The 137212-nt window shown below is 40.7% G+C and overlaps 1 protein-coding gene and 1 long non-coding RNA gene across 2 annotated transcripts; both read right to left on the bottom strand.

Moving 5' to 3' along the window:
• Window positions 1-15993: 15993 nt before the first annotated feature.
• LOC126353770 (uncharacterized) lies at window positions 15994-19602 on the bottom strand. The gene is made up of 2 exons (XR_007565201.1): window positions 19536-19602; window positions 15994-16191 (listed from the first exon to the last, which is right to left on the bottom strand). It is a non-coding gene; the product is annotated as an uncharacterized LOC126353770 (long non-coding RNA).
• Window positions 19603-33843: 14241 nt separating this feature from the next.
• On the bottom strand, window positions 33844-101046 carry LOC126353769 (peroxisomal membrane protein PMP34-like). The gene is made up of 8 exons (XM_050002850.1): window positions 100478-101046; window positions 99842-99902; window positions 99698-99764; window positions 59392-59543; window positions 48018-48137; window positions 41597-41844; window positions 37261-37328; window positions 33844-36381 (listed from the first exon to the last, which is right to left on the bottom strand). The coding sequence occupies exons 1-8, from the start codon at window positions 100541-100543 to the stop codon at window positions 36222-36224; spliced, it is 942 nt and encodes a 313-aa protein (XP_049858807.1). The 5' UTR covers window positions 100544-101046; the 3' UTR covers window positions 33844-36221.
• Window positions 101047-137212: the final 36166 nt, after the last annotated feature.

Here is a 137212-nt window from a genome sequence, read left to right as displayed (position 1 = left end):
TGTCAGTAGTTGTAATGGAATGTTTTCTACTCCCGGGGCTTTGTTTCAACTCGGGTCTTTCAGTGCTCTGTCGAACTCTTCACACAGTAACATATCTCCCATTTCATCTTTATCTACATCCTCTTGCATTTCCATAATATTGTCCTCAAGTACATCGCCCCTGTATAGACCCTCTATATACTCCTTCCACGTTTCTGCTTTCCCTTCTTTGCTTAGAACTGGGTTTCCATCTGAGCTCTTGATGTTCATACAAGTGGTTCTCTTATCTCCAAAGGTCTCTTCAATTTTCCTGCAGTCAGTATCTATCTTACCCCTAGTGAGATAAGCCTCTACATCCTTAAATTTGTCCTCTAACCATGCCTTCTTAGCCATTTTGCACTTGCCTATCGATGTCATTTTTGAGACGTTTGTATTCGTTTTTGCCTTCTTCATTTACTGCATTTTTATATTTTCTCCTTTCATCAATTAAATTCAATATTTCTTCTGTCACCCAAGGATTTCTACTCTCCCTCGTCTTTTTTACCTACTTGATCCTCTGCTGCCTTCACTACTTCATCCCTCAAAGCTACCCATTCTTCTCCTAGTGTATTTATTTTCCCCATTCTTGTCAATTGTTCCCTTATGCTCTCTCTGAAACTCTGTACAACCTCTGGTTTAGTCAGTTTATCCAGGTCCCATCTCCTTAAATTCCCACCTTTTTGCAGTTTCTTCAGTTTTAATCTACAGTTCATAACCAATAGATTGTGGTCAGAGTCCACAACTGCCCTTGGAAATGTCTTACAATTTCAAACTTGGTTCCTAAATCTCTGTCTTACCATTATATAATCTATCTGAAACCTGTCAGTATCTCCAGGCTTCTTCCATGTATACAACCTTCGTTTATGATTCTTGAACCACGTGTTAGCTATGATTAAGTTGTGCTCTGTGCAAAATTCAACCAGGCGGCTTCCTCTTTCATTTCTTACCCCCAATCCATATTCACCTACTACATTTCCTTCTCTCCCTTTTCCTACAGACGAATTCCAATCACCCATTACTATTAAATTTTCATCTCCCTTCACTATCTGAGTAATTTCTTTTATGTCATCATACATTTCTTCAATTTCTTCGTCATCCGCAGAGCTAGTTGGTATATAGGCTTGTACTACTGTCGTAAGTGTGGGCTCCGTGTCTATCTTGGCCACAATAATGCGTTCACTATGTTATTTGTAGTAGCTTACCCGAACTCCCATTTTTTGATTCATTATTAAACCTACTCCTGCATTACCCCTATTTGATTTTGTATTTATAACCCTGTATTCACCTGACCAAAAGTCTAGTTCCTCCTGCCACCGATCTTCGCTAATTCCCACTATATCTAACTTTAACCTATCCATTTCCCTTTTTTCCCTGCCCGATTAAGGGATCTGACATTCCACGCTCCAATCCGTAGAATGCCAGTTTTCTTTGTCCTGATAACGACATCCTCTTGAGTAGTCCCCACCCAGAGATGCGAATGGGGGACTATTTTACCTCCGGTATATTTTACCGAAGAGGACTCCATCATCATTTAACCGTACAGTAGAGCTGCATGCCCTCGGGAAAAATTACGGCTGTAGTTTACCCTTGCTTTCAGCCGTTCGCAGTACCAGCACAGCAAGGCCGTTTTGGTTAGTGTTACAAGGCCAGATCAGTCAATCATCCAGACTGTTGCCCTTACAACTTCTGAAAAGGCTGCTGCCCCTGTTCAGGAATCATACGTTTTTCTGGCCTCTCAACAGATACCCCTCTGTTGTGGTTGCACCTACGGTAAGGCTATCTGTATTGCTGAGGCACGCAAGCCTCCCCACTAATGGCAAGGTCTATGATTCATGGGAGGACTTACGGCATATAAATAACAAAATCAAGATGGCTCTCACTTTTAGTGAAAAAGTTCACGCACCCAGTGTGCCCACACACAACATTCACAACACACTATACTGTATGCAAGGACCTTCCATGTGTAATTTTACTGATCATCTTACACACTCAAACCACAATCTCTACTCTTCACTGTACACTATGACGCACTACTCGACCAACCAAAATACTACTGTTGGCCACTAAAGCACTCAGGTAGTGCTCCTCTTGTGTTTTGAGAGTCCCTGGCTGCTTTTCAACTGGAATCACTTTCCTCTTTCCCAGGAGAAGGTACCAACCGACCCACTGGTTTGTTTATGTCCACATAGTGGCCGTTCTCTGCACTGACCATTAGTGAGGTCCCATAGGCAGCTTCCTGGTGTACCAGCTCGGAAAAGGCTTCCCGTTCTTTCTCTCCACCAGCTGACTGCTTCTACCTGCTACACATGAACCACTGGACTTCATAGATAGCTCTGATTATAGCATCAGGAACGCCTGTGCTGTCCACAAGACAACAGAGGGTTTTCCCTTGCTGCAACTGGAATAAAGTATACTGTACGCCACTGCTCATAGCCAAGGGCCCGACTGCTGTGTTCACCTTCCGTGCTGGTCAGCCCAAGACTCCTGCTTCTGTTACTTCCTGGCCCCAGCCAGGTTCAGAGAAGCGCCACAAACGCTACCAACTGTGTCCCTATCTGAATTGTGTTTTATTCATCTCATGATGTATATTTGCAATCCATTTGGTTTGCATACAGTAGACATATGAAAAATTTATAATACAGTTACAATGATTTTTACGTTAATAAATAATAGCACTACAACAAATATTTTGCTGTCTTGAAAACTCTTTTTAAATATGGTTTTATAGAATCTTAACATATTTAATGAAATATCTTTATTATATTTTAGATCTATGTGTGGCTGCCTTTACCTCACACCGGAAATTTTAATGCACTGGGTAATCCACTTTAATTTATTAATCTTATTGCTGCAGAGTCTAGGTGGAAATCTTTCACTAAAGACACCAAGAAAACTTTAGGAATTTCTCAAAGTTTTCATGACTTGAGTTGCAATGATAAAAAGGCCATGTTTTCTCTTTTAGCTTCTCACTAAATGTTAGCAAGTTTTCTTTGCTAAAGTTCCTGCTCAAATGGGTTCTCGTGCTTGTTCTTGTCTGTGTGTGGCAGCTCAGTGAACAATGCACAATGATCTGAAATACCTAAATCTAAACAAAATTTATGCACATCATCATATACATAATTAATTAGAACATTGTCAATACAGGTTGCTGGGAGTTGTTTTGCACCCTTTTGAAACCTTATTAAAAGAAAAATTTTGAGTAAACATGAATAATTTTATTTTGCAGTTTTATTTTATCTTCATTTACCTTTTTTTGTTCACACTTGATTTTTTCTGAAAAAGGGAACTTAAGAAAACAAACATACTCATTGTTCTCTTTATTTTCTGCATATTTTGTATTAAAAGTTTAGGTAAATAAGAATTACTATAACTACGCGAATTTACCGTGAAGACTTTCCTCCATTTACTTTATTTTCTCTTAATTTTATAATAAAATTTAAAGTTTTTGCCATTTTTGTATGAAAACCAATGAGCTAGAAATTAAAATTTGGGATAATAGAAGGAAATTGTTGGTACATGCTGACTTCCTTAAAAGTAATCTCTGTAAATCTGGACATACAGATTTGCATTTTAAGCTGAATTATGCATTTTAGTGTAGTGTTCAAAATTCTGATACTCTTGGAGTATCCTTTGATGTCCTGTAAGATATCTTAATGTTATATTGGTACAAAAATACAGGCTTCCTGCATTGTTGTAGCTGCGCTCGCACAGTGATAACTATTTCTAACAGATCGCTGGAAAACACTGTGAATGATGGTTTGAAAAGCATTACTTTCACAGTGAAATTCCTTTTACGCAAGATGAATTATGTTTAGTGTGTGAATGTGTGATCGAGTTCTTGAATAAGGGAACATTTGGCTCATTTAAAACGTAACATTTCGAGGGCCAGCCACTTACAAGAACTTCGTGCCAAATACACCAGTCATTTCTATCATTATTTAGAATTTTACTTGAATGTTTGTGTGATGTATCTTAAAGTGTAACATGCACAAAAAAATTGTATGTGAAAGCTTAGCTTTTCTTGTAGCTACAGTATATATAAAGTTAAACCATTAATTTTTCCTGTTTGTGTGTTCCCGCTGCTTGCCAGTGGTGTTGCTGTTGGCTGACTACATCCTGTGTCTGGCTGGTGGGATCACGTGACATGAGCTGTGATTGGCTTACAAAATGCATCGCAGTCTCAATTTCAATGCTCCTGAAACTAACGTGCAGAGTTTGGTGGGATTCTACTTTATACTTCAGTAATTCGAAGATATGAGGCATAATGTAATATGAAAATGCAGTATACATGTTGCTGCATGCCAAAGATCTTTCCAAAAACGCTTTTTTTTTTGTGGGGAGGGAGGATTGTTTTCTAAAGTGCCGGGAAGCTCTGCACTGGAATATAAAGCCTTAACCATTGAAAGGATTGATAAGTTTTAAAATTCAAGGGGAAAGTATATTGTCACTTAACACAGGTCCGCTCTCAGTAGCTAAGAGCTCAGCGCCACAGAATGTCAATTCTAAGGGCCCGGGTTCCATCCCTGGCTGGGTCAGGGATTTTCTCCACTCAGGGACTGGGTGTTGTGTTGTCATAATCATCATTGTTGCATCCTCATCGATGAACAAGTTGCCGAAGTGGTGTCAAATCAAAAGACTTTCACCCGGCAAACGGTCTAGCCAATGGGAGGCCCCACTCACACGACAGAAAATGTGTATGTTAGCACAGTAAAAGTGCATTTTAAACTGGGAATTTCGGGATTATTTATTCCTTGTTCACCTATACACCCTGATCTGTAAACATCTTACTGAATATTTTTGAACCCAAGTTATTCAGATGTAGACCATCTTTGACAAGACAGGTTGCACTTAGAAATTTGATGGAATCAATGAAAAGATTCCTAATTTGTTGCACTGTATTTTAATATTGCCATTTATTCTCTGCACATAGCTATCACCCAACAATCTACTGTACACAATGCCACTTATTATTATTCTGGAATTTGAGTAGAGTCTTCTGGCCATTCAGATGAGGTTCCTTGTGTGGTTTACAATTTCTTCCTTGCTGTTGTTTCAAAGTGAATTTGTTCCCAGGTGAATAAAAACAGCTTTTGGATTTCTGTTACACTTATCTGCTGCATTTTCTCTTTTGTTTAAGACGTTTAGGTGTGTATGCAATTGATGCGTCCTGCTTCCTGGTCAAACGTTAATTTCTGTGTTCAGAACAACTATGTTTTTTAACAATGAGTCATCTATAATAAAGTATTCACTTTCTGTCTTATTATAATGCTTCTTTCTGTCTTTTTTTGTATGTTATGCTGGGTCACTTATACACTCCTGGAAATGGAAAAAAGAACACATTGACACCGGTGTGTCAGACCCACCATACTTGCCCCGGACACTGCGAGATGGCTGTACAAGCAATGATCACACGCACAGCACAGCGGACACACCAGGAACCGCGGTGTTGGGCGTCGAATGGCGCTAGCTGCGCAGCATTTGCGCACCGCCGCCGTCAGCGTCAGCCAGTTTGCCGTGGCATACGGAGCTCCATCGCAGTCTTTAACACTGGTAGCATGCCGCGACAGCGTGGACGTGAACCGTATGTGCAGTTGACGGACTTTGAGCGAGGGCATATAGTAGGCATGCGGGAGGCCGGGTGGACGTACCGCCGAATTGCTCAACATGTGGGGCGTGAGGTCTCCACAGTACATCGATGTTGTCGCCAGTGGTCGGCGGAAGGTGCACGTGCCCGTCGACCTGGGACCGGAGCGCAGCGACGCACGGATGCACGCCAAGACTGTAGGATCCTAAGCAGTGCCGTAGGGGACCGCACTGCCACTTCCCAACAAATTAGGGATACTGTTGCTCCTGGGGTATCGGCGAGGACCATTCGCAACCGTCTCCATGAAGCTGGGCTACGGTCCCGCACACCGTTAGACCGTCTTCCGCTCACGCCCCAACATCGTGCAGCCCGCCTCCAGTGGTGTCGCGACAGGCGTGAATGGAGGGACGAATGGAGACGTGTCGTCTTCAGCAATGAGAGTCGCTTCTGCCTTGGTGCCAGTGATGGTCGTATGCATTTTTGGCGCCGTGCAGGTGAGTGCCACAATCAGGACTGCATACGACCGAGGCACACAGGGCCAACACCCGGCATCATGGTGTGGGGAGCGATCTCCAGCACTGGCCGTACACCTCTGGTGATCGTCGAGGGGACACTGAATAGTGCACGGTACATCCAAACCGTCATCGAACCCATCGTTCTACCATTCCTAGACCGGCAAGGGAACTTGCTGTTCCAACAGGACAATGCACGTCCGCATGTATCCCGTGCCACCCAACGTGCTCTAGAAGGTGTAAGTCAACTACCCTGGCCAGCAAGATCTCCGGATCTGTCCCCCATTGAGCATGTTTGGGACTGGATGAAGCGTCGTCTCACGCGGTCTGCACGTCCAGCACGAACGCTGGTCCAACTGAGGCGCCAGGTGGAAATGACATGGCAAGCCGTTCCACAGGACTACATCCAGCATCTCTACGGTCGTCTCCATGGGAGAATAGCAGCCTGCATTGCTGCGAAAGGTGGATATACACTGTACTAGTGCCGACATTGTGCATGCTCTGTTGCCTGTGTCTATGTGCTTGTGGTTCTGTCAGTGTGATCATGTGATGTATCTGACCCCAGGAATGTGTCAATAAAGTTTCCCCTTCCTGGGACAATGAATTCACGGTGTTCTTATTTCAATTTCCAGGAGTGCATTTTTTTGGTTCTTTTGTATCTTCAATTTCTTTTACTTTCGTAATGGTGGCTGATTTTTTTTTTTTTTTTTTTTTTTTTTTTTTTTTTTTTTTTGTCAGTTGTATCACTTCGCGTATTTGCCGATGTAGGTCCATCTAATACTGGAGTTTTCTCACATTTCAGTGCAATATTTTCTTGCTTTAGCAATGTCATTTCTGCTTTTGGAGCATCAATGTCACTTTGAAGAACACAAATAATTCAGTCTTTAGAACTTATTGTTAGTGCGGACGTTAATCGCGTATCTTCGTCAATTACACAGTCGAGGCATGTCTGCTGAATATCATCATTCATAAATTTCAGACACATGTTTGCCACTTCTCGTGTAACCAGAAGTGCACTTAATGCAGTGAATTCCTTTGACTACACTTTTTTTGACTTTCTGCATGAAGAACCATTTAATTTACCTGATTTTGGAGCATCTTCCTACCAGCGCTGTCCAAGCAGTAGTATATGAGCAGTGTTACCGCAGCCAAGGAACCAAGACATGCCACAGATTATAAACTGATAACACACTTTATTCTCTTCTTATATCAAAATTTAACACAGACTGTGATCTATTTTTGTAAAGAGTTAATAATAGCCAGAGCTGCCAACACTTGTGTGACCTTTTTGACAGCGGTCTTAATATCCAATATGGTTCATACTGTACAGATACTTTTCAGACATTGTTATCAACAGAACAAAAATCTCAAGCAAATCGGAATAATTCACCATATGAAATTTCAAAACTCTGGTTATTTTCTGAGTACAACTCATGCTTCTATGTGTGATTTGTTTCATGTGTTACTACAGTTTTTATTTGACCGTCTGTATTTTTAACCCAAGTTACTCAACCTTACCACAGTTCATATATTCATTTTATAGTCCATCTGCCTCTCTCTCAATCCAGCATCACTCATCCTGCATAGCCATATAAGTCAGTTTCCTTAACTGTGCAGTGGTTAGCACACTGGACTCGCATCCGGGAGGACGACGGTTCAATCCTGTCTCCGGCCATCCTGATTTAGGTTTCTCGTGATTTCCCTAAATCGCTTCAGGCAAATGCCAGGATGGTTCCTTTGAAAGGGCACAGCCAATTTCCTTCCCACCCCTTCCCTAACCCGAGCTTGCTCTCCGTCTCTAATGACCTCGTTGTCGACAGGACGTTAAACAACCACCACCTTAACTGTTTCACAGTACGAATATTTCAGTTACTTAGCTATTTCATAAGAAATTCTTTAAGATTACTTCCTATATTCAACTTCTATAGACAACTGTTGCCTAAGAAATTTGCCATGTGCTGTTAATGGCCTTTAACCGTACACGTATCATTCTGCCATCATCAAACCACCCAAAACTAACAATTCTACACACTTTTGCTTCGTAAAATTATTTCCCATTAATACTCAATCATGAACATGACTTTACCACTTCTCCTTATCACTTCTTTGAAATTAACTTTTATCTGTACTTCTGGGCTCAGCCGTGACCATCACTGTAATCCACTGACAGACTCACTTCAGTATCTTGAAAGTGTACAGTGTACCTGGCATTCCCTAACAGTTGGTGTGTAACTTTTACTTCTAGAACCTTACAGAACATCACGATATCACAGCCACTGGAAAAAGAGCTGGTAATGTGGATCTGTAGCGAAGATACTGATATTGGTACCTTTGAGAGCCATGGAGAGAAATTTTAAAAAATACTTAAACAGCTGTTGCAAGTGTGTAGCTGAATTTATGAAGTGAATTGGTTGGAAATTCATATTTTTTTGGGATACAGGGGATTGTGATGTGCTACTTGTTAAATTAGTTTTTTAATCTACTGGCTCCTATGAGAAATGCTGTCACCATGGGAACTACAATGAATGTATGTGATGCAAATATGCTTCGACTGAAAGTACACTGGGTATTTAATTTTCTTGTTATTGTATGCTACCTGCAGTTGTGAGACTTTGCTAAAGAAGTTATTCATTATGGTGTCCATTAATAATAGGGCATGCTTCCGTTCAATGTCTTACAGTGGGGTGGCGAAGATTGTGACTCGTAGGTCATGCCCAGGTATGAGTACCAAAGCGCGCAGCCTCACTTCTCATTTCTTCCACCACCACGCCGTGCTGCTGAGCACAAGGGGAAAACTGTGCATGCACCAATTTAAATGGTGGTGCAGTGATATATATTTCACATTAATCGACACCATAGTTCACAAACAAAACATATTTTCATTATCACTTAATTATTTTTGGTGCGCTTAAGACAATATAATTTCTGTCTGGTACAAACTGTTGGCATACGGACAGACGCAGGCAAACTGGAATTATCTTGCAGGTCAAACAGTTACAGTTGCACATACACAAGGACACTTTCAACTGAAATGCCAAACAGTCTCAAAATCAGCCCAGAAACGGATGTAAGATTAAAAATGTTATCAAAAAGTTTATAAAACTATCCTCTTAATTCTTTCAAGGCCAGAATGAATTCTTAAAACCTCATGTTTTCTTTAACACTAGAGAGATTAGAGAACTGGACTGTTTTGTTAGAATGTATCCCTTCTACGATGCAAAATCAGGAAGAAGTTACTTTGCAATGTCTTACTATGGGCAGTGTGCTGTCAAGTCTCTTAAAATGCAAAGTCAGCAATCCATTCAAGATATTCTAATTTGTGTTCCAGCACTCCTTTTTCCTTCATAAATTCAACAATAGTGAATTTTAAATCAAAAAATTGTTCCAGTTATGTCCCTTGACTTAACCAATGTATTTTGCAGTAATATATGAAGTCTCCATACCCATTGTTCACTTCCATTGGTAACTGTTGCAGCTGACAATGGAATAATTCATGTGACTTCAGAAATATTACTATTCATACCAGAAATTTCTTCACCTGCTCCAAGCCTCCAATTTAAGCACCAAATGCTTTTTGATGTACCGAACAATGAATCATGTCTGTCGATCATTGTAATTTTTTGTTCTTTCATTGTCAACTAGACCTTCAGACTCATTCTGCATGGTATTGTAATGTCCCTTCCTAGCATATAAATGCAGTACCTGTTGCTTATGGGAATTGAGAATTCTCATCCTTCTCTTCTGTCTTTGCCATTTATTTTAAAGGATTGTGATGATAGATCACAAGACTGCCTCTTTTTGTGCAAACAGCCACTGGACCTGTGAACAAATAGCCAAGGTTAATCAGCAATGACGGCACAATTCTGCCAAACACAGAAAGCTGTACCAACCAAAAAAAAAATGCTCGATCACAGTGCTGAATGAAATTTGCACTCGTTCCATGTACTTCCAAGAAGGGCCAAGCAAAGTGGAACAAGCTGGCCAATATACTGATCCTCTCTGACCAATCAATTACTCATCAGTTGTCTGCATGAGGTATTCTCGGAATTTTAGGAAAAATGAGCTGACGCTCCATCATGCATGACCTAAAACTCCAGCTGTCGTTGGAATGATACCACCTCTTAACAGAATACGCAAGCCATTTGATAGGAGCTGATGATACCTTGCACCACTCAACCAGTTTGGCAGTATGGTAAGGCCCATTTAGTCTGTTGCCAATAATTCCTGCCATGCATCATCCCACATCTGGTGGTTATAAAAACTTACAATCCCACCTTGCATCAAATCAGCCTCATCTGTGAACAGTATCTTTTTTTTGTGAAAAGTGAAGCACCATCTTTGCATAAGTCATTGGTAGAACTGTGTTCTGGCAGGCTGATCTTATGGTAGTAAGGCTTGGTCGCACTGTGTATGATATGGGTGTAACATCTATTCATAGAGGACCTCCCAGGTTAGAGGATGGCTAACCTTAATAGATGCTGGGTGCTCTAAGATCTTCCATTCATTGCAACAGTTGTTCTTCCACACCAGGAGTACAAATGGTGCAATGTTTGCCACACTCCACTGTTGTTGGATTTTCAGAGTCTGCTAGTCACTGGAAAAAAATGGCTGAATAATTGTCAGATAGCACCTTGGTTTCTGGATATTTCTCAGTATACAGGACAAAGGCACACTGCTTGCTTCCATTTGTCAACCATAACAGATCATCATGACTACCATTTCCCTTCGGAATTGGTTCCTATTATGCTCGTATGTGCAAAGATGCAATAATTTTGTGAAATGTTTTACATTGTAGTTGTAACACAGACTTGTTTGATTAGAATTTGAGTGTATATGCTGCACTTAACCCTGAACTATGAATACAGTTTACTTGAACAGTGCTAACAGATGTATGCTGAATCTGCGGATAGTAACAGGCATGTGTTCTGATGTGTTTACTGCATTCTGTGGGTTGTTTGTATTAGCAAAGAGCTTGTAGGTGATGAAATGTTTCATAGTAATGAAGATAAACAAGTGCTAATAGCTCTTAAATATAGTGCCCATAAAACTTAAATATACATTTTACAATCCGTGTTTACTGGACATTTTTGCTATTTTTCTGTCCATACAGGTCACCTGTAAAAACATGGAATACTTTCTTTTAATCAGCACCACGCATATGGTAGCACAGTTTTTTATTTGCATAACTGTATATAGAGTAGTGCCTACGGTTGTCTGCTTGGGTCACTGGCTAGATGCAAGCTGGCATTCTTACAATCGATTTTTCTGCATAAATTCCTGCCTGGGTATTGCCTGTTCCCTGCATAGAAGTGGCTGAAAATGCCACACCGCTCTTCTTCCATTCAGAAAAACCAATACTGATAAAGTTAATAAAATTTTCTTTGGGGCCCAAGGCGATTAGCTTAGCCCGTGCAAGGACTTGATTTAATGGTGTTGCAGTGATATGAATGTGTGTGGCTGCTTCTGGCCTGTGGCTTCTCTAATGTTACCCACAGCAGGTCCTTCAGTTCTGTGTTATTGTTTTGTGTTGTTGAAATCTGTTGGTTGAGGTGTAAGAAGTTTAGACACTGTCAGCAACCATTTTCTCATTACCAGTAGTGTGCCAAATGTCACTCTTCGACTGGAGGACTATTGTTCAAGGGCTGTGAAATTTCAAATGTCAGCAATCATCATTTGTTGTATATGGTTAAGATGTGATCTTTGATCATAAACCTGAAATGTTTTTTCGCCTGTGATGTTTCACTGGTTCTTTACGGTGATATCGGGGTGAAGTAAAGTCTGATCAGTAACCAACACTTCCTGTTATTTGTTCATCTTATTATTTCAGAACACTCACCAACCTCTTTTGATCATACTTTTTTTCCTCAAAGTGCTGCAGTTGCTGCTGGAAGTTAAGAGTATAAAACAAATGCAAGACTTCTCATTAACAATGTCTCGCATATTGCACTCTAGTTTACAGTAACTGTGTGTTACGAAGTTGGTGCATTATGCCCAAACTAAGTAAGAAAAAATAAGTTCTGTCTTCATTATCGGATGTCAGTTTAATGGAGGAGGAGGAGGAGGAGATTAGTGTTTAACGTCCCGTCGACAACGAGGTCATTAGAGACGGAGCACAAGTTCGGATTAGGGAAGGATGGGGAAGGAAAGCGGCCGTGCCCTTTCGAAGGAACCATCCCGGCATTTGCCTGAAGTGATCTAGGGAAATCACGGAAAACCTAAATCAGGATGGCCGGACGCGGGATTGAACCGTCGTCCTTCCGAATGCGAGTCCAGTGTGCTAACCACTGCGCCACCTCGCTCGGTCAGTTTAATGTATCTATATAACAAATTTTGCCTTATTGTCATGTCCACTGTTCCATGCCGCAAAGTCGGGACCCAGCAACACAAACTGCCACACCAGCAGGTACTGTGAAGGTGGTACGATGTTAATTGTCATCCCAGCTTGCAGATATGCTGCATCTATCCATCTCGTGATACTTGCACACAAATAAAAAAATATATCCAAACAGCAGGTTATGTTATACAGCGTTCATCAAACTGTGGCCTGAGGGCTACATGCAGCCCAAATGAAGTATTCATGTGGCCGGTGCTTCTCAACCAAATTTTAAAATAATATGCATCTAGTAGCCAACACCTGAATCCAGAAATGTCAACTAACGTTAAGTGCTTCTTAAGAGTGTAGTAGTTCTGCTCAGTAACAAAAACAATGAAAACTTACTGAGACAGTAATACTTTAAGGTGTACTTAATTTTAATTGATGTTGGTTAACTCAACCATGATTTAAGTTGGCCGCTCAACTCAGGAGCAGAGGAGTAAGTAGCAGGCCACTGTGAAGTTAGAAGATGTGAATGTTTTTTTGTTTGCCGCTACTAACAACTCATGGTCATGTGCTACTTGGTCTGATCAGCTGCTTTGGTATAAATTTTGACATTGAAGTAATATGGATTCATGAATGCACATTACAGAGATGGTAATCTTCAAATGCAGTATTTATTTGTAGCAAGGAACATTAAATTAATTAACACTGTTGTAATACAATGCAGTGATCAGAAGAAAACTGGCATATCAAACTTTTGTGATCACATCTCACATTGCGTTATGAACTTAATAACAGTAACTGCACTGTTGTTTAGTTACTCACTCATTGACTCACACAGACAACATACCACCACTTTTTATCTCACAACTTTGGGGTATCTGAGAATGTCATCAATCTGAAATAGATAACTGTCAACACAAAATGTTTCAAATGGTGCCGACTTAACGATCGGTACTTGGAGTCCAGCAGTCAGTACATCGGGTCCTTACTATAGCTAGTCTTTGTGGACTCATAACCTACTAATTTATGTAGATTAGCAATTAATAACAAGAATGATAAACATTAGGCCTAATGTGGTGCCCCACAATGTAAGCATTGGCTCGACCAAAAAAATTCGATGACCACCTATGTATTCATTATAAAAATAAATTTTTTGTGGTGCCAGGCATGATTTTTCAGTTTGAAAAATGCTTGAGCAACACCCTACATCATCAAATTGAGAGGCCCTACAAGCAGTCATGAGCTTTGTGTAGAATGTGGGCCAAGAGCACTGTTTTTCAGTCAGCTTTTTGAGAAAAACTTAAGTCTCTAGGCTCTGTTGAGATATTACACAACAGCACCCACAGAACAGGCTGTAGCATTGGAAAAGATGTTAAAGGGGTCTCCAACAGCAGGTGCAAACCGTGCGCAACACATTCCAGGCTTGCATGACATGATTCAAATGCATTCTGTAGCTTGTTCCAAGTGAGACTTCAATCTTTTGACCAGCTTTGTCGTATGGGAGCGAAAGATGGGTGGATTCAGGTTACCTTATCAATAAGGTTGAGGTTACGGATATGAAAGTAGCTAGGATGATTGCAGGTACTAGTCGATGGGAACAATGAGGAAATGAACTCTATAGATGTAGCACTCAGGGCAAACAGGCTGAGATGGTGGGGTCATGTTACACGCATGGGAGAAGAAAGATTACCCAAGAGACTCATGGGTTCAGCAGTAGAGGGTAGGAGGAGTCGGGGTAGACCAAGGAGAAGATACCTGGATTCAGTTAAGACTGATTTTGAAGAAAGAGGCTTAACATCAGAAGAGGTATCAATATTAGCACTGAATACGGGATTATGGAGGAATTTTATAAAGGGGACTATGCTCCATACTGAACACTGAAAGGCATAATCAGTCTTAAATGATGATTTGTGAAAAGGTGCAAAACACCCTTTACAAAGTGCTACTTTGCAAGTATTGCAGCACAGTGTATTACGTTTTAAAATTTTTACTAAGCACACTGTTGTCTGCTACCAACTTCAGGCAAATGGGTGCCAATATTAGCAAAACAAACAGCATTCACAAGTCTTTCTGCCAGTAGGAAGTTTTCTTTGGGAGACAGATGAATTTCCCAACGAATACCCACTTTTCATTCTGGACGTAAAATCTGCAAGTAGCTCATTTGGCAACTGTGAACGTAATTCTAGTCCAGTCATCCACATTTTCTTATACTGCATTCTCTCGATAAATAATGTAGCTGTTAACAATACAAACAGGTAATAAAATGTTCTCATCCACCACCTTCGTGACTTCCAGCCCACACTATATACGGCCATGTATTGGTTGAATTTATCGATACAACCCATATACATATTATATGATGCCACTGCAACGGGACACGAAACTTTCTTTTACACTGTGATGATTGGTACGCTGCACAGTTGTCTCGGCAGAGGGATTGTGCTTTGAACTTCCTACACATGCTGCCTTCTTCCCCCTGTCCATCCACTTGGATACTGATATGTCACCTAACTAGGTGGAATCACTTTCGGATTGTTTGAGTAAACTGTCTTCATTCAGTAGCGATTTTTTTAAAATATTTCCTATTCGACCTAATTGTCCCACACGAGAAAAGGCTCTTCACCAACAGATGTTTTAGAAGAGGAAGAGATGTAAAAAAAAAAAAAAAAAAAAAAAAAAAGTCGAAGTATATGCAATATCCCAAATTTTGAAATGGCTCTGCTAGATCAAGAAGCACTCGTGCACGTAAGCCAACAGTAATTTCCCCAAAGACCGATTTACCATTGCATAGTGAAAATCCCATATTATATCCTGAAACTGTGCATGCAGCAACCCACACTTTGAAGCCCCTCTTTCTAGGTTTTATAGGCATATATTGATATAGGGTACTTCTTTCTTCGAACCTGATCATGCTTTCGTCTATAGAAATGTGTCTAGATGGATACAATGAACCTTGGAATGATTTCTGTAAAAAGTGTATTAGGGGCCTTATTTTGAACAATTTATCCTATTGTGATGTGTTACAAGCTGGAGCTTTCAAATTATCGTTTAGATGAATACATCAAATAAGTTTCAAAAAACGTGTCACTCACATCACACTGGCAACTCTTTCTACGTGATCATGTTTGGTAACTTATGAAAGCCCATTATTACAAGAATGCCACAAAGCTTTCATCTCTTCTGTTGTAGTACAGAGATTTGTACCCACTGTTTGACTGGCATAGAGATTGGATTGTTCGACGATAACATTCTAAACATAAGATGTAAAAAAGAATGACATTTCACCTCGTGTTTTATTATCTGTGTTTATTTTATGACCATAAGGTTTGTGAAATTGTATGGCACTAAATTTAGTGGGTAAAGACGTATGCTTGGAACAAGAGAACAGTTAGAGAATCGAGTCTGAATCAGAGCAGGGAAAGTTATTCTGAAAACCTCGAATTTCTTTCTGACTTAGTAATTCGTTCTCGTGAAAAATAATTGGGATCAGTAACTGAATCATCTGGCGAGATATCGTCATCACTTTCATTTAAAATTTCTGTGAAGTGTGATAGATGTGCAGATGTTGTGTGTTGCTGTGAATGCCCAGCTGCTGTGAACGGAGATGCTTATGTGCAGGTTTTGCAAGGTGATCCATGCACTGTCACTGGCAGTAAATCTTCGGCATCATTATCGCCTCCCTCTTCTGTGTCGTAAACTTGATCGCCCGTAAACGTTTTGAGATCTTCCACTTCTTTATCCAAAAGTCCCTTCATTATCTGAAAGGATTGTAAAGCTATTTGTCACTACACTGTATTGTTGATAACAAATATTATCAAGCATTAAACTCTTTGTTGTAATTGTTTATCAAACTGTATAACCTGTAATAAATTGTTTGAAAGAAAAATAAAGTAAAAATTCTAGCAGACACATGCTTCTAAGATTTAAGTTATGGTGCGAAATTTTCGTAGTGTTTCTGAAACTGCTTCAGTATTATCTTTCAGGAAACATTGTAAGAGTACAAAGCCAAGACTCTATAGCTCTCGGCATATGAGAAATTTCATTTAAACAAAAAACGGAATTGGTGAAAAATGCAGGTAAAAAGCCCCCACTTTCATGTACCTCGTTGTGATACAAACTTATTTTTCTTGAAAAAACTATCAAATAGTCGAAAATTTAAGTCGTAAGCCAACTTATTTTACTGTCGCATTATTATATTGTACTTACAGATGCTGAACTGCCATCACTCTCCTTGTTTTTGCTGGGTAAGTTCACAACAGTTGCAAAGGAGCAGTGAAAGTAATAGCCAATCAGACACTCATTGCGCCACCTATAATATCGTTTCCAAGAGCGCTTAATATTGTGTGCAGAAGGCACTGAATAAGCAGTACACTGTTGTACTGCAGACGTTTGGGGAAAATTTTTGTAAGAAAGGTGATACATTATCGTACCACGCCCTATAAAGGGTTAAAGTTTTATTCTGACCACCGCCAGGCAATAGACACCAGCTTACCCGCCGCACTAATCAAGTAGGCCACTGGCCACTATTGCTAACATTATAACACTCTCTGGCTGGACACTGACACTGACCATGGGCAAAGTGCATAGAACAGCTAAAGCGGACACACTATGTGAACAGTATGAAAGTAACATCTTATAACTGAGCAGTTGCATACTGCTGAAAACCCACATGTTGCAAATATGAGGTCACTTAGCAATCTGTGCCCAATGTGGGATTCCTGCAGCAAGCCAGAAAAGGCAGACAGGATGAGTAATGTGGAACAAACTCCTTGCCTTGTGGGTCTTTGTACCTGGTTGAGCCACTCAAGCAATGAAGAGTTGGATGATTCACACTGTTTCGTGTGCAGAAGCATAGGATGCAGAAGTTATATAATGGAGATTGTATGGTTCCAGTTATCATAGAAAACTTTGGCAGAGGTGAAGTTAGACTGTCAAAGGGTATGGAGATAGCCACTCTGGAAGTATTGGAGGAAGAAGACAGATGGATCCAGTCTCTATATTCGCCATAAACAAACAGTCAGTGCAGCAGCATTATGCGAGAAAGGCGGTCACTTGACAGGCAGTGATCACACAGCTGTGGTGGAAATATTGCTGAAGTTTAGTGACATCTTTTGTACAGATAGGTGGGTAGCACACTGATTTATAGGAAACCAGATCACATAGTGAAACATTTACAGCCCTTAATGGAATAGTTCATTGGACAGCAGCGAAGAGATGGGATCATAGAACCTAGTGACAGCTCCTGGAGCATGAATATAGTTACTGTGCCTCAGAAATCATTAGATGGAATGAGGAAATACAAGTTTTGCTGTGATTATAGGTATTTAAATGTGTGAACCATTACAGATGCTTATTCAATCCCTAACATTATGGGAACATTGGATAATTTGGGTCAGTCTCATTGCGTTACACCAGTGGATCTTCAGTCAGCTGTAGCATATGTGGATGGACCAAAGACAGCATTTACAGTACCATGTGGACATTCTCAGTGTAAGCAGACACCACCTAAAATATACCACCTACTTTTCAGCTGTTATTTGATAGTGTGTTAAGGGGGTTAAAGCCAAAAACCTTTTTGGTTTATTTAAATGACTGTTTTTTCAAAGGACTTACCAGACAATGGGAGGATATTTTTAGTAGATCACAGTATGTTTGGTGCTGAGCAGGAACAACTGCTGTTTTGTCCAAACTAGAGTTAACTGTCCGGGACACATAATTAGTGAACATGGTGTGCAGACCAGTCCTTGTCTTTCAGAAGCAGTTCAAAATTTTCCAAAACCAAAAACAACAGATACAGTCATTCATTGTGTTACGTAGCTATGACCATTAATTTGTAAAGAATTGTGCAAAAATAGTTAAACATTTGAAAAAAATGTGTGAAGTTTCAGTGAACATAGGGGTGTCAACTAGCATTCGAAAAATTGATGGAGGCATTGATTTTGGATCTGGTATTGGTTTCCTCCAATTCTGATATAGTTCAACCTCTCATGAAATGCTTCTAATGAAGCAGTCAGATGTATTTTGGGTTATGCTGTTAATGGACAGGAGCATCTAGTATTGTATGCCGCGAGATAATTAAATAAGGAGCTTAACTGCTCAACAAAAGCAAAGGAGATGTTAGCAGTCACATATGGTATTACACACACATATCAAAAAAGTTATGCATCACCCCGGTTCCCAGAACTCCTGAAGATAGACGTTGACTGTGAATATTGTATCACAGACACAGTCCCCGTGACTGTTCAGAGATGCCACTAAACCTGTCCAAAGATGTAAACAACCATGTATTAAGAGGAGTGCCTATTAGACAAAGAGGGTCCGACAGCTGATCAGTTCCAGTCATTCCACCAGGAAAAAGGTACTCGGCTTGTGTTGTCTGTAGTTCATCCATGCCTAGACAGTCAATACCGTGATTGGATCGCATCTGCATTGTTACTTTGTGCCAGGAAGGGCTCTCAACAAGGGAAGTGTCCAGATGTCTTGGAGTGAACCAAAGTGGTGTCTTTTGGACAGGGAGGAGATACAGAGAGACAGGAACTGTTGATGACATGCCTTGCTCAGGCCGCCCAAGAACTACTACTCCATCTTTGCAAACACAACATCATGCAGCGCGGTACAGATGGGCCAACAACATGCCAAATGAACTGCTCAAAATTGGCATCACATTCTCTTTACCGATGAGTGTCGCATACGCTGTCAACCAGACAATCATCGGAGACGTGTTTGGAGGCAACCCGGTCAGGCTAAACCTCTTAGATGCACTGTTCAGTGAATGCAGCGAGGTGGAGGTTCCCTTATGTTTTGGGGTGCCAGTATGTGGGGTCGACGTGTGCTGCTTGTGGTCATGGAAGGTGCAGTATGGCTATAAGATACGTGAATGCCATCCTCTGACCAATAGTGCAACCATATAGGCAGCATATGGGCGAGGCATTCGCCTTATGAACGACAATTCGTGCCCCCATCGTTGCACACCTTGTTAATGACTTCCTTCAGGATAATGCGAGCACTTAATTAGAGTGGCCAGCATGTTCTCCAGACATGAACCCTATCGAACATGCCTAGCATAGATTGAAAACATCTGTTTATGGACAATGTGACTCACCAACCACTTCATCTATGCCGTATCGCCGTGGAGTAGCGGCACAATCTGGACCAACAGTGCCTTGAAGTTGTGGATCGTATGCCACAATGAATATAGGCATGCATCAGTGCAAGAGCACGTGTTACTGGGTATTAGAGGTACCGGTGTGTACAGCAATCTGGATCACCACCTCTGAAGGTCTTGCTGTATGGTGCTACAACATGCAATGTGTGGTTTTCATGAGGAATAAAAAGGACAGAAATAATGTTTATGTTGATCTCTGTTCCAATTTTCTGTACAGGTCCCGGAACTTGCAGAACCGAGGTGATGCAGAAAGGCCCATCTAATCACCTAACATGCTGGGCTCTCAAGCTCAGTGAATTTTATGAGATCATTCTTAAGCCAGATAGGAAAAACATAAATGCAGACACATTGTGGTGTAACACGATGTTCCCACCTCTTTGTTGCCATTGTTTATCTAGTTAGCATGGAGAGAACTTCCCACTGTGCACATACTGGTTTGATGAATGTACAGAGTCAGAGTGAAATGGGCAAGTACAGAATGTCAACAAGGTGTGACAGCAATTGGATGTGTCTACAGTTGTGAATGGGTCAGTTATGCTTGGCGTCATGGCTGGTTGTTGATGTTGTGGTTGTTTAGGAAGGCACAGAATGAGGTTCTGCCTAAAATGGCAACGCTCAGAAACAGTTGAAAGAAGATAAAGAGAGATACCTTTCTGTTCTGAGGTATTGTTGTGAGTAATAAAAAATCTGTTCACCTAATGTTGTAATTATTGTATAATAGCAACAAAATTCAGAAGAGTTTTTATAAAAGCAGTTATGGCATTTCATAGCTTGAATATTACAAAACTCTCCTCCAGCCCTCTGCAGATGGGGAAGTTGGTGACACTGCATAGCAGGTCCACTGCATCAAGAGGATTCTGGGAAGGCAACCATCAAGAATAAAGTTAAGGTACAAAGTACCATTGATAGCATCCTGATGACAGATTTTTTGGAAGGTAACCAGTCTTCTGGGCTCAGAACAGTATTAGAATGGCACTGTTATACCCCAGCATTAAGTCGAAAAGTAGCCCTGTTGATTACATGACGATTTGTTGGGCAGAGCCACGAGATGACTACCATGTGTCGTGGTCCCAGCAGCTTTTCAAAAGGAAGTGTTATGCCAAGCTCATGACCATGTCAGGTTAGGTCGTGGTGCCAACAAACAACAGATAGACATATTGTGCGGAATGGTTTTGGCGGAGAAATAGACATCCAGCAGTATGTCAAGGAGTGTTTACCATCAACACAGAGAGCAGATATTTCACATCAGAAAATCCCTTTGCAGAAATTACCACAGCCATAAAAGCCATTTCTCATGCATGGGCTTGACATCCTCGAACTGTTCCACAAATCATCTTCGAGGAATAGATATGTGTTTATAATCATTGACCATTTTTCACAGTTTGTAGCAGTTCCAGACCGACAGGCCAATACTGTGACATATGCATCAGTTAAGTCAGATATTGAAGTTTGGAATATCTGATATATTAGTCACAGATCAGGGTCAAACTTCATTTCAGAACCTACAAAACGCTGTGCTGTGTTACATATTCGGAAGTTATGAATGAGCCTGTTCCATCTTCAGACCAACAGAAGAACGAAGCATATCCATAAGACTGTTTTGAAAATGCCAAGCTTCTGTGTGAACGCTAGATGTGATGACTGATAGACATATCTTTTATATGTGGTTTGCCCTTTGACGTTTTAAGTCCCAAGTTAGGTCTGGATTGCGAATTGGTAAAGAAGTTTGTGAGAACAATAACGAATAAGTGCAAAAAGCAAACACAAAGGCTCAGGAAAGCCAGGATCAGCCAAAGAGGCTCTTGGGCAAACTACCACAACATCATATAAAGCAGTGGGTACTGGTCACTAATCACTGTACTCCGAAGGGAAAGATGAAGTAGTTCTTGAGCAAATATCATCAACCATATCAGTTTTAGTTCATGAAGATGACCTCACCAGTTAATGTAAAAGTACTATATCCTATCAGAAAATGTATCATTCATGTCAGTTAGGGGTCATGGTACCACAGTTAACGGCAACTGATCCAGTACAAAAAGGTGCAATAGGCAGAAAGAAAGGGCATTTAGCAGTTAGACAGTGCAAGGCACACATGGCATGCTTTAAGGTCACAACTAATTATATTGTTAAATAGATGGATTTTATGTTGTATTTTTATGGGTTTATCATTGCACCATGTGTATTTTGCTTTTATTATTGTAAGGTGGTTGTCAGGGTTTTTTAAAATTTATTTTACGTGTTGATAGTCACTTGGTACTCAAGGAGGAAGAGGACGATTGGTAGTTTCTTTCCTCAGGAGGCGAGTTAATGTTTGTAGGGAGATCCTGGGTGGTGGTGGTAATCCTGGTTTGGCCATGCTTCATCAAGAGAACACTTAATTGTCGTTTAGCCGGTGGAGTATGGTGTGTGTTTCTCTGAGCAATTTGAGCCATCGGTGGACGTTAAAATCAGCAGAGATTTGGAAATTAGAAATGAAATTTGGAAGTTGTTTTTTTATTTTTTTCAGAATTATGTGAAGAGTCAAAGGGAAATGCAAGGGGAGTACCATGGAGTACAGTTTATGTACAGTAAGTTAAGGGTACAGTTGTCACCAGTGGTGGATATTGTGCAACAGGCTGTAATTCAGAGGAAAAGAGGTTGGTTGAATGTGTGAGGGAAATTACTAAAAATTGTGTTCGGGACAACAGGTGAGGAAAATACTCAGAAATTAAATCATACACTTGGTCTGTTCCAGCAAATGGCAACCTCTATGGAAAGTGTCATTGAATGGCAGCCAACATGACTGTCTAGTTAGGAGCAAGGAGTACTGAATAACGCAATATACCAGTGATATGCAGAAGGTATTGAATAGCTATCTAGAGAAGATACTAGATAACTAAGGAGCCACACAAGATTATTCTGTGCATTGGCAGATTGGCTTGGTGATACAAGGAATGAGGTGATGTTATTGCAGGAAGTAGTGTATCATGTAGTAAACAGAGGGCTCAGTCTAATGTTGATTCCTCCACAGGAATTCATAATAGGAATAGGCCTCACAGAGAACCAGCTCCTAGCAGAATTAAGACATACAGCAGAACTGACAAAGTAATTTAGAGGTTTTTTTCCATATGGCTAGGATAAGAGTAAGAACAGATGGAGGAAGTGTATATATAGCGGCTCACTTACATATAGCAAGGGTTTGTGTAAAATTTCAGTGTTATGCCATTCACCCATATCTGTTGAAATGAGGGTTATCGATGTCAGATGATAAAGAAGCTCAAGTGATTATGTTGTCAAGGACATCCTAAAGAGAGAAATTAAGATCTTACATAACAGAAGTAATAATTTCCGGGTATTTGTTACGTTGGAAAAAAAATTTATATACAGGAAAATCTCAATAAAAAAGAATGCAGACATGCACAGTCTACAGATCCACTGACGTATCAGTTGCCAGTCGAGTGGTTAGCGGCCATAGGCCGGGGGGAAAATTAATGGAAGCAAAACCACTAGGTTTTAAATAATATAAGCACTAGATAAAGGATTGCATTGTAATACGGTTCTGGAAACCACACTTTTAACAGTAAGCTCACAGTAAGGGAGCAACCTATGTGGGACAGCTCATTGTCAAAGGTGGGTGTTACCATCAACACAGTACAGTGTTTTATGGTAAAGAGTAATTGTAACAGTTGATTCATCCTGGAAGATTCGGGATGAACCTTTCAAAAGGGGGAAGGTGCACTGCGCCCCAAAAAACTTAAGTGTGCCAGTTGTAAATTTTTTAAAAATCTTTATTCCAGCTGCTGCTAGGCAATAGAGGCCACCCTGACCCAGCGACCTAATCAGGGATGCCACTGGGCAGTACTGACATTTTTGCCAGTTTGCAGCTCACATGGTGCCACGTTAGAAGCCACTTGGGCTCCATTAGAACATTCTACAACCAGCTGCAATGACATGCATGCTGGGGGGCCTAGAGGATGGCCATTACACCATACACTGCTGCTGGAATAAGCAGTTTGTAATGCTACCACTGTTTCACTGTGCACCCTGGCGTAAGTCCGCTCTCTCCCACACCATTTTCTTTCATCTATTCTGAATAGGCCAGATCACAACACTACAAAGCTTTGGAAAACTTCCCAAAGATGACATTTGTGTTCTTATGGCGAAGATGGTGCCGACAGCACATTTTCAGTGTTGGAAGATAGAAAACCTCATCAGCAAATTTTTGGAAACTGTATAACATGTAGGGAAATTCAGAGTTCTAGTAGTCATTTTGTGTACTTCTATAGCCTATGTGGCCAGTTGTAGGCCTTGAGAAAGTCCAGCAGTTGGGGGGGGGGGGGGGGGGGGGGGGGAAACCATTACATCTAGAAAGATGACGCACAAAATTATCTGTCCTTTTAGTGTTCTGTAAGTACCACATGACTGAAAAAGAGGATGAACCAACTGTAGTCCATATAAGGTGCACTGTTGAATTGCATGAAGAGGGGATCAAGCACACCTGCTAGATGAATAATCTATGGAAATTCTGTTAGGAGATAAAGTGTTGTGTTTTGTTTTAGGGCGCAAAAACTATGGTTAAAAGGTAAAACACGGTCAACAGCCCGCCCGCACGTCACTCGCTCACTCAGACAGCAAACCCAAGAGGGAACGTAAATGGTTAAAAAAAATTGGCATTCTGTCAAGAAATGACGGACAGTTAAAACTTGGGTGAATGTGTACAAAGTGGTGGGGAGCACCATTTTACAAATGGCGATGGCTAAAAAGGCAGTGCTCAATTCACAACCTAGTTAAAATGACCGCCTGCGAGCAGGACGGCCAAGAGCAGATCTTCCAAGTCGCTGGGAGAGTCTTAATAATCTGGAGCTTATTCCAATGAAGGGAGTGCCAATGACGATGCCAAAGAGACAGCACCTCGAGACAGATGATAACACAGAGATCATCAGAGAGAATATAGAAACAGGTGGGCTGGAGCACGAGGATTGCAGCCTTGTCAGCTGCTTTGTTTCCTGGCAGACAGACATGATCAAGAACCCACATAAACTTCACAGCACAGTGGCTCCATGAAGAGTGAGCAAGTGACAGTTTTCCTGGGTCCATTACTCTAAGGGATGGGCAGTGTACAGCATACAGAGACTTTGAAGGGCACTGAAAGAGTCTGAGCAGCGAACACAATTAATAAGCCTGTGTTGCCAGATGTACTCCGTGGCCTATTACAGGGCAAAGAGTTCTGCTGTAAATATTGAGCAGTGCGCTGGAAGCCAATACTGAAAAACATTAGTGCCAATGACAAAGGCACACCCGACACATGGTTAATCCGAGAGCCATCAGTGTACATAAAAGTGCTATCACGAAGTTCTTTTCGGAGGTCGTGAAACTGAAGGCGATAGAGCGAGGCTGGAGTAGTGTCCTTAGGAAATGAATGAAGGCCTAGGTGAACATGGGCCACACAAAGCTGTGGTAGTGAAGGGTTCACACCCACCGGGAAAACTGCAGATAATGTGCAGTTAAACTGTTGGAGTAAAAACTGAAAGTGGACTCCAGGAGGTAACAGAGAAGAGGGGGACACCCCATACTGGTGGTCAAAGGAGTCATCGGAGGAGGAGGAGGAGGAGGAGGCGGAGGCAGCATAGGATGGGTGGCCACACATGGCAGACATACTTGCTGAGGAGAAAGTCATGGCGGTATGATAGTGGTAGTTCAGCAGCTTTGGCACACAGACTCTCACCAGGGCTTGAGTAAAAAGCTGCAGTGGCCAAACAGATGGCCAAGGATTTTTAATGGACAAGGGTGGTTCGATTTGCGCCCAAGGAACTACTGTTGAGGACACACAGGACATTGAGGGACTGCATACAGCAGGCTGCCAGGTAAGACACGTGGGAGGATCAAGAGTTTCTTATCGAGCATGAGCTCCAGGAATTTTGTAGTTTCAATGAACAGAAGAGCAACAGGCCCAAGGTGTAAAAATGTGTAACCAATTGCACCGCCATAAATTTATACAAACAGTTTTTTGTCAGTGGAAAAACGAAAGCCATTGTCGACACTCCATGAGTAAAGATGATCACGACATCGCTGAAGATGTCGCTCAATGAGACAGGTCTGTGGAGAACTGCAGTATATGGCAAAATCGTCAACAAAAAGGTAGCCGGAGATTCCTGGTTGGAGACAGACCATTACACAGTTAATGGCAATAGCAAAGAGGACAACGTTCAGGATGGAGCCCTGAGGCACACTGTTTTCCTGGATAAAGGTGTTAAACAAGGCAGAACCCACACACACCTTGAAAACTCAGTCTTTTAAAAACTCCTCAAGGAAATGGGGCAGCTGGCTACAGAAGCCCCATATGTAGAGAGTACAGAGGATACCAGTTCTCCAGCAGGTGTCATAGGCCATCTCCAAATCGAAAAACATGGCCACTATGATTTCCACAGAAAACTGTTCATGACATGGGTGGACAAAGTGACGAGATGGTCAACTGCAGAACAGCGTGCTCTAAATCCATATTGTGCAAAAACTGCGAGACTCCAGCCGTCATACCATTCCATCACCTTGCAGAAACAGCTGGTGAGGGAATTGTGGCAATAGCTATAAGGAAGGTGTTTGTCCTTATCAGGCTTAGGCATGGGTATGACAGTTGCTTCACACCAACATCTGGGAAAGTACCCTCTGCTCAGATGTGGTTGTACATACTAAGCAAAAAGTGCTTGCCCACAAGAAAAAGATGCTGCAACATCTGAATGTGAGCAGCATCTTGCTCTGGGAGTAGAGGATAGGGACAAACTGAGAGCATGATCTGGCTCCCTCATAGCAAAGGCGGCATTGTAGCATTTGTGATTCTGAGAAGAGAAGGGTATTGCCCAAGTCGTCCACTCGTTTCCGATGGAGGAGGAGTGGGAAGAGCTAGAAATTTCCGCAAAATAGCCGACCAAGATGTTGGAGATATCAACAGGGTCCACAATGATATTGTCTGCTACTGTCAGGCTGAAAATTGGGGAATGGATCTTGGTTCCAGAGAGCCGTTGGAAGTCATCCCACATGACAGAGGAGGGGATGAAACTGTCAAACGAACTATTGAAAGAAATCGAACTAGTTTTTTTGTTATCTCAAAGAATGCAATGACACTGTGCACGCATCTGTTTACAAAGAATGCAGTTTGCCGTCATCAGATGATGGTTAAAAATGTGGAGAGCACATCTGTGCACACAGCATTCCTCAGTCCACCAACATGCTAAGACAGTGTGGTAAAGAGGAAATGCAAGGAATGGAATGTACTGCAGCTATAAGGATAACGTTCGTAAGATATTCCGCCTGGGCATCACAAATGGGGAAATCTCATTCTTCGAAGGTCGCCAGGGAGGAGTAAAACCACCAGTCAGCCTTAGTAAGCTGCCATTTTGGTGTGCATGCAGGTGGGCTAGGAGTCGGCAAACGGGAAATGGGCTCGAGTATGTGTCAGAAAGAATGGACCACTCAAGATTATAGGCAAACTCAGAAGTGCAGAAGGATAGGTCCAAAAGGGAATAGGTGTGCAAGGAGTCGGAAAGGAATGTAGGTGCTCCTGCGTTAAGGCAGAAGAGGTTAAGTTAATTAAGAAGGTACCTCTCTGACAGGTTCTGGGAGAACCCCAAAGGGGATGGTGAACATTAAAGTCATCAAGCATCATAAATGGGTGAGGTAGCTGTCCAGTAAGCTCGAGGAAGTCTGTCCTGGTGACATGAACTGACAGACAGATATAATGATTCAAAGGGAAAACGTCAGGCGAGGAATAACAGGTGAAATGCAACAGATCATCAAAAGGATCTTTGAGTCTGTGAATGAGAAGACTATTTGCTTTTGATGGACTTCTTCGAGCCTTTCTGGTTAGCAGAGGAAGACTCAGATGTTGGTTGGCTGGAGGGCCATAGGCACTCTTCATGGGACTACTCCTTCTGCCCTTTCCAGTCTGTGGGTTGTGTAGCTGGTGACTTCACCCCTTGAGGAAGAGTTTAATGGTTTGTTGCACAGCTAGGTGAGGGGACAGTAATTCTATCTTGACACTGGGCAATTACACAACCTCAGAGCTGAATTTGAGGTCGCATATCTGCATAGCCATGTCCTTCAAGGAATGAGATGTATGAGAGTTTAATCGGAATTAAGGGCTTGCTTTGCTAACACATTTTTGAATAGGGCCAAATCAATACTTTAAGATTACTAGTATTTGCTCCTCCAAATGTTTATAATTAGTACAGAATTTATATTTGTTTATATGCCAACAATAGAATTTAAGTTATGGAACTGATTTCACCCTATAATAAAAGATACTAACTAGGAATAGTCAAAATAAATTAGAAAATCAATTACATACATAAAACTAAGCACAAAATTAGATCTGGTGTTACTTACTTTAAAAATGAGGGCCAATCTTTCTCTATTTTGAAAATGCATGTTATACTCATGTTTGCTAATGGTAAATAGTTAAAAGTAACAAAACAAATTTAAGGAGGCAGATGGCAAAACAAGAGGGGAATTAAAATTATCCCAGCTTGTTCGTCACAAGAGTGCCAACTTCTTCCGTGACGGCTTCAGAAAACTTGTTGGCAGAAATGTATCCAATTGGCTGGTGATTATGTGTAAAAGTGAATATTGGTAATTAAAGATCACACTAAGGATTATTTCTGTGTTTGATTTATTAAAATATTCCCATCCAAACCCAATTAACGAAGGTGGAGGCATTGATTTCCATTCAAATCTTGTATTATGCAAGTTACAAATTGGCCAAACTTCGAAACCTTTTCACATAAAGCTTCCTGATGGATAACACAGTTGAAAAGACAGAAATTTTGGAAATGAATCCTATTTGGCACAAAGAGCAAGAAAGCCATTACCTTTTCACTCATTGATCTGTAACAGTAACAACCTTTGAATGTTGAAAGTCAGTACCCTTAACAAATTTCGAGAATGCAGTAAATATATCTTCTCAAATACGTCTTCTCCTATAGTGTCAGCACTTTCATGAACTCCTGCTCAACTGCAAAATCATGAAAGACCATAGTAATACATACACACAACTTTCCATATTGGAATGTCTCACTTTCATCAAATTGAAGCAAAAAACATTCACGTGAGTACCATGTTGTAAAGTGACATCCTCCTCTTAGCATTACTTTTCCTCGACAGAAGTTGTCAATACCAGAAATATTTTTCAAATTTTGGACAGGTTAGTATTATCTCAGCGCATTCACTGAAAAACTTCATATAATTTTATACACAACATGTTATATTTCAAGCTAAATACCATGAAGGGGGTTACTTTATTTTCGTCGTTACAGTCGATGTGTACTAGCTCTGAATGTAAGTTAATTTTTGTTTAAATTATTTGCAATTACAAAATATTTGGCACATTTAAAATTTCTTTTATTAATTACACAAATCTAGTACTGTTTATTACGTTTATTTCTGGATTCATTTATATAACAATAATAACAACAATAATAAAGGAACAATTGACAAGGAGGAGGGAAAGAAATACAGTAGAAAAAGAGTGGTTAGCTTTGAGGGATGAAGTAGTGAAGGCAGCAGAGGATAACGTAGGTAAAAAGACGAGGGCTAGTAGAAATCCTTGGGTAACAGAAGAAATATTGAATTTAATCGATGAAAGGAGAAAATATAAAAATGCAGTAAATGAAGCAGGCAAAAACGAATACAAAAATCTCAAAAATGAGATCAACAGGAAGTGCAAAATGGATGGTTAGAGGACAAGTGTAACGATGTAGAGGCTTATCTCACTAGGGGTAAGATAGATACTGCCTACAGGAAAATTAAAGAGACCTTTGGAGAAAAGAGAATCACTTGTATGAATATCAAGAGCTCAGATGGAAATCCAGTTCTAACCAAAGAAGGGAAAGCTGAAAGGTGGAAGAGGGTCTATACAAGGGTGATGTGCTTGAGGACGATATTATGGAAATGCAAGAGGATGTAGATGAAGATTAAATGGAAGATATGATACTGTGTGAAGAGTTTGATAGAGCACTGAAAGACCTGAATCGAAACAAGGCCCCGGGAGTAGACAACATTCCATTAGAACTACTGACCGCCTTGGGAGAGCCAGTGTTGACAAAACTCTACCATCTGGTGAGCAAAATGTATGAGACAGGCGAAATACCCTCAGACTTCAAGAAGAATATAATAATTCCAATCCCAAAGAAAGCAGATGTGGACAGATGTGAAAATTACCGAACTATTAGTTTAATAAGTCACAGCTGCAAAATACTAATGCGAATTCTTTATAGACGAACAGAAAAACTGGTAGAAGCCGACCTCGGCGAAGATCAGTTTGGATTCCATAGAAATGTTGGAACATGTGAGGCAATGCTGACCCTACGACTTATCTTAGAAGCTAGATTAAGGAAAGGCAAACCAACTTTTCTTGCATTTGTAGACTTAGAGAAAGCTTTTGACAATGTTGGCTGGATTACTCTCTTTCAAATTCTGAAGGTGTCAGGGGTGAAATACAGAGAGCGAAAAGCTATTTACAATTTGTACAGAAACTAAGTGGCAGTTAGAAGAGTCGAAGGAAATGAAAGGGAAGCAGTGGTTGGTAAGGGAGTAAGACAGGGTTGTAGCGTCTCCCCGATGTTATTCAAACTCTATATTGAGCAAGCAGTAAAGGAAACAAAAGAAAAATTCGGAAGCGGTATTATAATCCATGGAGAAGAAATAAAAACTTTGAGGTTCGCCGATGACATTGTAATTCTGTCAGAGACAGCAAAGGATTTGGAAGAGCGGTTGAACGAAACGGATAATGTCTTGAAAGGAGAGTATAAGATGAACATCAACAAAAGCAAAACAAGGATAATGGAATGTAGTCAAATTAAGTCGGATGATGCTGAAGGAATTAGATTAGAAAATAAGACACTTAAAGTAGTAAAGGGGTTTTGCTATTTGGGGAGCAAAATCACTGATGGTGGTTGCAGTAGAGAGGATATAAAATGTAGACTAGCAATGGCAAGGAAAGCATTTCCGAAGAAGAGAAATTTGTTAACTTCGAGTATAGATTTAAGTGTCAGGAAGTTGTTTCTGAAAGTATTTACATGGAGTGTAGCCATGTACGGAAGTGAAACATCCACGATAAACAGTTTCGACAAGAAGAGAATAAAAGCTTTCGAAATGTGGTGCTACAGAAGAATGCTGAAGATTAGATGGGTAGATCACGTAACTAATGAGGAAGTACTGAATAGAATTGGGGAGAAGAGAAGTTTGTGGCACAACTTGACCAGAAGGAGGGATCGGTTGATAGGACATGTTGTGAGGCATCAAGGGATCACCAATTTAGTATGTAGTGCAGCATGGAGGGTAAAAATCGTAGAGGCAGACCAAGAGATGATTACACTAAGCAGATGTGTAGGGACAGTTCATGCGAATGACTACACTGTGACACTTTCTATGTGGGAATGACCATCAACAAACTGTCCATTCGCATGCATGGACACAGGCAGACAGTGTTTGTTGGTAATGAGGATCACCTGTGGCTAAACATGCCTTGGTGCACGGCCAGCACATCTTGGCACAGTGTTACACCGTCCGAGTTATCTGGATACTTCCCACCAACACCAACCTATCCGAACTCCGGAGATGGGAACTTGCCCTTCAGTATATCCTCTCTTCTCAATATCCACCAGGCCTCAACCTCCGCTAATTTCAAGTTGCCGCCACTCATACCTCACCTGTCTTTCAACAACTTCTTTGCCTCTGTACTTCCGCCTCGACTGACATCTCTGCCCAATCTCTTTGCCTTTACAAATGTGTGTGTGTGTGTGTGTGTGTGTGTGTGTGTGTGTGTGTGTGTGTGTGTGTGTGAGCGCGCGCGCTTGTGCGCGCACGCGGTTGCTTCGAGCGGAAAGACTTACCTTAGGGGGAAAAAGGACACTCACTCACTCACTCACACACACACACACACACACACACACACACACACACACCCATCCGCACATACACAGACACAAGCAGACATTTCACAAATGTCTGTGTTAAGTTAATACTTAAAACCCACATCCTTTCATCTTTCCTTTTCCTTCCCTCTTTCCTGACAAAGCAGCCGCCGGTTGCGAAAGCTCGAAATTCTCTGTGTGTGTTTGTGTGTTCTATTTATTGTGCCTATCTACTGGCGCTTTCCCGCTTGATAAGTCTTGGAATCTTTGTTTTTTATATATTTTTCCCATGTTGAAGTTTCTTTCTGATAAGACACAATTAAAAAACACACACAAGCTTTTACAACCCAAGGTTGCTTCATCGGGAAGGAGGGAAGGTGAGGGAAGAATCAAAAAGAGTCACTTGGGCAATGCTTTGTTGGGATTTAAGTGGCTGTCTCCAACACCTAACAGTTAAGGTATAATATTTTTCAGCAAAAGATATGTAACATTTGAGGCCTTAATGAAACAAATTGGTTACACATGTATCATTCAAAGTATTTTCCATTGTTGGCCACTACTTTCTCCCGTCTTTCGGGCAGTGTGCGAATCCAAAATTGTTAATCTTAAGTGATCCTTGAATCAATCAAATTTGTGACTTCTTTGTGAGATCGGAAGTGTTGGCCAGTCAGGCCATGTGCCATTGATCTAAACAGGTGCTAGTCAGAGGGAGCAATGTCTGGAGAATATGGTGGTGGGGTGGGACTTCCCATTTTAATGTTTCCAAATACGTTTCGACATCTTTTGCAATGTGAGGTAGTGTATTTCGTGCTGCAAAATCAGTTTTATCATGGCTCACGCCATTTCTCTTTTAATGCTCTGCTCAAACACATTAACTGCATTCGGTAACGAGCACCTGTGATTGTTTCACTTGGGTTTAACAACTCATAGTCTGGTCCCACCAAATCCAGAGCATGATCTTGGAGCCATGAATATTCAGTTCGGCCGTCGACATGGAAGCATGACCAGGATGTTCCGAGATTTCTTGCGTTTAGGGTTATCGTAATTAACCCATTTTTCATCCCCAGTCACAATGCGATGCAGAAATCCCTTCCATTTTTTTCTCTGAAGCAACTGTTCACAAACACGCAAATGCCGTTCAACGTCTCTTGTCTTCAGCTCATACAGGACCCGAGTTTCTTCTTTCTGAATCATGCTCATAGCCTGAACACATTTTGAAATGGCTTGCTGTGTCACTCCCACTAATTGTGCCGATTCTTCTTGAGTCTGACGTGAGTCTTCACTCAGCAATGTCTCCAATTCTGCATCTTCGAAAACATTCTCTCTTCCACCACAATGCCGGTCTACGACGTTAAAATCACCGTTCTTGAAGTGTTTAAACCACTCACGGTACACTCTTTCACTAATAGTGTCCTTACCATACTTACTTGAGAGCATTCGATGAGACTCGGTCGCTGTTTTCTTCATATTGAAACAAAACAGTAACACCTCCCACAAATGACAAGAATTAGGCTTGTAAACTGACATTTTCAATCAAGAACAACTTTCTGATGCAGACACAAATCAACTAATGTTTGAATGGAGCTCACTGCCTGACGACTGCGATCTGTTTCTTTCCACCACCACTACCGTTGTCGCCACCTATCCGCAAACAGCAGAAGCAAAGTTGTACACCTTGTATTATACCTTATAAACAGAAATGCTGTATCTAACCTTGTAACACGTAAGGCATAACACATAACACCAGTCCCGTGTCATTTTACTCTCCAAAATATGAATGGTATGTCTGGTCCGAACCTCTTAACATTGATGTCATTTGGACCAATTTCTGCTTAGTAATTTGGAAGGAAGATTAACATTTTTTGACAAGAAGGGGCAGAAACTCTTAATAGGACAAGGCTGAAGAAGAGAATCCACTATGTTCTTTTGAAAACCATCATCCCTGCAGCCACTTTTATCGATTTAGGGAAATCTCAACAAACCTGTGGAATCTTGAACCCTGGTCTTTGAGCGAGTGAGTTTAGTGCATTAACTGAACTACCTTGTTCCATATAGAATAAATATGCTCTGGAGACTGGAATCACAATCTGTGTAGACTTCCTGAGTGTCTCTGGGAAGCAGATTCTCTTCACCCCCCCCCCCTCCTCCTCCTCCCCCCATCATTTAGTTGTTGCTGATAGTGTGTCCCAGACTCAGATGTTATATTACACAATTTGATTGCTGGGTTCAAGGAACAAATATTTTAATGAACAAATTTATCTGTACAAAAAGAGAGAGAGAGAGAGAGATTTATACATGACAGTCAACTGCTGTTTTTTCTGCAGCTGTGGTGTGATACGGCAAGATAATTATTACAAGAAACATTATTCACAAATATTTTTAATTATAGTAAATTAAAGCACAGTAAAAATCACAGAAATATGCTCAATGGCAACACAATCACAGTTTTATAGTCTCCTAATTAAACAGAAACAAAATAACTGGATGTCTGCAAAGGTTCAATAAATACAATAATGCGTTTACAGGAATAGTTTCAAGTTACACAAGATACAGTCCACCCTCTAGCTGGCATTACATAGTAGCTTCTTTCATCACTGTAATATAAGGCAATATAGAAAACTTACTCTACTAAAAGCAGTATTGTCTTACTTATTCATTATTATTGATCCAGTGTCAATAGTAAACACAGAGAGCTGTTACTTCATTTCCCCATTGCCATTATTTTCAGGACTGAGTAAGATTCCTGCTTTATGCTATGAGTATTCCCTATTTCATATGTACCATGACACAAAAAGATTAAAATATACATCTGGTTCCAAAACGTCCCAGTTTCCAAATATGGAAACTAGTAAGACCTTGTTCAATATAAGAGTTATACTAAGGTGATGAATCAGAGTGACATAGTTAGTTGTCTTTCAATACATTTCTTAGGCTAAAAGAAGTTTAGACTGAGTGGCACAAGAGCTGCCTCTCATTGATAAAATAAGGAAGGAAATAATTTTTACATAACACTGAGAATTACTTTTGGAATTTCAGACTGATTCCAAAGGTCTGCATATTGATGAGAATAAATAACTATAGGCTTAAAAATGTTAAACTATTTCCTACTTTGTCATATATGAAGTGACTTTTGTGCTGTTGTGTATAACATCGTGTTGAATTTCCATTTTATTTTCCCGAGACCACCAGAGAATATTTATGTGACGACAGTTGCCAATCAACTAGCAACAATATTTCTTACATTTCCACATAAAAATAGAAGTACCCATAAAACACCACAAAGGGCAGTGCTAAATCTGGAGCAATAAGTTGTAAGACAGCTAATACTTCAATGACTTACAGTCACTTTTCTTTTTCAGTAATAGATCACACATTCCATTTGAGGAATAAAAAACAAGGTAGTTTTGATCACATAAGCATCTGAAATACCAGTGGGAATGGGAATTTTTTAGAGAGCAATCTCCATCTGCTGTGAGGAGGAAGCATTGTTATATATAATGTGGCTTCTTAAGAATGAGAAGTTCTGAATGTACATTAGTGCACATTTCTGCTAAAAATAGATTATATATCTGAAGTAGAGACACAAATACCAACCTTTCATCTATTATGGAATGATTATACAGAGACAAAACTTTGGCAGGCATTAAAATGTATGATGCAGGGCATGTTGAATGGTTAATTATATGGCTTGTGTGAGCTTCAAAGTGTCACTGGAAGTAACAAAATGCTGAATTACACATTTAACAACCTCTTGCTTGACATCATCACAATTCCTATTTTTATGTTCAAATATGTCAGGCTTCACTTCACACTCTATTCCCATCACAAATATTCTACTTATGGCATCAGAAAGTCCCTTCAGATCCTTGAAGCCTTCCTCTTTAACTACATAGCACTGAGCTCTCCGCCTACCACATTACTTTTTTTTTCTGCAAGTAAGTGAATGAACATTTGACATTTTGGATTTTTACCTCCATTTCATGTGTAGGGAATGCATGTATTATTCTACCCAACAAAATCAACAGCAATATTCTGCACTGCAGGGTAGAATGGGCAATGAAACTCCACTAGTTTGATTTGGCCAACACAGACATGGAGAACACTAACGAGGTTAGTCTTAGTATTTGTCATTACTGAGAAATTAATTTCATGTTAATCATTTTTATAACTTTATCTCTGACATTTTCTTGTAATGCACTTCTTGAAAATAATCTCATGTCTATGCTACTGGGTTCTACTTTTGAGAATAATACTTAATGTTTGACAGACGAGGGTGTTCTACTTTCTTTGATTTCTCTTAATGACAGTGGTAAAAAGGAAATTCATATACAAAATTAATATAGCCAATACAAAATCCTCCAGTGAACAGGTAGGCAAGATTATTTTATGACATACATTAAGAGTGTGCATGCAAAGACAGACAAAAACAAAGTAGGACACAAACAGTAAGAGAGCTAATGACAAGGAAATACTGTAACTTTCAATGATCACAGTATTATCAATAAGTACTATAAATTATTACAATTTCATTGGCAAGTGTCACAAATACTTTTCTGATCACTATACTCACACACCACCAAAAGAAATAAAGACTGCTTAGCATTGTCATACATACAAGAGGATGTCTTACATGAAATGCCTACTCTTTGAGTGTTATTCATTCTAAAGATTACCGGTCTTTGGTATTCTTAGGTAAGAGACTAGTATCTACACCGAATTCAACTCTTTATAAACCATTTTCCTAATGATTTCTCTTAATTACTGTTTGTTGATGACTTAACATCAACTTGAAGACAAATGCTGCGATCTTCTCATATGTTGCAAACATAAGTGCAGCAGTTAAAACAGTCTGAAGCAGTTTAGATTCCATTCCCTTGAAGAGTCCACCAACCCCATGTTTCCTACAAAACAAACAGTGAAAAGAGAGATGAGTAAGAATGCTGTAAGTTGTGCCTCACCAAAAAATTACAATACACTTTTTTAACTAAGAAAATTAATTCTGGTATTGTAAAACAAAGTTTCTGTTACAGTATTTGTTTCATTGTATACACTGTGCATGCCACAGCTAACTGGTTAGTGACAATAATACCATAAACCAGTATAACACAAACTTTACGATAATTTGCTACATAAAGAATACTAAATACACTGAAAAATAACAGTTGAACTGTCCAAGGAAGTATGTTTGAGTCTCTCTCTGGGCAAGTGCAATACAGTAAAACATTACAACAAAGTTTCAATAACATTATTTGGGGCAAAAAGGCTGATCACTTGTTGGAACTACTGCTCTATTGGCTTTGTAATACTGATACACATTACAAGCGAGAAGCACAGGAGGTCATGATATTTGAATTATCAGATGATGAATGTTTTCTACCCATCATAAGGCTGCATGCCAATTTTAACCACCACCTTGTTCTTGCATAGTGTAGACTGAAAGATCATATAGTCACTTTTCCCATTCAATACACCACATAAATACCAAGTTCCAAAATATTCCACCAAGTTACCAAATTAAAGCTTCTTAAATACTACTGCTGCCAGCATTTATTGAAGCCACAGAAATGAGCATCAGCATCCCATCTAGTCATATGTTCGCTATGTTGTGTTTTCAGCTCCAAACAGTTTACTATTCACATTTCATAACTCATTTGAAATTGCTACCAATATTGCTTTCAGAGCACCTTTGAAGTCTCTTTCTTGGCTGTTCTCAGTTCTTATATAGGAGTATAGGACAGTAGAGTTGCATTAACTGTGGTAACAAGAAGCATAATTCTTACCTGAGTAAGTATGAAGTCATTTCAATCATCCCAGCATCAGAAGTCAAATCTTTGAAATTGTGCCCATGCTGCAAAATGAAATATAAAAAAAAGTTAATTCCTTTGAAGAGCCACTGCAATCACAATTTTTTTCAAATTTCAACATTTCCTGCTGCCCAGTCACACTCTTCTTTGGAGTATCATAACAAAGGAATGGCTAGTTTCTTACTACAAGTACATTTTCAAATAAACAACAATAAAAAATCTCTAACAGACTATTTTCTATACACCTGTCAGGTAGACAACTATGCAGACATTCTACACGGGATAGTCAATTCAGTTTTCTTGGAACCTATGGTTGCTACAAAAGGCACCTCAAATGATGTAAGCATTGTCAATATTATTTCTGGCCACGCATATCTATTTACAGCTGATTACTTTCTTACTGGGTGTAAGAATCATCTGAACACAAGAACAGAATACGCTGTATTGGCCTGAGGAATTTTGAATGATATCTTCATCCCCAAGATATTCTGATTACAATCTTATTTGGAATGCGATTCAGCATCAGAGCTCACAAATCCACTGATCAGTTCGTGGAACTTTAGTGCAATACAACTCTGAAAATACAAAATCTTTTAGAATTTGTGCAACAACAGGTGCAACTGTTGTGCATGAACACACTACTGCAAATGATGATTTGGTGAACAATATACACTTTATTACACATGATTATACATTTTTAATTGCAGACAAATACAAATTGAATTTTCTACTCTGCATATGAAAACAAATTTTGAAAGACAGGGCACTGGTTCTTACTGGACAAAAACATGACAGGAAATCAGTTTTGATGTTATTTAAGTGACCGTCCCAGCATAGGAATCTTTGTCTGGCCCACAGCTTCCTTAAATCACTTAAGAGGAGATTGGGGTGTACTTGCCCTGGTGGCAAGGAGCAACACACAGTGACGTAGTATACTGTATCAGTTGCATACTAAAATTTATTTAATTCATCATCTAGCTTCAGATATTATCTGCAATAAGAAAAATTCAAATGATTCTAACATTACTGTGCAAACTCTACAAACAGTCTACTTGTCTAATGAAACTGATAAAAAGCTAATAATTACTGGTGAAGTGGGGGGGAGTCAAGTTGACCAGTACAATTAATAAACTACTTTACTGTTGATCACTGTATCCCCAGTTTTAGAGAAAGAGAATCACAGAAACAAACATTTACCTCATTTTGCTTCAGTTTAACAAGATTTAATAACATAGGGCAAATAAACAACTAAGAATACTAAAAAGCTAGACAAACTAGGTACACTGATCAGAAAAATGCCAAGTAATACAAATAAAATATATGGGTAATAAAGCTGAAGCTGTCCTCCAACTGAAGGTTGGTTCAAACATCATAGTACTTTACTAGACGTGGCCCTATTGGAGGTGTGTTACTTTTGCATTTCTACAACCTCTGAACTAGGTTACAGGCGGTCTTGCCCTATAACCTAGACATCAAATCATGATTGTTGCCAGACGTGAAAGAAACAATAAGGGACAGAAAAAGTCCTAGGGCCAAACAATGACAGTGTTAAGGACTCTGTAGTGTGCAGCTTGTCACACACCGCACCATATATTTAGTAATGTTAGATCAAAAATGATGGAAAGGAAAAAAGTGGATATTCACCAAGCTGCTATGAATAAGGTAGGGAAAAAAGTTAGTATTATGAAGAATGATAGCTTACACAAAAATATCTGTCTGGATCATACTTTATTTACCCACACAGATTATCCATTTCAGCATACTGATATCACTGGATCAAAACACAAGGAAAAAATTGCCAGCATGAACTTACACATTGTACATTCAAGTACTATTTGACCTGATACACTGTATTTATTTTTCCCTTGTGTTTTGATCTGGCAAGTGCAGTCTGCTGAAATACGTAATTTACACAGATAAATGAAGTGCGATCTAGACAGTTTTGTATAAATGCTTCATAACTGTTGCTGATCCCGACAATGACTTTCTACCAACCACTATAACGAATAATAAGGTAGTAAGTGCAGCAATAATTAACCTACACATAGGGTCTGAAAATACATCTGATTTCAGAAATTAAGAACTGGATGAGAAAATAATAAATGTAGTAAGTAGATAAAAAAGTGCATAAAGGGATATTTATAGCGGATTACTTTTTGTCAGTGTATCTGTTTCACCTTTAAAACATTATGATCACTGTAGCGCTACAACATGATTTTAGATAGCAGATACGAGACAATATGAGAAGGAGAGGACACACAGCAAAATCTGGAAGCAAGGTGGTGTAGCATTCAGATGTCACACAAAGTAAAGGTAATTGGCCTCAGATTTTCTTTACTAGCATAGAGAGAGGAAAGAACAAAATAAGCGAGACGCAAACTCTTTCACAATTTGATAGGGGAAAAAAAAGACAGGAAGAATTTTAGGGAAAGAAACACAATGCAGGATAAGAGATGATGAGAATTGACTACAGAACAAAACTGTGAACTGCCAAATCTCTTAAGAGTTGAAAGCCTGAATCTTAGAAGAATACTGCATTCCAAGTTGGACAACTGCAGTTTAATCCTGTAAAGGTAGCTGCTCAGATGCATAATTGCTATGCACCAATTTCCAAAGGTTTTTATGTTGTGACTGTTGGTGGTTTCAGATTTCTAATAGAATCTTGTTCAGACACTCCTGGAAGTAGTCTTATTCTGCCATGCTGCCTAAACTACGACCATATGTGAGGCAATATTGATGTTGCACCCTTACTGACAGCCAAGTTTTATTCCCGTATCCTGTCTGTCCTTTGATCCGCAATTGTTGTCTCCTGCCAGTGCCGTTTTTCTGTGAAATGCTCAGTTTGTTGATGTCTTCAGACTCTGATGGATGAATTGACCAATGACGTATTAGTAAATTTAGTACTGAACCTTAAACCTCTGTCCTTGTTCATTCCCACTAAAACGAAAGTACTGTGACATTACATTAAGAATGATCTAGAGACCTGAAAACCAGGCACTTACCACATTCCATGCCAGTGTGGGACATAAGATATGAAAGAGTTCAGAACAACTGAGAAGAGGTGCAAAGAAAATCAACAGCATATCCAACTGAAATGGCCGAACAAACAATGTCAAGGAGAAATACATGAAGTATCAGTACGAAACATGAAGCTGCTACCATGGCACATTGTCCAAATATCTGGCTCAGAATAATTACAGATTCTACTGAAATAAAAATGGTGGGAAAACTCAAACAGGATCACAGGTTTCAAGTTACACAAAGATTGAAGCTGACATTCAATTTATTACAATCTTGTCATTCAGCTGGTAGTAGTTTTCATCTATTACTCCCACTTCCATATCCTCTCACTAATGTATAACTAACTGATCAGCAGTGTGTAATGGCAAAGAAGCTGATTAAAAGTTATGTTTCAGAATATGTTCTACAAACCACATATGGTGCAGTATTAACAAATTTATCTCCTTGGTTTACTGTGAGTCCCAATATCTAGCAGAATGGTATTTCCTTAAAATGTTTCAAAAATGTTCAAATGTATGTGAAATCTTATGGGACTTAACTGCTAAGGTCATCAGTCCCTGAGCTTACACACTACTTAACCTAAATTATCCTAAGGACAAACACACAAACCCATGCCTGAGGGAGGACTCGAACCTCCGCTGAGACCAGCTGCACAGTCCACGACTGCAGCACCTCAGCTAATCCCGTGCAGCTTAAAATGTTTCAGAAGACACAGATGGCAGATTCTTAATGCTCTGATTCTAATATTTAAAAATTATGCACGTTACAGTCAGATAATGTTAATTTTAATTGGTTCAAGACTATTTATGGAAAATATCTAGAGAATATGAAAAATATTGTCATAGTAACCATTTGTTATCCACAGAATACACTGCCTTTTGACAGTACATTACTGAATTTTTCTTCTGTAAAATCTAGATTTCAGTTTATATGCCATTATCGACCACAAAGCTAAAAGTTCTTAGACCATTAACATGTAATATCTTGTAAAGTCAGCCCAAAGCCAACTGAGCTCACTGTACTGGATATGACACATTAATGGTCTAAGAACTTTTAGCACTGTACTCAATAATGGCATAAAAGCCATGATCTAGTTTGTACAGAAGAAAAATACAGTAATATTAAGTCAAATGATGGTGTATTCTTTCAAAAAATGCTGTATGACTATGGTTCAGTACCATCGGAAACTTTTTACTTGTTAACCAATTTTATAATAATAACTATTATTATTATTATTATTATTATTATTATTATTATTATTATTATTCTAATAACAATATTAACACTTTACCCTAAGTTTTGTCTGCACAATCTGAAGTGGGTAAGTCAATATTGTAGCAACAGCTTTTGCCACTGCTCCCATAAGAAAATAGATCCAACCACTTGTTTCTGTTGGTCCGTACACAGCTCTCATGTGCCTTTTCAATGACTCATACACCATAAACTGAAGAGCAGGGTTCACAACAAGTAATAACGAAGGCAGAGTACCACTCCATAACGACCCCACACCTTCACTGCGAGCTACTCTCATGAGGCCATCTATATAAACAGGAAAAAATAGTTAGTACTGCTCTATATGATACAGATAAATCATGATGAACAAAAACAATATAGATAAGTCATCACCAACTTATCCAAACCAACTGAACAACAATTAAGAAGTCAATGCTGTTTAACACACCACCTCCAGAAGAACTGATCTCTCTCTCTCTCTCTCTCTCTCTCTCTCTCTCTCTCTCTCTGTGTGTGTGTGTGTGTGTGTGTGTGTGTGTGTGTGTGTGTGTGTGTGTGTGTGTGTGCGCGCGCGCGCTTCATGCACGTCTAATGCATAGGTCATCATTAAATTAATGATTTCTTAAGTGGATTGACTTATTTGTTATTTTAAAATCAGTGTTGTTCCCATGACATTTCCTATCATCCAAATATGTTAACAGCAAATTAATACTTGTTTATTGACTTGTAACATGTTTTACTTACTAACGATATGGTGTTAAATGGTTGTTCACTACCTAGAATGAAAATGATCTAATTGTTCTTAAAATCTTTGATCTTTAGTTATTTGATTTAAGATCTTTGATGAACTACTGAATTAAATTCATGAAGAAACTCAATATTCTGGACTGCTTCTTTTGCTCCACATATGAATTTTTATTTAGAAATTTCTAGCTTACATAGTCAACGGAATTTCATAGTTTTGGTAAAGTAAAGGTCTTTTTACTGTTTTAGTCCTGTGCCAATGGTGTCATATCCTAGGTGATCCACATAAACTTTCCACCTCTAATAAGCGCAAGCAGTTTATGGGAACGGGATTGGTAATTGGGATAAAGAAAACTTAATTTCCATATATGTCGTAGGCTGTATATATTTACACTTGACACTGCGTCTGTACAGAATGAAGCATAACAAAGAACTGACTAAAGTAAAGATGGAGGCTCGACAGAGCACTTAGAGTTCACAGATATTACGTTTCGTGGTCAATACAAACTATCGACTCCACACAGACCACCCCCCCCTCTCCAACCCCATGCTATGGAGTACTACAGATGTCCAAGGGTGAGGGCGTGTGGGCTTAGAAGGAAATGTGCAAGTAGGCAGGCGCACCACAAGTACTTCCATCTCTAACAAGGTGGGTTGTGCAGGCGGAGCGGCAAGAGGCATGTCCACTTCGTAGTCAGTCAGCCACCGCGGTCAGATGAGACGACTGCTGGCCCGGGAGTAAGCACGCGAGGCGGTCGACGGTGTGGCGGAGGCTTGTGTGGCCCATAAGCGGATCGAGCCATCCGCAGAAATGAAAGCACATAGAGATGCTTGGTCACACTCGCACATGGGAGTGTGAGGTGGTGTGCAATGTTGATGTGTAAGGGACCATCCAATGGCGGGCCTCAGTATCTGTCAAAAGAATAAGCCCTCAGTCATCGAACGTCACTATAGAAACGTTGTTCACTCGATGTGGCGGCACGCTGCAGGACAAACTGATAGTACGTGTGTGTGTGTGTGTGTGTGTGTGTGTGTGTGTGTGTGTGTGTGTGTGTGTGTGTGTGTGTGCGCGCGCGCGCGCGCGCGACGTTGGAGGTGAGGGCTCGAAACCTGCACAAGGTGAAACGGGGCGAGGTCGGGAAACCAGTGAATGGTGGCGAACACTCTTTGGCGGAAGAGGTGTGCGGTGAGGTTGATAGGAACACATCTTTGTTCTCGATCCAGGATGGATCGTCTGCAGCAGTGCGGCAGTGAGAGACCATCAGAGTCGACGAAAGCCGGTTTCAGGTGATGCAGAGAAACTGTCTGTGCGTGGTCTTTAATCATGATATCAAAAGTCGTGTCCCCCAGCACAGGACGTTGTAGGGGCCAAGACAAGGAGGTTGAAGAGGCTGCCTAACCGCATCATCATGCAGCATGACATGGGAGCAGTCGGAGAGTGGGAACGTACGTCTTGGGCGGTGAGTGACTGATTGGCGGATGCAAACGCGTTTCTTGAAAATGCATGCGGATCCGGCTAATGAAATCTGGCAAAGGGAGAAGATCCTCGCTAACCTGGGGGAAGAATAAGTTCCCCTGGTTGGACCGGATTCTTGCCAAAGAGAAATTCGGATATAGTCCTCTCTAGGTCAGGTAGCACCCATGGGAGAGCTTCTGACTAGAGACAAATCACGGCATCGAAGGGCCTTCTTGAGTGCGGTGCCATCTCTCCACCAACCCACTGCTTTGTGGATGATTGGCGGTAGAGTGTATTTTTTTTTAATACCGCAGATATTGCACAGGATGGTGAAAAGGGAAGATTTGAACTGTTGACCCTGATTGGTGGTGATAGTGGTCGGGCACCCGAAATGAGTGATCCACGAGCCAATGAAAGCCTTGGCTACCGTCTCGGCAGTAGTGTTAGGGAGAGGGACCGCAGAGGAGGGGAGGTTGGCAGCTGATCTTGTTGCACTGGCAAGCAACGCAGCTGTGTACCCAGATTTGACCGTCCCGTTTGATATTCTTCCAAACAAAACATTCTGACATGAGATGTGTGGTGGCTCAAACACCTGGGTGGGCTAGGTTATGCAAGGTATTGAAAACCTGTCGGTTCAGCCCAGGTGGAAGCAAAGGGCGTAGGGTGCCAGTTGAAGAATCACACCACACCTCATCGGAAACACCAGGAAATTTAGCCTTTGTGAAAACAAGTGATGTTTGTGGGTCTCGTAGGAGAGCCTGAGAAGCTTCATCAGAAGCCAATCGGAAAGATCAACGATGCAGGAAACAGCACTGATCCACGAGAAGAAATTCTCAGTGATGTTATCTGCACCCTTGATGCAATGAACGGCCATTGTGAATTGAGAAACTTGGTCAAAGTGGCGCGAACGTTGAGGAGGTGGGTCCTCAGGTAGGTTGCAGAACACTTGTGCCTGTGGTTTGTGATCAGTGAGGACGTAAAACGAACGTCCCTCTACGTCGGGGCAGAAATGTTTGATTGTCTCGTAAACAGCAAGGAACTCTCTATCAAAAGCAGAATATTTTCTCTGAGCCATAGATAGTTTCAAGAAATGAAGGGGAGAAACCATGTCGCAACACTGCCTCCACCGCACTGTCGCTGGTGTCCGTAGTGATGAATAACTCTGCTAAGGGGTCAATGTGAGCGAGTGTCACATCATGAGCTAAAGAAGTCTTCAGAGCCTTGAAGGCCTCTAGCATCAAGCAGTCCAAGAGATGAGTTTGATACAGGAAGTTTGTTTGCCTGATAGCGCATCCATCAGGGGTGCTTGAACAGCGGCGGCGGAAGGCAGATGGCGACAATAGAAATTAATGGTGCTGAGGAAACGTTGTAGCTCTTTGTAAGTAGCTGGGGGTGGCAGAGACGTGATAGCCTGCACACAAGATTTGGGAGGCTGTATTCTGTCAGTGGAGACGGTGTAACCTAGGAAGGAGACTGACGCCTGGTCCAACTGAAACTTGTCTTTGTTGACCTCGACACCGTTTGAGTTCAAGGTCTGGAGGACTGTATCAGATGATTTTCATGTTCCTGCACTGAGCTGCTGAAAACGAGAATGTCGTCCAGATAAGCAAAGCAAAACTCAAACTGTTGCAATACAGAGTCAATGAAACGTTGCCATGTTTGCGCCGTGTTCTTTAGGCCAAACGGCATGAAGTGGTATTGGAATAAACTGAGCGGCGTGATGATAGTCTTCTTAGGAATGTCTTCCGGCACTACAGGAATCTGGTGGTAGGTGCGTTTAAAGTCAATAACACTGAAAATTGTGGCGCCTGATAACATGTGAGTGAAGTCATTGATGTTCGGCATTGTGTAATTGTCCACGATGGTAAGAAAGTTTAAGCATAACGCATTTAAGTATAATAAAGAACTGACTAAAGTAAAGTTAAGATGGGGCTCCACAGAGCACTTAAGAGTTCACAGACATTAAGTTTCATGGTCGATACGAACTATCGATGCCACAGGTTCATACAATAATTATAATCAATGTGTTTTTGTAACTTAATTAATAGCCAACAAAGAACATTATACCTGTTTTTTTTTTCTTCCCAAATGTAACTACTCTGTATTTTGGCTCCAGATAATTTCTTAAAAAGCAGATTTACACTTTTTATGCCTCAAAAATTACAGAGAAACAGCGATTTTATGTTTTCCTTGTTGTGGGACACAAGAGACACCGAATGGAAGGTGTGCTACTCCCAAGGCCAAAACGTTTTGCCAAGGCAGGAGATGGTTAATAAGAAGCGTATTGATCTCTGGAGTATTTGAATGAAGTGCAATGGAATCTTCTGTGTCGTCTGAACGAGACACAGCCAGGGCAAGAGCACTACAGGCGCAACGATGCAAGCTGGTGCCAGTGCCACAGAGACTCGCCACTTCCACAAGTTCCACAGCACCACGGGCAGTGCTGAGGATGAAGATATCGACTTTGCCTCAGCCAACAGCTGGCCGAGTACAATCCGCCAATGACTGGACAGCAACAGACAGAAGGCTACTCAGAAGATAGAAGAGCAGCTCTCGCCCATTTGGTTATGTATCATCGTCCAGGGCTGACTTTGACAGGAAATGTTATTTACTGAACTCTTAGAACTGAACAGACAATTGTTGTAATTGCAATTACTATGTGCTGTGAAGTTTATCTACGATTATTTTCATTCAGCCATTGAGGGCCTTTTTAGTGTTATATTACAAGCAGTGTTACAGACTAGTCACTAAGGTAAGTAAAACTTTTAACTCATTTCTGAGACTACATTACTAATTTGTTCGAGTGTTGTAGAACCTTCATTCTCCTATCCTGTTACCTGACCCAAGCATAGCTGTGTAATAGTGACAGCAAAGAGGAATTGTCTTCGTGGTGTACTGTACCAGAAGCCATTTCACAATCTCAGCCTACCGTAACAGTTGCAACTTGGCATCCACAGCAGTAGCGATGAGGCCTTTACAAAACTGGCGATGAGGGTTTACAAAAGAATCAATGTCTGTGTACAATGGAAACATGAAAAGGTCTGGCTTGGAAAATGTGGTGGTGATAAGTTAATTTCTTTTGAACTGGTTTCACACACTCGCTGGATTAAATGATAATGTTTTTACCTGTAACTCTGAATATATTAATTTCCCACAGCTCCAATTTAGCCATTTTCAAGTGGTTGCTACAGAAATGCAATCTAATTACACATACAATTAAAAAATACTTACCTGAACATTGTAGAACAATTTGAACAGTGGCAACTAGACTGTTAAAAACTTATACACTGTATGTCTGCACATTTCAAAGGGTAAAATGGTCACCAAGAGAAAATAAACACACATCGCCATTAACGACAAAAACAGTAAAGAACGTCTACACAAAACAAAACACACAAATCAACACTGGGTCCACTGCAGGTATTCCCCATCAACAGAAAGAAAAGTATTTCTACAAATTATACTGAAGTATTAACATTAAAAAGAAAAAAAGAATAATCCTAATACACCTTACTATAAGCAAGACATAGCGAAGTTTACATATGCAGCCTAGACATAACAAAATCTTCACTTTTCATGGAATGACCCTGAAGCAGATTTTATTTGACAGGAAGATGACAAAAGTTTCTGAAATATGAAAGGAATTATTCTTAATGATTACCTTGCAAATGATAAAACATTAACTGGTGACATTATGCCAGTCATCTGAGCCATCTCTGACATGAATTTGTTAATGCAGCACTGAACTACTGGAGAATGCCAACAAAATGCAGCAGAACAGTGAGTAAATCTGTACAGCTCATCTTTCTTTCATCAATACTATCAAAATTGTTCACAACACTGGCAGTTCTGCCTCAAGAAAAGTTATCTGAAGTAAGAATGCTGCCAATGATACTGTAGCAACACTGATTCTTGCAGTTAAGCCTGATGCAAAAAATTTGCAATTCAGCTGTCACCAAACACACAGACTTAGATTTTTTACTGTTAACTCTTCCGCTCCATATTTTTTGCCTGACCTAAAAAGCATATTCTGCCTCACTAAGACTAATATTCCACAGCACCCCCCCCCCCCCACACCAACCCACCCAATCCCACACACCTCCACCCCCCCCCCCACCCCCCCCCCCCCGCCCACACACACAAAATGTGTGATACCCATTTGCAAACCAATCACATTTACTTATCTTCAGGTGAACATGCAGCAAAATTTAAACACAAACTATGGCAAACAACCTAATCACTGATTAATTTCACAAAATTATGATACATGTCTACTCACCAATAAGGCCAGTGTATTCAACGCCATTACTTTCATGTGTCTTCTTTGGCTGTACACCTTTCATTTTCAGTCGTGTGTTAACAACCCATAATGGAGTTGTCAGAAGAACATTAACAACACCTGAAAATGCATTTAGGAAATTGTTTAAGAGCATTCAGATAGAAAATTGTAATTGATTACAGAGTAACAGGAATTACACATACATAAAAGCAGAAAAACTACGAGGGTGATTTGGAACGTTCTTGGAATCACCACGAGAGGTCAGCACTAGCACAACGTGTTCTTCACGTGATATTCATTGGACTGTTGCCTGTAAACAAGTGCCACATCAGTGCTCTTGGAAGAGAGCTGTGATGGTGACATGGCTCTGTTGTTGTTTTCGTGTACTGACTTGCAAAGTTGGAGAGAGGGAAAAAAATAAATAAATAAATAAAATAAAAATAAATAAATAAATAAAATAAAAAAATTGAGATTTGAGCAGTGATTAAGTACTTCGTAAACAAAGGTAGGAAAGCAAAAGATATTCGTGGTGGTTTCCAGAATACACTGGGGACTCTGCTCCTTCATATTCGACTGTTGCGACATGGACAAATGAATTTAAATTTGGTTGGGAGGACTTATATGATGATCCGCGCAATGGTCAACCAAGATATGTCATTACTCCAGAAATCATTGCAGAAGTACACAAAATTGTCGTGGAGGATTGCCAATTGAAAGTGCGTGAAACTGCTCACGCTTGTCAGATGTCATCTGAAAGGGTATATCACATTTTAACTGAAGAATTAGAAATGAAAAAAATTACCTGCAAGATGGGTGCCGCAACTCTTGATGTGCGCCTGTGCACACGTGCTGTAACCATGGCAAAATTACACGATCTGAGGTAAGAATTGTTGCCACACCCGCCTTATTCACCTGATATGGCTCTGTCAGACTTCCATCTCTTCCCAAAACTGAAAATTTTTCTTGGTGGACAAAGATTCACTTCAAATGAAGAATTGATAGATGAAGATGACAACTATTTTGCAGGCCTGGAGGAAACTCATTTTCGAGATGTGATCAAGACACTGGAACATCATTGGACCAAGTGCATTAATCTACAAGGAGACTACATTGAAAAATAAAAAAAAGTTTCAGTGATGTAAGTCCTTTCTTTTCTATTCCGTTCTGAGAACATTTCAAACCACCCTTGTATTTGTATGGAGTGCACACAAGCCAGCCAGCCATCCAGCCAGCCAACCAGTCCACCCCCCCCCCCCCCCCCCTACACACACACACACACACACACACACACACACACACACACACACACCTGACAAAAACAACCAAATCTGGATCAAGAAGTTACCCCACTTTGTCAGAAAAAAGGGAAAAGTTGGAGGATGGAAGTTACCACGAGACAGGGAGGAAATAAACTATCTAATGATTATTAGGGAGAACTTAATACACACGGCTACACCAACTTTCCTTAAATAGTACCAGTTTCATAATAGGTTACCACATTACAAGTTAAAAAAATAATGATAATAACCAATTATGAAGTGTACAACCTCCAGTTAAAATAGTGGAATTCTGAAGACTGTTAGTGGTAATCAAAAATATGATATATGTCTCCAGCAAAGCACCACTGTTTTACAGATAAGAATGGGAACCAATGATGAGCTCCTTGTTCCCAGCCAAACTCAAAACATTCTTTTTTTGCTTATGTAACATAACACAATCTAAACTTTGTTAAATCAAAGATTATAGTCTATGGTCTTAAGTCTGAAGACTGGTCTGATGCAGCTCTCCACGCTAGTCTGTCTTATCCAAATATCTTTCTCTCTGTGTAACTACTGGCAACCTTCCATCCACTTAAACTTTTTTACTACAGACGAATATTTCATTCATAAAGGGTGGAATTATGAGGGCTGCAACAACTGATACATACAAATAAATTAGTTTTCTGTGTCAGTCATTTATTATTAAACATGTTTTGATGGTTCACACAATCAATTTCAGGTGGGGAATCGTTTAATTACATAACTAATTTTACTGAAGAGCACAGATGCTTTTCACGACAGCAGACCAAGGGCAGTGTAGGTTATGTTGCATCTTTTGCTGATGGTAAAAATTGACTTTCAGAGAAGGCTCTTATAAAGTTAAAGAACATGAATTTAACAGTAAATTGTACTTACAGGGACAGCAAAGTAGTAAGAAGTCTGGATACTGCTATTTCTTTTATGTCCTCTTCACTGTACATTGTGTATACACCGTTACTCCAAAGATGATGTACTGGGCGGGATCAAAAAGTAATGGGAATTTTTTTATTTTGTGTGCTTTATACATTGAATTTTCATTTTTTTTTATCTTGTTGGTACACATGTTCTTGATGTATGTTTGTATTTTCAGCTCTTTTGAATATATGATTTATCGTTGGCACGTGAAAAGGTTATGTGGGTTTTCAAGTGTTCAGCAAATTTTTACTTTCGAAAAAGATGGATCAAAGAATTTACATTAACTTGAGCTTGAAAAATGGAATAAAATGCAGTACCATATTTGCAATGTTGACTGCAGCATTTGATGAATCTGCTACAATTAACACAAGAGTTCACAAGTGGTATACATGTTTCAAAGAGGGTCATAAAGACACTGACGATGACAGCCACCCTGGATGCCCTACCACATCAATTGTTGATGACAATATGGAACAAGTAACGAAAATATTTCTGGAAAAATGCCAAATCACCATTAGAGAGGGTGCTGATGATTTGGACATATCCTCTGGCTCATACCAAGCAATTTTTTCAGATGTTTTGGGCATGAAATGTTTAGCAGCAAAGTTTGTTCTGAAATCGTTGAATTTCGACCAAAACATACATCACATAGATACTACTCAGGAATTGCTGACTGAAGTCAATGAGCCAGGACTTCTAAAGAGAAGATTATAAACAGTTGGCAAAATATGGCTAAACAGATATGATGTAGAAACCAAGGCCCAGTCGTCCCAATGGAAACTGCATGAAGAGCCAAGGCCAAAATAATCCAACAAGTTCAATCATATGTGAAGGTTCTTCACAATGTTTTCTTCAGTTATAATGGGGTAGTGCATTGTGAGTTCATGCCTTGTGGTCATATGGTCAATAAAGAACACTATCTGGAACTTATGCACTGTTTGCATGTAGCAATCTGAAGGAAATGATTGCAATTGTGGCAAAACCACTTGTTGAAATTGCATCACGCTAGTACTCCCACTCACGCCTCACATGCTCGTGATTTTTATTTTATTTTATTTTATTATTTATTATTATTATTATTATTATTATTTTGTGGTGGTGGTGGTGGTGGTGGTGGGGGGGGGGGGGGGGGTGGCAAAATATAAAACCATTAAGTTACCTCAGCAATTGTATTCATCATACAAGGTCTCCTATGCTTCTTTCTGTTACTGAGGCAGCAGAGAACCATAAAATAATGTCGTTTTGCCACCACTAATGAGATGCTGATTTGCTGAAGGAGCTGAACACCAGAATGAAAAGTGAGTTCCAGCAGCGGCCTGCAAGATGGGAAAAAGTGCTGGCACAAGGGTATTATATCTGTTGGGGATTACCTTGAAGGAGAGAAAGTTGATGCTAGTGTATAAATTAAGATCCTTTAAGGGAAAAAACTCATTACTTTTTGATCACACCTCGTACATATTACATATATACTGTCTTATAGTGGACACAAACCTGACAAAGTGCAACAGCTGGAACTTGGTTATTCATTACTCTACATTACAATTCAATTATTATATTAAACAATTATCAACATAAATATTTTTCTTTATATTAAATATATGAATTGGCTGCAACAGAAAATGGACATCTGCACAATTCAATTATTTTATTAAATGCTTATGTATATAAAAAATATTACAATAAATCATGTACATCTATTGCAGGTTGAACTTACTGGAATATGAATGGCAATGTTTAATAAATTGCTGCCCACTGGAAACGTGTAGTGGAAAAGATATACAATAAGTAGCAATAGGGAGACACATTACAACCCCCTTGTTCCTGTAAGTACAATTTAATGTTACAAACTCATGTTCTTTAACTTAAGTTATTTCTCTAAGAGACTATTTTTACCATCAGCAAAAGATGCAACATAACCTACAGTGCCCTTGGTTGGCTGTTGTGAAAAGGCATCTGCGCCTCTTCACCAAAACCAGTCACGTAATTAAATGATTCTCGGCCTGAAGCTGATTGTGTGAACCACCAAAATGTATAGTGGCAAGATAAGTGAATGATTCGAAAACTGTTTTATCTGTATTTTACACTACAGTTAAAAACTTGGTCTCCCTCTACAATTTTCACCTCCCTTTAACACCCCCCCCCCCCCCCCTCATCGTGCCCTACCGTTTCCCAATTTCCCTGTTACCATATTAAATATACCTCAATGCCTGAGAATTTGTCCTGCCAAATCCCAAATTATTTCTTTTCAAGTGTGCCGAAAAGTTTTTTCTCCCCAATCCCATGCAGTGTCCTTTCAGTGGTAACTCGACTTATCCATCTAATGTTCAGCATTCCTCTGTAACAACACATTTCTGAAGTTTCAATTCTCTTCTTGCCTGTATTGGCTACCTTTAATATGAATCTACATATACATCTACATCTACATCCATACTCCGCAAGCCACCTGACGGTGTGTGGCGTAGGGTACCCTGAGTACCTCTATCGGTTCTCCCTTCTATTGCAGTCTCGTATTGTTCGTGGAAAGAAGGAGTGTCGGTATGATTCTGTGTGGGCTCTAATCTCCCTGATTTTATGCTCATGGTCTCTTCGCGAGATATACGTAGGAGGGAGCAATGTACTGCATGACTCCTCGGTGAAGGTATGTTCTCGAAACTTCAACAAAAGCCCATACCAAGCTATAGAGCGTCTCTCCTGCAGTCTTCCACTGGAGTTTATCTATCAGCTCTGTAATGCTTTCGCGATTACTAAATAATCCTGTAACGAAGCGCGCTGCTCTCCGTTGGATCTGCTCTATCTCTTCTATCAACCCTATCTGGTACGGATCCCACACTGCTGAGCAGTATTCAAGCAGTGGGCGAACAAGCGTACTGTAACCTACTTCCTTTGTTTTCGGGTTGCATTTCCTTAGGATTCTTCTAATGAATCTCAGTCTGGCATCTGCTTTACCGACGATCAACTTTATATTACCATTCCATTTTAAATCACTCCTAATGCCTACTCCCAGATAATTCATGGAATTAACTGCTTCCAGTTGCTGACCTGCTATTTTGTAGCTAAATGATAAGGGATCTATCTTTCTATGTATTTGCAGCACATTACACTTGTCTACATTGAGATGCAATTGCCATTCCCTGCACTGTGCGTCAATTCACTGCATATCCTCCTGCATTTCAGTACAATTTTCCATTGTTACAACCTCTCGATACACCACAGCATTATACGCAAAAAGCCTCAGTGAACTTCCGATGTCATCCACCAGGTCATTTATGTATATTGTGAACAGCAACAGTCCTATGACACTCCCCCGTGGCACACCTGAAATCACTCTTACTTCAGAGGACTTCTCTCCATTGAGAATGACATGCTGCGTTCTGTTACCTAGGAACTCCTCAATCCAATCACAGAATTGGTCTAATAGTCCATATGCTCTCACTTTGTTCATTAAACGACTGTGGGGAACTGTATTGAACACCTTGCAGAAACCAAGAAACACGGCATCTACCTGTGAACCCGTGTCTATGACCCTCTGAGTCTCGTGGATGAATAGCGCGAGCTGGGTTTCACACGATCGTCTTTTTCTAAACCCATGCTGATTCCTACAGAGTAGATTTCTAGTCTCCAGAAAAGTCATTATACTCTAACATAATATGTGTTCCAAAATTCTACAACTGATCGATGTTAGAGATATAGGTCTATTGTTCTGCACATCTGTTTGATGTCCCTTCTTGAAAACGGGGATGACCTGTGCCCTTTTCCAATCCTTTGGAACGCTACGCTCTTCTAGAGACCTACAGTACACCGCTGCAGGAAGGGGGGCAAGTTCCTTCGCGTACTCTGTGTAAAATCGAACTGGTATCCCATCAGGTCCAGCAGCCTTTCCTCTTTTGAGCGATTTTAATTGTTTCTCTATCCCTCTGTCATCTATTTCGACATCTACCATTTTGTCATCTGTGCGACAATCTAGAGAAGGAACTACAGTGCAGTCTTCCTCTGTGAAACAGCTTTGGAAGAAGACATTTAGTATTTCGGCCTTTAGTCTGTCATCATCTGTTTCAGTACCATTTTGGTCACAGAGTGTCTGGACATTTTGTTTTGATCCACCTACCGCTTTGACATAAGACCAGAATTTCTTAGGATTTTCTGCCAAGTCAGTACATAGAACTTTATTTTCGAATTCATTTAACACCTCTCGCATAGCCCTCCTCACACTACATATCGCTTCGCGTAATTTTTGTTTGTCTGCAAGGCTTTGGCTATGTTTATGTTTGCTGTGAAGTTCCCTTTGCTTCCGCAGCAGTTTTCTAACTCGGTTGTTGTACCACGGTGGCTCTTTTCCATCTCTTACGATCTTGCTCGGCACATACTTATCTAATGCTTATTGTACGATGGTTTTGAACTTTGTCCACTGATCCTCAACACTATCTGTCCTTGAGACAAAACTGTGTGTTGAGCCGTCAGGTACTCTGTAATCTGCTTATTGTCACTTTTGCTAAACAGAAAAATCTTCCTACCTTTTTTAGTATTTCTATTTACGGCTGAAATCATCGATGCTGTAACCGCTTTATGATCGCTGATTCCTGGTTCTGCATTAACTGTTTCAAATAGTTAGAGTCTGTCACAAGAAGGTCTAATATGGTATCGCCATGAGTCGGTTCTCTGTTTAGCTGCTCAAGGTACTTTTCAGATAAGTACCTTTAGACAAGACATCCTAACACTTAAATTTACATTTTGTTAAAAAACTTCTATGTCTCATAAATTTTTTCCTTGCTACTGCGTACCTACATTTTATATAATTTTTCTTCAGTCATTGATTAGTTATTTTGCTGCTCAAGTAGCAAAACTCATCTACTACTTTTAGTGTATCATTTCTTGATCCAATTCCATCACCAGCGCCCGATTTAATTCGATTACAAACCATTACCATTGTTTTATTTTTGTTTACGTTCCATAAACTGTACAACCTTGAAGATCGTATATTCACATATTAATTTATTTGTAATTCATAAATGCACTTATTATTTTAATTTTATTGTTGTTTGCACTCACCTCACTAAGTGGGATGAGTCCAATTACTCATTTATATCGTACGGCAAAAACAGAATCAATGTAGTGAGTCTGATCACTATTTTGAATTTAAAAACAAAATATTGACGTATTTACAACATATTACATTTCCTAACACAAACAAGTTTTCATAAATACATTAAAGTCTACATTACTATTATAAAGACAGCTAACAGACAAATTTCAGTTTCAGTAATTCTGTGAAACTACTAACTTGAAAGATATTTACTCAATATCATGATCATCTATCCCTTCAAATAAGTATTCACCTCACATTCTATATTCTGGCACAACATTTTTAATATTATGGGCTCTCTCTTTACCAATAAAAAAATGGAGTCTTCTTTTCATAGGAAATTTCACTACGGTGAAATTGTTTTTATTGAATTCTTGGCCATTTTTATTCTTCTCCTTGTCCATTCCTTCATTTTCATTTGATCAGTGCTGTTCTACATCACTGTTAGATGTAGATCCTATTCCACGCTTCCTCATTAGTTATGTGATTTACCCATCTAATCTTCAGCCTTCTTCTGTAACACCACATTTCAAAAGCTTCTATTCTCTTCTTATCCTACCTATTTATCGTCCATGTTTCACTTCCATACATGGCTACAGAAACGACTTCCAGATACTTAAATCTATACTCGATGTTAACAAATTTCTCTTCCTCAGAAATGCTTTCCTTGCCATTGCCAGTCTACATTTTATATCCTCTCTACTTCGACCATCATCAGTTATTTTGCTCCCCAAATAGCAAAACTCATTTACTACTTTAGGTTTCTTATTTCCTAATGTAATTCCCTCAGCACCACCCGACTTAATTAGACTACATTCCATTATCCTCGTTTTGCTTTTGTTGATGTTCATCTTTTATCCTCCTTTCAAGACACTACCCATTCCGTTCAACTGCTCTTCCAGGCCCTTTGCTGTCTCTGGCAGAATTACAATGTCATCGACAAACCTCAAAGTTTTTATTTCTTCTCCATGGATTTTAATATCTACTCCGAATTTTTCTTTTGTTTCTTTCACTGTTTGCTCAATATACAGATTGAATAACATTGGGGAGAGGCTACAACCCTGTCTCATTCCCTTCCCAACTACTACTTCACTTTCATGCCCCTCGACTCTTCTAGCTGCCATCTGGTTTCTGTACAAATTGTAAATAGACTTTCACTCCCAGTATTTTACCCCTGCCACCTACAGAATTTGAAAGAGAGTATTTCAGTCAATATTGTCAAAGGCTTTCTCTAAGTCTACAAATGCTAGAAATGTAGGCTTGCCTTTCCTTCATCTTTCTTCTAAGATAAGCTGTAGGGTCGGTATTGCCCCACGTGTTCCAATATTTCTACGGAATCCAAACTGATCTTCCCCGAGGTCGGCTTCCACCAGTTTTTCCGTTTGTCTGCAAATAATTCGCGTTAGTACTTTGCAGCTGTGGCTTATTAAACTGATAGTTCGGTAATTTTCGCATCTTTCAACACCTGCTTTCTTTGGGATTGCAATAATTATATTCTTCTTGAAGTCTGAGGGTATTTCCCCTGTCTCATACATCTTGCTCACCAGATGGTAGAGTTTTGATAGGACTGGTTCTCTCAAGGCCGTCAGTAGTTGTAATGGAATGTTGTCTACTCCCGGGGCTTTGTTTCGACTCAGGTCTTTCAGTGCTCTGTCAAACTCTTCACGCAGTATCGTATCTCCCATTTCATCTTCATCTACATCCTCTTGCATTTCCATAATATTGTCCTCAAGTACATCGCCCCTGTATAGACCCTCTATATACTCCTTCCACGTTTCTGCTTTCCCTTCTTTGCTTAGAACTGGGTTTCCATCTGAGCTCTTGATATACATACAAGTGGTTCTCTTTTCTCCAAAGGTCTCTTTAATTTTCCTGTAGGCAGTATCTATCTTAACCCTAGTGAGATAAGCCTCTACATCCTTACACTTGTCCTCTAGCCATCCGTCTTTCCCCTTTTGCACTTCCTGATGATCTCATTTTTGAGACGTTTGTATTCGTTTTTGCCTGCTTCATTTACTGCATTTTTATATTTTCTCCTTTCATCAATTGAATTCAATATTTCTTCTGTTACCCAAGGATTTCTACTAGCCCTTGTCTTTTTACCTACATGATCCTCTGTTGCCTTCACTACTTCATTCCTCAAAGCTACCCACTCCTCTTTCCGCCATTCTTGTCAATTGTTCCCTTATGCTCTCCCTGAAACTCTCTACAACCTCTGGTCCTTTCAGTTTATCCAGGTCCCATCTCCTTAAATTCCCACCTTTTTGCAGTTTCTTCAGTTTTAATTTACAGTTCATAGCCAATAGATTGTGGTCAGAGTCCACATCTGCCCCTGGAAATGTCTTACAATTTAAAACCAGGTTCCTAAATCTCTGTCTTACCATTATATAATCTATCTGAAACCTGTCAGTCTCTCCAGGCTTCTTCCATGTATACAGTCTTCTTTTATGATTCTTGAACCAAGTGTTAGCTATGATTAAGTTGTTCTCTGTGCAAAATTCTAGCAGGCGGATTCCTCTTTCGTTTCTTACCCCCAATCCATATTCACCTATTATGTTTCCTTCTCTCCCTTTTCCTACTGAGGAATTCCAGTCACCCATGACTATTAAATTTTCGTCTCCCTTCACTATCTGAATAATTTCTTTTATTTCATCATACATTTCTTCATTCTTCGTCATCTGCAGAGCTAGTTGGCATATAAACTTTTACTACTGTCGTAGGTGCGGGCTTCGTATCTATCTTGGCCACAATAATGCATTCACTATGTTGTTTGTAGTAGCTTACCCGAACTATTTTTTGATGTATTATTAAACCTACTCCTGCATTACCCCTATTTGATTTTGTATTTATAACCCTGTATTCACCTGACCAAAAGTCTTATTCCTCCTGCCACCGAACTTCACTAATTCCCATTATATCTAACTTTAACCTATCCATTTCCCTTTTTAAATTTTCTAATCTACCTGCCCGATTAAGGGATCTAACATTCCACGCTCCGAGCCGCAAAATGCCAGTTTTATTTCTCCTGATAACGACATCCTCTTGAGTTGTCCCCACCCGAAGATCCGAATGGGGGACTATTTTACCTCCGGAATATTTTTCCAAGAGGACGCCATTATCATTTAACCATACAGTAAAGCTGCATGAGCTTGGGAAAAATTATGGCTGTAGTTTCCCCTTGCTTTCAGCCCTTGGCAGTACCACAATAGCAAGGCCTTTTTGGTTAGTGTTACAGGGCCAGGTCAGTCAATCATCCAGACTGTTGCCCCTGCAACTACTGAAAAGGCTGCTGCCCCTCTTCAGGAACCACACATTTGTCTGGCCTCTCAACAGATACCCCTCCGTTGTGGTTGCACCTACGGTACGGCTATCTGTATCGCTGAGGCATGCAAGCCTCCCCACCAACGGCAAGGTCCATGGTTCATGGGGGTACATAAATATATGTACTCCAAGTGGACCTGTTAAGCCTAAACATTTCTATGAACTAATGTGTCATATCTGGAAATGATGAAGAAACGTAAGGAACCTCAACACCTGTCTGATATCCCTGAATTTGGCATTATGCAGGAACAAAGCATTGAGTGTAGATTTCCTCCCCACTATCAACAACTACACTAAGCGTTGCATTGGTTGACAAATGATACAAGTCCCTTCAGCATCAAAGATTTAAGTGTGTTTTTCAGTTATTTCAGCTCTGAATTCCCTTCTCTGTGGCTTTCTATAAACATCTATTATGTTTATTTTTTTTTAGTATTCTGTTAGGAAAATACAGACTATAGTATGCTGAGTATGTGTAAAGTTACCATTCTTGGAATCCTTGTGTCAAATGGCATCCAAAACAAGTGAGAATCAACAGAACATCCCACAGAAACTAGGAGAAACTACAGGGTCCTACAGTTTTCCAATTTCGTTAAGCACTTGGGCTTAGCAAAACTACCAAAAAAAATATGGACAACAGGAATGATGTATTTATTGATTGAGACAATAACACTAATGTATTCACATTTCACTACTACAGATTTTTAAAAAAATTAGTGAACCCACCACACCAGTATGAACACCACTGCAGTTATTTACTCACCAGCTACGGATCCAAGAAGCAAGTCTCTCACTGCACTGTGCTGTACAGGGTGAACTTTTGTTCCCTTAAGGCCATGGAATGTGTAAAAATACACAAAATTTGAGGCACACAGGCTCTCCAAGACAGGAACCATGCCACGATACAACGTACAGCTAAACAAAGCACCATACTCAAATAAGATGACTAATAACAACACAACATAAAAGTAATAGGAAGGGGTGTATTCTTAATTATCAGCTAGTAATAGGAATTACTAATAATAAAAAAAGAGGTCTGAAATATATGTAAACACAATGATCAAGCACCAGTTTTTCTTCAATCTACAGCTACTGATCAGCCATTACCAAGCAAATGTACTCTCTCTTCACTTGCTGCTCATACAGTACCATTTTCCACATTAAAAAGAAAATCATACCCCAGTTCACAATAGGATCAATTGAAATTTTAAACAATTCTCCACATAGCTCACTTGATGTTGAATGAATTATGAACCATACTGAAAAAACTATGGGCAAGTGGTTGCCTACTGAATCTCTGGGAAAGATGTAACCATATTTAATCTCCACAATATCTTACAGAAATGAATACAGGAGAAGCTCTAAGTTTTGAAAACATAATGGCCTTGATTTAAACTTCACAGAATGAGCATACTTCATTTGATAGAGGTTAACATCCTGTAAATTACATTTTTGCCTTTGCAAGACAGTACTGTTATGACACGGAGAAGAATTTTTTCTGTTGAGACAGGAAGAAGTAAATTATCCAGTGAATCACTGTGTCAATACTGCACAAAAATTCATTCTGAACCATAGAAATAAACAGTATGAGCAGTTTTAAATTCTGAACATATAACTACAGCTAAGTATGTAGAGGAGGTAACACTATCTTTAAAAAATAAAAATCAAATGGGTGTATCAAGAAATCAAACTGGAGTAATTAAAAATGATTCTAATATGATATTGGGACATCGATACACAATAATTAAATCAGTTACTCAAAAAACAATGCTTCCCAAATGCTCTGAAGTATTCCGTGCTAAATCCATTAATCAAGAAAGGTTCAAAGGAAGATGCAGAAAGTTTCTGGACAGCAAGTCTTTGGCCCAGTGACCACACACTACTTCTCCATGTATCACAAAGATGCAGCATCATGGGGTTGTGCTGCCAATTGGTTCAAATCATATTTCACAGGAAAAAAAACCTGCTCTGAGACTGGAAAATTATTTCACAGAGAATCTCACCATGTTCTATTTTAGGCCAAATCCTGTTTTTATTTTATACACTGCGTCCCAGGAGTAATGGTCAATATGAAGGGATTTGACAAGAATTATCATTCGAGGTATAAAAGCGTAGTATACATTGGGTTTAAAATGCATATCTTAACACACTGCTGTCCAGCGACACCATAGTGGTGTTGCACGCGAAATAGCGGTCAACAGCCGGAGACACAACAGTGGTGACATGTGCATGGTATCGCTCAGTGGCCCGTGACACCAGAGTGGTGCTGTGAGCATAGTATCGCGCATTGAGAAAAGGTCTGGGCTTGCTATCCTTATGGGAATTCTAAAAGAAGGCAAGGATCGATTATTGTTGGTCAATGAATCCGTTGATAGACACACCGATATTTCGCAAAAACTATGTCCCGCAACCGATTCAGGCAAATATCATCATTTTTACATTTTTCCGACAACAGCAATTAGCCAGATAATGCCTACTGGCTTTTCAAAGTGCAATTCATAATTTATTATTTTTCCAAAAGTTTAAATAAACAAATATTTGAAACAAACAAATTTTGTATACATTTACATGTCGAGAACTTATGAGAACTAAGGATGAGATTAGAAACACTTAATTTACAATCTTCCGATAATGTCAAGAACGCCGGCAACAAGCTAAGTAATCCGAATTAGCACTGCCGTCACCAGGCGAATCAATTTCTATGAGACGTGTGGGTGGCGAAGTGTCACGATCTACTAGCACTTGCTCAGTAGAAGAGATGTATTTCACAGCTGTGAATATGAACGAGTATTTACAGCTTTTAAGATAAGCACTTCAGTGCTCATATTTACTGATTTTTTTTTTTTTTCCCGGTCCATACTACCATCTTACAAAATATGAAAAGCAAAGAGATTGCAGTAGAAGAGATTTGTATCACACTACTGAAGGTGAACAGATACTCATAGCTCTTAAGGTATATATTTTACAGCATCCTTTTTGCTTTGAACGATTATGTCTGTCATATCCTCCAACACTGACAATTCATCCTGGGACATGCTCTATAAATAATTTACTCCTGAATATTGCTTTCCACTCTGCTTCATTTGCAGACGACATCTTCCTAATTGGAAAGAGAAACCAAAGAACAAATTATCCTGAGTCACCAGCACCCTAAACAGCTTAGAATTTTGGCTTCATAAAAATTGAACATGATGAACACCCAACTAACCCAGTTTAAATTGTCATAAACAAACAACTTCCAAACTACCCATAAAAATCAGGAACTTAAGGAAGCACATTCTATCAAATCACTGGTGACACAAGCAAAAAAAAAAAAAAAATTATCAGTATGGTCTTATATACAGGGTGTCCCACTTATCTTCAACACCCTAAATAACTGTTTGTCCAGATGCAAATTACAAAATGTTTCAAGTAAATGTTTTTTAGCCATCAGGGGAACATCGATCAGCACAATTGCCTTTGTTTTTTACGAAGATATGAACAGCAGTATGACTTTTAAATGGCGCCCAGAATTTTTAATTCAGCATTTCATTTCCTCTCCTAAATACCTATTCAAAAATGTATCATGTTCTGCCATACACTGAAAAACAACGTTATTATTTACATAACACTAGATTGACGTTGACGCTCCCAATGGTTAGTGCAGGTTCTTGGGGTAATGGAACACACCCACGTGCTGACATTGACAGAGGACAAATGTAAACATAAGTAGAATGCAGACCTGTCATTCTGTCAACCATCGTCAGTTGAAGAGTTGTGCGAGTAGAATGTACACCAGCGAAGGGAAGGTAGAAATGCTACTCATCTATGGGGAATGTAAGTTAGCAGAACAGTAATTGCAATACTGTTTTCTTATGTACGGGTACATTTAGTACAGTAGTTTAGTCCTTTTAAATACTGTTGTGTAGGGAAGGGCTTGCTAGGCAGAAATGCTAACCATTATATAATAAAAAAGAGACTTAAATGTATTGGGGAAACATTTAATTATAAGCTCTATAAGGTCACCAATGGTACAAGGACGACCCATCACATCCAATGCTGGGGTGATTGCCAATATTGGAGAGCCCTGGCAGTAGTGACAATATGTAAGGGAAAAATGAATTGAAGTTTGTGTTGGGGAGGGCACTCGGCTTAGTTAGTGCAGCAGTGTTGACCATTGTGCTGTGGTAGAGTAATGATTAGCATTTCTGCCTAGCAAGCTAGAAGACCCGGGTTCGAGTCCCAGCTGCAGCACAAATTTTAATTCATTTCGTCTCCTTCGATCATTATTGTAGTTATATAGGTGGTGAAGATAAATCGGATACCCTGTATATAGACAACCTATGTACTATTTTCTGTTTTGCTCACACGGATTGAAGTCTATGCCCACACTTCACACCAGACAGCCACAGAAATTTATTTAAAATTCAATGTGAAAAATTTATAGTATGCTGAAAAGAAAATTATGTACCATCCTTCTGCAAATATCCTATTACTTGCTTACAGGATTTTTAGGTAATGTTAAAACTATCTTTGGAGAGATGTCACATCAGGTCGCAGTTCTAGTTCCCCAGGTACTGGTGACAAGCCTATTTAAACTTTTTCCTCTACTTGTTCAGCTCTTCCTCATGTATTCTATCCTAAAGGAGACCACTTCTGGCAGTGTCCTTCATAACTACATCAATCCATCTTCTCCTTGGTTGTTCAATATGTCTTTTCCCCATTAACAGTCACTAAGGACTTCTTAGTTATCTTTATTTCTTCCACCCACTTCACATGATCCAACATCTTAATCTAGATTGGTGGAGTTTTTCCAGTACACCAAGTTTTACACCTGCATTCATTGTGTTCTTTTCATTCCTTATCGTTTATTGTTTGTCTCAGCATATACAAACTATGACAAAGTTCAGTGAATAGGCCTGTAACACCAACACCGATGGAACTATGAACTACAGTTACCTTATTGTCCTTCGAAATAGTCACCTCCCATAACTATGCATCGCTGAGCTCTGCGATACATGTCCTGGAAACTTTGCACAGAGTCTTCCTTTGGGGTGGTGTTCAAAAGTTACATCACATTTCGTTGGAGGTCACGAGTATCATAAAATCTCTTTCCTTTCAATGTTAGTTTGAGTTGAGGGAATAGGAAGAAGTCTGGAGGATTGCTATGCTGGTGAGTATGGTGGATGTTCAAGTTGCACCACCCCCTTTTTTGCCAGGCACTGTTAGACGATATTGGTTATGAGTGAGTGAGAATTGTCGTGAACAAAAAAACCAGGAACCTTTTTGTGCATACTGGGGTCATAACCCTGTGTAGATGTTGCATGAAATGGGTCAAAATTTCAACGTATGTGCAGCATTCAACATTGTTCTCTCAGGTAGAAATTCCTTATGGATAACGCCTTGACTATCGATGATGGTGAGGAGCATCGTTTTGATGTGTGATTTTTCGGCTCTGATCTTTTTCAGACGGGGTGATGTCGGAGAACGCCATTCCGTGCTTTACCATTTTGTTTCAGGGTCGTACCGGAGACATCAGGTTTCATCCTTAGTGACGATACAGCTCAGGAAATAGGGTGTCACATCCACCACTCTGACAAAATCTTGTGAAGCCTCTAGATGGGACAGCTTCTGATCATCAGTCCTGTGATGTGGCACAAGACTATGACTCATTTTCCTCTTCCCTAATTACTGGGTAAGGATTTGTCACACAGATTCCCCACTGATCTGCAGTTTATTCAATACTATGTTGCACAGGTAATCATCGATTGTCATTCACGATTAATGTCCTCACTTTCTCAACACTTTCTTCACTGATGGCAGTCCCGGTCATCTGCTGTGGGGATTGTCAGAAACACTTTCCCAACCTCCTTGAAAACGGGTGAACCACTCATACAAACACCTCATGGATAGTGCTTGACCCCCCCCCCCCCCCTCCCCCATAAACACATACCAGCATTGCATATGTTTCTTTCGGTGTTTTGCCAAGCTTAAAATAAACCTTTAAATTGACCTTTGCTCATTCATTGCCGTGTTCACAGTTCAGAACCAATGAAGTAAACAAGCACTTGGTCCAACAGGTCTAACATGGAACACACAAGATGCTCAACTGAACTATGGTAGGGGCAGGTTGTCAACACTGGTTGCTATGCACGTGCAGTGTTGAGAGTCACCACTATTGCCTAATCGACTGTTCTGACTTCATTCACCAAACTTTATTGTCAGAGGTTGCATTTAATGAACTTCATTTCAATAGCTTGGTTTTGCTGTGTGTGTGTGTGTGTGTGTGTGTGTGTGTGTGTGTGTGTGTGTGTGTGTGTCAAAGGAGTTACCTTATTTGACTGTAAAACTGGGCAGCTTTATTTGTGTAGTTTAGAACTTTACTTCAAGTTAAGTTTTTACAATCTGTCACAATGCCCAAATATGGGATATGTTGCACATTCTCCAAGGGTATTCCATTCAACTGCAACTCAGGTTGTCCTTGTCTACTTACCTTCATAGCTACTCTTCAATTCACTGACAGAGCAAAGTCCTCAAAAGTGATTGTTCAATATACTCAGTTTTTCTCGGACTTCGTTTTATATCCCCAGGTCATAACATTTTCAGTGGAAACAACTGCTTTCGATTCAGATCCATGGAACTCCTTATTCCTTTTCATTATATCATTCAATCTCCACTTCCTACTCTACAACTGACCTCTTCTGCAGAGCATCTTCACTTTCTCAGTCAGTGGCTTAAGTACATTTCTCCTATAAATACATTCCAAGATTTGGATCTTGGTACAATGTTGCAGGCTTTTTTGATGTCTAGGAAGAACAGCATGATGCTTCTTTTTTTCAGATACTTTTTGAGTAGTGTTCAAAAAATATTCATATGTGTGAATTCCCAAGGGGCCAAATAGCTGAGGTCATTAGTCCCTAGAGTTGTGCACCACTTTAACTTATGCTAAGGACAACACACATACTCATACCCAAGGGTGGACCAGATCTACGGCAGGAGCGGTTGCGCAATTTGTGACATGGCACCTCTAACTACGCGGCCTCTCCGCATGGCAAATAGTGTTGCTGTCACAAAGATCGTTTCTATTGTACTCCTGTTTTTCCTAAACTCTTGCTGTTCTTCTGCCAGGAGAATTTCAATTATCCTTCAAAGTATGTTTTCTAGATCTTCTCCAAAAACTTTTAATCCCTGTGAAAGCAATGTTACACCTCTGTAATATTGAGGTAGTTTCCTATTACATTTTCTGAACAATGGTATAGTCACACATTTGGTCCAATCATCAGATCTGATTCTCTCTCAGGGATCTTATTCTACCTCCAGGTTGTGTTTAACAGTATGGACAGCCAATGGATCAAGTATGTTCCTGCCACCTTGATTATAACTGCTTTTAATTCACCAACTCCTCTAGATTTTTTATGTTCATGCCTTTCAGAGCTTCCTCTGCTTCCAACCAATTTAGTTGTGGTTCTTCTTTGTCACTTCCATTCTTCTCATAATACTCAGTCTGCATCTCATTATCATTCAGGCTGCTTTCATGCCTCCATACAAGTGTTTGTTGAAATAAATCTCCATTATTGATTAAATATCTGCCGTGTCTCTGACTAGACCTCCCTCAATAACTTTTATGGTGTCTTAGCATTTCCTTTTATTCATTATTTCTTTATACAGAAGTTTCTTATTGCTACAACAGTCTTCTTTGGGAATCTGTAAATTACTACCAATATTCGTTTTCCTCCTCAGTTACTACTTGTTTTACAGTTAGTTTTTGCTGTCTGTATTCTTGGGTCAATTTTTGATGTCTTCATCATCCCTACACTCCTCTAACCCTTCCTCCCCCCCCCCCCCCTCCCTCCCCCCTTCCCTCTCTCACTTATATTTCTTACTTTGGTTTCTCACATGTATTTCATTCTTTACCCTTTTGTTCCACAATGGTGTTCCCTGTTCTCTCACTCTAATGCTTGTCTTCCCACAGATCTTTGTTGCTTCCCCACTAAAGACAACCTGAAACACTTTCTGTTCTTCATCACTTCTTGTTGTGCTGATACATCACCAGCTATGCTTACCCAGACAGACAGACAGACACACAAGCGCAGCAGATGTTACTGAATGTGCAATATTAAAGTTCGCAAAGTAACATAATGTGTATTAGAAGTCCCTCTGAGTTTTTTGACATATTCACATACTTTGTGATGATGCAGTAATACACAAACTGTTGAGAGATACTGTACTGACCAGAATCAAACTAGACTGGGAATGTGTCAAGAATTGGCGCAGACTGGCTGACTGGCCAAGGACATCAACAGAGAGCCACCGGAGAGTAAATAGGTGGACAACAACAAGAGAAAGACACATGACAGAGATGGTATGGAAGAATAATAGGTCCAGCAAGTCAACCAAGATTGAAACACAAGACATAGCAAATTCAGACCAAGACAACAAGGTGTAGCAAGATCAATAAAATACACAGGGAAATCACTACTAACTGCAGAGCTGCTGCACTGCTGGCTTTAAAGGGTCACAAGCACTGATAGGATGGCAAAGTGGGCATGGCCTTGTGGCAGCACTTGCTGTAGTGACACTGATGACCACAGATGAAGCAGCACCATCTAACGGCTGTCATCGAGTTCCATACCTTCCGGCAGGCCTTCAAACTTGCCGGCAACCAAATGTCTCACTGAATATGACTATGCTCTTACACCAATATGAGAGATAGTTTCTTTACTCTTGCCAGTGCAAAAACTAATCACAGTTGGAGCAGTTACTATTTGTTGCCTATTTTTCTGAATAATTTTTCCTAGTGGTTTGATTGGTTTTATCATAATGGAAATTAAAAGTATTGATACAGTGTAAGACCGATACATGTACTTAGCAGGAAGTAAAAGCCGAAGCAAATTTCCGTTAGACAGACACTGTGCAACACCTGATGAGTAGTTAAGAGAGTGAAAGACTTAAGATTCAAAATATAGATTTCTACTAACAACAGTTAGTAGCAGGACACTGAAATTTGAATCTCTGCTGTTGAGCCACAGTATTCTATAAACCCTTTCCTATGCCACTCATTTCTGGAGCCAGTCTTCATAATGAAGTTTCCTTTCTACATTTCTCACTTGAATTTCTTTTTTCTTAATTACCATTCAAGAATTAATTAATGAAGTTTGAAAGGCTGACGTTATAACACTTTTATTACTTTTATTACCATACATTGTTGAACATTATTCTGAAATATTCTGATGATTTGTTGTGGATGATGTAGCATTGCACACTAACAGTAACAAACAAGCCTATTTGTTACAAACAGGAAATTATTTTTACTTCTGTATTACAGGTACATAGTTTTACCAGCCAAACCAGTTTGTCACTGAAATACATGAACAGATACTAACAAAGAGATAGAGGGGCTGGCCAGTACTTACCTCAGCTCAGTACAGCCGATAGATAAAAAAAAAAAAAAAAAAAAAAAAAAAAAAAAAAAAAAAAAAAAAAACTGAAAATTTACGTTCCTAGCTTTTGGAATAAATGTTCCTTTATCAGGGAGGAGAGAGGGGAAAGAAAGGGAGAAGGGAAAGTGGATTTAGTTACTCACAACCCAGGTTATGAAGCAACAGGGAAAGGAATGGAAATTTTCGGGTTTTTTTTTTTTTTTTTTTTTTTTTTTTTTGTATCTATCGGCTGTACTGAGCTGAGGTAAGTACTGGCCAGCCCCTCTATCTCTTTGTTAGTATTTGTTTCACATCTTTATATGAGATTTTCCATTAATTATTTAAATATATGAACAGAACAGTCTAGTGTGAACAATATGCTATGCGAAGATGATACTTTCATTGTGTGAGAGAATGAGAAAATGGGGAAACAGAATGTGACAGGAATTATCAATATGGCCAAATACTGTTGAGCAATGGAACATTAAGAATGAAATTACAATATTATGAAAAGTGTAGACTGCTGCTCACGATATAGATGAGACATTGAGATGTAGACAGGCACAATGAATGGACTGCTATACAATGAATAGACTGCTATACATTTAAGCTTTCATCCACAATGCTGCTTCTGAAACAGGCAATGCACACGTTCACTGTCTCCAGCAGCAGTGTGGTCCGACTGCAGCTCCGTCCGACAGGAGCAGCTATCTGCCATGAGGGTGGGGGTCGAGATGACTATAGGGTGGGGAGAGGAGGGAGAGCAGGGGAAGGGTGGGGGTAGATGTAGTGCCGCTTCTGAAGGCATGCATGGATGCAGTGGGGACAGAATAGGGCTACAAGATTCAGCTGGGGGAGGGTATGGGACCATAAGGTACATGTTATGTATAATTATCACTTGCGCAATTCAGAAAAGCTGGTTGTGGTAGGATGTATCCAGATGGTGGAGGCTCTGGAGCGGTCACTGAAGTGAAGCACATGGTGTAGGGCAGAATGTTCACTAACTAGGTAGTCCACCTGTCTCTTGGCACCAGTTTGTTGCTGGTCATCCATAGGGCCAGTGTGTTGCAATGCCCATGTAGAAAGCCACACATTAGCTGTAACTTAGTTTGTACATCACAGGGCTGCTTTCACAGGTAGCCCTTCCTCTGATGTGATAGGAGAGACCTGTAGCCAGACTGGAGTAGGTGGTGCTGGGAAACTGTATTTGACGTGTCTTGCATCTAGGTCTACTACAGTGATATGGAGCAAGGAAATGGGAGCAAGGTCGGAACAGGGACAGCCAAGGGTTTTCCATAGGTTTGAAGAGCAGTGGAATACCACTGTGGGAGGGGTGGGAAGGATAACAGATACAATATTCCTCATTTTAGAGCACAAGGAGAGGCAGTTGACACACTGATAAAGAATGTGATTCCATTGCTCCAGTCTTGGGTGGCAGTGTGAAATTAGAAGAGTGCTCCTTTGTATCTGGATGGTGGGTATGTGACAGATTCTAGAAGACTGGACAGCCACAGCACAGGAGATCTGTTTCTGTACAAGGTTGGGAGGGTAATTTATGTCTGTGGAGGTCTCGGTGAGAGCCTTGGTATATTTGGAGAGGGACTGCTCATCTCTGCAGTTGCGATGACCACAGGTTGCTAGGCTTTATGGAAGGGACTTCTTTGTACTGAATGGGTGGCAGCTGTTTAAGTGGAGGTATTGTTGGTAGTTGGTCGGTTTGATATGGACAGAGGTACTCACACAGCCAACTTTGAGCTGGATTTCAATGTCGATAAAGGCAGCTTATTCGGTTGAGGAGGACAAGATGACTGGATGATATGGTGTCCCCACCCTCAGTCCAAATCACGAGGATCTCTTCAATGAATCTGAATACAGTGAGGAGTTTGGGATTCTGGGTGGTTAGTAAGGATTCCTCTAGCTGGTCCATAGGTAGGTCGGAATAGGATGGTGCCATGTGGATGCTCATTAGAATACCATGGATTTGTTTGCTAGGTGATGCCTTCTAAGAAGTAATTGTGGATGAGATACAGTTGGTCATAGTAACCAAGGAGGACGTTGTAGGTTTGGAATCAGCAGGGTGTTGGGAAAGACAGTGTGCAACAGCAGCAATGTCATGTACATGGGGGAGTTAGAGTAGAGGGAGGTGGTATCAACAGTGACGAGTAAGGCACCATGTGGTAAAGGAGCAGGAACTGTGGAGAGTCGCTGGAGGAAATGGTAGCTGTCTTTTACATATTCCAAGTTACTCCAGAATCTCAACAGATACTCCCTCATTCACTTCACCTGGTTCTCCTCAGCCCAACATGCCATCTTCCTCGATGTTAACCTCCACCTCAAGCATGACAACACCAGTACCTTTGTCCAGATCAAATCTACTAACCGCCAGCAATATCTCCACTTCAATAGCTGCCACCTATTCCATACAAAGCACTTTCATAAACCCTAGCCATATACAGTCAACACATCTGTAGTGATGAGCAGTCCCTCTCCAAATATATCAAGGGTTTCACTGAGGCTTTCACACACCAAAATTACCCTCCCAAACTTGAACGGAAACAGATCCCCCATGCCTCGTCACATAACCACTGTCTGGCCACAAAGGAGCACTCTTCTCATGACTCGGTACTACCCAGGACTGGAGTAATTAAAACACATTCTCAGGCAGGATTTCAACTACCTCTCATCAAGCCCTGAAATTAGGAATATTGTACCCACTATCATTCTCATTTTGGTATTCTGCCACCCACTGAACTTGCACAATATCCTTCTCCATCCCCACTCCACCCCTGCTCCCAAAACCCTTGCCTCATATTTCTGCAACAGACATAGGTGCAAAATCTGTACTATATATTCTCCTGTCACCACCTACTCCTGTCTAGTACAGGTATTTCCTGTATCGTCAAAGATAAGGCTACCTGTCAAAGCAGCCATGTGATCTACACACTTAGCTGCAATAAATAACCAAACACCATCTGGATCACAACTTTTCTTTACTACCGATTTCAGTCTGCAATGAATATCATCTTCAGGTCTAGGGTGGAACAAAAAGGCAAAAACAACAATGATTTTACAGAAGTGATACTACAAACACCTGTCTCATGGATAGTAAAAATGCCAACAAAATATTTTGAAATCATAGATACCTGGTGCTGCAAAGTGCAGTTTATCAACATTGTGTGAAACAACATAAAAAACAACGATGTGGTGCATAGAAAAATTTTATATCACATGACATGTGCATAAGTCATTGCTGATTACATTAAAACATTGTAAAAAAATTTCTTCACAGGAAATTAATAAAAAATTAATACATACTCAGACTTAACGGACATGTTAATGTAGTAAATTTCGCCTGGAATGGTGTGTTACACAACAGTAAATCAAAAACAAAAATTATAAAAATACTCACAGGACACTGCATTTTTGTTCCTGTTTATATATTTTTTTTAAAATAATTTAATAAACCAATGCAAAACTACCAAAATTTATCTGAGACTTCATTTTAATGGACAGAAATAGAAACAGCCTGAGAGTTCTCACTTTAACTTAAAAAAGGGGGAACAAAAAGGAGTCTAGTTATGAAATAAAACCTTAGATTGTGTTCAGTAATTCTGCATTGGCTTTTTAAATTTTTTTGAATATGTAAACCAAGAACTAGAAACTTTGATGCACAGTGTCCTCTCAGTAGGCTTACGACAATTTTTTTTTATTTATTTTTTTTAAATCTGCTATTGTGTAATGTATAACTCCTGCTGAAATAGTGTTATAAGCCCTCTGATATTCCTGATCCTGTTTTCAGATGATGCCACCATTTATCATCTAATTAAGTCATCTGATGATCAAAACAACTGCAAAATGATCTAGATAAGATACCTGTATGATGCAAAATGTGACAGCTTATTGTAAATCATAAGAAGTGTGAAGTCATCCACATGAGTTCTAAAAGAAATCCACAAAACTTTGGTTACATGCTAAATCACGCAAGTCTAAAGGTTGTAAATTTAACTAAGTACTTAGGGATTACAAATACAAATAACTTAAATTGGAAAGATCACTTACACAATGTTCTGGATAAAGCAAAACAACGGCTGCAATTTAATGGAACAGCACTTAGAAAGTGAAACAGGTCTACTGAAGTGACTGTTTCTGCCTTACTTGTCTGCCCTCTTCTGGAATATTGCTGTGTGGTCTGAGATCCTCATCAGATGGGACTGACAGAGGACACCGAAAAAGTTCAACGAAAGGCAGCTCCTTTTGCATTATTGCAAAATAGGGAGAAAGAATCATCATGATAAAATAAGAGAAGTCAGAGTGCATACAGAAATATTTAAGTGCTTGATTTCCTCTTGCACCATTCTAGAGTGGAATGGTAGAGAAACAGCTTAAATACGGTTTGATGAATCCTCTGCTAAGCACTTAACCATGAATTGCAAAGTAATCATGTAGATGTAGAAACGTACTACATTGACGTGTCTTAAGTTTGAATTTTTTTTTTATTTAATTGCGCAAGGATAAATAGTTTTATTCTATTTTAAGGTACTCATCTATGATTTACACACATCTCATGACTACACAAAAACTTTTCTTCCCATCACATTATGGTGTTTCATGTTCATTTCACACTATGTTCACAAACTGCAATTTGCACTGCCAAGTATGTGTGAGTTTGCAATATTTTTCGGTCTTTCTACTATCCATGAGACAACTGCTTGTAAGATCATATTTCTGTAAAATCATTATTGTTATTGCATTTCTGTTCCAACCTAGACCTGAAGATGATCTGCAGCACAGCCTGAAACCGGTTGTCGATAAATATGAAGTTGTGATCCAGACAGTGTTTGTCTACTTATTATAACAAAAGTGTCTTGGATCTTGAAACATGGCTTCAGTTGTGAAATTTTGCTGCAAATCTGCTTTCTACGTGAGCATCATGACTGACTAGATGTCTGTCAGCATGAATGGCCACTTGCAAACTGGCCAAGAGATAGCTGGACTACCCAGTTACTGAACACGCTGCCAAACACCATGCGTTTCATATCAGTGACTGCTTCACAGTCTGTACCATTTGGATACTTCCTACCACCAGCAGATTTTCTGAATTATGCATGTGGGAACTCTACACGCAGTATATTCTAGATTGTCTTAAATCCTCTGGCCTAAAACTTCACTGGTCCCTATCCTCCAGCCACCATTATGCTTCCCTGCTCCCACTTTAGCACTAAACGGGCTTATATTTCACCAATGCACCACTAGTCCCTTCTCTAGTGCCCTCCTTTTCCACTCCCCTTACTCCCACCCTCCCCAGTCCCCCAAACCTCTCTTCTGCACCTAGCAGTTCTACCCTGCTCCCAACAAGCTCCTGTACATTCCCACACGCAACACACGGCCTTCCCCCACCCCTACTCTGCTATCCCTCATCCTCCCTGCCTCATTCCACTTCATTACTCTGATTACTCCCATCACCCACAGCAGACTGTTGCTCCTGTCATGCACAGTTTCAGTCTGCAGCCTGACCACAATGGTCGTGTGAATACATGTGTGTTTTCTAATTCGGTAGAAAGTATTTTGGCTGAAAGTGTAAATGTACAGCAGTCTTTTAGTTGTTCCTGTCTGCGACTCAATGTCTCTTCTATATGCAACCCACAATTTTTGAAATATTGTTGAAGTGTGAATGCACTATCTATAGCCAATATCCCCTCACATTCATATTGATACCATTAGTTCTCAATAAAAACAGTATGTTTACATTGTAAGAAATTCTTTGACAATGCAGATAAGAAAGAATAACTAAGAAAGAAGAAGCAGAAATAAACTGATTTCAGTATATAAGAGTAGAAACATGACCAAAAAGTGTGTGGAAAGTAAGAGGAAACACACAAAAGATATAATAGTTCTCTGGTTGTAAATTATTTTGTCTGCCGCCTCAAATTTCACCATGTACTTTACATGTCTTGGTAGTTTTTTCCACCTTTTATTTCCAAATACATTATGAATAGTATGTGCTCACAGTGTACTATTGAAAAGTGCAGAACAGGTTTCATATCTCAAATATTCATGTCCCCATTAATATTGCCATTCATGCCTGTAGAGAATGGCATTAAAGAAACAAACTACCTTGAATCCCACTGAGGGAAGCATTACAGTCACAAATTTCTGTGGCTGAGTGAACCTAGCAACAAAAACTGACACAGGCCAGAACTGAATATTGGTATACTACAGCTGAAAATAGAAAGCAACTTTTAATTTCTATCTTGCACTGTTCTCCTGTGCCAATCTTGGCCAAGCCTCTTGGTTGACTTACCTCATTAATCCATTGTATCCCATCATATGATTTATCATATGCTTGCTCTTCTCACGCATATTTGTTTTCAGAAACTCTTTCTCAACAACTGAAATATTACTTTTATGTTTTATTGTTAGTTTGAAAGTCCATTGTTGAAACTAAGTGTAGCACTGTAGATTAGGATTGTCTATTTCCTGGTGGGAATCATTTCTAGTGCTACTGATTCTGCTGCTTCTCGTCATGGACAGGTGGTAAGTACGAGGGTAATCCCAAAAGTAAGGTCTCCTATTTCTTATAAGTACACAGACCAGTTTACTTCCATAATGGTTTACATCAATTTACATCTTGAACGTTTAGCTATTTTTTGACATAATCACCCAATTCTGCCGATGCATTTTTGTAGATGCTGTGGCAGTTTTTGTATGCCCATCTCATACCAGCTCGTCACCATGCTGTTCAGAAAGTTATGAACCTCTTCTTTCACCTTGTCATCAGAGCTGAATTGCTTTCCGGCCAAATGTTCTTTTAACCTACGGAACAGGTGATAGTCACAGGGTGCCAAGTCAGAACTATAGGCTGGGTGGGTGATTATGTTCCACTGAAACTGTGGAAGGAGAGCAACAGTTTGCCAAGCGATATGTGGGCGAGCTTTGTCATGGAAAATGTGTACGCCCTTGCTCAACATTCTTCTTCTCCGGTTCTGAATTGCCAGTTTTAGTTTTTTCAGAGTCTCACAGTACCTGTCAGGGTTATTTGTGGTCCCAGTGATTCAGCTCTGATGACGAGGTGAAAGAAGAGGTTCATATCTTTCTGAACAGCATGGCAGCGAGCTGGTATGACATGGCCATGCAATAACTGCCACAGCGTCTACAAAAATTCATCTACAGAATTCGTGATTATGTCAAAAAATAGCTAAATGTTCAAGCTGTAAATTTATGTAAACCATTGTAAAAATAAACAGGTCTATGCACTTCTAAAAAAATAGGAGACCTTACTTTCGGGATTACCCTTGTAATAATAAAATTATGATGTGCAGGTTCATAATTTTGCTCATATCATTACAGATTAGTAATTTGAATACTTAAATGTAATATATAATACAAATTGGAATTGCTTTGTTGTGGTAATAGCTTATATCTTTATGTATGAAATATCATAGAGTAGGGTGGGCAGTTGGTCTGATTTATTTCAGATATAATATGGAAAAGGAGTTAGGGACTAAGAAGAGGTTCTAAATATCCTGTTCCCCACAGCAGAAGATTATGAAACTTTGTCTGACACATTTGATACATGTCAGGAGCTTGAATTTGTACTTGTTCCGCCTAATGTTGGTGACGACTGATAAAGATGATGCAGGTAGTCATGCATAAAGACAACCTGCCACTGTTGCTGGTTTAGGGAAGAAGGTTAAGAAGGTTCTGGGACAAACTGCAGAGGTAAGATCAGTAAATACTGACAGTATTGTTGAAAATGTTACATATGTATCCACCCAAGAGGAAAATACCCACAGTTTCAAATCGTGATCACACTTTCGAGTTAGGAAAGCAAGACACCGGATAGAAGAAAGAGTAGACTCTTCACAAAAATTTGAGGTATCTCGTGATCCTACACCTGATGTAATACAACATCTCCACACATCAAACTCGACTCCAATAGATCTTTTTCATAGAGTTTTTGATGCTGATTTGGTTGAGATTTTGACGAGACACACAGTAAAATATGCTGCTCAAAAGGGACACAACTTACAAATAGGTCACGATATCTATAAATACATTGCTATTTTGCTGTTATCCGGAAATTGTAAGGTCATGCATAGACATGTGTACTGGATGACCATACCTGACGCAAACAACGTCCTTGTTTCAAATTCTATCTCCAGAAATACTTTTGACGAAATTCGCAGATTCTTCAATGTCAATGATAATGGCAGCATTGAAAAAGATGATAAAGTTTATACCATTTTGCCATTAATTTCACATCCAAATAAGAAATTTCATGATGTCGTAGAGTCTCTAGGGTCAAACTTCTCCATGGATGAGCTCTTGTAGCCTTATTATGTCCACCACTTTATGAAACAGTTTCTAAGAGGCAAACCAACTCACTATGGTTTCAAATGGGGTGTTTAGCTACATCTAATGGATAGGTCATCTAAAGTGAGCCATATGTTGGAGCAAGTCAAAGAGAACCCCATAAGCCAATGGGACATTCTGTAGTTGAAAAGCTGTGTGTGGACTACATTCGTCATAACAGCACAGTGTACATTGTTAATTACTTTAACGTGCCCCTATCTGAATCTCTTACTTCAAATGGAACCAAATGCATACGAACCCTGAGAAATGACCACTTGGAGAAGACACACATGCCAGATATAAAGAGGCACCATGATGTAATACTCCTGTGTTACGTGATACAGAAAATTCTATCACACTTGTAGGATGGAACAACAATAGTCAAGTGACTCTGGGGACAAATGTACTGAATGAAGGTACATTAGGTGAAAGTACATGCTTGAGGTAGATAGAGACTCAAGAAAGAAGGTTTTCATACCCTGGTCTTCCCTTGCACAGAAATATAATCATCTCATAATAGGTGACAATCTACGAATTCTACACTGCATTCGAATAAGATCACGGAAGTGGTACTGGCCAATCATCAGGTTCTGCCTAAATGGTGCTGTTGCGAATATGTAGATCCTATACTGGCAGCTAAATAACAATGTAAGCTTAACGGAATTTACCAGACGTATTGTATTTTCAATTCTGACTTCACCCAACATTGAAAAGCCAAGATGTGTGAGGCCAACATTAGTCACAGGTGCACGAAGACATAAGATTTGATAATTCTGGACACATGATTGATGAGCACAACATGGAAAGAAGATGTGGGCAATGTGGTACATGCACAAAATTTCACTGTGTAAAATTCAATATGGGACTCCATCCAAAGCGGAGTTTCATTTTGTATCACCAGCGCTAAGAAGACTAAGTTGTCTAATAAACTATTATTTTTTGTCATTTGTCCTTTATTATTGCAATGTCTTACTTTATTCATGTAATTCAGTACAGTTATTTTGTTGGTTCTACTATATGAATTTGCCATGTATACTTAATGTATAAATAAATAATGTAACCTTAAAATATAAATAAAATGAACATTACAATATCTAGAAATTATTATTGAACTACTACTTTATTTATACATGTAATGAATGAAAATCACAAAAAATTCAGCATATTACTTGTGGTAAAATTGTGTAAGGAATTTTACACCTTACTGCCCACCGTATGATGTATCATATGTAAAAAAAAAAAAATATTAATTTAAGGCCACCATCATAAATTAACATTTATAATGTGATTATTAACCCACTGGGTGGTGGATGATAAATTTTATCAAAATCTAAAAAATTAATTCTGGGATATAATGGGTAAGTCACTTAACCAACATTATTTCGTGCAATTCTTTCTCCTCTTATGTCAGACAAGGAACCTCATATTTTGAATGCAATTTTGTCACTTCTATTTATGTCTATACCTGACTTTACCCTTATCTTTCCTTGAGCATTAATTCACTTCAGTTATATGCATTGTTACAATTGGTGTAATACTCTCTTAATACTGAGGACAGAACAGGTAGAGCAAATAACTAATGAGTAGATACTAACACGAATAGGGGCGAAAATAAATTCATAGTACAACTTGACCCAAAGAAGGAACTGGGCAAGTTATCAAGAAAAGTTAATTTGGTACTGATGTAAGTCTGAGGCTAAAAATTTTTAGAGGGAGATCTAGGCATGATTACAATAAGCAGATTCAGATGGATGTAGATTGCACTAGTTATTCAGTGATGAACAGTATCACACAGGATAGATGCATCAGCATCAAACCAGTCTTCGGACAAAATACCACAACAACAACTACTACTACAAAAATGTAACTCTTTCATAGACACTCCACATTTGAGGGAGGGATTAAAAGAGACTTGCTCTTAAAGATCAGTACACACAATAATGAATAATAAACCTAATAAAAAATTATCAGAGACAGAGGTTGTCAAATATCAGACATACGTTGATCAACCAGAGCAATACAACCACCAACCTACTATTGATATAAAGCCATCTAAGCAATAGCACCATCATCTGGGAAGGAATGACTGCTAGTCAGACATACACATGGGGCATGCAGTATTAGTGAGCATTCTGTCTGTATGTAGTATGGGGAAGGCGCGATTTATCTGAGTTTGACTGAGGGCACATTGCGATGTCCTGGAGACTCAGCACAAGCATTTTGGTAACTGCTCAACTTTTCAGGTGGTCGATGACTGCTGTGGTGGGTAGCTTCAACTTGTGGCCAAACCAAGTTGAAACCATGTCCAGACATCATGTAACTGGGCGGCCACACATCATTACAGATGTTGGACGTCGTAGGCTGGGCAAACAGGACAGGCAGCGAACTATGGTGGAAATAACATCAAACTTTAATGCTAGGCAAAGTACAATTGTGTCGGAACACACAGTACATTGAACGCTCCTAATGATGGGACTCCACAGCTGGGAAAAAAAGGTATAGACGCTTGAAAAAAATGTGATGTTCAGCTTTTTATATCAATGGATGTAATTGCAGGATAAACCTGAAAGATCGCACAGAATAACTCATCAATGCAATGTCATCAAATAAATTTCACTCTCCTACTGCCTTCTAACAGGTTACAAACTAAGGGGAAAGTTGATGATTTTTCTAAGAAATGCCAAAAACAGCTATTTTTGGCCCACTTTTACAGAAAAAGTGACTTCTATAAGCTCCTTCAAACCATTTTCATTACAAAGACCATATTCTAAACTACCTTGAAACTATATTTGGTTTTAAAATGCAAGCTTATAAGGCCCTAAAACATGACAAAGTGGAGATGCATTTAAAATGGGCCCACATTCTGCTCGTACTCATATTAAATCTGACATTTTTATTATTCTCTATAATTGTTTAGCACTCTCTGTGGTGGGCAATATCAAAAGTCTTTAAGACTAGACCTGAGATAAAGTCCAAATAACTCAGACTTAAAAAAGGAAAGAAAGAAAAAGGCTGTCATCTGTCACAATTCATCGTGACATTTTTCAGGCTGTTTTTCTGCTACAATCACATACTCAAAATGTTACCAACTTCACAATTTAGCCGTGTATTGCCAAGCCAATGGAGATTGTGGCACTAAAATTGTTTCATAACAGCTGATGACACATTGTATAAATAGCCTGCAGATTTACACCACTGTCACATTGTGAAAATTTTGGTTAAGTTCACAGCAGTCTTTCTGACATTTTATGGAATGGATACATGTTATAGGAGGCTTATTAGTACATCTTTTTATTGTGTGATTGGTACTTTAATTCTTGTTTAGGGTATAGCATACTTTGTGTAAACATAGTTTACGATTAAGGCAGAACATTAGTGTAGATATGAAAATTTGTATAAATGTGTTTGGGAGGCCCATAGTGCCTTAACCATGGCTGGTTCCTTTTCAAGTGAAAAAAATTAGTGTCCCCACCACCACCACAGGAGCCATTTATGATAGCTGTGCAGCAGCAGCCATGAGTGAGTTTCTCTGCCACATGTTCCCAAATCTTGTAAGGGTTTCTTTACACAGAATCCCAAGCCGATGATACATTTCTATGTTAGGGGCCAAAGCTAGAAGAGGTCTTCGAAGCTTTTCAAATACCATTACCAGTCAGAAAATTTGCTGATTACTAAATTATTTATTTAGTGGCATGTTTCGAGGTGACCAATATACAAAGTGAAATCGCCTCTTACTAGACTATCCGCCTTTCTCTTCACAGGATGATTGCAGCAGTCATGTAAAGAAACTTTGATATCTGTATAAACTTCTGTTTAATGTTTTTGTAATGTCACTATAGCCTGACAATGAGGTATCACATCGAAACATGTCACTAAATAAATAATTAAGTAGTTAACAAATTTCGTGACTGGTAGTGGTACTTGAGAACCTTTTCATATTTCTGAATGGCCAATATACGTTGGGTGGTTTGTTTGTTTAAAAGAGGGGGGGAAGGAACCAAACAGCTAGGTCATCGGTCCCTTGTTCTGAATAAAACAATGCCACAAGCATGAGAATAAGACAAGCAAGATTGACAACACAAATGGAGAGAAAGGAAAACTCACAAGAATGATGGAAAGGCAACAAACACTTAAAAGGAAAAAAGGGGAGAAGATAACCACAGAAACGCAAGACACAGTTAGAAGAGATTAAAATGACAAAACAGATTACCATGGCTGGCTAACCATGAGAATAAAAAGAAGAAGCAAGCCACTCTCCAACACATTAAAACCTCCACCATAAAAGCACTTGAGTGGAGGACCCACAGGGACAAAGGACATGTGCTAAAATTTAGATCAAATGATAAAACCCACCCTCACGAATAAAACTTAAAACTAAATCAGCCGATGAGGCGTTGTCAGATAAAATTAGCAGCAACGAGTCCGATAACTGAAGATTTCATTGCAGGGCAGTCAAAGTGGGGCAGTGCACCAGAATATGGGCCACTGTCAACCGGACACCGCATCAACAACGAGGCGGGTCTCCACAACACAGGAGGTAGCTGTGTGTTGCCCAAGCATGGCCAATATGGAGCCAGCAGAGAACCACAGAGTCCTTGCGAGAGGCCCGCATGGAGAACTGCCACACATTCGTAGTCTCCTTAATGGCATGCAGTTTGTTGTGCATACCGAGAATATGCCCTTTTGTCTCCCAAAGCCGAAAAACCTGGTGACGTAAAAACAAACGCATGTCAGTTATTGGAATGCAGATTTCCATAAGCGGTTTCCGTGTAGCCCATTTGGCAAGTCTGTCAGCAAGTTCACTGCCTGGGATTCCGATGTGTTCTGGGGTCCACACAAACACCACTGAACGACCAGACTGTTCCAAGACATACATGGGCTCCTGGATGGTCGCTACCAAAGGATGACTAGGGTAGCACTGGTTGATGGCTTGTAAGCTGCTCAAGGAGTCAGTACACAGAAGAAACAACTCCCCAGGTCATGAACGGATGTGCTGAAGAGCACGAGATATAGCCACCAGCTCTGCAGTGAAAATATTGCAGCCATCAGGCAAGGAATGCTGTTCAGTATGTCCTCCATGGAAATACGCGAAGCCGACATGACCACCAGCCATCGAGCCATCGGTGTACATCACTTCATTGGCTAGGTACATGTTAAGAATCAAAATGAAGCGACATTGGAGAACTGCGGGGTGAACCAAGTCCTTTGGGCCATGTGAAAGGTCCAGGTGAAGCTATGGTCTAGGTGTACACCATGAAGGTGTATGCAATTAGACCTCAAGTATAGGTGGTAAAGGCAAGGACTCCAGTTCAGATAGAAGGGTTTGGACGTGAACTGCAATTGTAAGCCCTGACCTGAGCCGGCAATGCGGGAGATGAACCACCGTGGGTGAAAAAAAGGAGACGGTCATTTGGATGTGCAGGGGAACTACGAATGTGTGCGACATAACTGCCAAGCAGTTGTGCATGCCTGACCTGCAATGGAGGAACTCCAGTCTCCGCAAGGATGCTGGTCACTGGACTCATCCTAAAAGCTCCCATTGCAAGTCAAATGCCACAGTGGTGCAATGGGTAGAGTAAATGCAACGCTGAGGGTGCCGCCGAACCATAAACCGGACTCTCCCATAGTCAAGGTGGGATTGAACAAGGGCTCGGTATAGCTGCTGCAGCGTAGAGCGATCTGCATCCCAGTTGGTGTTGCTCGTGCAGCAGAGGGCATTGAGGTGCTCCCAGCACTTCCGCTTCAGCCGATGAAGATGAGGAAGCCAAGTCAATCCGGTATTGAAAACCAGTCCTAAAAATCGATACATCTTCACTACAATGAGGGGATCATCAGTAAGGTAAAGTTCTTGTTCCGGATGAACGGTACAATGCCGACAGAAGTGCATAACACATGACTTTGCTGACAAAATCTGAAAGTCGTGAGCTAGAGCCCATGACTGCACCTTGTGGATGGCTCCCTGTAGGTGCCGCTCAGCAACACCAGTACTGGTGGAGTAGTACAAAATGCAGAACTCGTCAGCATACAGAGAGGGTGAGATGGATGGCCCTACAGCTTCTGCTAAACCATTAATAGCCACTAAAAATAGAGATACACTAAAAACAGAGCCATGTGGGAGCCCATTCTCCTGTATATGGGGGAACTACAGGAGGCACAAACTTTGACAAGGAAAGTACGAAGGACAGGAAATTCCGGATAAAAGTCGGGAGTGGGCCTCATGTACCCCACTCATATAATGTGCCAAGGATATGATGTTGCCAGGCGGTGTCATACGGTTTTCGTAAAAAAAAAGACCAGCAACAAGGTGTTGGTGTCTGGAAAAGGCTATTTGGATGGCAGACTCCAGGGACCAAAAACTCATTTGATCTTTCCCAGACTTGGGAAGGTGACATATGGCACGCAATGGTCGACACATACCTCTCACAACACTCCTATTTCCGCCTATTGATGCGCTGGTGATCGTGGACACGTAGCCATTTAAATGCTATGAGGTGCTCCAGGGAAGGGTGCTGCTTATGCTGCTGTAGAGCTCGTCGACGCTCCTTAGTTGCCTCAGCGACTTTTGACGTCCATCAAGGGACTGTCTGTCACCAGGGTTACCCTAAAGAACGAGGGATCGCATTTTCCACTGCAGAAACAACCATTGTAGTTACCTACTCAAACACCACATCAATGTTACCGTGTGGGGGAGATTCAATGGTGACAGGCACACAGGTCGTCATGTGCTCTCCAGTGGATAGATGGGAGAAGGCCAGGACTGCAAACCGAGAGATCAATGGCCGAATATGTGCCATGTGCCAGACTGAAATATGTGGGGCCACCTGTATTTAAGATGCAGAAGTCGAATTGTGACTAAATTTTCGACATCTCTGCCTCGGCTAGTAAGAACTGTGCCACCCAGCAAGAAGATATGAGCGTTAAAATCTCCCAAAAGTAGTAAAGGTTTAGGGAGTTGATCAATCAGTGCAGCCAATGTGTTCAGGGGTACTGCACCATCTGGAGGAAGATATATGTTGCAGACAGCTATTTCCTGCATCGTTCTGACCCTGACAGCCACAGCCTCGAGAGTGGTTTGAAGGGGCACAGGTTCACTGCATACTGAGTTCAGGACAGACACAAATTCTATCTGACACACTATTATAGTCGCTACGGTTACTGTAGTATCCCTTACAGCCACGGAGGGCAGGAGTCCGCATTGCCGAGAACCAGGTTTCCTGGAGTGCAATGCGGAAAGCAGGTGTAAAGCTTAACAGCTGCTACTAGATCTGAGTGAAGCATTTGATACTGTATCCCATGAAATACTAATAAATAAACTAGAATGCTATGGTGTCAAAAATAACGAACCGGCACTAATCAGATCATACCTGAGAAACAGAACTCAGGTAGTTATAGCAAATAGCCAGCAATCAAATGCCCTACCAGTTGTAAGAGGCATGCCACAAGGCTCGATGCTTGGACCTTTTCTCTTCCTGGTATACATGAATGACCTGCCAACTTTCATGCTTCACAAGTCAATAATATATGTTGACGACACAACCCTGATTACCTCAGATAACAAATTAGAGGAAGTGAAGAAGCAAACAAAAGTAATGCTTGAAAAGTCTGCCATACGACTCCACAGTAACAAGCGTATACTCAACAGTAGCAAGACTGATACTATGTGTTTCTTCTTGCACAATCTACAGGAAAAATTAAATGAGCCTGATCTGTAAGACTTCTAGGAATCCACATGGACCCGAAATTAACATGGAACACCCACACGGAACTGTTATGTACCAAACTATCTAGAGTAGTCTTTTTGTTAAGGAAACTAAAAACATTAGTTAGCAGAAAACAACTTTTATCCTCTTATTATGCCTTCTTTGAATCTCATTTACAGTATGGAATAAAATTACAGGGCAACTCATCTGGTGCTCAGACAGTGTTCATGTGGCAGAAGAAAGCAATTAGAGCAATTACAGGCATTAAAAGCGAAGTATCATATCGAAAGCACTTTAAGGAACTTAACATCTTAATATTACCTTCTCTGTATATAAAAACGTGTCTTCTTCCCATAAAAAAAATACATACCTGACCTTCCAGAACAGATGTTCATTCACCCTGATACCAGATATTTAAAAAACCTTGACGTAAACTTTACTAGGCTGTCTAAGGTCCAAAGTAGCTTTAAACAAACAGGATTAAAATTATATAACAAGTTATCATTGTCACTGAAAGACCTAGAAGGTGATGCCTTCAAGAAGCAGCTGCACAAATTGTTAGCTGATAAGTGTATCTATGGCGTAAAGGAATTGGAATGTAGTAGAGAGTGAGAGTAACTATGATGTAAAGGAATTGGAATGTAGTAGAGAGTAACTATGATGTTAAGGAATTGGAATGTAGAGAATAACTCTTTATCCTCATGTAATGTAATCTAAATGTAAATTATTTCCCAATTTTAGATTCACTATCAAATGTAATGTCAAAACTGCCTATTTCAACAAATGTTGACTAACGACAAGTAATAGATAAATAAAAATAAATAAATAGATCAGCCAGGTGAGAGTGAAAACCACTGCAATTCCACTGGAGAATGACATTACCATGAGGCTGGAAAGGCATGAAGTGCGCAAGGAGGTGGGTTATGCCTCACATTCACCTGCTGCCACCGATTGAGTACTTGTACCCATTTCTATGGTGGATGAGGCATCAGTGATATCTGGGACTGCAGGGGATGCTAAGATCTCCACTGCGTCCTCAGGTGCAGAATTAATAGGGAGTGGTGGTTTTGGGGCCACGAGAGGGTCCTGTTTCTTAACAGACTTCTTCTTAGTTCGCTTACTCTCTTGCTTCTCTTTAGGGGCTTGATGGGAAGATTTCTCCAAAGCAGCTTCAGGCATGGAGGAAGACCGTGAAGCTCTCCGTCCAGCTCTTTTGGCTCCTTGAGCCACTGGCGAGTGTTCTCCATGGCATTAGTGGAGACCTTGGAAGAGAGGGCCCCAAGGGATCCCTTTCACACAAGAGGAGCTGGAGGAGGCTGTTGCTTCTCTGGCTTGGGAGGGGGGGAGGGGGGGGGGGGGGACTAATGCCCCATGTGCTTGGGGAGGCCTTGTTCCTGAAGTAGGTGCTTTGGGAGCAACGGAGAAAGATTTGCCCCTTACCACCAAGGGGGCAAATGTATTCGTGGCACAGAGTGGGGAACCACAGGCACTTGGGTCGGCAATCGTGATGGTGATGTAGCTGCAGCGTATTTTGACGTCAACTGAATGGGGTGTAATCTTTCAAATTTACATTTAGCCTCTGTGTAAATCAACTGGTCCAGTGTCTCGTATTCCATAACTTTCAGCTCCTTTTGGAGTACTGGGCAGTCTGGCAAGCAGGGGAAGTGGTGCTTTCCACAGTTGATGCAAGTGGGAGGAGGCACACATGGAGTATCTGGGTGCAGCGGACGTCTGAAGTCTCGACATGTGGCGCTGGAAGTGCAGCGGGAAAACGGGCCCAAACTTCCAGCACTTAGAGCACCGCGTAGGGGGAGGGATGTATGGTTTAATGTCCAGTGGTAAACCTTTTCAGGCAATGAATCACCCTCCAAGGCCAACATGAAGGCACTGGTAGCAGCCCTGTTGTCTTTGGGTCCCCTGTAAATGCGCCAGATGAAATGAACACCCCGCAATTCTAAATTGGCACAGAACTCATCAGATTACAAGAGGAGGTCACAAAGGAAAATAATCCCCTGGACCATGTTGAAGCTTTTATGGGGAGTGACTGAAACAGGAATATCACCCAGCTTGTCACAGGCGAGTAACACTCAGGATTGGGCTGGGGATGCTGTCTGAATCAAGACTGCACCGTTTCGCATCTTGGACAGCGCTGTCACTTCTCCAAACTTATCCTCAAGGTGTTCAACAAAAAACTGTGGCTTTGTCGGTAGAAAAGAGTCCCCGTCAGTTCTTCTACAGACTAAAAACCAAGGGGAATATGGCTCTCTCCGTTTTGTAGCTCTATGTTCCTCCCATGGTGTACCAATGAAGGGAAACGATTTAGGGCCATACCTGTCGGCACTGTATTCTGTCTTGCCCTTCTTAGATACTGCTGGTGCCATACAGTCACCAGCAAGAGATGACTTAGGCCACTTCATTGTGGGTCATCTTGCCCTGATGCCACCCACCCTGATCAGGGGCTCTCCCCACAGGCGCCACCCAGCCACAGCAAAGGACAACTGGCATGATGGCTGTTGATCTACTCCTAGGCATACATAGGGAGTTTACAGTTCAGGCATCAGTAGTGTGAATAATGCATTGTCAGGGGGCTACCCCCAAATGGATACATGATGGCCCCACCACAAAAGACTGGCTACCGTGCTGGATATTGGGTGCAGAGAAATCCAATATTGTCATGGGGCGAAAGAAGACAGGAGACAACAGAAGGTGATGCATACCCCCCAGAAAGTGTACTCGCCCAAATAGTTGAATCGCAGGTGGAGATACAAAGCCATGACAAGTGTTTCAGGAGATCGAATCTACGGGCACTCATGCACCACGTAAGGTGTCCTTCCCCACATGGTCCGCACTCCTGTAGAATTTTGTAAGTGGCAGGTAAAACCATACAATGGGACCTGAACTCATACGGATGAAAAGTGTGCGACTACTTTTAGTTGCCTCTTACGACAGGCACGAATACCTTGGGCATATTATAAACGCTGGACCCACAGGGGGAGGTCAATATAGCTTTAAGTTCTAGAAGAGGTCTCTCTTAGGATCCTAAACTTATGTTTATCTTCAGCTACTTTAATTTCTTACTGGTTCATTAATTTGCTGTAGACAGTCATGAGGAAACCTATACTACCAGCCAGATGATGTCCCTGACGCCATTATTTGGAAGAAACCTGGATAAGACAAAACCCAAAAAATTACCCTTTTCAAATGTAATTACTTCAAATTATAAGAGCCACAAAAAAAAGGGAAAACTATTCTTTTTATTGGATTCCATATCCCATTTCATTTATTTTTATACAATGGATTTTGTTGAGCTGAATACTGTAGTGATGTCAAAAAAGACAACTTACTTACAGTTTTTCTGACTCATGCTCATTTCCAAGTCATCAAGACTATTGATATTATCTTCTATAGGGAGTACTAAACAACTGTAGAACATAATAACCAATGTCAGATTTAATTTGAGTACCATCGGGCTCATTTGCAATGCATCTTCACCTTGTCATTAATTTTTAGGTCCTTATATGCTTGCATTGCATATAAGGCCCTAAAAAAAGACCAAGGCGTAAAACCAAATATAGGTGGTTAAGAACATGGCCATTTTAATTGAAACATTTTAAAATGAGTTTGCAGAATACATGTTTTTGTAAAAGTGGGCCAAAAATAGCAATTTTTGGTAATTTTAGAAAAATCTTTATCTTTGCCCTCATTTTATAAACTACTGGAAAGCAGTAGGAGAACTAAATTTTATATTCTATGACCCTGTTTTGACAAGTTATTATGTGCAAAGTTTTAGATGCTTCCGGCATTACTCCCAGAGATATAAAAAGCTAAACTTCACATTTTTGAGCATCTATTTTTTATCAACTTTGCTTCAAATCATATGTAAACCGCTCAGGATTTTTTTTTGTTATTATTTCACTTAATCAAGAGCAAAAAGTTGGACAAGATTGTCTAGTTTTGTTTCTTTCAAGAAAGTGTTACCGGATATATGAGGGTTGGAACTCAAATAGTGGCAACTATTTATTCACAACCGATACAAAAGTGTTACACATTTGCACCTGTTACTGTCTTTCAAAGTAGTCACAAGCATTGTGTAGAACCTATTACCAGCAATGTGGAAGGTGTAGTGCACCATTAGCAGAGCCTGTTCTGTTGATGGTGGGAATGGAGCGGACTACTGCCTGTCAAATCTCTGAAACAGTTCTGAAGCAAATGCCTTCATCTTCGGAATCAAATATAAAGTCACAAGGACTTAAGTTCGGGGAGTATGGTGGATGCCACAGTACTTCTCAATCCCTTCGTCCGAACAGAGCAGCCACAGCTTACACTGTATGCGCCCGCACAATGTCATGCAAAATGATGGGTTGGTTGCACAGAAAGTGTTTATGCTTCTTTCGCAAAGCTGGTCACAGGTGGTGCTCCACAAATGAACAGTAATACTGTGCATTGATGGTCTTCGGTGGAGGAACGTAATGAATTAGGATAACACCATGACAGTCGTACACAAGAATTATCATAACTTTCACCATACTGGAGCTCTGACCCACTTTCAACTTTCTTGGCAACTCGTAATGATGCCATTCGTTGGATTGGCATTTCAGTTTTGGCTTGTACGATGTGGCCCATGTCTCATCTAGTGTTACCATGTGGCTTAAAAAAGCCTCTCCTTTGCACTCATTGTGCTCCAAGTGCACCTCAGCAACATCGTAATGCATCCACTCCTGCATTTCCGTCAAGTCATTCGGAACCCATGGGGATGCAATTTTTCGCATGCCAGGCATGCGAAGCACTGTCGTATGCACTAATCCGACTTCGTGGGCGAGCTCGTGAATCATATAGCATCAATCATTGTACACTAATGCGGTAACAGCATGCACTTCTTGAGAAGCTAGGACGACCTGCCCAATGTATGTCTGCCACAGTTTGCCATCCTTTGTTGAACACTTTTACCAACGTGCCACTGTTCTGTATGGCAATGCCAATTCCCCGCACGCCTCTAAGACCTTGATGACACTGCCATGCTGTACGACCTATGGCACATTTTATCTTGATCCAACTCCATTCATCGGTGACGTGGGATGGGCGAGTCCATTGCTTGGAGGTAAGGTCAACAACATGTGCTGTCAGCGACAATAGTAGATTCCACTGCATAGTGTCTCCACAGCAGTGTTGCCACTGTAAGTTCCAACCTATGTATCATGTCTCAACGTTGGTGAGAACTCACAAGTGCACTGTTGATAGCTGCACATGGGGCAAATAAATGACTATATTTCTGCAAGTATTAAATTGGCAAAAATAAACCTTCACCAGTATTCATTGGCAACATGTGAATGTTTATACAAAAGTCCAGAAAAATCCAAAGTCGGTGATGGTCATGTGGCAACTTTTTTTCCAAAATTAGACCACTAGGCATTGAATAGCCCTCTTACGTGAGAAAAATAGGGATATACTACAAACAGAGGCATTTAAGCCGTCATTCTTCTTGCACTCTATTCATGAATGGAAGGAGAAGCAGCCCCCGTAACTGATACAATGCAAAGCTCTCTCTGCCATACACTTCACTACTGTTTTTGGATAATAAGATGCAGATCTGGCCACAGTGCCCAGATACAAGCAATGATCAGTTATCAATATACTTGCTCTGAACCTTAAACTGAACACAACCTAGGACTGTGGTACCATACCATGGTTAAAGTAAAAAGGTTTTTAATTAAAAAACCTATGCTGTCAGTTACTGAGCTAATTAGCATCAGTAAACAACTATCAATATGTAACAGCATTCTTTTAGGACTTAAAAACAGCTTTGCTAGTATTCCTCCTAGTCCTCTACAGTGACTACCGGTAAGTTCTGGGTAAAACAGGTGGTTAGGTGCATTATGGAGCCCCTTAAGCAGACAATGTTGAGGGCTGGAAAGAAAGCCAATCTTCTCTTGGTATGTCTGCCAGGGGGCCTCATCTGAGATGTGTCAGTGCCTACTGAACATGCAGGGTGCAGTCATGTTAACGTTGTGCCTCACATCGGCACCAACACCACCTGTCACACATGGGTTCTGATGCAATCCTCAGTTCGTACAGGTAGCTGGCGGAGGTGGTGAAGCCTACTAGCCTCGCCTGCAGGGTGCAAGGAGACATCACAATTTGCAGCATCGTTCCCATAGTTGATAGCGGTCCTTTGGCTTGGAGCAGAGTGGAGGGTTTCAACCAAGGCTTCGTCGACTCTGTGATGGTCTTGGCTACAGATTTTTGGATCTTCATTATCACATGGGGATTTGTAGGACTCCCCTTGATAGGGGTGCACTACACAATGGAAGCAGCTACACCGGTTAGCAGAGTGCTTGTAGAGTGCACATAAGGTTTTTTAAAAGTTAGGTGGTGGTTTGATGTACTTTGATGAGCACTCACAAATTGATTTACAGTAAGGGAAGTCAAACCGAATAAAGACCCACTGTCACAATTTTGTCAGTGAACTGTCTAAGTATTCGTAATAGAGTTCCTGAATTTACTGCCCTCCAGGAAAGTTCGCGTGCCCAAACTGGAAAGCTGTGATATATTTAGCGAGTCATGGAATGCACATTGGAAGAACAGATTAGAGGCTGTAGTTGGGAGTTTTCATTGCAGTTGACAAAAATATTTTCTCTACTGAGGTTGAAGTTGGGTGTGAAGTGAAGTCATCTGGTCACATATAACAGGTGTAGGTGAAACTATGTTAATTGTTGGATGTTTTTACTGGCCACCCAATTCCGCTGTGGCAATTCTAGAGGCATTCAAAGAAAGTCTACAGTCAATAATGTGTAAATACTAAGATCATGCAATACTGCCCAGTACAGAGCGGGATGTCTGCGAGTTCATTACGAGTGGCACAGACAGACAGTAATGCAAAATACTTTTGAACACGTTTTCTGAAAACAGTCTTCAGCGGCTAGCTCGGCAATTCACCCACAATGGAAATATCTTAGACCTTGTGGCTACAAATAGGCTTGACCTTGTCAACAATGTCAGTATAGAAACAGGGATTAGCAATCATGATGTCATTATAGCAACTATGATTACGAAAGTTAATAAATCAGTAAGGAAGGCCGGGGGGGGGGGGGGGGGGGGGGGCAAGAATAAGATTTTTCACTCTGCACCAGAGAATGTGCTGAAATGAAACTTCCTGGCAGATCAAAACTGTGTGCTGAACTGAAAGCACTTACCCACAAAAGGCAAAGGTCCCGAGTTCGAGTCTCGGTCCGGCACACAGTTTTAATCTGCAAGGAAGTTTCAGGCTAGGAGAGTGTTTCTGCCAGAGAGAGCAGATAAGAAGTTATTAACATCTTACTTAAACAGTGAATTGGCATTACTTAGTACCTGCAAGATGGATGCAGAGGATTTACGGGCAAAGTTGAACCACATGGCCTGGAGAGTTACATACCTAGTAAGTGGATAAAGGATGGTTTAATAGACAAATTTGTAAGATGCTGAGAAAGCAGAGGCTGTTGCACTCTAGGTTCAAAAGAGAAAACACAAATGATGACAAGTGAAGGTTTGTAGAGATTTGTGCGTCTGTGAAAAGGTCTATGTGCGAAGCATACAACAACTACTACCGTCACACCTTAGAAAAAAATCTGCCAGGGAACCCGAGAAAATTCTGGTTGTATATAAATTCGCTACATGGGTTTAAAGCTTCCATGTTTTAAATTTCACATATAAGAATTCATTCACACACAAGAGATGTACAAACACACCATCATTTGACCATCGGACACACTCCCGTATGGACGACATAAAAGTAACCATACTTGTTGTAGGGAAGCGACCTAAAGATGTGAAAACAAATAACTTACCAGGTCCAGATGGAATCCCATTTCCATTTTACGAAGAGTACTCTGTGGCTCTGGCCCCTTACCTAGCTTGCATTTGTCATGACTTTCTCGCCAAGCACAAAGTCCCAAGTGAATGGAAGAAAACGCAGGTGAATCCAGTATATAAGAAATGTAAAACAACGGACCTGTAAAATTACGGACCAATACCGCTGAGTTTTGTTTGCTGCAGAATTCTTGAACACAATCTCAGCTGGAATAAAATGAACTTTCTTGAAGCTAAGCAGCTTATGTCCATGAATCAGTATGGTTTTAGAAAGGTTCGTTCATGCAAAACTCAGGTTGCCCGTTTCTCATGGTATACTTAGAACTATGGATGAAGGGCAACAGGTATATTCCATAATTCTAGATTTCTGGAACACTTTTGACACGGTGCCCCACTGCCGGCTGTTAACGAGTACAAGCATATGGAATAAGTTCTTAGATATGTGAGTGGCTCGAAGACTACTTCAACAATATAACCCAGAAAGTTGTCGTAAACAGCGAGTGTTCATCAGAGACAAGGGTATCGTCAGGAGTGCCCCAGGGAAGTGTAATAGGACTGCTGTTATTCTCCTGTTGCATAAGATTCAAACCATTTTGCAACATTGCCGGTGACACCATAACATTCCAATGTGCTTAAGAGAATGCTGTGGTTCCCACAGTCAAAGATTTTTGACAGGTCACAGAAAATGTCAGTAGCCTCCAATTTTTTAGCTAATGAATTAAGTACAATCTCACTGTACGTGTAAATAGCGTCCTCTGTATCAGAACCCCCCCGTGAACCATGGACCTTGTCGTTCGTGGAGAGGCAGATAGCCGTACCGTAGGTGCAACCACAACGGAGGGGTGTATATTGAGAGGCCAGACAAATGTGTGGTTCCTGAAGAGGGGCAGCAGCCTTTTCAGTAGTTGCAGGGGCAACAGTCTAGATGATTCACTGATGTGGCCATGTAACACTTACCAAAATGGCCTTGCTGTGCTGGTACTGCAAACGGCTGAAAGCAAGGGGAAACTACAGCCGTAATTTTTCCCGAGGGCATGTAGCTTTACTGTATGATTAAATGATGATGGCGTCCTCTTGGGTAAAATAGTCCCCCATTCGGATCTCCGGGTGGGGACTAATCAAGAGGATGTCGTTATCAGTAGAAAGAAAACTGGCATTCTACAGATCGGAGCATGGAATGTCAGATCCCTTAATCGGGCAGGTAGATTAGAAAATTTAAAAAGGGAAATGGATAGGTTAAAGTTAGATATAGTAGGAATTAGTGAAGTTCGGTGGCAGGAGGAACAAGACTTTTTGTCAAGTGAATACAGGGTTATAAGTACAAAACCGAATAGGGGTAATGCAGGAGTAGGTTTCATAATGAATAAAGCAATAGGAATGCGGGTAAGCTACTACAAACAGCACAGCGAATGCATTGTTGTGGCCAAGATAGACATGAAGCCCACGCCTACAACAGTAGTACAAGTCTATATGCCTACTAGCTCTGCAGATGGTGAATAAATTGAAGAAATGTATGATGAGATAAAAGAAATTATTAATATAGTGAAGGGAGACGAAAATTTAATAGTCATGGGCGACTGGAATTCGACAGTAGGAAAAGGAAGAGAAAGAAACGTAGTAGGTGAATATGGATTGGGGCTAAGAAATGAAAGAGGAAGCCACCTGGTAGAAGTTTGCATAGAGCATAACTTAATCATAGATAACACTTGGTTCAAGAATCATGAAAGAAGGTTGTATACATGGAAGAACCCTGGAGATACTAAAATGTTTCAGATAGATTATATAATGGTAAGACAGAGATTTAGGAGCCAGATTTTACAATGTAAGACATTTCCAGGGGCAAATGTGGACTCTGACCAAAATCTATTGATTATGAACTGTAGATTAAAACTGAAGAAACTGCAAAAAGGTGGGAATTTAAGGAGATGGGATCTGGATAAACTGAAAGAACCAGAGGTTGTACAGAGTTTCAGGGAGAGCATAAGGGAACAATTGTCACAAATGGGGGAAAGAAATACAGTAGAAGAATGGGTAGCTTTGAGGAATGAAATAATGAAGGCAGCAGAGGATCAAGTAGGCAAAAAGACGGGGGGTAGTGGAAATCCTTGGGTAACAGAAGAGATACTGAATTTAATCGATGAAAGGAGAAAATATAAAAATGCAGTAAATGAAGCAGGCAAAAATGAATACAAAAGTCTCAAAAATGAGATCAACAGGAAGTGCAAAATGGATGGTTAGAGGACCAGTGAAAGGATGTAGAGGCTTATTTCACTAAGGGTAAGATAGATACTGCCTACAGGAAAATTAAAGAGACCTTTGGAGAAAAGAGAACCACTTGCATGAATGTCAAGAGCTCAGATGGAAACCCAGTTCTAAGCAAAGACAGGGAAAGCAGAAAGGTGGAAGGAGTATATAGAGGGTCTATTCAGGGACTATGTTCTGGAGGACAATATTATGGAAATGGACGAGGAGGTAGATGAAGATGAAATGGGAGATAAAATACTGTGTGAAGAGTTTGACAGAGCACTGAAAGACCTAAGTCGAAACAAAGCCCTTAGAGTAGACAACATTCCATTAGAACTATTAACAGCCTTGTTAGAGCCAGGCCTAACAAAACTCTACCATCTGGTGAGCAAGATGTATGAGACAGGCAAAATTCCCCCAGACTTCAAGAAGAATATAATAATTCCAACCCCAAAGAAAGCAGGTGTGGACAGATGTGAAAATTACCGAACTATTAGTTTAATAAGTCACAGCTGCAAAATACTAACGCAAATTCTTTATAGACGAATAGAAAAACTGGTAGAAGCTGACCTCGATGAAGATCAGTTTGGATTCCGTAGAAATGTTGGAACACGTGAGGCAATACTGACCCTACGACTTACCTTAGAAGAAAGATTAAGGAAAGGCAAACCTACGTCTCTAGCATTTGTAGACTAAGAGAAAGCTTTTGACAATGTTGACTGGAATACTCTGTTCCAAATTCTGAAGGTGGCAGGGGTAAAATATAGGGAGCGAAAGGCTACTTACATTTTGTACAGATACCAGGTGGCAGTTATAAGAGTCGAGGGACATGAAAGGGATGCAGTGGTTGGGAAGGGAATGAGACAGGGTTGTAGCCTCTCCCCGATGCTATTCAATCTGTATATTGAGCAAGCAGTAAAGGAAACAAAAGAAAAGTTCGGAGTAGGTATTAAAATCCATGGAGAAGAAATAAAAACTTTGAGGTTCGCCGATGACATTGTATTTCTGTCAGACACAGCAAAGGACTTGGAAGAGCAGTTGAACGGAATGGACAGTGTCTTGAAAGGAGGGTATAAGATGAATATCAACAATAGCAAAACGAGGGTAATGGATTGTAGTCGAATTAAGTCGGGTGATGCTGAGGGAATTAGATTGGGAAATGAGAAACCTAAAGTAGTAAAGTAGTTTTGCTATTTGGGGAGCAAAATAACTGATGATGGTTGAAGTAGAGAGGATATAAAATGTATACTGGCAATGGCAAGGAAAGTGTTTCTGAAGAACAGAAATTTGTTAACAGAGTATAGATTAAAGTATCTGGAAGTCGTTTCTGAAAGTGTTTGTATGGAGTGTAGCCATGTATGGAAGTGAAACATGGACGATAAATAGTTTAGACTAGAAGAGAATAGAAGCTTCCGAATTGTGGTGCTCCAGAAGAATGCTGAAGATTAGATGGGTAGATCACATGACTAATGAGGAGGTATTGAATAGAATTGGGGAGAAGAGGAGTTTGTGGCACAACCTGACTAGAAGAAGGGATCGGTTGGTAGGACATGTTCTGAGGCATCAAGGGATCACCAATTTGGTACTGGAGGAGAGCGTGGAGGGTAAAAATCGTAGAGGGAGACCAAGAGATGAATACACTAAGCAAATTCAGAAGGATGTAGGTTGCACTAGGTACTGGGAGATGAAGTTTGCACAGGATAGAGTAGCTTGGAGAGTTGCATCAAACCTGTCTCAGGACTGAAGACCACAACAACAACATCAACAACAACAACAACATACCAGAACCCTTCAGAAGCACAAACTGTGAATTGGACAACATACATTTGCAGTCAGATGCTCAAAGAGACGTTTGAACATAACGTTTTCAAATATTTTTGAGACAGCCAGCAAAATGAAATTGGTCGATAGTTTAATGGTACCTTTAGGCAGTCTGGAAATATTGTGATGATAAGAAATTGACTACACAAATAACTTAAGGTAGAACTCAACCCACATGAGCACTCTTGGATTAACTTTTTTGATATGTTATCATGCCCACCAGAATACTTAGATTTCAAGAATTTGATGATGTATACTAATTCTTTGGGAGATGTGAGTGTCACTCCCATTTTACTGAAGTTATTTTTAAAGACTGCTCTCCGATACTCCATTGCACTGTTTACCAAACCTGATAACCCCAAGCTGCCAGTAACAGAAATTAAGTAATTGTTTAAAAAGTTTGCAACACTATATGCACTTGCTACCAAAGTCTCATTTATTTTTAGAGGTATCTGTTCGTCTTCCTTTTTGGCTCCACCTGTCTCTGGCAATTTTCTTTTTCTCATAATAAAGCTGCTTTGATGTCTGAATTACTTGCTTCAATATTTTGCAGTATTCTTTGTAATGCATTACAATGCTATCATCAGAGCTGTTCCTAGATAGCAGATAGTCTCCTTTTGTCCCACATGATATCTTTATTCCTTGTGCGATTTGAGTTACTTTTAGCAGAAAACAATTTTCAAAACTGAAAGTAACTTTATTACTGAATACTTTGTATTTTCCATTTGAGTCAGAAGTATTGTAAACATCTACACAGTTGATATCGTTGAGCAGTTTCCTGAATTTCTCAATTTTTGACTGATTTGTTATGTTCATGTAATCAGATTTAATAGATTTTTTGTATCCTGAAAAGATTCAATATTTAATACAAGATGCTGCATGCCATGGTCAGATAGCCGATTTACTATTGGTTTTGTGATATGACTTTTCCCCCCCTAGATTTGTATATGAAGATATTATCAAGAGCAGTCTCAGAGCATTTACATATACTAGTTGCGAAGTCCACAGTAGGAACTAAATTGTATGATAGTGTTCCTGATTGTAATAATTGTTCACTGACAAGAGCTTTTCAGTAAGTCCACATTAAAATCACCACCAACCACTGCTTTTTACTGTGAGTTGGGGGCAACAGAGACTCAGGATTTTTTACGGAGAGATTAAAATTCCCTTAGGTGATCCGTACATACTTACTATTATAAAGGACTTATTATGACATAGTAATTCTGTTGCACAAGCTTCTAAGTGCTGCTTTGAGCCAAATTTATTAATATCAATATCCTTGAAATCAAAACAGGTTCTGACAAATGTGGCAACCCCTCTTTTCTTCATATTTTCTCTACAGATAAGAAGCTAACTTTAATCCTGTAACATTTGACGTATCTATACCAGTGATCACATGATGTTTACAGAGACAGATTATATCAACTGGTTTGCTCAGCTCTAATTCTTAAACATAAATAAGCAACTCATCAAGCTTACCCCTTAGACCTTTGATAATCTGACACAACCAAGATAACGGATTTTTTGCCCTGAATGAATTACAACTGGATTAATCTAATTTTCCAATCAATTTTTGAGTATCACTAGTATCAATAAGAGAACGTCTGCATGAATTGTGTACATTAAAATTTGCTTACTGACTGAGTGTTTTATCAATGTGAATGCCATTTTCAAACTGTTTCGGAACATATTTTGTTTCTGCCCTCCAGGTCCTAAAAAAAAATGCTTTTCTGTCACTTGTAACCACTGGTACTTCACCACTTGTGATAGTGCCACCCCCCCCCCCCCCCCCCAAAGTTATTTCTTATTAGCCCAGACAGTTTTTCTTTCACTTTCCTGCTGAGGTGAAGGCCATGCCTAGTATAGTCCCATTTGCTGTTAGAATCAACAGGAACCACACTGATACGAGACCCCATACCTGATCCAAGCAGCTGTTCCACCTCTAAATTAACTCCCCTAACAGAAGAGTTTAATTGAGGCTGGTCATGGTACCTCAGAACAGACGCAAGCCCAACACCAGTATGTCTTATTGCTGAAGCTATCTTTCTGTACCAGGTCACTCTCAACTGAATAATTAGGGTTCCTGTCTAAGCTATTGCCCGCCCCATCAACTATTACCATGGTGTCTTCCTTTGTGACATCTTTGCAAAGTTAACCTATGTACACCTTGTACATCCTCTATCACCTGACCCAGACCTACTCCAGATTTAAAAAGTTTGTGACCAAGCAACCTGACCCTAGTTCATCCTGCAACAGTTGGCCAACACCCCTACCATGTGAACTATCTGATCTGTGGGAGAGTGTCACAGATGCTGAAGGAACTGAACTGGAAGAGAATGACGATAGATGTAAACTATCCCACAAAAGTCTATCTCGAGGATACTACAACCCCCTATAAATCACTCACATAGGGTTTGTGAGGATAAGATTAGAATAATCACTGCACAAAATGGCCCTGAGCACTATGGGACAATCACTGCACACACAGAGGCATTCAAACAATCAGTCTTTCTGTGCCCCATATGCAAATGGAACAGGAAGAGACCCTAATAATGGTGCATACCCTCTCCCATGCACCTCACGGTGGTTTGCAGAGTATAGATGTAGATGTGAAATATATACATTTATCAATGAAGTAGAGCAACAAGGCTTTACCACATGTTTAGTATGTAAAAATAATTGTTGATGGTTGACAGCAAATGTGTCTGCTAAACGAATAATATTAAAGAGAATTCACACAGTTTGATGTAATAGCACATAAAAAGATAATATGGCGTCAGTAATAATAATAATCACTAGTCTTTAGTTTCTCAGAAAATAATTAAATAATGGCTGTGTTTGATCATAGACTTCATCCAATTCCATAATTCCCACTTTCCAGAAGGAAATTCTAATGTTCCACAATGATGGGAAGTGCAGGAATTTCACGTTTATTAATTAACAAGGTCTTACTGGACATGATTTACCAATGCAACATGTGCTGCCTCAAATGTGAAACTTTACCAGTGGATGACTGTGATATGCATTTGTGGACTGCACTTTTGTATATGTGCTACTACAAATAGCTTTGGAATGACTACAGTAGAGAGCTTGGAAACCAGGGCTGCCACAAGGAAAGGGGCTGATGATTACTTTAGATGTGTCCCTGAAATTGTCACTTTTGTCAACAAAAAACTATGCAGCCATTGGTGAAGAATCTAGTGACAATAAGACATAAGCTATCATGTTCCCTCCAAAATTTCTTAATGAAGTCAGTGGCACAATTCTATGTGATTTGTAAAATAAAGAAATAAATAATAAAAATCCAGTATTTAAATGGGCGATGCCAAAACAATCTTCTATAAAAAATTTATTTCTACATTTTCTGTCTATGGTCATGAAATATTGTACTTAGACTATTGATTTCTGGCAATATTGGCCATCCTTAAATCTGAAAACAAAATGGGATGCTGGCAATATCTTAAAATGCAGAATTTCATCAGTGTGGTACTGACAAACAACTGGGTGGAAATAAACAAAGAAATTTCTATATTTCTAAGTTGCTGCTTGTGAAATCTTTTACCCGTATGAAATGAAACTTAAACATGTATAAAATGCAACTGAATGATACAATGATGCACTACAGTAACTGACAAATATCCAATTAAAGTGAAATAAAAGTAGAATAGTATATTTTATCTCTACTGTTCATAACATTGCACAATTTACTCACAAGCCTTCTTCTGCTACCAATTCACGCAAAACTGAAAGTGTATTCTTTGCTTCTCGTGTGTCCTCCACTGGAAATAAACAAATCTATCAGTCAAATACCCAGTACATTAATGCTCACCAAATACTGTAGCCAAAGTGTACTCACACTGTAACCTCGCTCTCACTGTGTCCAATGGATAAAATGTCCCCATCGCAACAACACTGCCCTGTAAACCAGAAACAAAAATGTAATTGGCTAGTACTTATTTGGCTATGCTACCAAGTAAAATATTAATGGCAAGCAACATACTAAAAGTTACTTTGAACCAACAGCAAAGGGCAAGAAAATCTATTTGTGTATGCAGTACTACTACAATTTGGTAGTTTTCTTTTAGATTTGCAACTGGTGTATAGAATTGAGGCTTTCTATTCCGGCAACTTAGATATGCCACGATTAGGTCTTCATTTCAAAAACTCGTAAGTTAACTTGGAAAAAAGTTACAGCAACAAACTGCTAGACACACGATAATATCATTTCACCATTTGTCAGTTTATAATAACGAAAACTCAGAATATGCTCAGTGGTTTTTCCTTATACAAATACACTACTTCCTGCGGCAGTGGCAGCTATCGGCCACTGCATACTCTTCAATTGTACTGGTATAAAAAATATTGCCAAATTGATTATTTTATGCTTGTGTTTCTCTCCACTTTGCATTTTGGCACAGTTAAACACAGCTGCCAATAACACAGTTTTTTGCAACTGTATTTATAACACTGATGTTTAAATATTCATACTTACAGCTGCACCTGCCATAGCATGGACAAGTGTCTCGTACGTAAATAAATTCCTGCTACGGTCACTCATAATTAGTAAATTTACAGCAGTATCATCTAAACCACAAAGTTATTTTAATACTGCCGGTACAATTCAACAACGAACTTTATCGCAAAAAAGATCCTTTCTTAACTTTACACATCTCATGAAGAAAACTAGTCCGAAATTATTTTCGGGTCACTTATTCGAAAAAAGTATCTCTTAAATCCTATCCCTTCACATACACCCATCCTGACACCGCTGCTGTTAATATGATTTGCACTTCTCGTCCCCAACAAGGATGCACGCTGACAACCCTTTACAAACCAAAAGTTTACATTTGTTGTTATCGTTCGTGACTCTTTCCAAATAGCGTACTAAGCATTTTACTGTGTACAATCAAAAAAATTACACTCTAAACGTTTCAAAATATCAGTAAGACGTTACTACTACGATGATGCCGTCACTGTCGAAACTAAGCATTCTACGAGCTAACATTTATGATGTTGGCAGCCCAAGACCTTTGGAGCGCGAAGTTCTAATAGCTTCTCAATGACCAACAGATACGGTAATTACTAGTGCTAACTCTGAACTGCCACTTACGTAAGAGAAATGTCCGTTGACAGCTAAAAACGTACTGGTATAACGACTTTAGAAAAATTGACAATTTCAGTCATCTACATAATGTCTGACAGAGACACTGCTAGATTATCTGTGTTTTGTTTACTGTTTAATTTCTTCCCTGTATTCACATTATTTACTTAATTACGTATCCCACATGCGGCATCTGTAAACCATCACTTTCATGTAGAATGAACCACGCAATGATCACCGCATACCTCGAGATTTTTCTCAACAGTGTAAAAAAAAAGAAAATTACTATGCTCAAAATTCGAACGAGGCGGGGGGGGGGGGGGGGGGGGGATGTACACTTACATTCAGATCGTAGGCTTGCTACTAGCTAGTATACGTCAGATGTTCTAGTTTTCTTCAAGATGACACTGAATTTATATGTCTGTATGTATGGCATGACAGGATACGAAAGCTTACGAACATTATTTTCTGTGGGGCAATGGGAAGATAGCTCAATACATTCGACTAAAAAAATTGCGACGTGTAATTAAAACTCAGTTATTTACTTTTTTATGTTCAAGTATATAACTTCCTTTAAACAACATGTTCAATGCATATTTGACAAGATGAGGCTTTTGCGAGTTTCAAGCCCACGAATACACCCTTACATTTATCAATATATTTCACAGCTGAATGCTTACACATACTGTCGAGGTTGTTAAAAGTGAACTAATTAGGAGAGATTTAAAAGTAGAGCTAAATACATAGACATAAGCCATTATCCATGAGCTGTGATGGTAGGAAGCAACAGAGGCCCAAGTAATCGTGCACTTAAGTGTACACACATACAGTCGCATCACTCCTACAGCATGGAGCCAATGGACATGAAGCTACGTTGTTTAATTCGATGGCAGGCTTATGTAGATGACTGCTTTGGACCTTAGGATTGTCCTGAAATAGCTACAACATTTCCGCAGCTGTCGAAAATGAATTAAAGCTCGAAACTCCACTTTTTCCATAGGCTGTGTCACTTTGTCTTGGTTCCTCTAGAAGCGTGCTGCGGCGCGGATATTTCAGTGTTTTATCAAGATTCCAGACAGGCACCTGTTACCAAACAAAAAATTAATTAGGTAACTTTATAATTTCGTGGTGATGATAACAAATTTATGATTGCACATCGTACAATGAAAATCGTGGTGCGTTAACACTGTACATCAAATCAAAGCATTGACATTGTTAGGCAGAAAAACAATTAACACTGTTGTATTACTGTCATATTGCGGCATGAGACAGGCGCGGATGCAAACGGCGGGGCATGAGGGTGCTAAAAACGTTTTTATGTTTACACATACCTATCAATTTTCAACTTTCTCGTTTAATTTTCGGAAGTTAAAGTACCACGGAAACAACCTCGAAAATGGTAGGGAATTTTTGAAAATTACAAGCTACTTTAAACGAAGCATACTTTTCATTTACTTGCCTGAGGCATGTAGACTCTGTAGTGACTCGGCAACGACTGCATCTGCAAACATACGGAAAACTCAATGTTAAGTGGCGGAGTGATGTCGCAGGACTATCTTTGGTGTACACTGAGGTGACAAAAGTCAGGGGTTAGCTGTAAGTACTCATTCAGTTGGCGGCAGAATCGCGAACACAAGGTATAAAAGGGCTATGCACTGTCGGGGCTGTCATTTGTACTCTGCTGATTAATATGAAAGGATTTCCGACGTGATCATGGCCGCACGACGGTAATTTACAGATTTTAAACGCGAAATGGTAGTTGGAGATACACTCATGGGACATTCCATTTCGAAAATAGTTAGGGAATTCAATGTTCTGAGATCACAGTGTCAAGAGTGTGCCGAAAATACCAAATTACAGACATTACCCTTCACTATGGACAATGCAGTAGGCGAAGGTCTTTGATTAACGACCAAGAGCAGCGGCGTTTCCATAGAATTGTCAGTGCTGGCAGACAATCAACACTGCGTGAAACAACCGCAGAAAGCAATCTGGAACGTACTACGAACGTATTTGTTAGGACAGCGTGGCGAAATTTGGCGTTAATGGGCTATAGGAGAATATGACCGTCAGAGTATCTTTTCTAACAGCACGACTTCACCTGAAGCATCTTCCTAGGGTTGTGACCATATCGGTAGAACCACGATTGGTTGGTTGGGGGAGGGGTCTAAACAGCGAGGTCATTGGTCCCATTGGATGAGGGAAGGACAGGGAAGGAAGTCGGCCATGCCCTTTCAAAGGTACCGTCCCAGCACCTGCCTGAAGTGACTTAGGGAAATCACGGAAAACCTAAATGAGGATGGCCAGACATGACATGTTGGACCCTATGTGACTGGAAAAGTGTGTCCTGGTCTGATGAGACTCGGTATCAGCTGGTAAGAACTGATGGTAGGGTTTGAGTGTGGTGCAGATCCCATGAAGCCATGAACCCAAGTTGTCAACAAGTCACTGTGCAAGCTGGTGGTGGCTCCATAATGACATAGGTTGTGCTTACATGGAATGGAATGGGCCGTCTGGCCCAACTGAACCGATTGTTAACTGGAAGTGGTTATGTTCAACTACTTGGAGACCATTTGCAATCGTATATGGACTTCATGTTGCCAGACAACGATGGAATTTTTATGGATGACAATGCACCAAGCCAGTGGGCCACAGTTATTCGATTGGTTTGAAGAACATTATGGACAGTTTGAGTGAATGGTTTGGCTACCCGGATCGCCCGTCATGAATCCCATTGAACATTTGTGTGATATACTCGAGAAGTCAATTCGTGTACAAAATCCTGCACTGGCAACACTTTCGCAGTTATGGATGGCTGTAGAGGCAGCACAGATCAGTATTCCTGCAGAGGACTTCTAACGACTCCTTGAGTCCATGCCAAATCGAGTTGCTTCACTACGCCAGAATTCTGATAGTAGTACTGTTCACCTCAGTCCACAGCCCAAACTGTCACGCTTTCACCCTGGTCAACTCGCTGTGTGGTTTATTCTTACCGAGTGCATTCTCTACAACCACGGAATTTCTTATGACAGCTCCTTGTTTGTCACGTTCATAAGCCATCTAATTGAGCATCCTGACACTATTAGTGACTGTTTTGTCGCCCCTAGGTTCCATCAAATATGACATAGTGAAGACAGCAATCCTTCCACACCTCAGCAGAACAGAGGAACAACAGTTATGCCAAGTTGTTTATGATGGACATTTAGGAATCAAAACGCCTACTCATCTCTGGAGATGCCTTCAAATGTTAATAGACGTCATACTCATGCTAGATCACACCTTGTGAACACCATGGATAGTGAAGTTATCTCCTCAGTCAGAACATGCAATGATCTCACATAAGCAAAAGTCATTAGAAAGAAAAGTAAGTTTGGCAGACAGACTTCTAACTGTTACATCGAAATTTCGAAAATGCATTAATGCATCAGACAATAATGATCAGCTCCCCCCTCCACCCACCCATCCACCCCCACCTCCTACCCCCCTCGCTCAGGAACCAGACCGTGTAGGGTGATATGACGCAGACAAGTAGATCCGAGCCTGCACGATTGCAGCCAAGGATGACATCACTAGCCCCTACATGGGCAGCGACCTCCAGCCAGTAATAACAAACACCCCAGATGCCAAAAAGCAAGATGTAGCCACGATTTTGTTGGTTTCAGGCACATTTCGGCCGTAAAACACGCAACCGCACAGCACCTTGCTATCACTAAAACAGAAAGAACGACCCGCAGAAGGCGCTCCAGTACGTTGTACTACTAAAAGTCGCCTAACTACTCAACACGTGAGCCAATCCAGATGTACAATGTCGCCATGTGAGGGCGGTAACTCTATGTCCTAGATCTTATTCGCAACCAAAACTTTCTTGTTGTTATTGGGACTGAAGTGAGCGCCGTGCCAAGTGAGAGACCACCTTCTGAAGAAACTTTTACCTTCCTTCAGAAATCTCTGAGGTGAAAAATTCGGATAATTTAGTATATGTAACCACATCTCGAACCTTGGAGCTGGGTTTGGAAGACATGGCAGTTTTTCACCGCCGCCGCCAGGGAACCCATACTGGGGACTGACTTTCAAAGATATTTCCATCTCTTAAGAAATACTTTGCAAACTGCGATATGGTTCCATATCAGCTGCAGTTGAGAAAAAATGAAAATCTGTGCTATACTGGGACTCGAATACAGATTTTCTACTTGTCACAAGTGGTCATCTTAAGCACTTCAGCTATCTGAGCACACCTCCAGAAGTGGCCCAAATCGCCATTTCTCCTGTTGCCTACATTCCCTAGAACTCGAACTATATTACCAAGATTCTGAAGTACTGTACTGTAGGGCAGTGCCTGTGTTGTACTATATAGTCTGAAGAAATGTTCCTTTGGTCATGCATGGAGATTTGCAATGAAGATTTAGGCTACTTTTGAAAGCATCGTTGGGTAGCCAAAGGTGTTAAAAATGTTCAAATGTGTGTGAATTCCTAAGGGACCAAGCTGCTGAGGTCATCGGTCCCTGCACTTACACATTACTTACACTAACTTATGCTAAGAACAACACACACTCTCACGTCAGAGGGAGGACTCGAACATCTGGCGGGAATGGCCGTGCAGTCCGTGACATGGTGCCTTAAACCTCGCGGCCACTCGGCGCGGTTAAAGGGATTAAAGAGACAGCTCTCGCCAAGCGGGAAATCCGGGTTCAAGTACCAGTTCAGCACAGATTTTAATTTCTTCTTAACTATTCTACAGCTGCTGCAAAACCATAATCGCAAATTGTGAATCATTTCTTAATTTAAATGTGGCTGTTGACTGTCAATGCAGTATCTTCTTCTTCAAACAAGCACTAATGTCTGAAGGGACATTATTTCGGAGTATATAATACAACGCAGACACTGCACAACAGTACAGTATTTGCATCTCTCGCCAGATTTGCCAAATGGAACTCTTCTGCATTATAGCAGCAGACATTCTGTAAGTGGAACCTTTGGCAGTCTAGTGCCATCCATACTTTCACCTTCCATGGACTCCAGCTCACAAACTCTTCTTCCTGTCGACACACACAAACGGGACCAGCAAACACTTCGACACTGTCTGGCGTCAGTATTGAAGTAGCAACAACTCAGTCCGTACTACCTCGACATTAAACAAGAAACACTTTGCCTGCACAAAGAGAAACACACTGTTCATGATGAAATTCGTGCATCCACAGACGAGCTCACAACTTCTCTTGCATACTTGGAGCAGCTCACTAGAGAACGACCCCATCTTTCTAAAATTACCACCCTGAACGAGTCAGCGAGCATGCGGTAGTGGGCAACAGTCAGACATGCGCCATCGAAGCAGCCTGCATCATCACACCAGAACTGCCACAGGTCAGCCCATTGTATCCTTCTTCCGGTGCCCATGCCGCTATTTTGTGTTCCCCCCAGCCTCAACAGAGTCAGCTATGCAGTTCAGACAATGTGCTCTCCATGACAGAACCGTTAATAAAATCATCACTGTGACAGACCCTCATCCATGACATAAGACACGTACATTAGCCTCGGATGAGCTTCGCACAGCCACCTTGGCTGTGTATGAATTATTAAAAGCCGGTGTTATCAGACAGTCTGATAATCCTTGGGCCTTACCCATGATTCATGTCCCTAAGGATGGAATACATAGACTGTGCGTGACTATCAGGCTCTCAACGCCTGCACTATCCCTGATTGTCACACAGTTCTGGATATTCAGGAATATACTCATAATTTAGCAGGCATCCGTGTGTTTAATGCATTCGTCTGCAAAAAGACTTATTATCAGATTCCCATGAACGAAGGGGATATACCAGAGACAGCTATTATCACACATTTTGCACTTCATTGATCCGCTGCAAGCTATACGGACACGAAAATGGGTACAGACTTGGTAAAGGTTCATAGACTACTTCTTTTCCTGTTTTCCTTTTACTATACCTACTTAGGTGATATTTTAGTCTTTTCTACATCTGAAAACAAATGAAATGAGCGTCTCAAACTTGTTTCTGATGCCTTACATAAACTTGGAAGTCAATGATGACAAATGTCAACCTGTGACAGTAAGCAGTTGCCTTTCTTCGTTATTCAGTTAGCACTGAAGGTATACGGCCTACAGTACAAAAGACTGAGATCATCAGGCAACCTCCATGGCCACATTACATTTAAGGAATATGCTGATTCCTTGGCATGTTAAATTTTTACCACGAACACCTACGTTGTGCAACTGCCATTCAGATAACACTGACAAACGCATTAGCAAGCAAACAAAAAACAGGCAAAAGAGACATTTTAATCGACTACACAAATGCAACAGGCATTTGAGCAAATTAAAGATTGGCTTTTTCAGGGCTCAACTGCAAAACCGTCCATCACCTCAGATACGAGCGATTCCACGGTTGGAATGGTTCTCCAGAAGACAGTAGCACGAACACGATAGCCACCGTCCTTCTTCTTCAAAACGTTGACTGACTCCCAGCATAAGCTGTCGGCTTATGACATGAAATTCTTGGTGGTGTACGAAGCATTATGGTACTTTAAAGACGATGTGAAGGACAGGCCTTTGACCATCTACACTGATCACAGCCTTTGCAGATCCCATTCACAATTCAGCAAAAGATTGTTACCCAGAGCGGCTTCGCCATTTAGATTATATTGCACGTTTCACAACACAAGTTCGACATCTTCATGGTACTGACGTCATAGCAGATTATCTCTCTTTAGGATCAATGCACTCTCAGTACGTACTGGCTACAAAAAACTAGCAGAAACACAATTACAGGACACTCATCGATGTGAAGTCTTACATGACACCATAACTAGTTCCCTCATAGAATGCCCCACTGTTCCCAGCTCCTGAAAACAAGTACCGTGTGATGTTTCACAGGACTGTCTTCGACCATTAGTACAGCTTAGCATGTGGAGGCCCATCTTCAATAAACTACATATGCTGTCCCATCCGGTGATCCTTCCAACAATGAAACTTGTCACAGACTACTTCATTTGCCTAAATGTCAAAAAAGATTTTAAAATTGGAACACATGCTTGAACTGGCTGACAAGAGTCCAAAATAGGGTGGCGTACACAACAGCAACATGCCTGCTATTCAATTCCTAAGGCCCACTTTCAGCATATCCACGTACACCTCGACAGGCCCCTCCTGACTCATACGATTTTCGTTACATCTTTCCAACAATCAACAGGGAGCCCAGTGGATCATGGCTACATAAATAGGAATCACAGCAAAACCTTTTCAATTTATGGATTTCCCTTTTTGGTTTGCCAGCCTTAATTACAACTGGCTGACATTACGAATCAGCACTTTTTACCAAGCTTTGTCATTTGTGCCGTGTTCAGCACTTTCGAGCTTACCACACTCCAAGTAATTGACTAGTGGAGTGCTAGCACTGCATACTATAAACAGTCTTCATGTGACATGTGACGTGGAGGGGAGTGGACAGAATGTCTACCATGGGTGTTTTTATGCATGCCTTCCGTTATAAAGATGATCTCCACACATCTCTAGCAGAAATCCTTTACGGGAAACCACTAACTCTAATGGCAGACTTCACAGAGCCATCCCTTCTTCCAACAGAGAAGGAACTCCCTATGCTCATCTATACTGTAAAGTAGAAAATTGCTCGTCTCAAGATATGCTGTGTCCCCCCCCCCCCCCCCCTCGCCCCAAAGCACACGGCTCACATAAAATCTTCGTCCATCGAGCCCTAAAGAACTGTGACTATGTACTGTAGTAACGAGAGTTCATACTTTCCGTCTGACATCGCAAGCACTGTAATCAGTTCCACACAGAGTGATTAGATGGGATTTCAACAAGTTTGCAGAAGTTTCTCTAAGTTGCTGGTGCAATCGGTGCCGAGTTACAGGGGAAACCGACCACTGTTACTGTCAATAGAGTCAAACCTGTGTGAGTCCTGAGGATACCTCCAGCGTGATGGTAAATAGCACCAACTACACAAACGAACATTACTCACATCGATCAGGATGATGATATAGTATGATTAGAAAAGCAACAATTTCAGCCTGAAGAGATCTCAGTTAGAATCGTCACTGACATTATCATAGTGGAAGGAAAACACAATGAATGGCAGAGTAATGAAGGCACACCTGTAGGGATACACACTCGCCATTACAGACTTCCACAGGATGTCAACATGGACACCATCTGTTATCGGTTGTGTCAGCTGACAGAACCTTCACCCACACAGCCACTAAGAAAAACCAGAGTCACAGCACTGCCAAGCGAAACAGGTTACACCTGTAGCCACAGTTTCAGCACCTCCACCAGTCACAGCTACCCCTACCCCCACTCCATTGCTAACCAGCAATCCCTTTAGGACGACCACAACAGTTTCTCCCTCACTTCCACATTATCATGTCTACTGACCAATAGCAATCACTAAATATGCTGAGAAACGGTACAGCCCTGCCCTTCTTAGGAATACTTGCGTGAAGTGTAGGTCAATGCCAGTGTCATCAACCAAATCCCCCTCTCCCTGAGGGCTACACATTACAGGGTGGGGAGCTCTGTAGAGACTCAGCAGCTTCTGCGTCAACTAACATAGGGGAAACTCCTCGGTGAGTGGCACAGTGGTGCTGCATGACTGTTTTTGGAGTCATTTAATTTTGAATCTTTGAAGTATGCCACGTATTATGTGTATTGCTGCCAAGCAATAAGGTGTTGTATTACTGACTTTTGGCCTCAGTCGTTATACCTGGAGTATCCTCATCTGGGTCCTCTCTACAGCCCCTTTACACCTAGTAAGCGCTCTCATTTTCAATGAAATTCCAGTAGCCATAAAAATTACCAATAAATTTCATTCTAAGAGAAGCATAAAAGATTTGTTGATGGCCAACTCTTTCTACTCCACCGACTAATTTCTTAGCAGAACAGACTAAGGTACACAATGATCAGCTAGAACATTATGGCTACCTAGCTAATAGCCAGTATGTCCATCTTTGGCACGGATTACAGCGGCGACATGTCATGGCATGGGAGCAATGAGGCCTTGATAGGTCGCTGAAGAGAGTTGGCACCGCATTTACACACCGAAGTCACCAACTTTCAGTAAATTCTGGAGTGGGGGGACGATGAGCTCCAGCGCCATGTTCTATCACATCGCAGATGTGTTTGATCGGGTTCAGATATGGCGAGTTGGGGGACAGCACATCAATTGGAACTTGCCACTGTGTTCCTCAAATCGAACCACACCATCACATTCCTGGCATTGTGTCATGGAACATTATTTTGTTGGAAAATGCTAATGCCTATGCTTCAAAATGGCTCTAAGCACTATGGGACTTAACATCTGAGGCCATCAGTCCCCTCGACTTAGAACCACTTGAACGTAATTAACCTAAGGACATCACACACATCCATGCCCGAGGCAGGGCTCGAACCTGCGACTGTAGCAGCAGCGCGGTTCCGGACTGAAGCGCCTAGAACAGCTCGGCCACAGCGGCCGGCCGATGCCTTTGGAAAATGTGATCGTCATGAAGAGATGTGTGTGGTCTGTAGCTAGTGAGTGATGCTACTTGGCTGTCATGATGCCTTGCACGAGCTCCACTGCACCCATGAATGCCCAAGTGAATGCTCTCCAGAGTATAATGGAGTTGCCACCATATTACCTCCGCTCCACAGTACAGGTATCACGGAGCTATTTCCCTGGAAGACAATGGATTTGTGCTCTCCCATTTGCATGATGAAGAAGATATCAGGATTCATCAGACTATGTGACACTCTGCCACTGTGCAAAAATCCACTAGTGATGTTCACATACCCATTTCAGCTGTAGTTGCTGATGTTAAGGTGTTAACATTAGCACATGCATGGGTCGTCAGCTACGGAGGCTCATCATTAGAGAGTTCACTGCACAGTGTTTTCAGACACATTTTTACACTGACCAGAATTTAGGTCTGGTGTTAGTTCTGCCACAATTCGCCCCCTGACCTGTTTTATCAGTCTGCACAGCCTACGATGTCCAGAATCTGTAATGAGAGCTGGCTGCTCAACCTCACAATGTCCAGTCATTATTTCACCTTGGTTCTGCCGTATGCTGAGGCCTTGAACACCGGACAAGTCGTGCACTTTCGGAAATGCTCCTGCCGAGACTCTGGGCCATCACAATCTTCCTTCAGTCAGACTCTGATAGATAGCATGCCTTCCCCGTTCTACACACAGGCAGCACACCCACTGATACTACGTGAACTGTGCATTTGCCTGACTAGCAGTCTTTCCTCACCAGATGTTGCTGCTATCGCCTGGATGTGGTTATGTCAATAGTAGGTGGTTGGTCATGATGGTCTGGCTGACCAGCTTTTGTTTTGTTATTAATGTAAGATAATGTGAGTATTACACACAATCTTCCATACAGATTTGTGCAGTACGAGGTGCATTCAAGTTCTAAGGCCCCCAATTTTTTTTTCTCCGGACTGGAAAGAGATAGAAGCATGCGTATTGTTTTAAAATGAGGCCGCATTCATTGTCAAAACGTCCCAGAGATGGCAGCACCGTATGGCAGATGGAATTTTACCGCCAGCGGCGAGGATGAGAACTGTTTTAAATATTTAAAATGGCGACGGTTTCCTTACTTGAACAGCGTGCAATCATTCGTTTTCTGAATTTGCGTCGTGTGAAACCAATTGAAATTCATCGACAGTTGAAGGAGACAAGTGGTGATGGAGTTATGGATGTGTCGAAAGTGCGTTCGTGGTTGCGACAGTTTAATGAAGGCAGAACATCGTGTGAGAACAAACCGAAATAACCTCGGGCTCGCACAAGCCGGTCTGACGACATGATCGAGAAAGTCGAGAGAATTGTTTTGGGGGATCGCCGAATGACTGTTGAACAGATCGCCTCCAAAGTTGGCATTTCTGTGGGCTCTGTGCACACAATCCTGCATGACGACGTGAAAATGCGAAAAGTGTCACCTAGGTGGGTGCCACGAATGCTGAAGGAAGACCACATGGCTGCTCGTGTGGCATGTTGCCAAGCAATGTTGACGTGCAACTACAGCATGAATGGGACTTTCTTTTCGTCGGTTGTCACAATGGATGAGACGTGGATGCCGTTTTTCAATCCAGAAACAAAGCGCCAGTCAGCTCAATGGAAGCACACAGATTCACTGCCACCAAAAAAATTTCGGGTAACCGCCAGTGCCGAAAAAATAATGGTGTCCATGTTCTGGGGTAGCGAGGGCGTAATCCTTACCCATTGCGTTCCAAAGGGCACTACGGTAACAGGTGCATCCTACGAAAATGTTTTGAAGAACAAATTCCTTCCTGCACTGCAACAAAAACGTCCGGGAAGGGTTGCGCATGTGCTATTTCACCAAGACAACGCACCCGCTCATCGAGCTAACGTTACAAAACAGTTTCTTCGTGATAACAACTTTGAAGTGATTCCTCATGCTCCCTACTCACCTGACCTGGCTCCTTGTGACTTTTGGCTTTTTCCAACAATGAAAGACACTCTCTGTTGCTGCACATTCACCAGCCGTGCTGCTATTGCCTCAGCGATTTTCCAGTGGTCAAAACATACTCCTGCAGAAGCCTTCGCCGCTGCCATGGAATCCCGGCGTCAGCATTGTGAAAAATGTGTACGTCTGCAGGGCGATTACGTTGAGAAGTAACGCCAGTTTCATCGATTTCGGATGAGTAGTTAATTAGAAAAAAAATCGGAGGCCTTAGAACTTGAATGCACCTCGTAATGTGATCAAAGTAAATGATTGTAACGAACTTATTTTTGTAATTGATGATGTGTGGATACAATCGCCTAAGAATTATCATGTGCTTATGTTGAAGAGTTAGACATTTTATGACAAGTTTGTTATTACTCTTGAAATAAAAATATGTTTAAGATGTTTTGACCTATTCCACTTCCATGAGGACCATTTCACATCGTGTTTCCAGGAAGTACAATAGCACATCATTTTTTTCTTTCTGAATATTTATTGTGCCTTCTTGTTTTCTCGCATGTTCTACATCTGGAAGGGTCACTTCAATATGGATCTATTGGAATGAACAGCACATCTAATCTAATCCATGGGCTGAACATACCTGCTGCCAGTAACGTATTTGACACAGTTTTTAAGCCTGCTGGTAGAACCAGACAACCACAGAAAATTGATTTGACTAAGACAGAAAGATGAAGACCATCAATTAAGAAAAAAAGAAAGGAAGCATTTACTTATCCAAGTGTAATTGGAAACGACTAAAGGAAAGTGTTTGCCCTCCCCTTTCCCCGTTAGCCATGGTCTGCGGTCCTATCTGTGCAAACTAAGTTGACACTCGGTGCAATGGCTGATAGGAGCGATCGTAAATGAGAAATGCCTTTACAGTCACTCACATCATCCAGCGTGCTGAGTGTCATCTTAGTTTGCCCGGACAAGTACTAATGTACACAAATTACTATATTAAAATCTTTTTAATGTCTTACCGTTATTGTTATTTAATTCCTATGCAATTAGCCTGCATCAGAGGCGTAGGTGATTTGGGGTGGGGAGGGGGGAGGGGAGAGGAAATGAAATGTGTATATGGTATATTTGGCTGAGAACCTCCATCAGTGGAGTTTGACAGCACATCGACACCCTGCATGTCGATGACGATAAAATGGTGAGGATAAAAAACACTTGCACACACGAGCGCGCGCGCACACACACACACACACACACAGTCCCCAGTGGGGAAAATCCCTGACCCGACCAGGAATCAAACACAGGGCCCTGTGATGGTGAGTTAGCAACACTAACCACAAGGCCATGAGCAGCTTACAGTGGGGAAGAGAAAGTAAGAAACTGTGACATACTGCATCCTGCCCCGAAAACCGCAACCCTGGATCTGTGACTGGGATGAGATTTCAGAAGATGGGTAATGAACTGTCAGATGATATCTTACATTATCTGTAAGATAGGCACTGGATAGAGGGAGCTTAGAGAGTAAAAACTGTAGGGTAAGTCAGAGGTTGGAATGTACAGGTATTCAACAAATAATTGGTTTAATGGCTAAACCAAGATGAAAAGATTGACACAGGAGGGGAATTCGTGGATGACCGCATCAAATCAGTCAGATGAAGACTAATGATAAGGCTCGGAATTTTTAAGTAAAATCGACATGCAATATATGTGCTTATTTACGTAATGAAAGTGGGTAAAATATGTAAGAATAAATATAATATCACGAAAATATTTTACTAAATATTTAGCATAAAACAATTATTTCTACTGAAATCAAATTCTGAATTACAGTACAGTCCAATAAATTATCTTAATGTGAACTCACACTTTCAAAAAACACGAAAAATATATTAAGACGGTACATTTTACGTTACTTGATTAACTGCACTACTAAACGAAAATTATTTTAGGTCACTTCTGTTTACTAAGATACCCGTTTTCACTTAAATTACAAAGGTATCCAACCTCACTTTTTATTGTTAAGCGCAATGAACAATCACGTACTTCTCCAAATTTTCAATTTTCTGCAGTTACAGAAAGTCCAATCAGAAAGAATTTTTTGTAGGAGGAAAATGATCTCTCCATATCACAGGACGCTGAGGGTGCGAATTTTAGGAGATGATTCCTAGAGAGATGTCGGCTGAAGCGTCTTCTCCTGCATCACTGTGGTTATTTCAAATTATTACCATAAGTCCCCCCCCCCTCCCATGAAACATGGACCTTGCCGTTGGTGGGGAGGCTTGAGTGCCTCAGCGATACAGATAGCCGTACCGTAGGTGCAACCACAACGGAGGGGTATCTGTTGAGAGGCCAGACAAGCGTGTGGTTCCTGAAGAGGGGCAGCAGCCTTTACAGTAGTTGCAGGGGCAACAGTCTAAATGATTGACTGATCTGGCCTTGTAACACTAACCAAAAAGGCCTTGCTGTTGTGGTACTGCCAACAGCTGAAAGCAAGGGGAAACTACAGTCGTAATTTTTCCCGAGCTCATACAGCTTTACTGTGTGGTTAAATGATAATGGCGTCCTCTTGGGAAAATATTCCGGAGATAAAATAGTCCCCCATTCGGATCTCCGGGCGGGGACTACTCAAGAGGATGTCGTTATCAGGAGAAAGAAAACTGACATTCTACGGATGGGAGCGTGGAATGTCAGATCCCTTAATCGGGCAGGTTGGTTAGAAAATTTAAAAAGGGAAATGGATAGGTTAAAGTTAGGCATAGTGGCATTAGTAAAGTTCAGTGGCACGAGGAACAAGACTTCTGGTCAGGTGAATATAGGGTTATAAATACAAAATCAAACATGGCTAATGCAGGAGTAGGTTTAATATTGAATAAAAAAATAGGAGTGCGGGTAATCTACTACAAACAGCATAGTGAACACATTATTGTGGCCAAGTTAGATACGAAGCCCACGCCTACCACAGTAGTACAAGTTCATATGCCAACTAGCTTCGCAGACGACGAAGAGATTGATGAAATGTATGATGAGATAAAAGAAATTATTCATATAGTGAAGGGAGATGAAAATTTAATAGTCATGGCTGACTGGAATTCGATAGTAGAAAACGGAAGAGAAGGTAACGTAGTTGGTGAATATGGAATGGGGGTAAGGAATGAAAGAGTAAGCCACCTGGTAGAATTTTGCACAGAGCATAACTTAATCATAGCTAACCCTTGGATCAAGAACCATGAAAGAAGGTTGTATACATGGCAGAACCCTGGAGATACTAAAAGGTTACAGATAGGTTATATAATGGTAAAACAGCGATTTAGGAATCAGACTTTAAATTGTAAGACATTTCCAGGGGCAAATGTGGACTCTGACAAAAATCTATTGATCATGAACTGTAGATTAAAACTGAAGAAACTGCAAAAAGGTGGGAATTTAAGAGGATGGGACCTGGATAAACTGAAAGAACCAGAGATTGTAGAGAGTTTCAGGGAGAGCATAAGGGAACAATTGACAGGAATGGTGGAAAGAAAGACAGTAGAAGAAGAATGGGTAGCTTTGAGGAATGAAATAGTGAAGGCAGCAGAAGATCAAGTACGTAAAAAGACGAGGGCTAGTAGAAATCCTTGGGTAACAGAAGAGATATTGAATTTAATTGATAAAAGGAGAAAATAAAAAAATGCAGTATATGAAACAGGCAAAAACGAATACAAACGTCTCAAAAATGAAATCGACAGGAAGTGCAAAATGGCTAAGCAAAGATGGCCAGAGGACAAGTGTAAAGTTGTAGAGGCATATATCACTAGGGGTAAGATAGATACTGCCTACAGGAACATTAAAGAGACCTTTGGAGAAAAGAGAACCACTTATATGACTATCAAGAGCTCAGATGGAAACCGAGTTCTAAGCGAGGAAGGGAAAGCAGAAAGGTGGAAGGAGTATGTAGAGGGTCTACACAAGGGCGATGTACTTGAGGACAATATTATGGAAATGGAAGAGGAGGTAGATGAAGATGAAATGGGAGATACAATACGAAGTATTTCTTTATTTTCGTAGTTCTAGCCCAAAATTGCCTTTATTGACTTCGTAGCGACATGTTTTCAAAAAACCTGTCATCCCCATTTCATCTCCTAATGTATGGAATTTCGAAAACTCCTTATTTAAACGACACTTGCAACATAACTTCAACAGCCCTGTGTTTTAATCTAACAAAATAATTCCATAAAAACTCTCATCCCCAATTTTATCACCTTATGGATTGAATTTCGAGAGACACTGAAACATTTATTTTGTTTTATTTCCAACCAAGAAGTCAAACACCAGTTTTCATACACACGGCTATAAATCTGTATCGGCTGTTCCTTAATACTGATTATTTTTTTTTAAAAATGTTCACCCTCGTAGCGGCTGAATTTCAAAAAATGCTGAAATACGTATTTTCTTTTTCTGACTGAGAAACGAAACACCAAATTCCGTTGTTCTAGCTTCACAATTCCTTTAACAGCGACATATTTCCAATACTCTTTCAGCACGTTCTTAACTTCCTAGAGGTAGAATTTCGAAGAACGCCTTACTAAATTATGCCTGTCCAAATTTCAAGTTTCTATCCTTGACCGTTTGGGCTGGGCGGTGACGAGTGAGTGAATCGGTCAGGCTCCATTCTCCCCCACTCCGCTCCCAGTTAGGGGACGAATTTCCACAAACACTGAAACACACTTTTTTGTTTCTAACCAAGAAGTCAAAGACCAATTTTCGTAGACGTTGCTTTAAAATCCTTTTAGTAGCCCTTTAATAGTGATCTACTTAAATAAAACTTTCACCTATTATTTCACCCTGTTGGGGTTTAAAATTTCCAATATACTACAACAGGCATTTCTTCAATTTTGACCTAGAAATCAAATATCAATTTCAGCAGTTCTAGCTTTAAAATTAGCTTAATAGCGACATATTTTCAAAGAACCTTTCATATTTTCAAAGAACCTTTCATATTTTCAAAGAACCTTTCATGCCCTATTTCACACCCTTAGGAGTAGAATTTCGAAAAATCCGTTATTAAATGATGCCGACAATATACCCTCTTCAGATTTCAAGTTTCTATTCTTAGCGGTTTACACTGGGTGGTGATGAGTCAGTCAGACTATCAGGACATTTCTTTTATACATAGAGATTACAAAAAATTCGGCCTCTTCTAAGGAGTAAAAAAGAAAAAAAAGAAAGTCTATTGGAGACCGTGGATTGGTTGTCAGGCCTGCTGTTACAACAGTGAGGTCTGCTGGAAGCTAGTATCTTTCTTACTCACAGAATTACTGTAGGTGACTATGCACTATTGTTTCGGTTAAGGTTACATCGAACTAAAGAATGAGGTAGATTGCGTCCATAACTTCGAGATGTGATTATAAAGTTTTAAGATCATGTCAAATAAATAAAGTTGTGTAATATCGCTTGTTTGTTTGGAGGTAGATATCTGCAGTACTGATAAAGATTAAGGTCCCTGCTCCACAGCACTGCAGAACGTCACAAGAAAAATCAAAATAAAATAGTCTAGCCCACTGATCAAGTGGAACATAATACAGTGATTAGTATTCTGCGTTTGAAGTGGAACAATGCTACAACACTCGCTGGTGAGTTGATAGAAGTATACAACAACAACGCACCATCATATGGCAGGATGGTTAGGTGGTTCAGACCCTTCCAATGTGGTTAAAGCAAGTCTGAATGACAAACAACAAAGTGCAAGATCATCTCTCAGTGAAGAAATGGGAACTGTAAGAGAATTGAAGGCCCTTATTCCCGAAGATCGGCGTATCATAATCGAGGTGATAGGGGAAGAAGTGAAAATCAGTCGTGGATCAATTTTCAACCTCTTCCTCGACTTTTCGAACATGCCGAAGGTCGCCACCCACTGCCTTCCTCGACTGCTCTCACCCATCCAAAAAGGCCGCCGAAACAGGCAGCAGTGAACATGTTGCATCTGTGTCAAGTCTATCTATATGACTTCTTTGGTCAACTGACACTGTGTGTGAGTACTGGATGCGTCACAACGACCACGAGACAAAGGAGCAAAGCAAGCTTCGAAATATAAAATTTTGATCTCTCCTCCCCCTCCCCATTCCATATCCCCTGATTTTCGAGATAGCCATTTCCTGAACAACCAAAATGCAGATTTCTACAATCAAAGCGTCCGCGAAGTCATGGCAGTGGATATTGCTACTCGAATGCCAATAGAGTCACATAGCATTTTCACTCTGTGTGAGTCCTCATCCACAGAGGCGGGTACATTGCATTTAATAATTCAGAAATAATCGTGGAGGAACTAAACTGTTTTATACATTCAAAACACTCGATTTTATACGTGATATACATGATATGGTGAATTTGAAAAAAATATCGTTTAAAAAACGATAATTATAAAATTATGCAAATGTGTTGCTTTATTTTTTATCTCACTGTAAGTTTCAATGGAAAACTTCTATAAGGCAACGGGACGAATTTAGAGACTTTTTCCGACGTCTACCGACCAGAACCAGGGTGGCGCGGCATTTAAACCATTATACAGATTTTTTCCTTATACTTATCATGGATTTAAAGATTTCACACCATCTGCCTGCTGACACTGACCTGAGGCAAGAGATTTACCATTGATGCAAGAGTATGAAAGTTTCCACACGTGTTATAAGAAAGGATGTGAGAACGGAGGCAACATATGTTCTGTTGGGTGACTGTATATAAGAGATAGTACATATCTGAATATTTTGGATATTGTTAAGTGTTTGACAATTGACTCATTCTTTTAAAAAATCACGGGATGTGCTTGGCATATTTGCTGTGAAAGATGCATTTGTGTACATACATAGTCAATGACATTGTCATGTAAGTGTGCAGATCATTCACAATTTACTTTAGAGACCAAAATTTATGACAGCTTTTTTCTACATTTGAATACGATGTGAAAAACAGTGCCTTAAAATGGGTTTACTGAAACAACGGGGTAACTTGAAACGATACGTAGTTATCTTATTTTTAATGTTGGCATCATGTAACTGCTGGTTTTGCGCGTGATTCTGAAGAATCATACGATGAGCAGTAGGCAGCTTAATTTCTTCACGGTGATAATTAAAACTGTTTGACTACCCCTATCATTTTACACTGAAGCGCCAAAGAAATTAGTATAGGCATGCGTAATCAAATACAGAGATATGTAAACGAGCCGAAAAGGGCGCTGGGATCGGCAAGGCCTACATAAGACAATAGGTGTCTGGAGCAGTTGTTAGATTGGTTGCTGCTTCTACAATGGCAGGTTATCAAGATTTAAGTGAGCTTGAACTTGGTGTATAGCCGGCGCATGTGCGATGTGACACACCAACTCCGAAAAAGCTATGAAGTGGGGATTTTTCAGTACGACCATTTTACGAGTGTACCGTGAATATCAGGAATCCGGTAAAACATCAAATCTTTGACATCGCTGCGGCCGGAAAAAGATCCTGCAAGAACGGGATCAACGACGACTAAAGAGAATCGTCAGCGTGACAGAAGTGCAGCCCTTCCGCAAATTGCTGCACATTTCAACAAGTATCAGCATGCGAACCATTCAATGGAACATTATTGATATGGGCTTTCAGCGCCGAAGGCCCACTTGCGTACCGACTGCATGACACAATACTTTACGCCTCGCCTGGGCCCGTCAACAGCGACTTGGACTGTTAATGACTGGAAACATGCTTAGTCGGACGAGTCTCGTCTCAAATTGTATCGGTAGGACGGATGTGTACGGGTATGGAGACAACCTCATGAATCCATGGACCCTGCATATCAGCAGGGGACTGTTCAAGGTGGTAGAGGCACTGGAATGGTGTGGGGCCTGTGCAGTTTGAGTGGTACGGGACCCTGATACTTCTAGATACCACTCTGACAGATGACACGTACGTTTGCATCCAGTCTGATTATCTGTATCGATTCATGTCCATTGTGCATTCCGACGGTCTTGGACAATTCCAGCAGGACAATGCGACATCCCACACGTCCTGAATGTCTACAGAGTGGCTCCAGAAAACTATTCTGAGTTTAAACACTTCCGCTGGCTACCAAACTTCCTAGACATGAACATTATTGAGCATATCTGGGATGCCTTGCAACGTGCTGTTCAGAAGAGATCTCCACTCCCTCGTACTCTTACGGATTTATGGACAGCCCTGCAGGATTCATGGTATCAGTTCCCTCCAACATTACTTCACACATTAGTCGAGTCCATGCCACGTCGTGTTGCGGCGCTTCTGCGTGCTCTCGAGGGTCCTACACGATATTAGGCAGGTGTTCCAGTTTCTTTGGCTCTTCAGGATATAATGTGCACAGGCAACAGTATAGTTTGTACAAGCATTGTAAGGAGAATCTTTTTGATACTTAGTTAACATTGTCGTGTTATTTTGATGAAATTATGGTTTTGTTTAAATTCTGACGACGATTTTCAGACCTCTGTTTCTATTTTAAGCCTTCAAATTTATAGCTTTTTTGAGGTACAAGACATTTCTTTCGCTGTTACATTATTCGCATGTGTAATCTCTCGTAAATCTGACAAACATCGTCAGTATTTTCCAATTTACACTAATCAAATTTAGAAACCACAGATCCGCAGTGGCCTCCTCACAAAACCAGCTCTCTAATACGACACATAAATTGTGCGAGAAGATCTTAACAAATGGGCAATGGGCAATGACATCAGTTGTCTGTTGCTTGACGACGCTTGTGAAATGACTGTTGATGCAAAGGATTAAGAAGGTTGAAATTTTCCAAATGAAACGCTATGGCTATGGAGAAGAAAGACAATACTGGAAGAGGCACATTTTACTCTGTGCACTGCCGTTAATGCACACAACTGTTGTATATGAGGTTCTGTTTCACCACATGTACAGGAACATCCGCTGCACTAAGCTTATGTGACTGTGTGGTGTGGTTCCACAAGTTTCTTCACTCTTGGTCCGCTTCTCTTAAAGAAGATGACACCTTACACGCGTGTTAGGTATACAGCGACATCTCCAAGTTATAAGGACCTCTTTGTGCATCACATGATTCCAGTTTTGCAAGAACGCAACTGTGTCCACACCACTATTTACATGCAAGATAGGGCGACACCACACGTCGCTTACCAGGTGAAAGACTTTCTTCAAAAAATCCTCGGTAACGACCATATAATCTCTAGGCAATTTCAACATGTGTAACCTTCCTGATCCCCTGACCAAAATCCATGTGAAGTCAGATTGTGGGGATATGTGAAAGACCGTGTCAATAAGGCATGTATCCGTTTTCTTCCTGATCTGAAGGATAGCATAGAATGAAATATCGCTCTGATAACACAGGATATGCTGCAAGCGCCGGCCGCGGTGGCCGTGCGGTTCTAGGCGCTTCAGTCCGGAACCGCGAGACTGCTACAGTCGCAGGTTCGAATCCTGCCTCGGACATGGATGTGTGTGATGTCCTTAGGTTAGTTAGGTTTAAGTAGTTCTAAGTTCTAAGGGACTGATGACCTCAGCGGTTAAGTCCCTTAGTGCTCGGAGCCATTTGAACCATATATGCTGCAAGCAACAAATGACCATGAAGTGTTATGGATGAAACATGTTGTTAAGTCATATTGAACATATGTTGTAACTTGTGACCATATCCTAATTAACGGGTCAGAACCACCATTATCATGTGTCTGATCGTTCCTACCCTTTTCTGACTGCTTACAGGCCTATATTTTCACCTGGAGGCAGAAAGTAGAACTGTTATTTCCTTCAGCATACTCCGCGAGTGCGCCAATTAATGAACATACCTACGATGTTGAGCATCCTATGATGTATACAGCCCGCACTGCCTCACTCAGAACATCATCAGTTTAATTATAACTACCTGGTACATGGAAATGAGCGTACGGCATTATGAGCCGGGAGTCCCCTATTCGGGCAAGTTCCGCCGCCGAGGGCAAGCATTCGACGCCACATGGGCGACTTGCGCGTCGGAGATGGGGATGAAATGATGATGAGGACAACATAACACCCAGTCCTTGAGCGGAGAAAATCTCCTGCATCAGCCGGGAATCGAACCCGGGTCCCTTGGCGTCGCATTCCGCCGCGCTGATCACTCAGCTGACGGGGGCGGACACCTGGTGAATAAACAGAGCATACGCGAATGGGGAATCATTCTACGTCTTTATTCTTTATGTCCATATATTTGTAGCCCCCTGCCGCTAGAGGACTCTGATGGAATCTAGTTTCGAATTCGAAGAGTTCTTCCGCACATAGAGCACCCTCTCCTTCTACACGATAGTGCCAGACCATATACAAGTCTTGTGAGATGTGCAACAATCCAACGTCCTGGGTTCACTGTCATTGAACATCCTCCATAGACTCCCGATTTCACCCCATCTGATTTTCGTCTGTTTCCAGAACTTACAGAACATCTTCGAGGACTTCACTGTGACAGCGATGGAGCGGTGCAAGCAAAGGTGGGGCTACGGTTACGTCAACGAAGTCAAACATCCTACAGTGACGGTATCAACAAAGTGGTTCCTCTTTGGGAGAAATGCGCTGGTCGCCATGGTGACTATGTTGAGAAATAAATATGTAGGCACTAAGAACAAATATGTAGAACGACAGTAACGTTTTTTATGAAAAAAGCTTTGAGAGTTTTCACATAAAATTTTCGGAGGCGTCACTTTGCAACACGTCTCACAGGTAGATGTGAGGCTATATCGATTTCACAGCTTATTTTAGAAGATAGAAGTAGTCTCAATGAAGCTACAGTAGCCCATTACAAACAGTATTGTAAGGTGCTTAAAAATGTTATTAGGAAGGAAAAGGGTATATGGTATGCAAATAGAATAGCTAATTCACAGGATAAAATTAAAACCATATGGTCAGTTGTGAAGGAAGTGCCTGGTCAGCAGCACAAGGTCGACGATATAAAGTAAGTTCGCAGTAAAAATATTTCTGTTACTGATAAATCAGATATATGTACAGTATTTAACAATCATTTCTGAGCAATGCTGGTGAATTAAATAAAAATTTAGTTTTTACAAGAAATAATATAACTTTCTTGGCAAATGCCTTTCCAAGATTGATGTCTGAAATACTCCTCTGTGATACAGACAAGAGGGAGATTGAGTCAATAATTAAATCACTGAAGACTAAGGACTCTCATGGTTATGATGGAGTGTCTAGTAGAATATTAAAGTACTGTGCTACACATGTTAGCCCTGTATTTACCCATATTTGTAATTTTTCCTTTAGGAATGGTCAGTTTCCTGAGCGATTAAAGTGCTCAGTAGTAAAGCCGCTTTATAAAAAGGGAGAAAGGGATAATGTAGATAATTTTAGACCTATTTATATGCCATCAGTGTTTGCGAAAGTTATTGAAAAGGCTGTGTATGTAAGAATAATCGATGATTTTATAATATACGATTCGCTATCAAATGTACAGTTCGGCTTTAGAAGTCGTTTAACAACTGAAAATGCTATAGTGTCTTTTCTCTGTGAGGTACTGGATGGGCTAAATAAAAAGTTTCGAACTCTTGGCGTATGTTTCGTGTTGATCACAAAAAATTGCTCCAGAAGTTGGACCATTACGGAATATGAGGAGTATCTCACAATTGGTTCACCTCTTACTTTAGCAACAGGCAGCAAAAGGTCATTAACCACAATGTTGATAACGGCTGTGATGTGGGATCTGAGTGGGTTACTGTCAAGCAGTGGGAGGTGGGGGGGGGGGGGGGGTGCCCCAGGGATCAGTGCTGGGGTCGCTCCTGTTCCTTATTTGTATAAATGATATGTCCTCTAGTATTTTGGGTAACTCTAAAATATTTCTGTTTGCTGATGACACTAGCTTGGTAGTAAAGGATGTTGTGTGCAACAGTGACTCAGTTTCAGATAGGGCAGTACATGACCTCAGTTCATGGCTTGTAGAAAATAAACTACCGTTAAATCACAGTAAGACTCAGTTTTTACAGTTTCTAACACACAATTCAACAAAACCTGACGTTTTAATTTCACAGAACGGGCATATGATTAGTGAAACCGAACAGTTCAAATTTCTAGGTGTTCAGAGAGATAGTAAGCTGTCTTCGAAAGCCCACAATTAAGGATCTTGTTCACAGACTTAATACTGCCATCTTTACTATTGGAACGGTATCAAAAGTGAGTGATATTTCGACACGAAAATTAGTCTACTTTGCTTATTTTCATTCATTACATTTTGGGGTAACTCTTCCCATTCTACAAGGACTTTTAGGCTCAGAAACGGGCGATTCGGGCAATAAGCGGTGTGAGTTCACGAAACTCTTGTCGACCTCTGTTCACGAGTATGGGTATTTTGACATTGGCATCTCAATATGTATATTCCTTATTGTCGTTTCTTGTTTCCAATATTAGTTTATTCCCAAGAATAAGCAGCTTTCACTCAGATAATACTCGGCAGAAATCAAACCTGCATTTGGATCAGACTTCCTTAACTCTTGTGCAAAAAGGTGAGCAGTATACTTCTTCATCCATTTTCAATAAGCTGCCACTCGAATTCAAAAATTGTAGCAGTAATCCACACGTTTTCAAATCGAAACTGAAAAGTTTCCTCATGGGTCACTCCTTCTATTCTGTCGAGGAGTTCCTTGAAAAATTAATTGATTCTTGAATGCCGGGAAAGCATACATTCACATTTAATTGATTCTTGTTGTATTGTTAATACCGTTTACTGAAACATATGGATTGACTTTTTTTCAGGTTCATGAACATTTATTTTTATCTGTTATTACTTTTATGTTGTAATTTCATGTACTGACACGTTCCATGACCTTGGAGATTTGCTTCTCAATTTGGTCCTACAGAACTTGATGTGTAAATAAATAAATAAATAAACTTGAGAAAGGCAAAACTACGTTACTAGCATTTGTACGTATAGAGAAAGCTTTTTTCAATGTTTATCGGGAAACAGTCTTTGAAATTTTGAAGTATCAGGTGTGTGATACAGGGCGTGAAAAGCTATCTACAACTTGTACAGATACCAGAACGCAGTTATAAGAGTCGATGGGCGGAAAGAGTAGCAGTAGTTCAAAAGGGAAATACACAGAGGCGTAGCATCTCCCTGATGTTATTCAGTCTGTACACTGAGCAAATAGTGGATCAAAAGAAGGAGAAATTTGGAAAGAGAATTAAAATTGAGAGAGAAGAAATTAAAAATTGGTGGATTGGTGATGACATTGTAACACTGTCAGAAACGGCAAGGACTTGGAATTGCAGTTGAGTGGAATGGGTAGTGTCTTGAAAAGAGGTTATAAGACGAATATCAACGAAAGTAAAACAAGGATAATGGAATCTAGTCAAATTAAAGCACATGATGGTAATAGAGCTATAATGGGAAATGAAACTCTACAAGTAATCGATTAGCTTTACTATTCGGGGAGCGAAATAACAGACGATGGCCGAAGTAGACAGGATATAAAATGCCGACTGGTAATAGCAGGTAAAACATTTATGAAAAAATGGAATTTGCTAACATATAATATCAATACATCTGTTAAGAGTACTTTTCTGAAGGTATTTTTGTCGATGTAGCCTTGCGTGCAAGTGAGAAGTGGAAAATAAGCATTTCAGACAAGAAGAGTATAGGTTTTAGAATGTGGTGCTATAGAAGAACGCTGAATATTAGGTGGTTAGATAGAGTAAAGATGAGAAGATGCTGAGTCGAATTATGGAAAATTAAATTTGAGGCACAACTCGATTAAAACAAGAGACTCGTTGAGAGGGTACATCCTGGAGCATCAAAGAATTGTCAGTCTGGTGATGGAAGGAAGTGCTGGGCGGGGGCGGGGGGGGGGGGCGGGGGGTAGGGGGGGGGGGAAATTCTGTCGGAAGACCAAGGTTTGAGTACAGTAAGCAGGTAAGTTGCAGGAGTTATGCAGAGATGAACGACCTTCACGTGATAGACTAACATGGGGAACTGCATCAAACCAGTTAACTGAAGATCACAACGAGAAAATCGACATGTTTGCACCTGTTTCTTTTCATAGAAAGACATTTGGCCTTGCACACTAGCTGCAACTATGATATTACTGCATTTTCTTTGTTATCCATCTCCGAGATAGCAAAATTCATCAAACGTTTCAAGAGTATCTCGTGCAAGTCTAACATATAGCCATCCAGCACGTTCATCTGCTGCGCATACCATTACTTCAGTTTTATTTTTGTTAATGTGTATATTACATCCATCAGCTGCCACACATTACATTTCATTAAATACCATTCTCAGTTCCTGTTCCATTTCGGCACCACTTTTATGTCATGGTATACCTATTACAAATCTGAGGAGAAGTTTAAAGTGCAACCATTCACAGTACTCTTACCACGATCAAATCTTACAGAGCATTTCTTGAAATGAAACTTAACCATTAACGGATTCTTCATCAGATGGGTCGTTTCAACGAAAATCATTATGAAACAGCTGCTTCCTCCTGATACAGTATAACCTTTTACTTTCATTGTCAGTGTTAGCTAACCCACAACTTTGCTGAATCTAGATTTCGAATCATCACCATCACTTAAAAAGCTTATTATTCAGTAGAGGCATGTTATGTTGGTCGAAACCATTCCTTTTGAAACATAATGTTCGTTTACTTTATTGAAGGATCTGAAGGTCGTCGTTGCCATATATGTATTATCCCGATGAGAGGCTATCGAGTTTATCCATATTACAGTTCTTTTTGATCCACTGTTGATCACTGGATCACGACTGAGCACGGTTTTAGAAAGCATCGCTCCTGAGAAACTCAGCTTGGCCCTCATTCAAATGATATTCTGCGAACTATGGATGAAGGGTACCAGGTAAAGTCCATATTTCTAGATTTCTGAAGGTGGTGTCCCACTGTAGACTGTTAACGAAGATACGAGCGTACGGTTTAGGTTCCCAGATACGTGAGTGGGAGGAACGCTTCTTAAGTGATAGAACCCTATACTTTGTACTCGGCGGCGAGTGTTTGTCAGAGACAAAGGTATCGTTAGGAGTACCTCAAGAGAAGCGTGATGGGACCGCTGTTATTTTTTGCATACATAAATGATCTAGCCAATAGGGTGGGCAGTAATCTGCGACTATTTGCTGATGATGCTGTGGAGTCGTGACTGTAGAAGGGCACAAGATGAATTAGATAAAGTTACTAGTGGTGTGATGATCGGCAGCTACCTCTAAATGTACGAAAGTGTAAGTTATTGCAGCTGTTTAGGAAAAACAGATCAGTAATGTTCGAATGAAGCATTAATAATATGATCTTTGACCCAATATCTAGGCGAATTGCAAAGTAATATGAAATGGATCTAGCATGTAAGGACTGTAGTAGGGAAGGTGAATGGTTTATTGGGAGTATTTCAGGGAAGTGCGTTTCAGATGTAAGGAAGACCACATAGATGACACTAGTGCGCCCTATTCTTGAGTACTGCTCGCTGCAAGTCGATTAAAGGAAGTCATCTACGCAGTTCAGAAGCGGGCTGCTAGATTTGTTACCAGTAGGTTCGAACAACACGCAAATGTTATGTGATACTCCGAGAACGCAAATGAGAATCCCTGAAGTTCGAGTCTCTTGGTTACCGGCAATTCAGCTTAGAATCCATTGAGTAACTGTTGTGATGACTAGGCTCATCGGTCAATGTAAGAGATATTACGGCCAGGAGATAACGGCAGGCAGCACTCTGAACTTCTCAAGAAGGCACGTGCCTCAAGTACCGTCTCTGCGAGTAATCTGTGGAATGTTTCGGTGTCAGGCACAAGTGTTTCTTTTTCCCCTTTTTTCGGTTGAAGCTGAACGCTGATGGGAATGTGCCTACATTTGTATATATTCGTATATACGGTAACAAAAGAAACATAATTGTGTAATGTGATTGGAGCCGAATATGCAGTACTCCCGAGACTATAAGAAGTCGTAGTTAATTGACGAAATATGCAATTTGCTCTTCCTGTGGGTAGTTGAGTAAAAGCTGAAGTATCCTAGGCGTAGATATCGTTGCTCGCCTCCGACAGTACGGCGAGTTTTTGTTATGTAAAGGATGGGCGATAAGGATTTAACTTCCCGTCGAAGAAAAGATCATTACAAGTCCAGTCAACGAAGTAAAATTATGGGGAGAAAAGGGTAGTTGCAAGTTTTCATACGGTGGTGGGGTGGGACGCCATGAACAACATATTAAAAATTCTGACCAGCGAGGGAGGGGGGCGTTTAAAGGTAACTTTTTTTGTTTACTTTTAATAATTCGAAAATTGCTGTTTCTAGAAATATATATCACATTACAAAATTAAACTCCATTAAATTTCCTACAGAAATGGTCCGACTTATTTGTCGTTTAGGATTAACTCGCAGGCTATTAAAAATAGTGTTTTATTGGTAAAAAAATAATGTTTATTATTGAATGAAGTGGATTAAAAGCAAATATTAAATATGTGTACCAAATCTTAATTGTAGTAGAGGCATTTCAAGGGATAAATTGTCTTCTGAAGCAGCAGAAGCAAGAGGTGAGAGGTAGGTCGCCGGATTGTGGGTCACCCATTTTCCTCGTTAGTAGGTCTGAAAACTGAAGGGCGAGCAAGCGATTCCCCACTCTCTCTACCCCACTACGCCACAAGAAGCAAGTACAGGGTGTTTCCAAAACTGTACCAACCCTTCCACAGCACACCTTTTGAGTCACTGGCGATGCACTACACAGATAACGCCCGGGAAACAAAGTGCAGTGACACTACACGGAATACATATATGAGTTACTAATCATACCAAAGCAAGAAACGCATATGGAAAGAATCTTCACAGATCTCAGCACACAGTGCTACGCTGGTAGAGGGGAAATCGAATTTTACAATTCATCTTGTACGACAATCTAGCGTTCTTACGGGAAAGATATCCCCCCCCCCCCCCCTCCTCTTAGGAGCGGTGCTCGCTTTTCAGTTTACAGGCAGACTGAACGTGCTCAGCATTTCTTGTACAGTTCTCTTATGTGAGTAGACAAAATAACTTCTCTGAGCTCGTGTTGATATGGTGGAGTTATTTTCAGTTTATTAAATCAGTATTTATTTGTAATTGTTAAGGGAGCCGTTACGTAAAATAAAGCTGAACATCTGGAATTGTAAACTACCTATCACACTCAAGAGCCCACCGCAAGTGTAACACGGTCAATATGTATTTGACTATGGCGATTTTATTGTCTCTGCTATCACTGGCTAGAATACTTTTTCCCTATTCGACCATTTTCGGTCTTCATTGACTGGACTACACACGTTCGAATTCGACAAGAGTGAATCAAGAAATAGAATCCAGCTTTTTCGAAAGAACCATTCCAGCATTTACCAGTATTGGGAGACCAGGAGCAACCCTTACCATATAATGACGGGCATGGATTTGAACTTCGATCTTCCAGGATAAGCCAGTTCCTGAGCCACTGCGCTCCCTTTTTTGTTTGCATACTCTGTTTTGCAATAAGTAGGCATCACAGTACTCTCCGTGTTAGCGCTCAGTGTAACGTAAAGGGCGGGTGACTGTTTTCCTTTTGTGTTCGTTACTTTTCATCCCAAGCGTAGGACGGGGTGGGCCAGCTACAGCCAAATGATTTCTTGGTTAAACCACGTCATTTCAAAGAATGTTAGTGTAAGAACTGCATACATTTTAACAGGCAATGATGGCAATGTGACAAATGTATTCGCGACCGACGTATTTCTGTAGTCCACTGTATATTGTTATACTAGTCTAGTTTCTTTGGAGTTAACTTTGGTAGAAGCTGCCAGCAGTGGCAAAGTTGTATATGCTAAGGATGGTGAGAAAGCTGTTTACAGAGAGGATATGTAAGTGGCACAGTCATATGGGACTGCAAAGGAATAGAAGGAAACTAAGTAGGAAAGATTAGGGTTTAATGTCCTGTCTATGTGGAGGGCATCAGAGAGTCATGGACTTAAGTGAGGAGAGAAACCGACCGTGGCATTGCAGAAAGACGTGCGTCTGCTTTCGCTTAGTGGTCTCTGGACAGCACTAGATACCAAAACCTGGATGGCTAAAGGGTAAGTTGAATCTCGCTTCTTCCAATAACAAGTCTAGCATCTGGACTACTGCAGCAGTATAGTGGAGAGCAGAGATCTCTTAGTGGCGCTTGTGCATAAGGGAAAGAACTGGAGAAGGGTGTACAATGCAGTGAAATCCGAAACGAATATAGCGGTTACAAAGGTCTATAACGATTTAATTTATAGCGATACATCAATAAGAATTACAGAAAATGTGAAAGAAAGTTAAAAATTACGTACTTTATAGCTGTTGTCTGTGAGTCCCCTTGATCACATTGACAAGATGTGAATGATAATCAATTTCCCTCCATACATTCTGAAGCATATGTGGAGTCAACGACAGCAAGTGTAATAGAAATGTGCATTTTGAGATATAGAATTGCTTTTAGCCAAGGAGACACAAGTGTAATAGAAATGTGCATTTTGAGATATAGAATTGCTTTTAGCCAAGGAGACACATACACAAGGTCTTTCACATAAACTCATATAAAAAAAGGTCAGTTAGCATCACGTCCAGAGATTATGTGGCCAAGAGCACAACGCATCGTCATCATGTCCAATATGACCAATCTAACACTTATGGGAAATGTTGGTTTAAAAATGTGCATGCTTTCCGATTCATTGCACTTGCCCAAGGATAGTAATTTTGAACATTCTTTTACAGTCTCTGTGAAACCTATCAATGTATCACTATGGACTGAATAGTTATAGCCTTTTGCACTGTGCACCGAATACGTCTAATCCAAAAGTTCGATTCATAATGAGAATTCTCCCCTCTTCAACAAACATCTTCTTCGATTCATAGTGAGAATTCTCCCCTCTTCAACAAACATCTTCTTGTGCAAGTATATTCATCTGGAATACACTTTGTAAGTAATTGTGTTCACCTTTGTCCCTTAATGAGTCACCTGTCGAGAATGGACAATTTCTTTAATGAACATATTCCAGTTTGGTTACAGTGCACTTTCTCTTAATTTTGGTATCTTACACTGACGGAAAAAAATCCCAACACTGTCCAAAATATACGAAAGGTGGTAAGTGTGTTCCTACATCTATTCAGATTTCGGGCGAGTGGCATAAGAGTGGCGCTAGCGGAGCCATCATAAGGAAGTAAACTAGATTTGCTTTAAATACACACTGGAACAATCGTGAGTTTTTGAGATTAGATATAGTGAGTTGATGATACTCAACAATGCCTTTAAGACGACGAAGATGCCATTGTCAAGAGCTCAAGGGGGTTTGAAAGAGTTGGTGTAATAGTGCTACAAGAAGCTGGATGTTCCTTCCGCAATACTGAAGAAAGATCTGCAAGAATGTAGCCACTCTACATCTTTTCTGGCAGCGGTGGTCACGGGAAGGCACGGTCGCAAGAAGGATGGGTTCTGGTCGCCCCCAAGGCTCTACCAAGAGGGAAGACATACGAGTCTAGCGCGTTGTACTGCATCTGCAGCAGCAATTTGGGCAGCCATTGACACCTTAGTGTCAAAAAAAAAAAACTTATAAATCGATTACTTCAAAGATAACTCCGAGCCAGGCACCCTGTAACATGCATTCCACTGGCCACAAACAACCGCCGTTTGCGACTTCAGTAGTGTCACACGAGAGCTCATTGGAAGGTGGAGTGGAAGTCTGTTGTGTTTCCTGATGATAGCTGGTTCTGCCTCGGTGGCAGTGATGATGGTGTGTTGGTTAGGAGGAGGCAAGACGAGTGCCTGCAACCAATCTACCAGCAGCCTAGACACCTGGACATACCTCTGGAGTTATGGTTTGGGGGGCGATTTCGTGTGACAGCAGGAGCACTCTCGTGGTTATCCCATACATTTTTGGCCGCAAAGTTGTACGTCAGTCTGGTGATTTGACCTGTTGCGCCAGCGTTAATGACCACCATTCCAGTGGGTGTTTTCCAACAAGATAATGCTCGCACATACCGTTTTTGTAACCCGACATATTCTACGTAGTGTCGATATGTTGCCTTGGCGTGCTTAATCACCTTATCTACCTTCAATCGAGCACCTATTGGACATCATCAGACGGCGACACCAGCATCTTCCACAACCAGCGTTAACTATCCATATATCGACTGACCGAGTGCAACAGGCATGGAACCCCACCACACAAAATAACATCCGGCACCTGAGCAACTCAACACATGCACATTTGGATGCTTGCATTCAACATTCTAGAGGTCGCAGCGGTTATTAATGTACCAGCATGTCACATTTCCAATGGCTTTTCTGGCTCATACCTTAACCTCTAAAGATGCAATGTTAATCACTTACCTAGACAAATGTATTCCTGCAATTTCATCACTCTATATTAATTATTTCTTGGTGGTGGGATTTTTTCCATCAATGTGTGAAGAAGTAATTGTCAGAATTATTTAAATCTAATTAGAATCACTTAATGGTACATACACTGTCACTTTCTGGTGTTACAATGCAGTGTGAAGATACAATTGCTGACACCCAATGTCAAGTTATTTCACACACACTTTCAGCTTCTGGTGTTACACTATTATTTGATATCCAGTACCTGACACCCACTGTGAGGTTATGGTTCATATACTATTACCATGTGTTCAAGAGTAGTGGTAGCCACTTTATCAACTGACCATCATGATCCCAACTAAAAGTATTCAGGAGTGATGGCAGTCACCCGGTCAATTGACTATAACTGTCCCAGTTTTATTCAGGGTTATGGCAGTCACTTTGTCAACTGACCATCATTGCTCCAACTGTATTCAGAGTAATTGTAGTCACCATATGCCAATTGACCATCAATGCCCCAACTGCATTTGGGGTAATCATGTCAGCTTGTCAACTGACCATCGTTGTCTCACCTGCATTTCAAGTAATAGCAGTCACCATGTCAGTTGATCATTATTACCCATGTTTTCGCAATGACTGGGCCAGTTTATTACATTTCTCGTAATATGGTCATGCAAGGAGAATATGTTACAATTTTGTCATACCATGGCGATTTATTGGCCATTTTCTTACAATTTTACTGTAACATAAAATAGGGTAATGTATTATAATGTCACTGTAACAGGGGGCAATGTTTTACAATTTTACTGTAATGTTACGGTGCATGTGGCAGTTCAAGTAAATTTACCTGTAAGATATCGATGTATAGTGCAGTTAGCTATAATTTTGCTGTAACATGATTTTGCGTAGGACAGACTGTTACAGTTTTGGTGCAACAAGGAGATGTATGAGGCAGTTTGTTATAATTTTGCTGTATCATGATGATGTATAGGGGAATCTGTTACAGTCTGGCTGTAGCATTTAGTTGTATAAGACGATTTGTTACGATTTTGCTATAACATACCGATACATGGAGCAATATGTTACATTTTTGGTATAATATGATGAACAGTGCTGTTTTGTCGTAAAATGAAGGAGTATGGGAAATGAAGTGTCATGAAGTCTCCACTGTGTGGCAGTATATGTTAGCACTATCAACAGAAGATGATAAACATTTGCTACTGTAAGATAAAGTTAGAATCATAGGATGAAGGCGCTATAATGTTTGTTTGACTTTGGAAGTGTGTAACGAAAGCATAACAAATGTCATTTATTATATACGAAAATGTGTCTTACTACTGTTCAGCATGCTATTTCATCGAAGTATCATGTCCTTTCCACGTGCGATAGCGTAAGTTAGCATTAACAGCAGATGATGACAATGTTTTGCAGTGCAAGATAAAGTTAATACCCTAACATGAGAGGGTCAGTATTATGTTTAGCTAACAAAGATATTGCTTTTAGTCAAACTAAGACGAGTGTTTGACAAATAAAACAGACGATTTAAAAGTGGGAATGACAGTGTTTACTGTGGTATAACGGTCTAACTGTTCTCATCAAAAAGTGCATTTAAACCTGTAAGTTAGACCGTTTTCCTAATGCTATAGACCAAATCTATATGTTGTTGTTGTTGCGGTCTTCAGTCCTGAGACTGGTTTGATGCAGCTCTCCAAGCTACTCTATCCTGTGCAAGCTTCTTCATCTCCCAGTACCTAATGCAGCCTACATCCTTCTGAATCTGCTTAGTGTATTCATCTCTTGGTCTCCCTCTACGATTTTTACCGTCCATGCTGCCCTCCAATAACAAATTGGTGATCCCTTGATGCCTCAGAAGATGTCCTACCAACCGATCCCTTCTTCTGGTCAAGTTGTGCCACAAACATCTCTTCTCCCCAATCCTATTCAATACTTCCTCATTAGTCATGTGATCTACCCATCTAATCTTCAGCATTCTTCTGTAGCACCACATTTTGACAGCTTCTATTCTCTTCTTGTCCAAACTATTTATCGTCCATGTTTCACTTCCATACATGGCTACACTCCATACAAATACTTTCAGAAATGACTTCCTGACACTTAAATCTATACTCGATGTTAACAAATTTCTCTTCTTCATAAACGCTTTCCTTGCCATTGCCAGTCTACATTTTATATCCTCTCTACTTCGACCATCATCAGTTATTTTGCTCCCCAAATAGCAAAACTACTTTACTACTTTAAGTGTCTCATTTCCTAATCTAATTCCCTCAGCATCACCTGACTTAATTCGACTACATTCCATTATCCTCGTTTTGCTTTTGTTGATGTTCATCTTATATCCTCATTTCAAGACACTGTCCATTCAATTCAACTGCTCTTCCAAGTCCTTTGCTGTCTCTAAAATTACAATGTCATCGGCGAACCTCAAAGTTTTTGTGATTCTTGAGTTTCTCCCGGCGTATTTGATAATCAAAATATCCACGGGTGTACTGCCGGTCTATAGTGTCCAACGGGCACAATATTTCGGCGATCAAACATGTCGCCATCATCAGGTGAACTGACGGACTGAGCTCCTGTGAACGTACCGGCACGGAGATCCGTACGCTATGGCTGCTCAGGGGGAACTGGGTTCGGTCGCGGCGGCGGCCGATTTAAATACCCTCCGCCCGCGGCGCGCTCCCTCCGCTGTCCGCGCCCCGCGCCGCGGTCTCGCGGTGGAACAGATTGCGACGGCGTCTGAGATGACGTCGGTGTGATGGCTCTGTCCGCCGTGGTCGTCACAACTATGCGTTTGCTCGATTTACTCTTGATTAACCCAATCGCAGGTTCCCAAGCCTTGCTAAGATTATAGCCACAGTCACGGTTTATGAGGTCGTCATTGGTGCGAATTTCGATGGCCTCCCTAACAACGCTGTCCCAGTATCTCGACGTCTGTACCAGAATCCTCGTGCGGTCATAGTCCATAGGGCGCGCACTATCTCTGACACAGAGAGTCTACCCCAGGAATTGGAACATCTGAGAACTGTGTTTCGAAAAAATGGGTACTCAGAGTGGCAGATCCAACGTGCTCTCCGCCCAACCACTGCAGCACAACCTGTTGATATGGATGAAGTCACGAGGGAGGAGGGAGGCACTGCATTTATTCCATACACAGGCGCACTCTCGGGTAAAATCGCCCGCATTCTGAAGAAACACCGTGTCAGAACTGTGTTTTGTCCTCCGAATAAAACTCGTGCACTGGTGGGGAGCGCCAAAGATGACCTCGGTTTGAGGAAGGCTGGCGTGTACCAGATTCCGTGTCAATGTGGCAAGTCGTATATTGGTCAGACGATGCGAACTGTCGAGGATCGATGCCGTGAACACCAGAGGCACACTCGACTAATGTATCCGAGCAAGTCTGCGGTCGCTGAACATTGTTTGTCGGAAAATCACGCTATGGAGTATGACCGCACGAGGATTCTGGTACAGACGTCGAGATACTGGGACAGCGTTGTTAGAGAGGCCATCGAAATTCGCACCAATGACGACCTCATAAACCGTGACTGTGGCTATAATCTTAGGAAGGATTGGGAACCAGCGATTGGGTTAATCAACAGTAAATCGAGCAAACGCATAGTTGTGACGACCACGGCGGACAGAGCCTCCTTTCAAGACACTATCCATTCCGTTAAACTGCTCTTCGAAGTCCTTTGCTGTCTCTTACAGAATTACGATGTCATCGGCGAACCTCAAAGTTTTTATTTCTTCTCCATGGATTTTAATACCTACTCCGAACTTTTCTTTTGTTTCCTTTACTGCGTGCTCAATGTACAGATTGAATAACACCGGGGAGACGCTACAACCCTGTCTTACTGTCTTCCCGACCACTGCTTCCCTTTCATGTCCCTCGGCTCTTATAACTGCCATCTGGTTTCTGTACAAATTGTAAATAGCCTTTCGCTCCCTGTATTTTACCCCTGCCACCTTTAGAATTTGAAAGAGAGTATTCCAGTCAACATTGTCAAAAGCTTTCTCTAAGTCTACAAATGCTAGAAACGTAGGTTTGCCTCTCCTTATTCTTTCTTCTAAGATAAGTCATAGGGTCAGTATTGCCTCACGTGTTCCAGTGTTTCTACGGAATCCAAACTGATCTTCCCCGAGGTCGGCTTCTACTAGTATTTCCATTCGTCTGTAAAGAATTCGTGTTAGTATTTTGCAGCTGTGGCTTATTAAACTGCCTGTTCGGTAATTTTCACATCTGTCAACACATGCTTCCTTTGGGATTGGAATTATTATATTCTTCTTGAAGTCTGAGGGTATTTCGCCTGTCTCATACATCTTGCTCACCAGATGGTAGAGTTTTGTCAGGACCGGCTCTCCCAAGGCCGTCAGTAGTT

This window comes from Schistocerca gregaria, chromosome 3 (genome assembly GCF_023897955.1).
Source record: "Schistocerca gregaria isolate iqSchGreg1 chromosome 3, iqSchGreg1.2, whole genome shotgun sequence".
Taxonomy (NCBI): Eukaryota; Metazoa; Arthropoda; class Insecta; order Orthoptera; family Acrididae; genus Schistocerca; species Schistocerca gregaria.
The sequence above is the reverse complement of the archived record's forward strand: the minus strand, read 5'-3'. Positions and strand labels throughout refer to the sequence as shown.

Coding starts and splice junctions, on each gene's coding strand:
- LOC126353769 (XM_050002850.1), bottom strand. CDS start 100,543: ATGAGTGACCGTAGCAGGAATTTATTTACGTACGAGACACTTGTCCAT. Junction 99,903..100,477: donor ATGCTATGGCAGGTGCAGCT/GTAAGTATGAAT, acceptor TCTGGTTTACAG/GGCAGTGTTGTTGCGATGGG. Junction 59,544..99,697: donor TTGGTAGCAGAAGAAGGCTT/GTGAGTAAATTG, acceptor TGCTTTGTTTAG/CTGTACGTTGTATCGTGGCA.